Raw genomic sequence first — 115,433 nt, forward strand, 5'->3', positions numbered from 1 at the left:
GGATTATGGGCCCTCAAATGGGGTAGGAGAAGTACCCTCGGAGGGTCAATCAAATCCAGAAGAAGGTCCTCAAGTTCAAAGGCATGAGTTTTCAGCTACAAAAAGGGGTTATTAGTACCTAAGGGAGGCTTCTGAAGGGCAACAGATGGGAGCTATGCATGGTATTAGAGAAGGGATTATTGGCCCTCAAATGGGGTAGGAGAAGTACCCTCGGAGGGTCCATCAAATCCAGAAGATGGTCCTGAAGTTCAAAGTCATGGGTTTTCAGCTACAAAAAAGGGGTTACTAGTACCTAAGTGGGGCTTCTCAAGGGCAACCGAGGGGAGCTATGCATGGTATTAGAGAAGGGATTATGGGCACTCAAATGGGATAGAAGAAATACCCTTGGAGGGTCCATAAAATCCAGAAGAAAGTCCTGAAGTTGAAAGTCATGGGTTTTCAGCTACAAAAAAGGGGTTATTAGTACCTAAGGGGGGCTTCTCAAGGGCAATAGAGGGGAGCTATGCATGGTATTAGAGAAGGGATTATGGGCCCTCAAATGGGGTAGGAGAAGTACCCTTGGAGGGTCCATCAAATCCTAGAAGAAGTCGCCATAGAGGGGCCATCAACTGCCCAACATGGTCCCCAAGTTCACAGAAAAGGGTTTCCAGCTACCTAGGTGGGGTTACTAGTACCAAAAGAGGGTTTTCAAGGCCAATATAGGGGAGCTCTACATGGTTTTCAAGAAGGTGTTTTTGAAATCCCATTTCTCCACTCGACAAATTGTAAAATTAAAAGCCTAGCATTAACATATGTACATGAAACGAAATCGCATTTCTCCATTCCACAAATTAACGTCAAAAATTAAACCCTAGCATCAACAAATACCGTAGCATGCAACTCTATTTTACTCTGTAGGTGGATACGCATATATGAAATGAAATCCCATCTCTCCATTTCACAAATTAATGTACATAATAAAACCCTAGAATAAATAAACAGCAGAACGTTTCTCCATTTCACAAATTAATGTCAAACATAAAACCCTAGCAGCAATAAACAACATTTACAAGCATTTACAACTATTTTACTCTGTAGGAGGAAATGCAGTAACTGACATGTATATGAACTAAAAAAAATTAAAAACATATTGCATGATTCCCCCCCCCCCCCTTTTGCATCTCTCTCAACCTCATTTTCCTTTTAAAAAGTAAATAAAAATGAGATTGAATAAAGTAAGGGAAGAAAACGACGTACCAGGTAGGGTTTCCTTCAAATGCGAGGTTTGATACGTGCTTCCCCTTGGTCGAGATCGCCGGAGGAGAGGACGAAAAACAGATGGTCGAGATCGCCGACGAGAGGAGAGAAGAGGGAAGACAGAAAACTTAAAAGCTTTTTTTATTTCTCTACGTCATTTCACTCGGTTTCTGCCAGAGGGGCATTCTCGTCATCTGAAATTTGCAAAACCAAATTTTGACCCCCTTCGGTCATTTTCAACAAACACTTGACCCCTCTGATATTATGCCTTTTATTTGTCCCCCTTATGTCAAATTTTGACCCCGTTCGAAATTTTCAGAAGATGGTCCTTAAGATCAAAGTCATGGGTTTTCAGCTACAAAAATGGGGTTACTAGTACCTAAGGGGGGCTTCTCATGGGCAATATAGGGGACCTGTGCATGGGGTAGCAGAAGAATCCATGGAGGGTCCATCGAATTCAGAAGATGGTCCTCAAATTCAAACTCAGGGGTTTTCAACTACATAAATGGGGTTACTAATACCCAAGGGGGGCTTCTCATGGGTTTTCAGCTACCGAGGTGGGGTTACTAGTACCTAAAGAGGGTTTTGAAGGGCAATATAGGGGTTTTTTAAGAAGGTGTTTTTGAAATCCCATTTCTCCACTCCAGAAATTGAAAAAATAAAAGCCGAGCATAAACAAATAGCAGTCGAGCATTTGCATTTATTTTACTCTGTAGGTGGAAATGCGGTAAGTGATATGTACATGAAATGAAATCGCATTTCTCCATTCCACAAATTAACGTAAAAAAATAAAACCCTAGCATAAATCCAGAAGATGGTCCTTAAGATCAAAGTCATGGGTTTTCAGCTACAAAAATGGGGTTACTAGTACCTAAGGGGGGCTTCTCATGGGCAATATAGGGGACCTGTGCATGGGGTAGCAGAAGAATCCATGGAGGGTCCATCGAATCCAGAAGATGGTCCTCAAATTCAAACTCAGGGGTTTTCAGCTACATAAATGGGGTTACTAGTACCTAAGGGGGGCTTCTCATGGGTTTTCAGCTACCGAGGTTGGGTTATTAGTACCTAAAGACGGTTTTGAAGGGCAATATAGGGGTTTTTGAAGAAGATGTTTTTGAAATCCCATTTCTCCACTCCAGAAATTGAAAAAATAAAAGCCTAGCATAAACAAATAGCAGACGAGCATTTGCATTTATTTTACTCTGTAGGTGGAAATGCGGTAAGTGATATGTACATGAAATGAAATCGTATTTCTCCATTCTAGAAATTAACGTAAAAAAATAAAACCCTAGCATCAACAAATACCATTGCATGCAACTCTATTTTACTCTGTAGGTGGATACGCATATATGAAATGAAATCCCATCTCTCCATTTCACAAATTAATGTACAAAAGAAAACCCTAGAATAAAAAAACAGCAGAACGTTTCTCCATTTCACAAATTAAAACAGAAAACCCTAGCAACAACAAACAACATTTACAAGCATTTACAACTACTTTTACTCTGTAGGAGGAAATGCAGTAACTGACATCTATATGAACTCAAATGCCATAGAAAACGGTTGAAAAACGATTTCCCCCCCCCCCCTTTTGCATCTCTCTCAACCTGATTTTCCTTTTAAAATTTCAAAAAATAAGAGATTGAATAAAGGAAGGGAACGAAACGACGTACCAGGTAGGGTTTCCTTCAAATGCGATGTTTGATACGTGCTTCACCTTCGTCGAGATCGCCGGACAGATTGCCGGAGAGATTGCCGTAGAGATCGCCGGAGGAGAGGACGAAAAAAAAAAAACGCAGACGGGAGGAGAGAAGAGGGAAGAGAAACAGAGGGAAAAAAGTCAAAAACTGAAATGCTTTTTTATTTTTAAAAGTCATATCACCTGTTTCTGCCAGAGGGGCATTCTCGTCATTGAAAATTTTGAAAACCAAATTTCGACCCCCTTCTGTCATTTCCAGCATACACTTGACCCCTCTGATATTATTTCTTTTATTTGTCCCCCCTCTATCAAATTTTCTTTTCTTAAATTCTCAAATCTATGATCCATCACTTCACGTCACCATCCATTCACAAAGCTAGAGTGAGCTAAATATGGCCCAACCTTATGTAAACCAGAGGTCGTTTGTCCCAACTCCCAACCAATGGCTTAACAAACCCTAGGATTGACCCTTGGTTAAGCCAAGGTCCGTATAGAATATCGATCTGCAAGCACTTAAATACAGCCACTTGCAGCCACTACATCATCTGCACCTCATCCTTGACAAACGGCCTTTTTTTACCTTGATTTTTGACCTAGAAAGGGGGTTTGACCTGTATCTTTTATCCATGTCAAACTGACCTTTTTTTACTTTTCTCTCTCCGCACTTTACAGGCCACCATATAATTTCTCACAATAATAACTCTCAACTATAAATAGACCTCCTCCTCTCCCTCGATAAATTTCTTGGAAAATCCCTTAAAAATTGCTTAGGAAATTCATAATACTTCTTAAACTTGGCCGAACCACACAAAATTTTGGTGTTCATCTTGTGGCTTATGGTTACTTCTATTTTTCCATTCAATTTATGCACGATCTGATCGGATTTGCTGGCAGATTTTTCTAGAAAACATGTACTGTCATTCCAACTGAAATCATAGTTTTAAATTTTGGTTTCGGGGGTAGTTTCGATCCTCGCCAAAACCAAAATTTTGGCCGAAATTCGGTAGAAGCGCGTGAAAAGTAGTTTTTTTGGGCTGAAATTTTGGCCAAAATTAACGAAATTTTGATAATTTCAGCTGAAATTCTGTAAAGGAATAAAAAATTAATATTTTATCAAAAATTTCTGCTGAAATTCTATAAAGGAATAAAAAATTAATATTTTATAACAAATTTCGACCAAAATTAAAGTTCTATTCCGACTCTTTTTTTCTCTATACAAAAGTCTACCTCTCTATACAAAAGTCTACCTAATTTGCCTGACTAAAGTTAACTAATCAGTCATTTCTTCTGTTTCAAGAAGGCAAATAAAGAAACCTTTTCGCAATTTAGCATAATGGTATAGTTTTCCATAATAGTGCTAACATGCCCTATCGTGCATCATTCACATGGTTTTAAATTTCGATCGAAATCCAAAATTTCGGGTTTCGGTCATTTATTTTGGCCAAATTTTTGAAATTTCGTCTATCCCGAAATTTAAGAGATTTCAGCCAAAAATCTCGATTTTTGAAAAATATTTAGGGGTCGTTTGTATACCCGGATTTTTGAATCCTGGATTTCCACAAATTTGTAGTTGGGAGACAAGAGAAGAAAGAGAGCAGCCGTCGTTTTCTTATTTCTTGCCCTTATTTCCGACACCAAGAGAGCTGGCAATCGTCCCCTGTTTCAGGTTTTAGAAATCGCTGGATATGGGAGAAATTTCTAAAACCTGGTTATCTTACTTAAAATCCAAGAAACGCTGGCAGGACAGCATCCAGCAGCTACGGTTGCAACTCTGGTCGGGCGGGTCGGGTTTTCTAGAACCCTACCCTACCCGAGAAACTATCTCGGGTCGGGTCAGGTTTTTTTTGGGAAAACCCATGATTCCTAAACCCGGCCCTACCCAAGATAGTTTCCCGGGTTGGGTCGGGCCCGGTCGGGCTTTTCCATCACACCGAGGGAAAAACCAATAAAATATTTTCCGTCAAAAAATGAAATGCAAAACATTCATCATCCTAACCCTTCGATCTGTGGACGAACCATCAACTGAGGGGCTCTACCTTATACAAATTGAAACCACGAAAATGTCAGAAAGTTGTCGGGTGTATTTGTATTTTTCATTTCTTTTTTTATTTTTTGAATTGTAGAATGGTAGCCATTGTCTCTAACTCTCATATTATCTCTAGTTCTCTACTACGAGTAAGTAGTGCATTTTCCGGCCCACTAATGAAATTCATCTTAGTAGTTCATTAATGCTATAGCATCTCATTTCAAGTATAAACCACATTTGCAAACGTTAAATCTAATAAAGTATTACAAACTGTTTTCTTCTCTCGGTATCCTTCTTTTTCTTCTCTCCATTTATTATCCTCTCATCAGGCACTTTTACTACTTACATGTCGATGTACAAAAAGAGTTTCAAATATGGAGATGTTGCATTTTTCTTGGTAGATAAGCTGGGATTGAACATCCAACCTCCACATTGAAGAGCAAAACCTTGACCATAAAGGTTGTGGATGTAAACATATACATTGTAATGCAAACATGCAAGAATTTGTGCATATGATGTGGATGTAAACATACAGGTTGGGGATGTAAATATACAGGTTGTAACGTAAACACGAGTATTGTACCCAATTTTTTGGGATTTTCAAATATTTAAATAGTTTTTTGACAAAAATTATTTCTCTCGTGGTTTTTTTTTTTCAAAAAAATAATTATTTGAGTTTTACCTGCGGTCAGAACACCCGTAAAAGGGCATCCTTTGAATTGATATGGGCTCTTTTACCGGTGGTCCGATATACCCTTAATGTTTAAGGGTGTTTATGACTGCCGGAAAATGCAAAAATTCGACGAGTCTATCGGCTTTATTGTCGCGGTCGGGACACCCATTGTAGGATTATATACCCTTGTGGTCTGATATTTCCACCGGTAAAACCTATAGATGCCTCATTTAGAGGCGGTCCATAAACTGCCGGTAAAGACCCAAATTCTTGTAGTGTGGAGGAAGTACCAAGGTTTTAAATTTCGGCCGAAATTTCAGATTTCGGTGAGGTCAAAATTTCGGTGAAACTTTTGATAAAATATTATTGTTTTTGTTTCTTTACAGAATTTCAGCCAAAATTTTGGTAATTTCGGCCCAAATTTCAGTCCAAAAAACCAACATTTCGAACGCCTTTACCGAATTTCGGGATTTCGGCTAAAATTTTATTTTTGTTGAGGACCGAAATTACCCCCGAAACTGAAATTTAAAATCTTGATATTTACATCCACAACCTGTATGTTTACATCCACATCATATGCACAAATTCCTGTATGTTTGGTCAAATAGGATCATTTTCTTCTCGAGACCTTTTACTTTGTTTCATCATGTGAGTTAGGATTAATTCCTGTTTACCCAACTGTCTCAGGAACCCAGCTCACGTACCACTTTAACGGGCGAACAGGCCAACCCTCAAATCTATATGTAATCCACATATAATATGACTCCATGTAAGAAAATATTTGCCGAATTCCATTTTCCAGAGTTGCAACTATCCATTGCAAGCAATTCAGTTCCTTTTCTTTCATCTCTGGAGAAATACGATGGGGGGGGGGGGGGAGAGCTAATTCGAATCCATTGGGTAAAATAAGAACAGCCCCCACATTCAAAGACCCATTTTTACCATTGGCAAGAACTTGTTTCAGTTGCATATCATAAGGGATTCTAACAACTGCTTCAAATACAGTATAAGGAAGCACAGGAACTAATTGATGACAAGTCTGATCACCCAAATAATAAACCGCCCAACAATCCCTACTACACTTCTCATAAGGAGGCTCTCTTTGGATTATCCACCAACAGTCCCACTTTTCCCATGCCTATGCAAAGGGGAAGGACCAAGAGCCCAGATGGAAATGACCCCTCCTTTTTTCCAAATGTTTCCAAGAACAGCAGCAAAAGTAGAGGCTTGCACTCATACCTCTCTCAAGCATTATAGGGTGAAGGCGAGGCCAACACCAGGACTAGTTTTCACATCTATACCCCCGAGCTCCTTTTGAAAGCTCCACCTCCTAGTGTATTTGTGATTAGATAAAAAAACTCAACATCACCCAAATCAAATCGAGAAAAAACATCCAACTATAGATGCACCATCATTGGTATGATATAGCAGGGCTTACTTCCATGTAATCAAAACCCTTGACATCATGCAACAGAGCCTCCATATCTCTATCTTTTCTTCTTCTTATTTTCTGTTGTTAGACAAGTCTGATCATATTATTTCCATATTTTCTATGGCATGCTAAGACCTCCAAAAGTGAAGAAACATGACCCAAGACCGTCTAAATAATTGTATTTGTATTTGTATTTGTATTTGTATTTGTAATTGTACTTTCCTTATATATGTGTTGCCAAACACTTGAAAACAACTTGGCATGTAAGAACTGATATTTTAAACAAAATCATTGGAAAACAGGAAGGAGTGAATGTCCATACCCTATTGGTGTGAAGAACTCCCTCTTAACCATTAGCTTTTTAGTTAATTCGTAGTACATTGAGTTCAATTGATTTGCAGATGGAAACTTCTTTCTGTGCCTAACCTTCACCGGTATTCTCAACGCACAAAGGGGATTAAGAGGTATTCTGCATAGAATAGCTGCAAAAGAAAAGATGTCTCAAAAACCATAAGCACCCAATTTAAAACCAAAGATATCTGCATTTTTTTACAATCGAAGTGAGTTACATGCTTTAATGAAAATCTCATGAGGTAGTAACCACACATGGGAATAGTTGTTTTCTCTCTGTCTTTAAAAAAAATGGCAAATCCTTTCTAATTTCAAACAAGAAACTATATTCTTGTGTTGGATCTTATCACAGTGATGGAAACAGGGGTTTACTTGATTATGTTACAACCTGAGAAGTCACAGGAAGTTATGCCAACTTTCTGTTATCATGGAATCTTTGGCAAAGGTTTCATCAGTAAAAAAGCCTCATATGGGTGTCTTCCACCAGGTCACTGAATTACAAAGAGTTTCTTCACTTTGGCTATTATGTACAGAGTTTGCAATATTTGATACTTTTCTTCTTCTTTTTTTTGAATGGCCATATTTGATCCGTTTCTTTGGGACTAGTCTTCAAGTGATTTATGTATAAGGGTAGAGTCATGCTTTAAATTAGGCACAGCACCCATATCTGTTTCTGTATACCTTATGATGGGGCTGATGAGAAAGCATACTTGGAGTGTCAGGGGCTTCCAAATATAATTCCCCTTGTGCTCACCACATTTGGTTTGGAATCATTCAAAAAAAAAACACACACAGACACACATTTGGTTTGGATTTCTTTATCTTGAGCTTAATTTTGATTAGTTATCGAACATGTTTAAATCATTTTAAAGATAACCAGCCTACAACAAAGGTGATTGTGTACCTTAATTGGGATTTATAGTCCTATTTAGCATCAAAGCATAGCTTCAAGTGCTGGTATGTTTGTATGGACAAAGCATTGAATGATTTTGATTAGTTTCAGCGGCAACTTTGCATAGATGATTTTAAACTATTGAGAAAAACATTTATATATGTTCTACAGAAACAACTAAAATCTCCTATGTTTTTCGTCCAACTAAAACTTCAACTAGACGTTTTGATTCTTTCTTGAAATGGAATGCATTGGTAGTTCTAACATTTAAACCAAATGAACCCAAACCTAAGACATTAGTTTTGTGCAGTTTTGTCTTACAAATATAATGGGGGTAGATTTTCGTACCTTCCAAATAAACATATAAAAAGATGTTACAGATGCTTTCTTCTTCAAATCAAGAGATTGAGCACGGCGCCAAATAATGGAAGCAAGTGTGCCATGACCAAATACCTGAAACCAAGAAAATATTGCTAGCACTTGAGAAGGACATTACTTACATTGACAACACTCTTTTGTACTAGCATATCTACCATAGTTCACTCAAGCACTTGTAAAACAAATCCATATTTCTGTACAGCACAATAATTAAAATATGTTCTTCGTAGTAGAGATCTTGAAGAAATACATCACATACAGTGACAAGCTTGCTAGATAGGGATGATGAGAAAGCTCCAACCACCATGGCAGTTCCATATGCCATCAACAACAAATTAATGCATAGCCAAAATACCTGTTTCATTAAACACCAAAATCATGAAATAGTATGTCTAAAATACTTGTTGAGAAAAAAACAAAGGGGAGCAAGGAATTTCACTAACTCTTTCTTGGCCTAGGGAAACACTGAAGGACTGAATGCCAAAGTTTCTGTCCCCATCAACGTCGGGTATATCCTGCTAAGTGACACATAAATTAAAACAATCTACAGCAAAAGATTGAATTTTTGTCACTAATTGGATCATTATTGGGAGGATAATACAGGAATTCATGGCAAATATCAAATCCTAATCTGAGAAAAACATATCAAATAAAAAAATGAACTCGTAAAAAGGATGAAGTAGTAGTTCCAAACCAACCCTCATAAATACTATTAGGAATACTGCTCATAAATTCAATTAAAATCTCCTAAATTCAAAAATATAAATGACCATAAATCCAAATTCCATGGTAATCTGGAAGTGTGTTGATATGTAGATATTTGCAAGAGGTTCCAGAGCATTATTGTAGTCTTTTTGTAAAGAAAAGTATGGAGAATTATAGAGAATCTAGAAGTTTTTAAGATGCTCCTGGATCATTGGATGATTCCCAAGTTGCAAGGTCAAAACCTTGGGTGCTGGAGGAGGAAGCCTATAAGTAGGTTAGGCCTGCCCATTTGCTAATCACCTCTGGAACCTCTTAATCTGAGAAGTTCAAGTCTTGTAAAGCCTTCCATGGTGCAATACGAGTCTCTTTTTTGTTTTGTTCCAACTTGTGTGTGGTTTGTTTAAATGTCCTTGCCTTAGGTATAAGGCTAGGTGTTACGTGTCAAGTATGTAGGGATGAATAAACCGTTGGGTTAGGATAGCTTAGGATTCCTTTTTTAGTCCAATAGCTTGCAAATAAGTTAAATCTTATCCTTTCTTTTTTATTTGGCATTCAGTTTAGCTGCTTAGTAGTTTCGTTTTTTCCTATTGGATATTCCGTTAGCTTTTACCTATTTTTTGGGATTTAACCGTTGCAATCAAACTCTATTTAAAAGAGTCCAAGTAATGAATAAAAGGGCATCGATCAATTAGCCTCAACACTTGTGTTGTTATTGGAGGCTTGGGTTTCCTCGAACTAACCCTCTGTTCTTCTTAATTTTTTTTTTCTTCTATCTACTTTCACAATAGGGAAGGGTACAGTGGTATTAGAGCCTGGCAATGGACCAACGCGTGGAGCTGATTGAAAAGAAATTGGCATCACTCACAACTGGGCAGAACGAGATTATGAATCGCATGAATGAGTTGTTTAATCAACTCACCGTTTAATCAACTCACCACGCAGGTGGATAGCCTTGCCAATCATTCCATCAATCGTGAGGAGGCAGAAAACTCAACAACAGCACCAAGGGGCAACGGGGGGCGCAACGGCAGCAGTCTACATAACAACTCCTACGCGCCCAGCAAGGTGAGGCTGGACTTTCCTCGCTTTAATGGCAATGAAGACCCTACCAGTTGGTTATGCAGGGTTGAGCAATTTTTCAATTTATATGACACACCGGCGGCGGAACGTGTTGCTGTTGCGTCATTCCATCTTGAAGATGAGGCACAACTTTGGTGTCAGATTCTCAAGCAAGAGCCGGCGTTCATCACTTGGGATGATTTCAAAGAAGGTCTCCATGCACGATATGGTCTAAACCAGTTTCATGATTCCTTTGGAGAGCTAACCAAATTACAACAAACAGGATCTGTACGAGAATATCAGACCAAGTTTGAGAAATTGCTTGCACAGGTTGGGGCCTTGCCCCAAACCCGACAGGTCAGTTGCTTTACCAGTGGGTTAGCAGACTCCATTCGAGTTGATGTGCAGGCCAACCAACCCACTTCATTGTCTTCAGCCATTGGGTTGGCACGCTTGTATGAAGGACGCAACGATGCTCAACATAAGACAATGACTTTGACTCCTTCTAATCGTACATCTCCACCGCGCACTGCAACATCTACGACTTCCATAATGAAAAAAATGACCCCCGAGGAGGTTGAAGAAAGGAGAAGAGAAGGACTCTGTTTTAGATGCAATGAGAAGTATAGCCCGGGACATCGTTGTAAGAGGCTCTTTCTTCTTCGGGCTTGTCAAGAAGAAAGTGATGATGATGTTGAGATGGAGATCCAGAATGATGGTGCTTATGGGTAGTCTGTTTCATTGGCAAGGGCTTTCGCCAGTAGAGGGGATCGTGAAGGGATCGTGAATTTATTAGCCGGCAGTTCCTAAAATTTGCCCTTGAGGATAAGGGCTGTTTTTTAAGGGGAAGGGAGTTGTTACGTGTCAATTATGTAGGGATGAATAAACCATTGGCTTAGGATAGCTTAGTATTCTTTTTTGAGTCCAATAGCTTGCAAATAAGTAAAATATTATCCTTCCCTTTTTATTTGGTATTCAGTTTAGCTGCTTAGTAGTCTTGTTTTTTCCTATTGGATAGTCTGTTAGCTTTTACCTATTTTTTGGGATGTAACCGTTGCAATCAAACTCTATTTAAAAGAGTCCAAGTAATGAATAAAAGGGCATTGATCAATTATCCTCAACACTTGTGTTGTTATTGGAGGCTTGGGTTTCCTCGAACTAACCCTCCGTTCTTCTTAATTTATTTTTTCTTTTATCTACTTTCACAATAGGGAAGGGAACTGTACCACTAGGCCACTTCAGTCAGGCTAACTTGGAGTAACATCGGCGCTCCAATGAGTTCTGGACGAGTGCAACGCTAAGGATTAGTCGGCCCGTGACATTAAGTCAGTTTAGTATCAACATGATTTCACCAGTATAACCAATATTCTAGCCCATAAAATTTTCATCTCCCTAACTATAAATCTGCAAAGGAGCTAGGATAGTTGATTTAGTTCTGTGTATCTTATGGGCCTACTAGAATTGGATCAGCTACCATATGAAAATGCTATGTGGTGATCAGGTTATCAGATATGCATACATACTATACGTACAAATGTACGTAAATAGTTTGTGTGTGTGTGTGCCTGCCTGCCAATCAAAACCCATTTAAAAATTTATATGCACGATAGTGGTATCTAATAAGATTGTCCCTCTCACCTTGAATAATGCTATAACAACTGAGAAGAAGCACATGAAAGCTGTGGCAAATATCAATGATCTTGTAAAAACAGTTGGCCTCCCTAAAACGTATTTCTGTTAATTTATCAACAAAGATTATTTTCAGGAGAAAGTACAAGGAATGAGAACCATTAAAGTAACCATATAAGGATAGAATGAAAATTATTGACGGCTATGTGTATGTGTGTTCCCTTCTATACTGATGTTATCATAAGGACAGAGAATTGTAATACCTGCATGTGTATAAAAAAGGCAAACTGAACAACTACAGCTCTCACAGACAGGATGCACATTGCAGCAAGAAATGCATATTGTTTCCATCTAAGAAATGGAATCTGAACAATAAAAGAAATTGGAATCAAGAATTAATTTCACAGAAATTGTAGCAGTTGCTTAAGGAAAGAACAAGTACACTTTGAAACAAGAGAAATTATATGGTGCCCAAGCGGGCATGCCCGTGTAATATTTTTGCTGTCATCACATTCTTTTGTTGTTGTGGGCCACAACAATAGCAAGAGGTTGTGAATCGCTGGTATTGGTGGATGAATTCTTCTTGCTAGATGATGGAGACAAAGTCAAAGTAGGAGATGGAATTCACAGGAAAAGATGTGGGCCACAAAGCAAGGGAGTTTAGTACTCAAAAAATTTTCTTGTGGTTTACAACCTTATGGGCATGCCCTGGAGTAGGAAGGCACGTCTTGGATAAGTTCAACAAGGAGGGAAATTCAGAGAAATGTAAGGCAGTCAATAAGTCAAGTTTGGGCTGGCTGGACCCACGGGTAATTTTCTTCCCTCCTACGGATCTCGTATGAGTCAAGTTTGGGATGGACCCACGGGCTGGACCTCTGGATCCGTGTCTGGCCCAAATAGTACTGTTAGATCCTAACCAATTCAGACTCAGAGTGTCTATCAGATTGTCAATATCCAATAGATACTAAAACCAAGAATGGGTGTACCTATAAAAGGAGCTAAGCTTCAAATGTTCACAGATCAAAGTCAAGAAGGCTATGTTTCCAGTTATTTTTCTTTAAGTATGCCAGATTTTAGTTATTTTTTTAGATGTCAAGAAGGATATGTTTCTAAGTGTCCACAGATTAAGCTCATCACATTTGCTTGAGTGCAATTACATGACCAAAAATGGTAAAGGCTATCGTTTTATGATAAATTTCATACATCCTTTAGTAAATAAGCAATAAAACCTGATATTGAGATAATCTGTAGAGTTGTATCTAATTGATGCCAGATAAATAAGCAAATAAAAAAACAGGTATACAGAACTCACATCAACAGAGTATGCACTTCCTAGCAAAAAAGACGATAGAAGGGCACAAGATAGAGGCGGAGACTGAAACATCAAACCCATGGCGAAGCTCTGCAAAACAAATGGATCGGTATCGAAATCATAGCTTCCAATATTTTTTTCATACATTTAGTTATAACGTGATTCCTGGCTCATTGTGTTTTTCAAAAAATCAAATACCATGAAGGAAAAGGCAGCTACTATCAATACTCCAGTTCCTACAGAAAATTCACCCGAAGCAAGCGGAAGATCTGGCTTATTGACCTAAAACAAGAGAAAGCAATTGCTCACTTAAACATCAAAACACAATGCTGACCAAATACATCCTAAGGATATGGACCGACAATGTTCCATGCCATAAAAATTATAGCTTGTAAACCTTGTCAATTTCAATGTCAAAGAGCTGATTCACGCCGACAACATAAAAGTTCATGCATATTGATGGTAGCAATGCCTGCATTAGTAAAAAATAAAATTGAGATTTGACCTATAAAATCTAAGGGATTTGGGTGATTGAAAAACTGCACTTTTATCCTTCCTGCGGATTACCTTTAGTAGTCCAATGAGAAATGTTGGAGAAAGATCAGTCATTGTTTCCACAGGAAGAAGAGACACTGATATTATTCCTAAAACCTGTTAAGTCAAAAGAGAATTATGAACTTATTTTATTGGTATAAGACTCAGAAAGAGTAGGAAACATCTGTATAAAACATAAATGCAATGAACTTACCGTGCCTATTACTGTGTGAGGCCGAGAAAAACGATAGAAGGCATTGAACTGCTTTGAAACACTAGTGCAAAAGCTTTTTGAATGATCAACCTCAGGTTCTACATTCTCTAATGTGTCAGAAAAACAGTATTTCCTAATTAATCTATGCTGGCAAGCAGACCTTGCAATGCTCTCTGGATTATTGGCTAAAGCGAAGAATCTCCAAGAATGACATCTGACGGGCTGCCCAGTATTGCATTTGTTCAGAATATTATATATCTGATTCATTGGGGCTTGAAATGGCATAAAAAAGCCTACATGAATACAAGATTAAAACGATCATCAATGAATATGGCCTAAAGCCAGCAGAAAGTGATCCACCATGATTCTTTACCCACTATACTCAGCTAGAATGTTGAGATGATCCAGTCATGAAAAACTTTAACTGTCACAAAAAGAACAAAAACTAACTCCACCTAGAAGTCATAAATTTTGAATAAGGAGAGCACACAAATACAGACATGCATATACCAATTGTGGGTCATAATGGACTGACTTACTAGATGTTTTCTGTGTGTCTGCTTAAATTCCTGGGTTTCAGCTTACCATTGTTGTTAAAACCTCAAGTATCTAAAATGACTACTGTTTGGGATCTAGTTCTAATGGATTCACCTCGTCATTGCGATTTTTTATTTTTCAAATGGGCATTAAAGAAATGTCTTCATGGATTCATAGAGAAGAAGCATATGCCCCCACCTATGAACACTTCATCTGATTTTTAGTTGGCATGTAAACTGAACAAAGCACACAATAATAGTCATAAATTGCGGGTAAATCAGAGCATTGTTTGGTGGCAAAGGCCAGTAGGCGAAGGGTGAAACGCGACATGTGGCTTTGGTGGCAAAGGCCGGAGAAGAGGTGCTACACATTTTTTTTTTTGAAGAAAAAGAGGTGCTACACATTGAACATTGGTGGGGCCTGTAAGGGCAACCCTGGAGATGCTGGAGGTGGAGTAGTTCAAGATTCGAGTGGGAAAGTGGTCCAATCTAATAAAATTAAGTTTGAGATCTGCCCGGGCTGTTTTTCCAGGCTAAAAAACAGCATTGTTTCAAAATGTGGATGAAGGCCAAAACGGAGCCAAAGAAAATCCTCGTTGACTTGAGCGGCTCAACAGAGGAATCAGTTGACACGGTCATAACTTGGGAAAGGAGGTGGACTAGGAGAAGAACTCAGCCAAGGTAAAATGGAGTTGACATGGGTGAGTTGATGACATGTGAAAGTTTTGAAACTATGAATCACAGTGAAAAGAAATCACTTGTTATTGATAGTGCTCCTGTTCTACGGATTGAGAAGCTATTTTTTGTTGCTCAGTTTAGTTGTGATCATGGTTTGAAATTTCGGTCTCGGCATAAATTTCAGACCTAACTGAAACAGAAATTTCAGCCGAAATCCCGAAATTCCGGCCTTCTGAAATTACCAAAATTTCCTCTGAAATTAGAAATTTCCACAAATTTCGATCGAAATTTAGTACGTTCCGCCAATTTCGGTTTCGGAACATTTCAGTTTCGGTCTTGGCCAAAATCCGAAATTTCGGATTTCAGACAAAATTTAAAACCATGGTTGTGATCTTGGGGGGTTGTATAAGAAGGGATGGAAATGATTCCTCCAAGTAGAGAGGAAAATAATTGCCCTGCCTAGAAGACGTTTTAAATTTCGACCAAAATCCGAAATTATGGACCGAAATTTTGGACTTCAGTCAACACCGAAATCAAAATCACCAATACCAGAAATGGTATCGGATTTCGGGCGAAATTTCCTTGTTTAATATTTTGTCCGAAATTTTGAGAAATTCTGTGAAACTACCAGTTTACTCCAAAAGCTTGAGCTGTTGGAGAAGGCAGTATTTAATCTTGTATAATTTAACACTCCCCCTCAAGTGTGGCCCCTCTTTTTAGGGTTGGCCTACACGTGGCACATGTGGCCCCTCTTTTGGGTTTTGCCATTGCATGTGGATTTTGCTATCAAGGAGGTTTGAACCCAGGCATTTGCTTTGATACCATGTGAAACTACGAGTTACTCCAAAAGCTTCTTTTGGAGAAGTTGGTAAGTTAACATGGTATCAAAGCCAAAGGCCAAAGGTCTCGAGTTCAAACCTCCCTCATGTCAAAAAAAAAAAAGATCTACATGAAATGGTCGGCCCAAAGTGGGACCACATATGCCACGTGTTTACCAAGTGGGCCACGCGTGCGGGGGAGTGTTAAAGTATAAAAGAAAAATAATGCATTTCTCCAACAGCTTAAGGTTTTAGAGAAGTTGGTAAGTTAACATGGTATCAAAACCAAAGGTCTCGAGTTCAAACCTCCCTGGTCAGCCCAAAGTGGGACCACATGTGCCACGTGTTTGCCAAGTGGACCACATGTGCAGGAGAGTGTTACAGTATAAAAGATAAACAACGCCTTTCTCCAACAGCTTGAGCTTTTGGAGAAATTCGTAAGTTAACAAATTCAACCCAAAAATATCAAATTTTTTAACTATGTAGCATTTTTCGGAAATTTGGCTGATGTTTGGTATTAAATTTTAATGGTGTACCCCATTTCGGCAGAAATTTTGGTTTTGGGCAAGGGCCAAAACCGAAACTGAAATTTAAAACCATGCTCATGACACGGCAAATCTAGCTACAACACCTAAACCTTAATCATCAATAAAGGGATCGTAGCAAAAGAAAATCACAATATTTTTTTGGATGATCGAAACCATTCATCTGTTAGTCCCCGCTGCCTCACCCCTGCCGTAGATAGGACATGCCCTAAAAGTTGTCTCGATAGAATGGTCCTAACCCTTTCCATTTTATACCAGATATATATCGAAGGTCTTAATATAATCCTATGGGGAAGATTTTTGGGACACCGTAAGATAAATACTTTAACTCAATTAATATATACACACACGTACCACGTTCGTGATTCATTGCTGAGATTGGGATTATTTAGATCCTGATGGGATCTAGAAAATGGGCTGAACTAGTGGTAGGTCCCAGAAATCAACGGAGCAGATCACTAACACGTGATCCTAACCATCCGATTTCCACCAAGAATCTCTCCCTACCTCATGATAGTATCCACCTGATCTGTGAAAATTTTCATGACAAGAATACCGTTCCTCACAATGACAACGATCACTTCTTGTATGGAAAAACCCAAGAAAGTTCCCATTTCCCTTTTAAAAAACAAGAGAGAATGAAAAGGAGAATGGAAAAAAGTTCTCAACACCATATCTCACATACCTTTCCTCTGAGTGTATGTCATCCTGTTCTCCCTCACCCCATAACCTGTAAAAAATAAAAGAAAATTTCATAACAAGAACCACAACGTATGAAAAACAAGACAAAGGCAAAGAGAGCAAGAAAGAGAAATTGGATTAGGGAGATGCCTTTGAGTTTTTCAGATTGGTTTTTTAGATAAGAGAAATGCGGATGAGAAGGGTGGTGCACGGAAATCATGGTGTAAAGAGAAAGAGGAGAGAAAAAAAACACAATGGGTTTAAGAGCGGGAGAGAGGGGATTAAATACATTGCATGGATACTGAAGTGTCTTTTTTAACGCCATGAGCGTACTTTAGCACTAATCCTTCCTTTTCAAGAAGCATTGGTTTTAGATGGGCTTACCACGTGGCCCTGAGGTATAACATGCGCTACTTTTTCGGACAAATGGCATACTTTAATTGGAATGAGAGTAACGTGGGATTTCTTCTGTGCATGGGAAGCGTTATCAGCACAACCATAGTCTGATACTTGCACAAACCCATCTTGTCTCTTAGTAACGTGAAATGAAAAAAAGAGGTTATTCCATTTCCCAAAAAACCGCTCTTACGAGCTAATTAAAGAAGAAGAGACAGCTGGGTAATTGAAAATATCAAAGTATGGTTTTCATTTCTCCACCCGAAATGCTAAAAAGGATTCTAGGTTGGTCCAAAAAAAGATAGACCGTTGATTTTTGTAGTCTTTTTTATCGTATGCATGGGAACAAGACCCGACTCATGATTCTCTAAAAATAAGTGATCAATGCTCTTGATTTCACAAAAATAAGTCTTTTACCATTAATTGTAACTGTGACTTTTATCTGGTAAGCAAAGAGAAGATACTACAACTCTTGATTCCGTAAAATCCTCTTGAAATTAAGGAAATGGATTGAGGGAGGATATAAAATGGGAAAAGTTATCAGCACAACCATATTTTGATATTTGCACAAACCCACTTGTCTCTTTTTCTTTAATTGGCTCGTGAGAACTTTTTGGGAAATGTAATACTAAAAGACAAGATGGTTTGTGAAAATATCAAAATATGGTTGTGCTGATTATATTTCCCTGTAAAAGGCATGGAGAATAAAAAGGAAAAATATGATATCCATAGTTTAGGGTATTGCTAAGGAAACAGATTTTAGAAATTAGAGGGGGACCGGTCAAATCAATTATCGCCACGACATCTTAAGTGAGCATCGGTTTCTTCTGTTAAGGAAACGCGAATAAAATAGTAGTTTTTTTTTGGTACATTGTTGGTTGCTCCCAAGTCCCATCGGTCTTCTTCTCGTTTACCATATTAGTTTAGTTTATGGGCCCACATTGTTTGGATGACCAAAGCGTTCATTTGATGGGCCCTGACATAGATAGGGTGTGCCTAAAAAATCAGTTCCATCGGATCACCCTAACCCTTCAATCTGTGGACGAACCGTCAACTAGGGGTCTACCTTACACAAATTTAAACCCCAGCGGTCTACTTGTAATTTTTTAAACATTAGGGGTTAAGTTGAATGCGTCAGAAATCACAAGGGGGTCTAAGTGTATTTCTCCCTAAAAAGAAAGAGAAATGCTAACAAAAAACGACAGCACTCTTTTTTTATATAAAGTTGCCTAATTAATTAATGTAGGCTGTATTAAAATTCTCAAAAGTTATTAAAATTTGAAAGCTAATTCAATGTGTAGTGAAATTATGATCTTTTGGATTGCATGAATTTTTTGAAAAAAATTAAAAAGAAAAACCTTTCTAGAGTTTGTGCTTTACCAGTGTTTGATTACACATGAAATAAAAAAGTAACTCAAACCACTGCTGTTCAAGTTTCATTCAGAGGGACCTTCAAATCGTAAGGACATCCCACTAAATTAGCCACATGCCCACAACCACATTATTTCTATCTAAATTGGAAACAAAAAAAATTCCTGAGAAATAATTTTCCATAAAAGCGTTTTTCTTGCAATCCAAACAGGACTTTAATAATAAATCTTGTGCCCTGCATCGTATGTGTTGAGAAAATCCCGCCGGGCAATCTGATCCGATCTTGCACAAATTAAACGGAAAGATAAAATAAACAAACAAGGCACAAATGAACACCAAGATTTTACATGGTTCGGCAAAGCCTACTCCACGGGCGAGAAACACGATCTTCCACTATGAGAAAAACAATATACAAGGATTACAATGGATTAATCTCAAACCCACAAACCCGCAACCCTTTCCTTGCTTCTCAAATCGTACCAAAGAGAAAACCCAAGAGAAACCCAAGAGAATACCCCAAGAAGAAAACTCAAATAGAAAACCCTTTATTCTTCTTCTTCTCCCTTTGTCTCTCTCTCTTCACTTCTCTTTTTCTTTTTCTCTCTTTCTCTCTCTTGATTTTTCCACACTCTCCAAAGAAGAAAGCCACTTCCTCTTTTTAGTTGTTTCCAAGAAATCCAAATAAGAGGGTTTCTATCTTTGCCTCTTGCCTTCCCACCCAACCCACCTACGGTGGGGGGGTGGGGGGGAATAAGGTAACTTTCCAACAGTATACATTTGTGATTAGTACCATAACTACATACAAGATCCTGGTCCAAATGTCCAATGGCATGTGTCTGTGACATCTATAAGATCAATGCCAAAAAAATCAATGTTTTAGCTCCATTTGGTCAGCTCTTAAATACGCCTTATTTGATTAAGGTCTTCAGTTCATCCAACCATAGGCTGCAATTGGCCGAACCCATGGTTCCACCAATTCAATACATTTGATTATGTTCATATGGTAAGCTTATTCTTTGTTTACTTTTTTCTTTTTTTCCTTTTATTTTCATGTGTATGACAAAAAAATGCTTGGATTTAGACTAAGGAATAGTTAGGTATTCCATATTTTTAGCCTAGTTTTCTTCTTGTTAAGATATTTTTTTGTCATGGGTAGAATATTTGCATATATTTAGTATATCCAATAAATATATGGAAGTGATATATCCGCCCCTTTTTATCACCAGGAACACCCCTGTCAGTGTTTTTGGCAATCAGGGGCATTGAATTCTTCTGGCATAAGTACAACAGCCCCTCTTTAGTCATTGATACACTGACAGGGGGTGTTCCTGGTGATCAAAAGGGGCGGATATATCATTTCCCTAAATATATTATACAATATTTAGATTCTTTTAATTTAGGTTTTTTTGTATGATATTAAATATTTATAAAAATAAATTTATAATGTCTTTAATAATAAAATGGAAATTTATATAAGGTTTTTTAAATAACCATATTTCGTCTAGGACACCCATATTGGCTTATTATATTTATTGCAAGTATAACATGCTTATCACCCATATATGCATGAACATAATTTTTGGTCATTAATAAAGACCCATTACCAATTTCAAGTAGTTATGTATCTTAATAATATTTATTTATTTTGCATAATAGTTTTAGGGTTATGATATTTTCACTCCCCTGCATTACTTGCACGCCCAATTTTCACGTCAAATCAGGTTATAAAGGGAGCGTGCACGTAATGCAAGGGGATCGGAGTGAAAATATCATCTCCCTAGTTTTATCAGTTTTTTAGAGGAATGCTAGCATTCCTCCACTTGAAGAAGTGCAAATATCATCCCTTGCAATGTAGGTCCATGTGTGGGCAACCATGAAAAATTATTCAGTGGAATATTTGTGGATCCAACTGTGTGAGAAAATACCAATTTAAAATTTCTTTTTTGATTTCGTGGTTCAGGAACTTTTCATGCCCCCCTCACTCCCACCCTCTCAAGTCTCTCCGGCACCCCCCCCCCCCCCCGCCCGCCCAACTCCCACAACTGGCCCCACAAAGATACCATGGAATTTTTTTTCATGGAGACAAAACATGGCCCTAGAGAAATGATAAAACACAAGAATGCCCATGATGTGGCAAATAATGAAGCTTAGCTCAAGGATTTCAAAATGCGATGTAAAAATTGAGTTGAAGAGAGAGAAGGTATGCAACTGAATATAGACTCGTTTCCCTCCATTCAAACATATGAGAGAAGAAGATTTAGATGGGATGTTGATTTTCTTGATTTAGAAGAGCTTTGATGGATTTCCAAGTTGCGACCATGACAATGCCTTTCCATGTTCATGGTCTCTTTGAGAAATTACCTAGAAAAATTAGAAAGAAGATTGAGCCAGTTTCGCCATAGTCGCAACTTAGTGCATTGTCCCGAAATCAGCCTTTCACTTTCTTGTGAAGGGCTGAGATTAATCTCACAAAATCACATGTACTTTAATCTCAGCCGTTCAAAAAGAGGTGGAAGGCTGATTTCTGGACCATGCACTTCGTCGTGACAGAGATGAAACAATATTTATGGCCAAAATCTCTCTCTCTCTCTCTCTCTCTCTCTCTCTCTAGCTTCTTTAAAAACCCCTAAAAACATTGATTGTTTTACTTATGTCAACTAAAATAGAAAGATTTAATTTTGTTTCAGGTTGTACATTACCTCTTGAAGCTAGCTAGCAATTTTTGTCAGGTGTACGTTTGACAAGGACTGCGGCAGAAGATCTGCAACCAAAAGAATCAAGGCTTACTAAGGCTGAGCGAGCAGGTTTAAAAAAGGGTCTTAGAGTGTCTAGGGTTGGGCATATTAGATTGAATTGAGTTGAATTTGGTGAAACAATACCACACTGACTAAATACTTCAATAATATAAAGGGTGGCCCAGTGCATGAGGCTCCCGCCATTGTAGGGTCTGAGGAGGGCCAGATGTATGCCGTCTTACCCCTGTTTTGCAAAGAGGCCGTTTCTGTGACTCGAACCCGTGACCACCAGACCACGAAGGTCGCATTTTGTTGGTATGTTATTTTTCAGCCGTAGGGTCTCAAAATTATGGACTATCAATTAAAATAAGCTCCATCTGTGACAGATCACATTCGTAATTTGTGTCCCGCATGAGGTGCTCCAAAGACCTACCATAGGATCCAAACATTGTATACCCATACTTAATGTGGCGCCCCAAATTAATGAACTTTCGACTTAAATAGGCTCCAAATGTCACGGACAACATATACATTGTGTGTCCCATGTGAGGACCTCAAAAGACCTATTATGGGATTATGCATGGTACGTTCACCTCACACCTAATATGGAGCCCCAAACTAATAGACCCTCAATTAAAGTAGGCTCGACATGTGATTTACCACATACTTAATTTTGTTGTCACCAAGTAATATATGCTCATATGTTAAGCATGGTAAGTCAAGTTTGGTACATGATAAGCCATGTTTGTTAGCAGGGCAAATCAGATTTGATCTCATAGTACTTCAATCTTAATTACAAGGCAAGTCATATTTGTTCTCGGATAAGTAATGTTTGGTCTCAGAGTAAGCTAGTGATGTGTAGTCGCATGGTAAATGCAGTACTTTAATCACATGATTAGTCATATTTGTTCTTAGGGCGGGTCCTGTTTCGCATGCTCTCTATTAAATCCGACGAAGTGAGAGTAAGCAAGTTCATTACCCTATCCTCTTCTTCTCTCGAAGAGTTCATTAATTAAATCCAATTAATATAACATAAACGTCTTTTGGCAAGATTTCCAGCAGCCACGAGTGCCTCTCATGGACCTATGCACCAAGTGATGTCTAAATATGTCAGGGTACAACTTTGTAAAAAAAAAAAATTAATTTCTTAGTGTATGTTTTTTGTGATGTAAAAATAATATGATTTTCACGTTTTGATGAAGCTATTGTACTAAGATTATGGTTGCAATTCTATATATAAGGTCTTAGTTAGGGACCTTTTAGATATCTTATACGTTGTAACGATATCTTATAGGTTTGAAAATCCATGGCTCGTGACTCAGTCCAGCTCGCTCTGTTCCAAAAAACAATAGCCAAAGTGAGCTAACCTTAAAATCTAGGTTTGAAATTTGAACGGAGCCAAGAGTCAACCTGTCCTCAGTTTTCTAGAATGAGAAATGATAGCTGGAATCCATTGCTTTGATAATGACACTCCTAACCATATTAAACACTTTTCGGCTTTTGGTAGCTTTTTGAAAAATTTGTCAATTGATGATACAGTACAAATTGGTATACAGACCATCTTTAGTGCCCAACTGTGAAGGGAAGATACACATAGATCACTTTCATGCTCCTATGATACATTTACATCGAAGAAGAATCTGGGAAACTTGTGACAGAAGATACATATACATCACTTTCATGCTATTATATTAATAACAAGGCCTCATCTCTTTAGAATTCAATTCTATCTCTCTCTCACCAGTCACCACATCCCATGGAGTGCGGATCTCTGATTTAATTTTCATCACATATGTGGGGCCAGACCAGCTGGACACGCAAGATCCTTTTTAGAAAAGCTTTTAATGGCGTGTTTGGTACACCTAAGTGGGGTTGTGCTTATAACACGGTTGGTTGAGGCTTTGTATCTCAACCTTTATCACATAGGTTCTATCCCAGGTTAACTAAAGAAAATAAAGAAAGAAAAAAACAACCTACAATAGATGGAACTCTTCACTTTATTAATGATTCATTTTCGTACTAGCTATTGGTGGCACTTGTTAATTTAAACAACCTACAATACCCAATTAAAAAGAAGTGAATAGAAAAGAGAGAAGAGACATACAGGTTTGGCTGTATGGCACTAGTGACGCATTGTCGCGAGGAGCAATTGGAGCGCTTAAGTTTTATAGATTCCATCTAAGCTGCTAATCAAGATCGGTATGATTCAGAGAGGAAGCAATCCAGACAGTAGGATCACACTCAAATATTCCAACGGCTAGTGCTCGATCGGGTGCATTACAAATCCTGTGGATTGGTTGGTGTCCGATCGGGTGCGATCTAGAACGTCGGATGGTGATTAGTCATGTCCCAACGGTCCGGTATGATCAGAGCTGTAGATTGGCGATTGGATGTGATCTAACGGTTACGGAGAGGACGTAGGTTTTACACAATCCAATAGTCACTCCAGGACGGGTCCCAGCCGTTGAATCACGATCTAACATGATCTAACAGTGAAATAAGAAGCTCATTGTGATAAGGTGCCGTGAAAGGGTGCTTTTCAAATAGAAAAGTCACCAAATCGTCTATGTAGACCATAAAGTTGTCATTTCATGAGAAATACGAAAATTGCAAACTGTTGATTAAATCTAATAGAATCCAAAGCTTCCCCCCTCTCTCTAAGCCATCTATACCGTTCATTTTTTCTCATCTTATATGGCTATTGTTATTCTTTAGAAGAAGAAATCAGATTTCTCAGACTCACAAAATCCAAAGGCGTTTCGGTTTGTTTCTGCTTGTGTTAAGCATAAACAAAAATCAATAAGCCTTGCCTAATGGGCTTCATTCTATGGCGAACTGGCGGATCTCCATTGCATATCAATCAGCTGGTGGAGAAGGATATCATCTTAAGGAAAGTGACTCTGTAACACTCCTTGAAGCGTCATTTTGCACTACATTTCCACCAAGATTCATCCCCAACCCATTTTCTCCAACAAATACAGCTACTATATGTAAAACGAGAATTTATATTGTGGAAGGCCATGCATGTGCACCATAAAAATACAATGGGGCTCACATTGCTTCGGTGATCTAATTCATTTGTTAGCCCGGCCTGAACAATATGGGCTGGGCCCATTCTTCTTTTGGGCTGCAACTGCAGGCAGCCCGACCACCATATGAATTCTCTTATAAAAGATGGCAAAAGAGGTGCATAGCATATATGAGATTTTATATGCTATATGGGCGTGAAGTCTAGTATTTTTCAAGTACAGTGAACCCACAAATCGTTCATTTGTTGGGCCGCAATGTAAATAGGTTGTCCCCGAAAACTCATTTCCATAGGTTAATCATAGACCTTCGATTTGGAGAGAGACTGCACAAGTGCAGATTATAGAACATCTCTATAAATGCATGTAGGTAAGAAAGAGTAGGAAAAGTGCATAAAAAGCAAGAGGAATTGATATTCGTTGTTTTAGTAAAGGCACTCCACTCTTTACTTTGCACTTCTCTAATTAGATTTTAAGATAAAATGCACTAAAAGCCAATTATAAAGGGTTAATAGAGCTCGGAGTGGCATTATCAAAACAAGGGACTGTGGATATCATTTCCATAAGAAAAAACTGTGAAGATTAGTGGGTTTATTTGATTGCCTTTGTTTTTTTAATAGGATGGTAGTTGTGGGAGTGACCTAAAACATCGTTTTCAGATTGCTGAGAAGGGGCGGGATGAAGGGCATGTCTCGGACCGGGTCTCCACGCAAGAAGGCTAGCCCAGAGGGGACATCGATCATCACCCACGTTACATTGTTCTATCTCCCACGCGCTTACTGGGCCCCATCTTTAACCTCACCCTTTGACAAAAATTTTCCACTTTCTTTTCTAATCTTAGCTGTAAACCAGAAGGTAAAGATACATAAATGTGAGAGGTTTCTACATAAAACAAGGACGTTACAAATCAAAGTAATGACGTCTCCATCCATTGTCTTCTCGGAGCGCGAATGCGTAGTGATTGACGGTTAGATTTGGAAGTTTGTTGAGAGAGAGAAGTAGAAAGGTAATTCAATGTGGTGCACCCATAAAGGTATGGGCCCTACCTGTCACGATTGATCCTAACCGTCCACTTGATAGGGTTTTCTTTGGATCTCCTGTAGCCCAAAAATTGTCCAAATCATGCTTTCGAACATCTAGTAACTCGTGTTATTTTGTCAGTGAACATTGACAATGGACAAAAATTGTATACACGCCAAGGTGCAGAGCAAGGCCTCTCAAATGTACAAGGCCTTCATTAGAGCATACGGTTTGGTGGGTGCCACATGGATTTGTTGTCACATTAATTTACAGTAAGGTCGTGCCCTAGTGAAGCATTCCTTCCTCTGTCTAGAAAAGAGAAAAAAAGAAGGAAAGAATGAGCACATGCACCTCTTCTCATTGACTCCTTACCTAGAGTTAACAAATAAAGGTTGTGGGCGTTGTGATGGTATTACGCGTTTTTTTCTCTTATGTCATCTTCATTTAAATTTCGAATCTAATTTTCTACTTTCATACATACCTCAAGGCAGATGAGATCACACAACAGATTTAGATGGGCGTTGAGTTTGGGAACATGCATGGAGTCTTCACATTATCTATATGGGCTTTCCTGATGGTAGAAAAAGCGGGGGACCCAGCTGTGTCGAGTTGGGAACTGACATGGTACGAGGGTGGGCCCCCCCTTTGTTAGGCCAATGGGTGTCCGACAAACTGAGTAAATTTTGTTAGTCTCGCAGGGGTAACGGCTAGAAAATAGTAGGCAGATAAGTTCGTAGTCCGTGTGGGGTTGGGAAATGAAGGGAGATGCAATGAATGTTTGGGAAATTGAGGTCAAAGTTGGGGAAGGAGGAGGGGGGCAGAAATGGGGGTGTTTTAGTAGTGTTTTGAAGTTGTAGTCACGTGGATGAGCAGTGTGGAAGGGCTATAGCTTCCAAAACATGGCCCTGATTTTTGTCTTCTCCCTATATGACTTGTACTAAGCTCTCCTCTATTTAGAGCCCATGACGTGACCTCCCACGGACTGCACCAAAAAGTATAATAAATACAAAACCAATGCATCCCTAACCAAAATCACCAGCTTTGGATTCTAATTTTCATTAACAATAACAGGTGCTTAAATAAGCACTTACAGTTGCAGTCTTGCAGATCAAACAAGCAAAGAGATAAAGATAAGATTTGATATGATTAGGACGACATCATCCTAATCCAATCAAGCTGCCTAATCTAACAACGCAACTACCTAATCTACGATCATGCAATCCTATAATTTCTGCTACCCTTTAATTTCCAAATGTAATCTTGCCCGCCCCCTTGGATTTTGCCGAAATGTTCGCCTCTCTTTAATCTCCAGATGAAATCTTGCCCGCCACCCCTAGGATCTTGCGGAAAAGTCTGTCCATCTTTAATATCCAAACGAAATCCTGTTTTGGAAATGATTTCCTTTCAAGTTTATCCTTCCTAAGATATCTCTCCTAATCTCTCATTTTCTTAGAAAATTAATTAAGTATTTAAGGGATTTCACCTTGTTTCCAAAAACAGCTATTTTTGTGGCATTTTTAAAGCATTTAAGATCTTCATCTCTACGGTTCATTCTAAATTTCAACACCTAATATGTCTAGGCCTCTAGGGTCCAAAAGCAAGATACATTTGTAGTAGGAAGGAAGGGGAGACAAATATTTAAAGGGAGAAAAATAAGTGTATAACTGTGTCCATTTTTTTCTAGTGTGTGGAATGGAGTCCATTATTTTTTCAAAAAGTAAGTTGGGCCCACTTCATAGGATGATCCAAACCATTCATTTGTTGGGCCACAACCTCATAGGATCATCTCCATAGGATGACCCTAACCCTCTGATTTGTAGAGGGACTGCATATTATGGACAATTTTATAAATCCGAGGGTTAGGATCCTGATTTACAGGGTACAACCTATTTACATTGTGGCCAAATCCAACAGATAAATAGTTTGAATCATCTTATGAAGTGGGCCCACTGTACTTTTTGAAAAATACTGGACTTTAACCTCAAACACCGTATAAGATCTCCCCCTGTTCTAACCATGAATTCTATTTCCATATTCCAATTTTATTTTATTTTCTTATAAAAAATGTCATAAAATTGAAGCCCCAGTTGATTATTACAGTACACAAATTAACAAGAGAAAAATGAGAGTGTTTTCATCACTAAATGGGGTAGAGAAATAAATGAGAATGAATTTTTTTTTAAATTAAAAGCATTTTATTTGAAATTTATGTCAACCTTTCATTTTTTATTTTTTTTACTTTATATTAATTTAGTATTTGTCATAAAACCACCATCCTCTACCCCCCCCCCCCCCCCCCCCCCCCTAGAGCCAGTTCCTAGCTCCGTCCCTGGCCGTGTGTGTGCTTGAAGTCCATTGTTCTTTTCAAAAATTACAGTGGGGCCACTGGATTGAATGATTCAAACCGATCAAATGTTTGGGCACAACGTAAACAAGCTGTACCTAGGATGATCCTAACCCTCCGATGTACAGCTTATTCACGTTGTGGCCCAACAAATGAACGGTTTGCGAGCGTAGCACTAGATTTTGCGAGCATAGCAAATAAACTCTCTCTCTCTCTCTCTCTCTCTACAAAGCGCTTATAGCCGATTACTTACATTTACTGCATTTACCGTGACTCTCTGTCTCCCTCACCTAATGATTAATCTAAGATGGGGACCACTATGTAGAAAGTTCAGATTAACAATTTGGATTCTTCACATGTATTGTGGCATGTACATTGATCATTCATCGTTTGTGTGGGTGTGTAGAACTGAGGCAAAAATGAGCTTCACCATATTATGGTGCACTTCCAATGTATTCGACATGTGAATGTATCTTGTCATTGATCTGGACGCTCCATCTAGTGGGCAAATAAGGCCAATAAGAGCATCCTAATTTTGTTATTGGTGGCCCGCAAATGAATATTAAGGTGCAACTTAGGATGCAGGGTTCAGTTTTTTGTGGATTATCGATGGGCCACAAGGTTAACCACCATATCCTATGATCAATATGATTTTTGCACAGTGACTCACCCACAAAGAAGCCCATTGGATGAACAGTAGAGATCAAGGATATCAAAAAAACTAATAATGGTGATGAAGATAAATAATCTAACCACATAAAACCCTTGTTCTATTATCAAAATGGTCGAAATACTCAATATTTTAATTTTTGTACGAAACCTTATTTTTCATAAACTCCAAAATGGATCTTCGTTTCCAATGATAGTACTTCAGATCTTCAATTGAGTAAAGCCCATAGGCAAATTTCTTAAAAACCCAACTTCAAGTTAGAACGTCCCATCTTATATCATTAAATGCTTTTCCCACTATCGACTAAAAAAAAGGCCAAGTGATATATCCGCCCCTTTTGATTACTTGGGACATCCGGCAGCAGTGTATGTGGCAATCAGCCCTATTAAATCCTTCTGATACGAAGTACATCAGCCCCTCTACAGTCGTTGTCATTGATACACTACTGCTGGATTTCCCAAGTAATCAAAAGGGGCAGATTTATCACTTCCCTTTTTTGGGAAGTGATGCTCAAATCCAATTTACTGCCCAAGGTAAAAGAGAGTTGATTCTAGCAAGTCAATGATTGGTGCGGTCAAAACTTTCATTAACATTAGTAGGATCAAAGGAGATTTGATCGACCAAGTGAGGCAAAACTCAGATTGGGACCAAAACTCAGCCAAGGTAAAAATGATCGACTTACCCCAATGCAAAGTTTCCAACGAGTGCTTTTAATAATTAGAGGTGCAACTTGGGCCGGGTTCAACCTGATTTCAGCACGGTCTGGGTTCGCATTTCCTCAGGTTCGGTTGGGTTAGGGTTAGGAAAAGCCAACCCGATTTAATTTTGGGTTGGGTTAGGGTTGAAGCCTTGTGCAACCCGACCCAATCCGAATCCAACCCATCCACCTAATTTTATCCTGATTTTATCACGATTGCAAAATCTTAGGGTTATGTTTATTTTTCCATTTTTGCCTAGGACCAACCCAAACCCAATTTGTTCAACCCGACCTGATTTGGAAAACTGAGTGGGGTTCGGATTGAGAGATTTAAAGGGGGAAGGGTTATGATTGACCCGAGGCTGAGGCTGGGTTGAGGTTTTGAGTCCTTTAGTTGGGCTAGTGTTGGCCTCAACCCGACCCAACCCAGCCCGCTTTGCACTCCTAGAAACCAGGCTGGATTTTACAAGGTACCGTGTGGTCATTTGTAAGGAAAGGAGGAAAAAAAGAGAGAAAATAAATGATGACTAAAACTTTTGTGGGTCCCAAGCACAAATTGGGTGCCAGAAGGCAAAAAGGAAACAACTGGACCCAAGGAAGAAACATGCTACAAAAGCCCACCCAACTCACACACTTGTACCCTCTTTCTCACCACACCCATTCAAACCATTTCTTTCTCCATTTCTTCCCCCATTAGTGTTGAAAACCTCATTAGCATGGCAAGGCCACAACAGAGATACCGAGGCGTTCGACAGAGGCATTGGGGCTCATGGGTTTCTGAAATCCGCCACCCTTTATTGTAAGTCTCACCCCAATTCGTACCTTTAACCCACAATTCAGTTCCAAAAAGCTTCATTAAGTCAAGTTGAACAAGCATGATTAGCCACAATTCAGTTGTTCTCTAAGTGCTGTTTTGAAGTTCTTTTATAATGTGGTATGCGAACCAGATTAGTCTCAATGTGTTAATACACCCCTCGCCATGTTTTCAATTCCCAATAAGGGGTCATAAATAATTGAAGGATTTTTTTAACTAATGTTTCCAAGAACATTTAAACGCTACTTAGAAAAACCCATAATTGGTAAAAGTGTAACTATAGCTTTGTTTTTGCTGCCAAAAGTTAGAGGAATTTATGCTTTTGATGTACTGGTCTTTCAGGAAAACAAGGATCTGGTTAGGTACGTTCGAGACGGCCGAGGATGCTGCAGGAGCCTACGACGAAGCAGCGAGATTGATGTGCGGGCCACGGGCTAGAACTAATTTCCCTTACAATCCCAATGCATCATTTTCCTCTTCTTCCAAGTTCTTATCAGCAACTTTGAGGGCAAAATTACATCGATGCCACTTGGCTTCTCTCCAAGTAAGCCAACCCATAATTAAAGACCAACCCAAGAGGGCCGGCGATCGGAATTCCTCGAAATCTGAAATTCCGGTGGCAATTGCGCCGGAGACTAATTTGGTCGTGAAAGTTGAGGTGGAGAACAACCACCAGCAATTCAATTCACTTGAGGACGACCACATACAACAGATGATTGAGGAACTGCTTGATTCTGGTTCAGTGGAGCTTTTGCCACCTACTCTGTAGAAGTTAAGACTCACATGCTAATGTAACTCATTTTTTTTTCCAACTGCCCCATTTTATGTTTTAGGCTTTTAGATCTCTAGATCATGTCTAGGTGCATGTTTTTCCTATGAGACCCTTCATAGCATGTTATATGTACAGTGAGAGATGCATTATGTATTATCTGGGCTTTTTAGTGACATATATTGTCAGAATTCAGAAAATATAATCTTGGCATTTTAGTAGTAGAAAAGTTGAAAAACAGGAAACCCAGTTGAAAGGTTGTGAATTTGGGATCAAAATGGTGAAAAAGTAGTAGAAAGGTTGAGAATTTGGGATCAAAATGGTTAAAAAAAGTAGGGAATTTGGAAGGTTCAATTCCCATTTGCTTTTGAATGACTCTTTTGGGGTTTCGACGGCATAGGGAGTTAAGTGTTTGTTTTGGTGCAGGGGGGTTGAGAATATGCTTTGGTGGATGGGATGGGATGGGAATGAAATGACAAGGGATATGTTTTAATGATTTTTCAAGGGCGAATGGATGGTAATTTTTTTTTCCCATGATTGGGGTTGTTTGGAGGGCATGTGACTTCACATGTCTTACAATGTCAGCAGTCTTTGGCAGATTTGAAAGGGATGGTGATTATTAATATGAACTTACAACTCTTACCCCTCTTCCCTTCTCACATTCTCATTTCCTCATCTGCTTTTTAACTGGAACTTCCCTACTTTTCCTCCATGTTTGGCGCTTTGACTCTTCAAAAGCGCTTTTAGGACCCACCAACTGACTTTGTGCAACCCCCCCCCCCTCTCTCATGGGGTTTTAGAGTATAATCGATCACTAAATTCGTCACACCCACATGACCTACCTAATTAATTGCAGAAAATAAACCAAACCAGCCAACCAACCATAGGTTCTTTATTTAGATTTTGAAAATGAAATTGTTTGGCTACTTAATGTGGTGGACTTTTGAGGCCTCCGTATCCACATCCGATCGCGGTGATAGCTTTAAAAGACCAAGGATTCTCATTCAGCTACTCAAAGTCATATGATTAAATGGTTAGGATCATCTATTATATTCAGGCCATAAAATGAACGATCTGGATCTACCACGCTAAAGTCACTCGGTGGTAGCTTTATCCTGGATAAGCTGTTCCTATGCATCCGCATCGATCGCAGTGATAGCTTTATCCTGGATAAGCTGTACCTATGCATCCACATTGGTGTTCCTCCTATGGGACTACACGATGGCCCATGCATGTAGCGTCCCACTTCCTCTTCGCGTTCACTGTACAAGGAGAACACTCTTCTATTTTCTAATGTGGGGCTAAACTTTTAAAAGGTAAGATATAAAAGCTCATTATTTGAAACTAGATGGCAAAACCATGAATAAATAGAACTTTTAAAATTGATTTTTTAAAATAATATTTTATATTAAAGTACTAACATATCAATCTTGTATGTGCCCATGATAATCAAATCTTATCAGTGGCGGAGCTAGGATTTATACATAAGTGGGGTAGGTTATACATAATGCTGGGCCCAATTGAATTGGGCCTATTAAGGAGTTTGGCCCAACTCAACAGGGGCAGCTGCCCCCTTATGTTACATGTAGCTCCGGCCCTGACTCTGATCAAAACCAACATCCATGTGATTGATGGCTCAAAGAAGAAACTTCTTTTGGGACTATTCGGTGATCCCCTGCTAATAGCTGGCAGTGTTGGACTCCTCAGAGGGATAACTATCCATAAGTAAGCTATCCCCATGTCGAACAACCCCAAAATGGGCGGGTGGCTAGAAGTCTAGAACATGTAATCTTGGAATCAAGTTGATCATCAGATTATAATTTCCTTCTGTATGTTGATAGTATTTATATTAAACATTAAAAATACCCTTTTTATAGTGTCTACTAGACGTCACATTATCTTACATATTCCATATTGGCCATATACGGTGGAGAAAAGCAAGTTATTAATGCTTCCTCAAGAAAAAAGTATATTTGAGGAAGGTGGGTATAAGTTTGGAACATGCAAAAATTAAGTGTAATCTTAAGTGTAATTGTCACAAATTTCCATGATAAAAAACCCATGATTGTACTGCTGGTGTGTTTGACTACCCGAGGTGTGTAGTGCGTTCAATGTAGTGCGTGTAATATGTGTGATGTGCCCGGGCATGCAAATGAGTAGAGTGAATTTCCGAAATTCAATTCAAGGGGTAATCGATTCTGTCCCCTGGGATTGGATTTCAGGCGAAACATCACTTCTTCATTCGGCTCTTAATGCCTATAAAACAACGGACTTGTCAAAACAACACTGCCAAAACGTCGATGCACACAGAATGAAAATGACTTGGTGGAAATCGACATATATTCAGTTAAATTCTTAACAGAAGAACACAGACAAGCGCCTGTGTGATGGATATAGAACTGAAATTAAAGAGAAGTGCTCACGAGATGTGATGAATCCATTCCTCAATACTTCAATTCTTGGAGTAAACTACACCTAAGGAAAAGTAAAGTACAGTATAAAGATAATCGTAAAGATAAATTATGACATGTTGGCATATTTTGAATTGGTTCTTAGACTTCTTCCTCGGACGCAATCATCTCCTTCTATTGTAACTGTCTACAGCTCCTGATCTTTGAGAGGAAAACTACTATAACTGTCAACTTCCATTTTGAATTTCACGTGACCGATCTTAAATTCAAAAATGGGTGTAAACAAGAAGTCTTCCAAATGAAGACTGTGAAACAAGAATGAAAAATGACAGTACTCTTGTGCTAATACTATGTCACATCCTTCAAATACATGTTGACGTGGAATGTATATGTGGTTTTATGGATCCACACATTCTATAATTGAGAATGCAAACGGGCAGTCGACAACTACATTTTCTAGGGCCCTGTCTGTTTTGGATTTTGAAAACCGATTGTGAGTCCAAAACTGATTCTTGGACTCAAATTTATGCCCTTTTCATTTAAGATTATGACAACTGATGTGAGTCCAAAACCTATTATTGGACTCAAAATTAAACATAATTTTGAGTCCATGTTTAATTTTGAGTCCAATAATAGGTTTTGCTCACAATCGGTTGTCATAATCATAAACTAGTTATTTTGGATTTTGAGAATCAATTGTGAATCCAAGACTGATTATTGGCCTACCGCAAAAATTGGTCTCAGCACATGCTCAATCTGTTTTCGACTTACATTTTTTCTTCAAATAAACCTGATTTTTTTTGTTGCTGCTGAAATTTGTACTGGATCTCAGAAAGTGGCCTGTACTGAGCCGACTCCCGGAAAGATGGCATGCAACCTGCAACCACAAAAGAGCATTGAAAAGAAGACTACTTTCGGATGCCTAAATCAGATACGGTAATAGTACAAGCTGAGCTCTCTGAGGGCTCAGCAATATGAATGTAAGATGTTAGATGAGAGGTGCATATCTCGAAGTTTGGTCCCCTTTTATATATTGGAATCCTCTTCCATTTAGGAATCTTGCCTTTCTGGGCTCTTTTTTTATTAGGCTGATTTTCCAAAATAACGTTTTCAGGGTATATCCTGCTGAGGTGGCTATGGTTTTCTAGGGTTTTTGGAAGCACAACGAAATTATCCTTTTACCCATGTAGCCTTTACATCTCTGCGTGCCATGTATCAGCTCCTCACTGGGTGGGAAGTTTTACCCCAACAATTTTCATTCCACTTAGGCTCTGTTTCTTTCGACGTAAAAATGGACATTAAATTTGTTTTATGAATGGGATTTGCTAGGCAATTTCATAGAATGCCATTTCGTGCCCGGCTTTTGCATGCGAGAACAGCCATCTCAGATGACTTAAAAGAATAAGACAAAATCTAGCTCTTGATGATACAAATAATAAAAAGATAATGTATCTAATGTTAAACAATTTTATTTTACTTTTTCTGATTGGTGTTAGTGTCTGTAATTGGGTGACTTGTCACTTGCATATACAATCCGGCCGTTCATCATTTAGTGAGCGCATCATCGATGAGCCATAACCTGAAGTTTACACAAAATTGGTAGCCCTAACCATCCGTCCATCCGATCAATGGTCCGCATTTAACGAATTGAAGTCCTCTTTTATCCTTTTTTTTATATATATAAATTGCAACCCTAGGAAGACACATTTTTCATCAAGGTCCTGATCAAGAGCTGGGGTAAACTGATTAAGGTGGGACCAACGAGAGTCAATTAATCCAGTGGTTGCGCACCAAATGAATCGATCCAATCATCTCATGTGTCAGTTTCTCCATGTTCATTTGTTTTTACATTTTTACATATAGGCTCTGTTTGGGTTCCAGGAATTTTATGAAAATGTTTGGAAAGGAAAATTAATTTTTAAAGTCCCTACCTTTTTTACGCACTGAAAAGATAACCTGAACTAATCCTATTCAATTTTTACTCAATCTCTACTCAGGGTAACCTTCAAATTATGATATTATATATCTAAATTAACCAAGATCGTATCATTTCCCTCTAAATTGTGGGAAGAAAGAAAATTTCCGTCCCAACGGGGCCACAGGACTACTTAATGATTTGTTCCCAATCGCTCTTTTTCCTTCTGGAATGGAAAGAAGATCCCAGTGAAGAAATCCAGAGTGTAAAATACCTCACGATTTATGAAAAGAAAAGGGAGCTGATAATCTCACTCTCTTGTATCGATCTTATCACCCTTTTTATGTTTGGCAATTTTCATTCTCTATTAATAGTTTGTTGGGAACTGTAACAGCCAAATGAGGGAGGTTTAATATAAAGACAGGGGTGCTATTATCAGAAGAAGGGGAACAGATTTCAGTTTCAAGTTTAATATGAACTGTAAGCAGTGTGTTATTTTGTGTTTCTTGACATTTTCTTTCCCTTTTGGCTTTTTTACTCATCAGGAGATATTTATGTTTTGGTAATTCACTTTAATCCCTTTTCTAGTTTCCTTTTTACCTGCATTATTTACTTTCTTTTGAACCTCTTATCAATCTCTCTTCATGATTAGCACCCACTTGGAAATTGATTTTGTCTCCCACAATCATCCCATACTACATAAATAGGATCTTTAATTATTTCAAAAGGTTGTCAGAGGTTTCATGAGTTTATGCATGATGAGCTGTTTGAATTTGTTGACTAAAGGACTTAAATTACATGTTCAGCTAATTATTTGGTAGATTGTAATGATAGCTGGAGATAGGGGTGCAACTTGGGTTGGGCTCAACCCAAACTCGACGGGTTCAGCCCGATTTTGGCTAGGGTTGGGTTGGGTTAGGGTCGGGAAAAGCCAACCCAATTTAATTTTGGGTTGGGTTAGGGTTCAGGCCTTGGCAACCTGACTGAACCCGACCTCCATCTTTTAATTTTATCTTGATTTTCTTTGGGTTATGCTTTTTTCTTATATTTTTCTGTTTGGCCCTAGGTGAACCCGAACCCAACGCAACTCAACCTGACCTGATTTTGGGTTAGATGGGTTGGGTTACCTAGCTGGAGATCTAACCTGAACAGTTTTAGACGTGGGTACCACCAGTCTGCCAGTGCTTGAAACCAACATAAACTAGGATGTTGGCTCCACATCAACCAGCACACAGTAGCTAGGTTCACCTACACTGTGGATTTGTAGCAATTATGAATTACCCATAAGAATGATTAGGAATAATCATTCATTGCAAGCAACCTCACCGTCTAGGGGTGTGGGTCCCACGCTTGAGCATCTGTCAAAATAATGTGGTGCAACTATCATTTTGCAAAAGACAAACTATTTTACTTTGTACATTAATTTGCAAGAGAATTGATCCTAAGATTAAAAAAATCGATGGCCGTCACATACGAAAATTTGTTTTAGTGATAATAGCTTCTATTGGGAGATTTTGTGTTCAGTAGGAACATTTAAAAGTTCATTCTTTCGGACAATCTATCAGCTTCCTTTAAGTGGGCTATATTCTTCTGTTACTTAACGCCAAGATCAAAGTAACCATGGCTCCCAAATGTCCTTGGAGAGGTGTTTAGAGAGAGGGGGAGGAAGATAATAGATTTATGGAAGATATCGCAAGGTGAGCTCGTCTTAAATACCTTTCTACTAATAAAGTAATAGGATTTTACTAAACTTGAATGCTTACCCTAGCCATAATCAGGAAAGGATATCTCAAGGTGAGTTCCATATCTCTAAATAGTTCTGATTACATTGATCCTTATTACTAACTCGAGTTGTGACCTTCTTATTGGTGGCAGTGATGGGACCCATCTCAGTACGTGGTCTTTATCAGTTTCAGACTGGACCCTACTTTGAAGCAAGTGCGGCACCACCGTTTTTCCTATTATAGGTCCTCTGATCAGAGGGTGTATTTGAAAGGGAAGTGTCATCTCAGAAACAATGAACAAAAACTAAAAACAAAGCACAAAGTCAGGAAGTAAAATCTTCCTTAAAAAGCAGTCAAAACCAATTATATCACAACGAATCTCTTTGTATAAATGGTGAGTACAATCATGCCTTCGACGATAAGTCCAAAATTTTATCTCCACGCGGTTTGCTTTGTACCTGTACGTGTCATTTCGTTTTAGGTATGGGCCCTTCCTCTTGTGAAGAATCCTTGCTCTGACGTGAAAGCTTTGCAGCCTAGCCTCCCTACCCAAAAAAAACAAAAACAAAGAGAGAAAAAAGCCAACCTAACTTTTCAACATTTTATTGGTATGCTTATAGGCTCTGTTCACTTGCCTTCTTTAGAAAGGAAAGAAGAAGACAGTAAGCCAGATTTTTCTGTGATTAGACATGATTTGACATTTTCCGCTGTTCACTTTCCTAAGAAAACCACTCTGCCTGCATACTTTCTTTTCCTTTCTCAGCCAAGTGAACAAAGGAATTTTCTCACAAAAGGAATTTTCTCACAGATTCTTTTCCTTTCTTTTCCAGTTTTCCACGTCAGATTCTTTTCCTTTCCTTTCTTTTCCTGCAGCTAGAAAACAAGTGAACAGAGCCATAAGCTATGATAGTAATTAAGGGCCAGCTGTCTTATGGAAAATACTAGTGACAAATTGTGAGACAGGATATCTATTTTCTCCATCAGTCACATCCCTTCACATGTTATGCATACATGTTAGAAAAAATGCACTCCCATGTGCACTTCAGCAGCCAGAGCTCTCTGTCTCTCTCTCAAATTTTGTCATTGCAGTCTTCAAAATTTTAAGAGGCAAAGGCACTTTCAAGCTTAAATGTGTAAAGAGTAGTACTGCCCTCTGAATAGGAAGTTCCATATACAAGGAGTGCATGGGTGTCAATGGGACAACCAAAGTACCCCAAGGGACCATGATCCAAGGCTAAAATTACTGTATTATTTCACAAATATTGAGACAGACTGACCATCATATCGGCGGACCCCACACGCAGATAAGAGTGACATTGGACGACCAAGAGTAGTACAAGTAGTGCATGGGTGTCAATGCAGCAAATTCCCAAGCTTTATCATCTCCAATACTTTTCAAAAAGTACGATCCATATACGTTGTGGCCCAACATATGAACGGTTTGGATCATCTTATGACCATACATATTGATAGATTTTGGGCTTGTAAAATCTCACAGTGCTTGGTCTTTTTTCGTTGGGTACAATCACAGCAAATAAATTGAATCTCATCATACCTCTAAGTTAAGCGTGCTTGGGCGAGCATCGGTAACGTCTTTAAAATACTAACACAAATACACAGAATCTCTTTAGAATTGAAGTTGGAAATTAGGCCTATTTCATTTTGGATTTTGAGAATTGATTTTGATTATTTGACTGAAAATTAAACACAATTTTGAGTCTAATAATTAATTTTGAGCCCAGAATGTAAACGAGCAGAGCTTGTGCTTGAATGAGTAGTAGTAGTAGAAAGATGGGTAACCTCTTAGCATAATTTTTCATTCTTCATTAACCAAAAAGGAAGGTTTTTATCCAAGCCATTGATTATTTGGAAGCCTCGATCTTGCAGATCTCTCCATTCAGCATATGAGATCTTCTCTCACTGCGTAAGCCCTTCTCAGCCATCAATCGACTGCCACATGCAGCTGCTTCATTAGTTTAAATTTAGACGGACATTATCTTAATAGAAGGTCCTTCTTAATAAAAATTGAATAGGTGGGTTCGGATACAACGTACAGTACTTTTTGTAAAATACTGTACAGTATTCTTTGAAAAATACTGTACAGTACGGGCTTACACCATATAAAATCTCCACTTTCCTCTTACACAAAGAGGATAGGGTCTTTGTTAGTGGAGAAAAGTACGGAATGTGGACTGATGTTTGAGGAAATTATGATTACGTGCACGTTTTAAAACAAAAACGAAACACGGGCTAATCTTCTAAATCGAGTGGTCAAAATACCCTGATACCCTTCTGACATCAACAGAGTCCTCCTTTTTCGTTACTGCCTATTAAATTGGTAAGCTTCACGAGGATTCTTTTAGTTCGTTTGAATGGGTATTTGAATCGAAAGAACCTTGGGTTCGTTTCTATCTTGGCCATCGGAAATAACTAGAGACGGATGGATGCTTGAAACGTGTTGGAAAATTTAAACTTTTTGGAACGCTAATGTTATTGAATACTTTAGTGAGCAGCGTCATCTTTTCTCACTCCTCTTTTGTCTTAGAACGGTAACGTTATTGAATACGTCTCTTTTGGCTTAGAATCTTTTTCCTTCTCTTTTGGTCCTTATTATTTACGCCGGCTTTCCCCATTATTTAACGCTGGCTTACCCATTAATTACCCCAGTGTACCCATTATTTCCTCCGGTGTACACCCTATCTCCGCTGGTGTACCCCATTATTTACTCCGGCGTTCCCATTATTTCTCTTTTAGCTTAAAATTCTTTCCCTTCTCTTTTAGTCTTCATTATTTACACCCCATTATTTCTCTTTTGGCTTTGAATCTTTTTCCTTCTCTATTGGTCATCATTATTTATGCCAACTTACCCATTATTTACTTTTCCGCCGTCGTACCCATTTATTTCCGTCGGCGTACCCCATTATTTCTCTTTTTGGCTTAGAATCTTTTTCCTTATCTTTTGATCCTCATTATTTACGCCGGCTTACCCCATTATTTACGCTTTTCAGCCGGCGTACCCATTTATTTCCGCCGGCGTACACCCTATTTCTCTTTTGGCTTAGAATCTTTTCCCTTCTCTTTTGGTCATCATTATTTATACAGTTTAACCCCATTATTTACGCTTTCTACCGGCGTACCCATTATTTCCACTGGCGTACACCATATTTCTCTTTTGGCTTAGAATCTTTTCTCTTCTCTTTTAGTCCTAATTATTTACGTCGGCTTACCCCATTGTTTACGCTTTCCGCCCGTGTACTATTTTATTTACGCCGGCGTACCCATGAATTCTGCCGGCGTACACCCTATTTTCGCTTACACCCTATTTCCGCCGGCGTACCCCTTTATTTCTGTCGGCGTACTCATTATTTCAGTTGGTGTACCCATGAATTATGGTTGCGTACACCCTATTTTCATTGGCGTACCCCTCAATATTCTGGCGGAGTACTCCTGAATCTGACGGCGTTCTCAGCCAAAAGAGACGTGAGAAATAATAAAATAGTTGTTCTAAACCAAAAGAGGCGTATTCAATAACGTTACTGTTATAAGCTAAAAGAGAAGTGAAGACCAAAAGATGAGTGAAAAGATAGAAACGAACCCAAAGCCAAAAGATACGTATTCAATAACGTTACCGTTTTAAGGCAAAAGAGAAGTGAGAAAAGATTATGATTGACTTTGGGTTGTCAGCGTTCCAAAAAGTTTTTCAACATGTGTCAAGCATTCATCCATCTCTAGTTATTTCCGACGGGCAAGATAGAAACGAACCCAAGGTTCTTTTGGTTCAAATACGCATTCAAACGAACTAAAAGAAGCCTCATGAAGCACGCAAATTTAATAGACAGTAATGAAAAAGGATGACTCTGTCCATGTTAGAAGGGTATGGTCTTTTGAACACCTGATTTTGACGATTAGCCTGCGTTTTGTTCTTGTTTTAAAATGGTGCGCACAATCCGTAATTCCTCTAAACATCAGCCCTCATTCCGTAATTTTCTCTTGCTAGTGGCCTGTTTACGCTTCCAGCAAGTAACGTGTTTGTTGTTGGGACTCTCTCTCTCTCTCTCTCTGGGTTTTATTTTAGAAGAGAGGAGAAGAGAAGAAAAACATCAGCCCTTTTGATTTCGTAGTAGAGAGACTTTTGGTCTAGGGTTTATTCTTTTCTAATTTCCTCCTCGAATACATCAAAGATGCGTCGATCATCCACAAAAAAACCCGCCCCAGCAAACCCAACTGGGTCCGTTAATACTCCGGCCGTTGATCTCTTTCGCTCTGGTAATTGATCGTTCCTTATTTCCCTTCTTTTCTTTTCTTTTGGTATTCGGATTCGATTTTTTTGTAATTGGATATGTTATGTGTTTTGTTTATGTGATTTTTCTCGATCTTGAAGGGATGTGAAGTTATTGGAGTTTTCTATGGAAATTGTTTGTAGGGTAGTAATCTGATGATTCAAATCGTCTTGCGTTTACATGCATGTACTGATTTTCGTTTTTTTGAGTTGGGTTGAGGTGAATCCTAGGGTTGCAACTCGGGTCGGGTTAAATTATCTCGGTTAGGGTCGAATCTTTATGGGAAAACCCAAGATTCATAAACCCGAGGGTCGACTCTTTATGGGAAAACCCAAGAGTCTTTGGGGTTTCCCATAAAGAGTTGACCCTACCCGAGATAGGTTATCAGGGTCTGGTTTTTAATGTTTAGCTTACTATAGGGATTCATTTTAAAGATTATTGTAGAAAACAACACATTTTCACACTAAAAATCTCTAAATTTAAGTTGGGAAGTAAATTTAAGAAGGAAATTATTTTTTCACATCACAAACACGATCACATCATTGAAAACAATTATATCAATATACTTGAAAATAATTTGGCATGTTTTGGATATCATAGCACACCTATAAGAGTCGGGTTGGGTTTTGGGTTTTCTTTTTCTTTTTAAACCCGGTTTGAAACCCGTCCCAACCCAAGACCCATGATTTCTAAACCCCACCCACTTTATTTTCGGGTTGGTAGATGCGGGTTGGGTTTTGAATCCTGCCCATTTGTTATTTTAGGCTACAAAGAAAGAAATAAGGGCCCGTTTGGATACCTCATGTATTGTATTTGGATTTGGAATTGAGTTTTGAATACAAAATGAATAGATCCGGCTGCTCATGTTGGGGGAGAGAGAGAGGGAAGGGGGCACTTCCTAGTGGAGGGGAGAGGTTGAGGAGCAAAGAGGGTGAAGGAAACTGCCAGATCTGTGGATTTCCAATTTCTTATTTGCACAGCATATTTGGAAATCCGATTTTTTTCATTGTCAGCTGCTGAATTGAAAATCAAAGAATTCGATCCTGATCCAAATTACAATGCAAAAAGGGCTGCAAATGTGAGAAATCCAAATCGAAATCTTCTCTGCATCGAAACGGGCCCTAAAGGAAAATATAAGGAGGGTCATTTAAACAAATCCACTTTTCTTGACTTCTTGGTAGAGGAAAACGAATCCCTTGTGGCTGGATTGAATTCCTATTCTATGTGAACTCCAACATTCTAGTGAAAACCAAAGGCATTATGAACATCGAGAAGATTCAGCTGTGATGGCTGGTCGGCAAGCATTTCAAGAACGCAATTATAGCTATCAAAACCCATCGAAGAAGAAAATTATTATGAGTTGGCGTAAGCAATGTTTCCTTGGCTCAATGAAACCAGTGCTGTATGCATGGACCTGTATTTAATGCATAAATTTCATGCGTAGATGACATCCCTATCTCATACATGGGTAACATATGGAGTATATCTCAAAGCATCTCGTTATTGACCAGCTTCATTCGTGAACTCATTCATAAAAATTACAGCTCTGGCCGCATTCCTTACACCATCACTTATGGATTATCTTATACTTATTGACTATTTTATTCATCTACATTTACTAGAGTTCTTCCTTTTTCATAGTCGGTTCTTGTCTCAAATTTAGAGCTATTTGATGTAAAGGGAGACGCTTGAGTAGTCTCAAGCTATTGTCCTTCCTCTATATGTTGTTCAAGATTATTAATTGTGTGTCCTTCATTCATTTATTGCAACAAAACTTTTAGTAATGTAATGAAATATATTTTGTGGCCTTCAAGACACTGTAATGAAGATGTAGAGTTCTGTAATTTGGGCAGGTATAGGGATTTTCTTTTAGCTAACTGTTTTGCTCTTGCCATTACTTAGTGCTGGCTGAAAAGTTAAAGTGCACGGGAAACGAAGTAGTGTTTAAAAAATTCGTGATTACATTAGCGTTGATTTGTGTAACAATGGAAATCCTTGGAAGCTATTATTGGGAGATTTTCTTTCAGGAAGATAGCTTGATTTCCCCTTGCTTTATGGTTTCTAATTTAATCAATGTTTCAAGTAACAATGCAGCTAAGTGAGCTAACTAAAGACCTATCATCTTGGGCCTCTCTTTATGTTGAAGGGGACGTGCTTAATGGGATAAAATGATTGTGCAATCAATGGTGAAAACATAGTGTCTCCACCGCAAGTTCATATTGATTCTTGATTGCATTCTTTTCTTTTAGGCAAGCCACAAAAACCAAGGTTTTAAATCTCGGTTTTGGTTTTTGTTTCGTCCGGCATGGAAATGGAAATGTTTCACTTTTAGCTGAAAATTTCAGTATAAATCTTATACAATTACGAAAACTTATGGAGACATGCAAATGATGGGCACTTAAGATGAAATTTTAGCAAAAACTAAAATAAGCACAAATACATACTAAAAAATCACCACATAAGCAATAAACTACCCATAATGGTTCAACAGCTTCAAAAACCTAGTGACATGGTCTGATATGTCAATGTGTCACTTTTCATATGTAATTCATATAAACATCTATGAGTAATACATTCGCCACATTTCAAATGCAATTCATATAAATATAATTATGTAACACATTCTGATATAGTATACCATTAATACACTTACGGTTTTGGGTTTGCTATACTTTTTGGTTTGGGTATGTGTTTCTGTGGGGATGGAATTAGAAACATTTCGGTCGTTTCGTGTTTGTTTCAGTGAAATATTAAAACTATGGCATAAACTATATTCAATTTGAAGTTCATGTGACAACCCAAGCACTCCGTCTGAAAATGGATGTCACTTATATTTATTTTTGCATTTCCTTTTTTGCTCTTAGGGACTTTGATTAAGCCCCAAAAGAAAATTTCTGCTTCCCCACAACCCCCACATCCTCTTGATGTGTGTTCCATTAGTATCCCTGTCCAACTGGTGTTGAGGGAATTTTAGGGATGCCAATGGCACAATCTCGATGTCATTTAGAGGCCTAATTAGCCATGTGAATTCTAATGATGCAACTATCTGGGCTCTGCATACGGTCATTGCTATCATTTTTAGGGAGTTGAATGGATGTTTGATTCTGTAGGGAGACTCATCCAACATCATCTCATGGGCTAAGAGGGTTAGTATGGGGACCTTGAGGCTGGAGAAATTCATTGATGAAGTCCTTAAAGGGTATAGGAACTCAGACTCCTCTATTCATTTCATTTCCTAGAAGTTCCAAAGAATTGGGGGATTGGTGGCCTAGATCTTGTGTCTGTTTTTTTTTTTGTCTTGTTTTAAAGCTTTTCCTAGTAATCTTTTCTAAAGGTCACAACTATCAGACAAAAAAAACAACAATCACCAATATATCATAGTTATTTATGTAGACATGTGTATTCCATCTCAAGAGATCTGTTTCAAACATTTGCTGCATGATGCATGGGTTTAATTACTTCCATAATTTCTTCAAACAAATTTTTTAATCTAATGATCTTCAAATTAATGTTTGGCCAATAAGATTTGTCCTAGATATACTTTGAAGCAAAAGTCAGTTTATTTTATGAGTTACTACAAGCAGCAATTGTGACTTTCTATTTGAATGTCTTATAAAATGGGTGTCCTTCGTTAGTGCGTCTACGAGTTCATCTAATCTTTTTTTATTCCCTTTGAGGGTAAACTGTTGTAACATGTGGTTACATTAACTCATTGCTTGTAATTATTTCTCTTCATCTTGTTCAGCCTCAAGTAAAGCTATTATCAAGGAATTAGAACGGATTGATCACCTTTTTAATTTTTATGTGGAGAAATCTTCCGGCACGATTGAGTAAGTGAATGAATCCCAGTCATATATATGGTCTTCACCGTGCCATTTAGATCTGCTTTATTAAATATGGAAAGCTTGGTGTAACTCTGAGAATTTTTTTTATATTGCAACTATTGTTCATGTCATGGTCTCTTACACCTGTTTTGAATTCACATTCGAAAACATGAAATTTAGGCTCATGTGACAGTTCAAGGCCTTGAAAGAATCACTAACAAAATATCGCATTTAGAAGCTCTTTTTATTCCACAATTTAGACAGAAAAGGAATTTTAATGAGTCTCATTTATGATGAGCCATCACTGGGAGGATGATTTTCATGTATATGGGATTGTAGTCTTATGTTTGGTTTGATTGATACCCATCATCTTGAATTCCACATTGGGTTTTATATTAGTTTGTGCATAATAGACTTCTGCAAAAGGGAATGTGTTAGAACTTAGATTCTATTTGGAACCACGAACAACTTTCAAAAAAAAAAAAACTTTTGCAATCATGTCCTATCTCATTTCCTATTCCAGACTCTCTACACGAATATGTGCTTGAATCATATTGTTTATCACCATTTTAATGTCTAACTTCTATTCCCACATCTTATGATGCTGTAGACTGTGATGATAGATGATGCAGGATTTATTAGCACAGAAGTTCCTCTCAGCTGGGAAAACTAGTTCTACAATTTTCCTATCTTGTTAGTTATGCATGCAAATCTAGTGACAACCTAAATTTTGGAAATACCAATGACACCATAGAACTTATTCCCAAAACTGACTATAGTTTCATTTCAAATTTGAGATTCCATGGTATGTTAGTTTTCCTTATGCCATACTTTTTGAGCGTGTATCGCCTAGTTGACCTTAGATGGGTGAGAATTACAGAATACTACATGATGTGTCTGTGTTTGTTCGGTGGGTGTGTGGGGTTAGTGTTGTGATATGAACCTTAGTCTTTTAGTAGAAATCTCCATCGAGAAGAGTATGAATGTCATCTCTCCTTCTCAGGTCTCTAGAAAGTGTTCAGTTATCCTCTTTTGAAACCGACTAGTGATCATCGGATCTGGCACCGGATCCTTAGGGTCATTCTCATTAGAACTTTTTACTGTGCCGATGGTTATGGAGGAATTGTGATTTCCTCTTCCCTTCTTATTTGATGATTCGTTAGGGATGTGACTCCCATAGGTTAGCTCAATAACCGGGGTTTGTGGAGGTTTTTGGTTGGATGGCGACAATAGCTTAGCTCAATATGTGTGAAATGGTAACGAAAAAGAGTTTCAACTTGAAAGCATGTTTTTTCTCTGTAAATAGGAGTCCATGGACCACCTATTTATTCCTCTCAAAGTAGTATATGGGATTTGGTTTGTGATTCTATCATGTTTTGGTCTAAAGTGGGTACTAAAAGGTCATTTGATGATAAAGGATATTGCTTTTGGACCTTTGCTACTATTCCAATATGTGGTCTTTTGGTATATATGGGTGATAGAAATAAGAGAATTTTTCATGACCATAGAAAACCAATTGGGGGACCAATATGGGTTATGGGCATAAAAAAACTGACGTATGGATGGGTAAGTATGAGAAAGGAATTTCAAGGTTAGCAGATGAGATGTTATTCTGAATTGGAGCATGGTGCCGACAAGTTGTTTGCCACTAGGTTGGATGGAGCCAGGATGTACTCCACCTCCCAATATATTAAATTAAATTTTGATGTAACTTCACATGGAAAGCTGAGTCCAGCCAGTGTTGGAGATTATAGAAGTTTTCTCTGGACCTATTGTTACTGCAGACTCAAATGAAGTGGTCGTGGAGCAATTCTAACCAGTTTACACATCTTGTGGGTGGAAGAAGATTTGAAGAATGCGATAGCCTGGGTCAAGAGATCGTCCGCAGGCTGGTGGAGGTTGACAAACTTTATCATAGAAGTGCTTGATCTTAATTGGGAAGGCTCTTTGACTTTCAAACACTTTCCAAGTAGTTAATGAAGTAGCAAACAATTCAGAAAGAGCAGTGGATAGGAGTGGTCTTGTAATAGGAGATGTAGACACCAATACAGATAAGGAATGGGTTTATTGTATTTTTTTGTTTGCTTGGGACTGCTTGTCCAGTTCCTATGATGTTCTCCCAGTGCAAGGAGATTTGAAGAATGTAATAGATCGGGTCAAGAGATTATCTCTAGTCTGGTGGAGGTTGGCAAACTTTATCACGGAAGTGCTTGGTCTTAATAGAGAAGGCTCTTCGACTTTCAAACACTTTCCAAGTAGTGAATGAAATAGCCAACAATTCTGCTAGAGCCGTGGATTGGAGTGTTCTTGTAATAGGATATATATTTTTGAATGGTTTCAATTTCATTCATAGAGAAGAGGGTAGGCCGAGATGGTCAACCCAAGAGTACATATAGAAGCCACACGGAAAACAAAGAGAGACAATAGAAACAAGAAACATAGATCACGGCGGAAGGAAATCAAACATGAGCTCCTGCTTCCCACACCATCCCTAGCAAGTTTATCTGCCACACTGTTAGCATATCTTCTTGTATGTTTAAATATGATTGCCGAACCTTCCACCCGGTCTTGAATCTCGTCAAAGAACTGGGTGAACCTCCAAGGTGGGACAATCGATCCTTTAACCCACCGAATAACATTCAAGGAGTCACCCTCCACAATAATCTTATCCATACTTTCTTTATCCAAACACTTTATCCCCTTGTGAACGGCTCTAACCTTTGACTCACTAGCATCTTTAATCCCTAGCGGACCAGAAAAAGCCCAAATAACATCACCACTTGAATCTCTTAGGACCGCTCCTATACCAACTGGGCCGGGGTTACCCATACTAGAGCCATCAAAGTTTAGTTTGAGGAGCCCATTCACTGGAGCCTCCCATTCGTGAGCAATACTTGGGTACCTCTCCACACTGAAGCACACCTCCTTCCAATGCTCCCATATGTCAAAGGTCGAGACAAACCGAAATGAAGGGAGAGTTCTTACCCACACTATTGTCAATGCAATCGCTTTGATAAATAAGAAATGAGGAGTCTTTGCAGCACCATCGAACATTCAAGTATTTCTTTCTTTCCAAATAACCCATAGAGTTGGTAGGAAGTAATTATCAATGTTGCCAAAGCGAGAATCGAAAGCGGGAATCAAAAGTGGGAATCGAAGGCCCCCGGAATGGTCGGAAGCAGGAAGCGGGAATCGTGAAGTCGCCGGAGAGTCGCCGGGAATCGTTGGGAAGTTAGGAATCACTAAGGAACCTCCAGGGAATTGCCGGAAAATCGCGTTTCACATAACATTAAACTGCGGTTCTCAAAACTGGGAATCACGTTTCCAGGGAATCATAAACCGCGATTCCCAGAGGTGAGAATTGGGTTTCCGGCGAATCCGAAACGGATTCCCAGTTTTTGGGTATTTAAGAAGAATCCTGTTTCGGATTCGAGAATCGGGGAATCGCGGTTCCCCACTCCCAGGGAAGAATCCCGCTTCCTTGGTAATTATTCCAAAGAACTCTTCCTTTTTTTCTTCCAAGGGACCATCGCCCAACTTTCCAGAAGATCTGAAATCTTGGATGGAAAAACCAAAGACATTCCAAACCTGGATAAAATATTGCTCCATACCTCCCTGGCAACCTTGTAATAGGAGATATAGACACTAGTACAAACACTAATACATATAAGGGAGTGGTTTATGGTATTTCTTTGTTGGCTTGGGACTGCTCGTCCCCTATGATGTTCTCCTATCTTTTTTTCAAGCTTTGGTCTTGTAAATCTTTTCTATTGTTGCTCAAAAGAAAGAAATATTCCATAACATGTGAAGATTCAATAATTACTGCAATTGCAAAATGGCTCATCCAATGGGTTTTAAGTTGTGCAGAAGAAAGAAGGCAACTCTTTGGTTCATTAAGAAGATAACTCGTAGTCAGTATCATGAAGGGGTTGGATATTTACTAATATCTCAACAAGTTGGCCAAGTTTTGGCAATTATATAGGGAAATTGATGGACCTGCTTTTTCAGTGCCACGAGCATGTTGGGCTTGAATGGTACATTTGTATCTTTGATGCGCGAGAAATGAGGCCTAAAGGGCTGATCCCCTTCTTGTTCAGAAAAGGGGCCCCAAGAAAATGAGATATTAGGCCCATCATTTTGGCAAGTAGTGTTTACAAGATCATGCTGAAGTATTTGCTCAATGGCTTCGTGAAGCGAAGAATGAATTAATTTCTATCCTTCGTATGGCATTGATGGTGTACGGATGTCTAGATTTTAGGCTCCACGATGGGGTCTGATAATAGTTTAAGGCAGACGTGGACGAAGCGCATGACTAATCTGTGGTGTATGAATGCCTAGGTTTTAGGCTTGAGGATGGAGTCAATGGTTTTTAGCTAGGCATAAAGAAAGTGTATGACCATGTTGATTGGAACTCCTCAGGTTGCACTCTTAAAGAGATGATGTTTTTTTTATGAAGATGGGTGACCCCTTGCATTTCCATTGTGAGTTTCTTTTAGTTGGTGAATGGTTTTCCAAAAAGCTTTTTGGGAGTTCTAGGGCTTTTTTTTAAGGTGGAAGGACTATTTATCCCCTTTTCTATTCTACACCATTGTTTCATTGGTGTAACTAGACTTATTAAGCAGTCACTATGGGATTGGTTGAAAGTCTTCAATATGGGTGATGAGGGCCATATTTACCATCTCCTATTTATTGATTGTACTTGGCTATTTCATGATGCATCTCTCCCTAGGGCTCTGAACCTGGGGTTCATCCTTTGCTAACTAACTCAGGGTAGAGTTATATTTGCTGGTAAGGGTAGAAAATTTTTCTAGTTAAGCTAGTGGAAGTTTGGGCTGTAAGAATGGACTGGTCCCACGAATTAGATTGCTATTGCTGTGAAATCCAATTCCTCTTAATTGCATGGATGAAAAGCCCTGTACCAAAAATTATGAAGGTGAGAGGCAACACCTTTGCAAATTATAAAGATGAGAAAACCCCCATGAATTATGAGAAATCTAATCCACATTAATTTTGTAGACAAAATAATGGAAAATATTGGGGACTGGAGATTGCACTTCTCATGCTCAAAGGTATAACTCAATCAAGGTAAGAGGAAAGATTTCTCTGGATGCTTAGACAAATGGGTTTTATGGTACTAACTTTGAGTATTGTCAACTCGGTACTTTGGAATTGTAGCAACCTTGGAAATGGGATCACATCTCGAACAGTATGACTTCAATCAACAAATCATCCTCCCAACAAGCTTCATGATTGTGGTAGATCAAAGAGTGAATCAAGGTAAAGAAAGAGGACTCAATCGATCTTTGAAGAGGTTGACCAAGAGACTCACATGGAGTGCTTCAAATTAACCTTCAAAAAGGTTGGCTAAACGAATGGAGTGAACAAAAGAAAGAACGCCCACAATCCCGGGGCAGACCTGAAAATTTTATTAATACTTAAAAGAGCGATACACTAGTTTTGAGAAACCCATCTAGATGGGACTCAAAACTAATCTAAAACAGTTCTACACTAGAGAAAAATCGAAATATGATTAAGGAAAAACTATCGTCCTCAGATTGGGTAAGGCCAGTCTATCACATTTGCTCACTGACGGAGCCAGGAATTTGCTCCATGGCGTGCAAAGAATAGTTGATATATAATAATGAGAACTGCTAGAAAAATAGACAGGATCCTCTGCTGTGACTCGTGTGCAAGAATACCAGAAAAAGAGCTCGAATCCCCACCTCATTTTCACTTTTGTTTTTATTTTCAGTACGGAGTTCCGTTTTGGAAGTGTTTTCCGATAGTAAGTAATAATTTATTTATTTTTTTGAATGGTATAGGATTCATTAAATAAAAGGGGAACACTCGAAAAGGGTGAAGCCAACACATAGCAGAATAAAGAATGTACAAAAAGCTACAAGGGACAAGAGAAGCTAAAAGAACATCTCATGGTGGCAAATGGTAAAAAAGAGCTAACCCTTCCTTGGACACCCCTCCCGTGCCAATCTATCAGCCGCTCCATTTGCCGATCTTCTGACATGATTCAACAAGAGGTCTGCTTCCTCCACCAAAATCTCGGATCTCATCGAACTAATGGGAAACTCTCCATGGAATGTCATGGGATCCCCTGAGTCATTTTATGACATTGAGGGAATCCCCTCTAATAATTAGGTGGCTCATTTGGGACCATTAAGTGAAAACCCTGAAGCAAAGCTCTAACTTCCGCCTCACTTGAGTCCGTGATACCGATAGGGCCGGAGAAGGCCCATGGAGTGTTCCCATGATGGTTTTTCAGCACACCTCCCACTCCAGCTGGTCCTGGATTCCCAAAGCTAGATCCATCAAAGTTGAACTTAAAGAATCCAGGAGGTGGGGGTTCCCAATCTTGGATAATAAGGTTGGTTCTTTCCAAGCTCATGCAAATCTCCCGTCACCTAAACCACAAGTCATGGGCTGAAACAAATTTGAATAGGAGAGATCTAGCTCAAGAAATGGTAAGGCTATTACTTTGCTGAATAGGAATTAGGGCGTCCTAGTTCCTCCATCAAAGACTCTAGCATTCCTTTCTTTCCAAAGAACCCATAAGGATGCTAGGAGAACCATTCTCCATAGGATTTTTCCCTTCTTCTCCCATAGAACCAGCGACCATTCGGTTAGGAGATCAATGAGACTTGAAGTAAAAAAATATATTTTAAAGTAAAAAAAAAATCTCATTCTTTATAGCAATTCTCAACATTTATATTGGCTATTGCTAGCTTTTTGGAAAAGGAAATGATATTTTCCACCCCTTTATCAGTATTTCCATTCCCCTTTTGTCTTTTCCGAAACTAACTTCATCGAGGGTGGGTGGAAATATCATTTTCCTTTGGAAAAGTATGTCCTTTACAGCTAATGAGAGAAAATAGACAAGTCGGTTAGGAGGCAAATTTGTATGCCAACTACAGGAACTCATTCCCAAAACCCATATCAGATATTAATTTTCCTCAATGGCCTACATCAATTAGATTGCACAACTGCAAATTTGCTACCTTGTTTTATATCATTCAGGCACTCATCCCCGAAATGCCCCCATCCATTGAAAATGCAATCCCTCAAAAACAATCCAAAAAACTAGAAAACCCAGAAAACGATTCTCAAACTCATAATAAGCTTTATTTGTATGCTCATATTACACTCACAACTTGGATCCTTTTCATTAGATTCTTCTAAAAATCACTCATCACATTAGAGCCTTATCGAGGCCATATGTGATTATTCAAGTTACTTTCCCTTAGAGCCTTATCGATCAACTTGGATCCTTTTCATTATTGCTTCTAATAGATGTGTCAGTGTTAGGGATTCTTTTTATACACAGGACCGTAAGGTGTTATGGAAAGTGTTGTTACATAGACGCTTCTTTGATAGAGAGATTAATATGGTTGTTGACTTGTTGCCTTTATGTCTAAGCTTGACTGGGTCTTCATAAGAAGTGGAGAGGGCACAAAGGGCACAAGGTTTTGGATATGGTCTTCTGATGGGATCTTTTATCATCTCAGTCATTGGGCTTTGCCCCCCTTTGTTCTGATAAATCGTTGCCACTCAAAAAAAATAAAAAAATTAATTCATCATGGATCAAAATGCAAATATGATCAAGATACCCTTTTTCTTGATGCAAAATCTTATTAATAGAGATAACATCAATTCATTGGAAAATGGAAATTTATAAAGTATGACTCTATAACAAGTTAACAACTACTGTTTGTTATATCACCCCAAAAAATGTGAGCCCACATGAGTTTTTCACGCTCGAGCTCAGATAAGCTTATCTGAGCTTGAGCTGAAAAACAGTGTGGGCCCACATTTTTGGGGTGATCCAAAGCATTCATTTGGAAGGCCCTTACATAGATAGGGTTCCACAAAAATCAGGTGGTTAGGATCATCCTAACCCTTACATTTGTGGAGGGAAAAAGGGCAGATTTGTGGAGAAACAGTATCTGTCCATTTTCCCTCCACTTTTGGATGGGTTAGGATGATCCTAAGGACCTGATTTTTTGTACACACCCTATCCATGTAAGGGCCTTTCAAATGAATGCTTTGGATCACCCCAAAAATGTGGGCCCTCACCGTTTTGAGACAAACTCACTCTGTTTTACATTTTCCGATTGGCTGCTGAGAGATTTTTGAGAAATGTAGTAGGGATTTGTGGTTTCACTCTCGGTCTCCTTAGCAGCACTCTAAGTTAATAAATAAATAATGTTTCCACAATTTTGAGATCTTTTTGAAACATCAAACACTATTTTTTGTAGGAAAATGTTATCAACACTACTGTATTTTGATGAGGGCACTCCTCACTTTATTAAAAGTACGGTATGGACCGCACCATAGGATGATCCAAACTGTCCATTAGATGGGCCACAGCCTAAATAGGCTGTCCCCAAAAAATCATTGCCATAGGTTGATCCTAACCCTCCGATCTGAATGTTAGAGGGTTGATCCTAACCCTCTATAGATCGGAGGGTTAGGATCAACCTATCGAAATGATTTTTGGGGCACAACCTATTTAGGTTGTGGCCCATCTAATGGACAGTTTGGATCATCCTATGGTGCGGTCCATACCGTAATTTTAATAAAGTGAGGAGTGCCCTCATCAAAATAGTGAAAATACAGTAGTGCTGATAACATTTCCCTATATATAGCCTTTTTGGTGCCGACCCAACTAGCTTGGGACAAAGGCTTAGTTGAGAGTAGAATAATAGCCTTTTCGGTTTTACAATATTTGTGTAATATTGTCTAGGGGACTGATTACACTACCATATTTTGGTAACGACACTGCTCACTTTGTTTTATACTTTAAATTAGCTTTTCTCGGCTAATACATTACTGAAAATAATATGAACATCCAATCAGCAAAATAATATGACGGTTACAATACTCAAAATAATATGGACATCCAATCAGCAAAATAATATGACAGCTGTTACAATACTCAAAATAATATGAACATCCAATCAGAAAATTGTAGAACAATGTGAGCAGTGTCATTATCAAAATATGGTAGTGTGATCAGTCCCTTGCATACACACTAACTTTTTTTCCCAGATTGTAATTCCCTAAAAGCTCTTAGCAGCCAATCAGAGAATGTAAAACCAAGCGATTTCGTCCCATTATCAACATATGGTCGCACGGTTATGAGTACACACACATAATATTGTATAGGGGACTGATATTCTCACTACCATATTTTGATAATGGCAATGCTCACTTTGTTTTACACTTTTCTGATTGGATATTCATATTATTTTGAGTATTGTGAAAAGCTAATTTAAAGTGTAGATCAAATTGAGCAGTGCCATTATCAAAATATTTTAGCATGATCAGTCCTCTGCATACGCACACGCATACAGCCATACAACAACAACATTTTTTTCCCAGGTTTTTTTTTCACATTTTCGTACATTTTCTTTCACCTGTTTCTAAACTCCCAATCTGAACCTTGGTAACTATGGTGCACAATGTAATTCTAATGCAGATAAACTTATTGCCTGAGACATTTCTCATCGAGAATTTGTGCTTTTTAAAAGAATTCAGAACTTCTATTTTCTTAAGATGTTTTGGGTTTATTCTTTTGTAATCTCATAAACTCTTCTTGTTAGAGATTTACAATGCACTCCCTTATTTGCAAGTTTCTTCAAAGCAAATTTAAAGTGTAAACCAAAGTGAGTAGTGCCATTTTCAAAATATTGTAGTGTGATCAGTCCCCTGCATACACATGCGCTCGCGCATACACACAAGAACTTTTTTCTCAGGTTTTTTCCTACATTTTCAAACATTTGCTTCACCAATTCCCAATCTGAACCTTGGTAACTATGGTGTACGCGCGCATACACACAAGAACTTTTTTCCCAGGTTTTTTTCTACATTTTCAAACATTTGCTTCACCAATTCCCAATCTGAACCTTGGTAACTATGGTGTACAATGTAATTCTAATGTAGATGAACTTATTTCCTAAGAAATTTCTCAACATTTTTTTCCATTTTAAAATAATTCAGAACTTTTTTGTTAAGATGTTTTGAATTTATTCTTGTGGAAGGTAAATTGTAATTTCATAAACTTTTCCCTTGTTATTGTTTAGCTTATTTTCTTCAACACTTAAATTGTTTTTACAGAATATTTCATAATGATTACAAATGAAGAACCGTCTTTTTCCGTCCTGTTTTAATGAATTTCAGACATCCTTTTCCTTTCTTTGAACAGCCCAGAAGGAATCGAGTCACTTTGCTCTGATTTGGAAGTGGATCACACTGACGTCAGGATACTTATGCTTGCCTGGTATTATTATTATAGACATGCCATTTAGTCGGTATCTGCATGTGTCATTGGATTTGTTTCGCAAGCCTGACTTCTCTTTAATCCGTGCTATTAAAATTGATAAACTATTTATGTTGTCAGGAAAATGAAAGCTGAAAAGCAGGGATATTTTACCTTGGTATGTAATTGTTTTAGATAAATTAATCTGAATTAAAGAATTCTCTTATTTCTTGTAGATATAGATGGTTGTTATTCATTGTTGTGTAACCTATAGTTCTCATCTGTTAAATACTCGCCTGGAAAAATTAAATCTGTGAGGCCTTTTTGGATTGCAGGAATTTTTCTGAAAAGTTAGGAAATGAAAATATTTTCAAAAATTTCCTACTGCCTTTAGACACCCCCCCCCCCCCCCCCCAAAAAAAAAAAAAAAAAAAAACTTGAAGTAACACTATTCAATTTTTACTTAGAAGGACCTTCAATTTACCTCAAAATTAACCACAACTGTATCATTTCCCTAAATATTGTGGAAAGAATTCCCAAGAAAATTTTCTGTCAGAAATGTTTGTCTTGCTATCTAAACAGGGCCTAAATTCATGATTTTTTTGTCGTTGTTTCTCCCCAACATTTCACCCTGTTAACAACAGGACGAGTGGCGAAGAGGCCTGAAAGCACTACGAGCTGACACTATCCCCAAATTAAAGAAGGCACTCCCAGAACTGGAGAAAGAGGTACAAACTGAATGCACTGGAGCTGAAATTTGCTCAGTGTTGCCAGTCTATTATTCCATATCCAAGCACACTTTATTCTTATTGGAAATCTATTTTCAAGAATGCTTTTTGGTAAATATGAGTTGGTCTGTGCTTAAATTGGTTCTCTCTGTTGGCAAAATTAGAGTTTATATGCTGATATCTTGTTGAATTTTTTAAAAGGTCAGGAGGCCAAATAATTTCTTGGATTTCTATTCATTCGCATTTTGTTACTGCCTAACAGGTACATTTCTTTTCAGGTAGTCTGTTATCCTTAGAGGATGGGTTACTTTTGTTCTATGCACAGCTTGTGAAAATTTTTGTTTTTTTTTGTTTTCACAGAGGAGAAGCAAAAGAGTATAGACATTGATAGCATCTGTGAATTGCTGGATCTTGTTTTAGGGTTCCAGTACCGTCCCCAGGTTGATTCATTTATCGAGTATCTAAAGGTAAACTAATTGGCAGTTTTAGGGTGTATCTTTTGTGAGACTGTAGTCATGTTTTAAGAAATAGTTCCGAATCTTTACCGGTTGAAAAACATTTATTCCTGCATCTTCCTGTATGCACATCTTATGGAAGGGTGTGTGAATTATCGTAAAATTCCATTTTTACGCAAAATTTCATATTTGAATGTCTCTACATGGACATTTTGCAGTATCAGAATGACTACAAGGTAATGAATATGGACCAGTGGATGGCCTTTCATCGATTTTGCAGTGAGGTATGACTGAACTCTGATGATACCATTTTCATTGCTGTTTTCTGAATGATTTTTCGTTTTCTTCCAACATCATATAAATTGGTTATATTCTCCTGTCTTTTTGTGTAATCTGAACTGCTCTTTTAACTTGTACTGTACAGATAAATTTCCCAGAACTAGACAACTATGATCCAAACCTTGCTTGGCCCTTGATTTTGGACAACTATTTTGAATGGATGCAAGCAAAGCAAAGATAGGTTCAACATTTTTTCAAGATCTTGTATTTTCGCTTGAAACTAAAATGCTCATTAAAGAAGGTACTTGGATCATTTTTTCTTTGTCTTCCTTCTGTCACACTTGAAAACATCTTAGGAAAGAGTGGCACTGAATTTTTTCATCCTATTTTGATTTTTATCCAGGACCCTACCAAATATCTTCATGCAGGAGCACTTGTTGGAGCCTCTAGTGCAGAATTTGTATTTTTTGTGGTCTGTGAAGGTGCTTGAAGGGAGGATATTGAATTATTTTTGCCGTATTCTTGCTGCTTTGTTGGTATTATGTTAGTCTTCCTTGGATGAGCAAATCAAGCAAAATTGATTGGTTACAGAATTTGGAAAACAAAAATGCAATACTTTAAATCTAAGTTATGACTAACTTTTGCAGGCACCTTGCCAATTTGATATATGCATTTTCTTTGCACCCTTGACCCACTTCCAATCATGGCTTGCATTTCTTCTCTTCCATATACTTGCAAGTTAAGGACCTCTTTGGATTTGGCCAAAGATGATTTGCGTTGGATGTATAATCTTTTATACAAAATAATGGTGAAATCAAGCAAGCACATGGATTGAGAACACGAGATTTATAAGGGCAAAGGTGATGGGTCACTAATTTGCTATGGTAAGCACATGGATTACGATCCATCCCAACTGTAACTGGGCCTCGTGGAGATATTTTGGGACATAGGGTATGAAATGATGGGACCCACCTATTTGTCATCACTAGCCCAGCTATTTGCCTCTTGTATCGGATGCTCCTGGCCCCTCTATCAAGGGTGATGGAAAACCCGTCTCTTAAATTGATTGATTATGTAAGATCACACCCCCTCAACTTCAGTTTTGGCCCCAAAAAAATTATGGACTCAAAAAGAAAAGAATGGTGACAGAATGAACAACAAAGATAGAGAGGCAAAATTAAAGTGGAGAGAGCAACAACCAAGCAATCTTTGCAGTTGTTTGATTATATCTCTCAACTTTTAGTTTAGAGGAAAGAGCTGAGGAATCATAGGAAATGCATTAAAGAAATACTCTCAATGCCTCTACTTCTTTAGAATAATCTCAACCCTAATTCATACATAGAAAAGGAACTACTTTTGATGTGGATTTGCGAACTGCCATTTTTTTTTTTTTTTTTAACTTTAAGGTTTCACATCATTAACCACTGCTTGTTTGGGCTTGATTTCACATCACGGATAATAAATTACGGCCTTATATGGCTTGGATGTAATCCAATGAGGCATGCCTAGGGGGGTCCAATTTTTCATATATTCGGGTGGTGTCCATGACCCAAAATCTGCATTTGCCAGACAATCCTAAGTCCTAACCATTTCATCAATGTACCATTTATTTATTATTAATTTATTTGACCCTCTTTTTTGACTCTTGAATGACCACTTACAATCCAAAATGAGCCTGCTAAATGGATGGTCTAGATCGATCAAAGCTGGGCCCGCCACTGCGAGATTGAACTAGAGAGAACCTTGGAGCAGATTTCTCAAAAGTGACTCAAAGGAACAAAGCGAACCCTCTATTTAGGGTATGTGGCCCTTGTAAATCATTGAACAAATATGTATATGGAAGAATTAATGAATTGAAGGAACTTTGATGGAAGGACTAAAGAGACAATGAGGTGGCATTGAATTAAAGGATGCTGGCTTAGATTAAAAAATGGGGATGGAGATGTGGTGGAGAAAGAGAATAAAGATTGAAGAAGATGTGGTTGGGAAGGAGGGAATCCAATGCACATGGGAGGGTGGTGGGAACTTTGTTTGATGTGGTTTGTCACTATTGAAGAGAGACAAACAGAGCTAAGGAAGCTTTAGGTACTAAAGAGATGCATGTGTAAGAAAAATAATAGGTTTTCAATTTTAGGGACAGTTTATCTTGTCTGTGCCAAATCGAAGATCATAGTTCTTAGCTGATTCTTTTCCATTAAAAAAATCAGTCATTGATGTTGTAGGCCTCGAGTACATGAGATCTCTATTGGTCATAGGGCTGTGTGCTTTGAACGGTCTTATTATAGGACAAAAATGAACGGTCCCGATCACCGTGCCCATGTGACATGTGGACAACAGGCCCATGAGAAGAATGAGAAGGATACTCGATCGGGCGAAGGACAGTAGTGATGGGGTCCAAACTCTGCAACCAATCGGCTGTTGACACGTGGCCCTTACAGGGACCACTACAAAGCCAACACCTGTCCCTGCTAGGTATGACGCCTGGACCAATCGGGGACTTCCACCTGCCCCTCCTAGGTATGAAACCTGGTCCATACAGGGGCTACCACCTGTCCTGAACAGGTGGCTCAGGATCACTTGTAAGCCAGCTCGGCGAAAAGGGCACTTTTGTAATATGAATACAAATTCAATTTTGTCCAACTGTCTGTACGGCTGCCTTGTTTTTTGTTCTTATGACTTCTGTGCTGTTTCCTTGTCTTTCGGCAGAGCCGGAGTGGTTGTCCGGATGTCATTGGCCGAACTGGTCTGTAAGCCAATTAGGAGGAGCCGGAGTGAACCACTCCTGCCCTCTAAGTCTGCAAACACTTAGAGTCTTTGAGGTGGTTTTCCACTAGGGCGGGTCCATGGTTGGAACTCTGACATTGCTCTGCACTCCTGCTCATACTGACTTGAGTGTCGAAGCGCCCGTCCGGAGCACCACTCCGGGTTGGTCTTCTGACCCTTTGTATCTTTGTCTGTGCCCTTGTGCAGCACAGGACTCCATTGGCCCTTCAGTTGTGGCTTGCCAGATCAGCCCTTCCGGCCCTACCATAACCTGTTACCAATTTTAGACCTAACAAGTAGCATCCCTCTCTCTTGTAGGATATTGTAAGTTAAAGGACTCTAAATTATTCATGAAAATATAGTTGAATTATTTATGAGGATGGCAATGAATGTGATATTTCACCCAACAAAAAATAGAATATATGACAATTTGCAATATACATTTATATATCCAGACTTGACAGACAAACATGCTATCAATTTCTAAGATTTGTTCTTCAATAGGTGTAACCAAAAAATTGATTAGAAATGTAAATAAATGTAGAATAATTATTAGAAAAACATCGCTATATTTTCATTTTCTCATAAATGGGGCAGGCATCATACCAATCCGAAGAATGAATTTGATTAGTCGTGCACCGTAAGATCAACATAGCGGATCATCATAAATTGTCACAGCTATGGTGGGGCCGGCCATATTACCAAAAAATAAATAAGAGAGTTGGAAATGCTAGAAAAAGGCTATGGATATATTATCTTTCACACATATATATATGAGAAAACGGTTCCTACACATATGTGTAGAGAGTTCTCTACACACTAGCTTAAAATACAGTGGGGGCCCACATTGTTTGGGTGATCCAAGCCATCCATTTTAAAGGCCCTCACATAGATAGGGTGTCTACAAAAAATCAGATCCATAGGATCATCCCAACCCTACGATTTGTGGAGGTAAAATGGATGTCTTTAAACCTTTACAAATTAGTCCATTTTTTGCCTCCACAGTTCGAATGGTTAGGATGATCCTATGGATCTGATTTTTATGGACACCCTATCTATGTGAGGGCCTTAAAAATGAATAGTTTGGATCACCCAAATAATGTGGCCCCCACTGTATTTTAAGCTAGTGTGTAGATAACTTATCTACACATATGTGTAGGAACCGTTTTCTATATATATATATATATATATATATATATATATATATATATATATGTGAGCAAAGGTTTTCTGAGGTATCGCTCACCATGAGCAGCCCTCTATAAAACACCACATGCATGTTGTTTGACTCATCCTACCCATTCATTCTATAGGACCTCACATAGATAGGGTGTCCCTAAGAAACCACCTCCATCCCATAATCCTAACCATTCGATTTATAGGAGTTTAATTTGCAGCCATCCATTTGAAAACCTCCATTAATCATAACCATAACCATAACCCATAACCATAACCCTAATCCTACCTATAACCTACATAACCAATGGGTTGGATGACTCAACAAACTATTGGAAATGGGATATCTAGAGGGTTGCTCACAGTGAGCGATACCTCAGAAACCTGTTTCCCTATATATATATATATATATATATATATATATATATATATATGAGAAAACGGTTCCTACACATATGTGTAGATAAGTTAAGCCATATATATAACAAAAAAATTGAAATAAATGAAGGGTTCACACCTTTTTCCACACAAACTTCTATTGCAAGGTTTTCCAAAGAACGTGAAGTATAAGCCAAGATTATGTTTGTAATGAAACTATAATATCATTAAAAAGAACATACTTTTCAAGCTTCTAATCATAGCGTAAACCGTGTATATAACATAAGCCACATTCAATGAAGGCTAATATTTTATTTTCGTTCTTCGTTTCACAAGAAATCCATTATGTGCACAGTGTACGTGTCTAACAAGGCGTGTACACGCAAGGTGATATTTTGCCGCCATTTGTAATGCAGTTTAATTAAATAAAAAGTTACTAACATAAGTTAATTGGATCATCATGTATAGCAAAATGGTTCGATGATCCAACCCGTCCTCGTGGCCCCCACAATTGATTTGAAATGCTCCAAATTTGTAGAAATCGAACAATCTTGACCGTTTGATCGGTGGCTTGCTTTATTCGGGCTAAGGTTTTGTTAATCAAATGGTTAGGATTGCATGATCGGTTGACTTTAATCTAGAGTGTGGTGGTTTGGCTGTGGTGCGGGTCAGCTGTCCTTTTCACTAGGAATTCAATCAAATTTACTTAAATACCCATGCAACGTAAAATCTTTATTTTAGATTTTATGAAGAGGCAAATGGTAGTTTGGGGTATTGGTTTTATGAGAAATTCACGGATGACCAGCACGTGATTGCACACTTGTACGAAATCTGAACCGTTCATCTGGTGGCCTCATTTCTTAATGCCGTACGCAAAATGTCAGTCATCTAAAATTGAATGATAAAAAATAGAGAGAAGATATGGCCCTTATTCTTTATATTTTGGGAAGCACTACTGTATTTTGAAGAGGGCACTCTCACTTTATTAAAAGTAAGGTATGGCCCGCACCGTAGGATGATCCAAACCGTCCATTAGATGGGCCACAGCCTAAATAGGTTGTGCCCCAAAAAATCGTTTCCATAGGTTTATCAACCCTCTGATCAACCTATGGAAACGATTTTTTGGGGCACAACCTATTTAGGCCGTGGCCCATCTAATGGACGGTTTGGATCATCCTATGGTGCGGGCCATACAGTACTTTTAATAAAGTGAGGAGTGCCCTAATCAAAATACAGTAGTGCTGATAACATTTCCCTATATTTTTTTGGCTATGGTCCATCTAAGTTGGGCACACCAAATGAACAATGTTGATTGCATACATGTTTTCCATGCGTAAATGGTCGATAGAAAGTTCACGTATGGATGGAGCAGATTAGAGAAGCCACCTATAGCGTACATCGAATGTACAACAATCACAACCGTTTGATCAAATGGTCATGGTTCCCACCACGTGCTTGTAGTATGAAGCTCCATACTTCCCTTATAGGCGTTGGGCCCCACCAATTTCCATAGACAAAATGCTAGGTGTATGGATAGATGTTAGAAACAAGTAGGCAGGAAGTACCGTCTGGATAGATACATGTGTGTGCAATCAAGACCGTTGATTTTGTAAAACATCAGACAGAGTACTTCAAAAAAACTCACACAGTTTTGGCAGCACACAGTTTTTTAGTGACCCAAAACCCAACACAGCAAACAGTCCACATGGTGACCCAAAAGTCCAAGCAATGCCCAAACCGAATCCAATGCGTTCTCTAATTTTTAATTTACGTAAATAATGAACTAATAGAGGGGTATTTTAGTCATTAACTGTCTGACAAATTTCTCGGAAAAGGACAAGAAAAAAAAAAAAGGAATAGATTCCCGTTTCAGAAAAAATACCCGCTGAATAGAACATGTAACCTACACTTTCTCCAACAAACTAACTGCTCTCGAAGTCACAAATCTGGCATGGTACGACTACGGACCACGATTTGTTTGAATTGAATTCTAATCGGAGTGTTGTGGGCCCACTAAAGACGGGGTCCGTAGATAAGAATAACGGTGAGGACTTAGGATAATGGGTTTGACTAATGACTCCCTCTTTAAAAAAAAATAAAAAAATTAATGATCTAGTGGGAATGCCCCACCCGAATTACGGCATAAGAAATATTTACAGCCGTTCGATCGTAGATGTATATATGTGTCACAGTGTGACGGTTGGATCTCTGTCGAGAAGAGCGCCCCCACCGACTTGGGCAGTTGTCTTCATTATTGACCATTGGATCAGGTGCCGAAGGTTGTGAAGTCACTGATTATTTTAGACTGAAAAATGATATTTCCAACCTCCCATCTTCCTATAGAAGTTAGGAAGCTTATTTCGTTGTCTCGCACCCCTAGGTATTCTCTAGCTCACCAATCGATCCACTACAAAAACAAGACTTCCTGTACCTAGGAGTTTGAAAAACACAAAACATGTAAAATTTTGGGAAAATAGCAATTCTCTTTTGATTAGAAATTTTATGGTTATAGGTACTCCAAGATTGGTCAAAATACATAGAACTCCTTGTGTATCATTAAGTGACTATAGTATAGATACCCCTAATGTATCAACTAAAATACCCACAGGCCCTCCTAATGTTGACAATTCTTCAAAAATTCTAGGGATATGGTTTTCATTTTACTAAAAGATAATGTGCTTGCATCCAAAAAATAATAAATCTTTAAAAAGAAGTGATTACAAGGAGAGTTGTGAGGAACAACCCTAGCTACTTACATCAGTTAAGTGTAATTCTATGAGCCCTGCATATTGTGCAAAGTTTATATAATAATTATCTTTCAATGAGAAAATACTCTTACTCTTGTGATTAAATATACCTTATTTTTGAAACATATGGCAACACTACAATGACTACTAGGGATAATTGTAAAACAAGTGTGTCTCCAAATCATTTTCCTTTTTGATTCTTGCTCTTACCTTATAATCGCAAATGAAGCTATCTTTGTCAATTTGCTCTTCCATGAAATCACCGGACAACTACACGTTTTCTTTGATTTTTCACCTCTTGTCCCTCTCTTTGTTTTCAAATTTCTCATGTCTACACCATGTTTCACAAGTCTCACCACCAACTCTCCTTTTATAGACAATAGAAAGCAACTTGTCCCAAGACATATTCCAACCCTACCAACTTCTAAGTAGCTACGTGAAATTCAAACCGAACATCCAACCAAACACAACGGGTCTGATAGTGCATTCGATCATCCTAACTAAAACATTTAGAGGACATGCTTTTGATGGGGTAAAACCGTTCTGAAGAGGGGGTTTGACGAGGGAGGTCAAGAGCAAAGACTCGAGACTTCCTAACGTGTTTTAAACGGAGAAAAATAGTTACTCATCTTTTTATTTTTTATTTTGAATGTCTTTCCTTCATTGCCTTTCTTTCTTGTTTGACGTGTAATGCTAGGGAAACCGAGAGTAGGGACCCAACAAATGGGTTCTCGCCACAATATCACAAGTGACGTGTGCCAACCAACGAAAGCAGGCTTTTATCTTTTTTCTGTACACATGTCACATTATCATTGCAGGTCCCTTGATCGGTTGTACTCTCGGTCTCCGTATCATTTTCCTTCTTCTGTTTATGATCTCTTATTAATTTGAGCGATAGCTTTTGTCATTTGTCGCAAGTGCCAACGGTCTTTATTTAGAGGCAAAAATCCATAAAATCCCCTCGTCTACTGATAATTGCACATACTCAGTTTGTCTCTTCTTTTTAATAGGCTTTGGAGAACTTTTTTGGGAACTGTTGTAACCTTTGACAGCTGTTTAAATAATAGATGTGCCCTTTTCTTCCCCGGGCCACCCCTTGTAGTGTAATTAAACAATGTAGTCATAAATACACTAGATGGGTGGGTCGGGAAAGAAAAAGGGGGGTAGAGATATATCACTTCCCTAATAAAAAGATAAGATGAGTTAGTTCAATTATCAAAAGATGTCAAAGCCAATATCAGTAGCCATCTCCTTCTATGATCTATAGATCGCCCACCATATCAACCGTCTATATATATATATATGTATTAAGAAACGGGGAATTGTTAAATTCGCACCCTCTGTAGGCTAAGTCGCACCCCTCTTTGTGCGTTCATATAAAGCAAATTGCAAGTTTTGTTCAACAACAGCCGTGGGACCACCATTAATGACTCCAACTAATTGACAATCACAATCCTCCAATCAACCAACATTTTCCTACCGAATATAATCTGGTGATACTTCCCCTTTAACCCGTCTAATTGTAGGCCCCACCGCAACAGCTAACATCATTTTTTAAACTACAGCCGATCCACAAAATAAACGAACTAGATCGTTAACCACCAGTGGCCCCCACTTCATGACCAAACCAAAGAAGTCAATTTTCAACAAACATACGAGATTCTAAAAAGGCAGGAGGGTATTTAAGTAAATAAAAAAATAAGTCATAAAAAATTACACATGACACGAGCTATAGCTTAGCTGTATTCCTCTCAATTAAAAAGAAAGAAACCCCTCTACCTCTCTTTAAAAACCTCTCATATCTTCCTCCCAAAAACCAAACCCAAACCCAAAAATCAGAGAAGAAAATGTCAGATTCTTTGCAATTTTGTTTCAGAGGCAGTAACTCCGATCATCCTCAACCTTCCTCCTCAATGAACTCAAATCTCACCACCTCTCTCTACAATACACCTCTGGGTATAGTTGCACTAACCTGGTCTCGAAACATTATAGGAAATTCCCTTCATATCCAATTCCACTTTGATGAGTCCATTCCCTCATTCCACCTTCATCTAAAGCCATGGCTTTTCTGGAAAAAACAAGGTTCCAAGCTCTTACAAAGCAAAGACACTCAAAAGACAATCGAATTGTACTGGGATCTCACACGTGCCAAATTCCTCTCCTCCCCAGAACCCAATTCCGGGTTCTATGTTGCCCTATTAGTCGCCGGAGAAATGACCCTGCTCGTCGGAGATTCACCTGAAATTGCTTACGCTAAAACAAAAGCTAAGCCTTGTAAAAACCCAGTTCTTGTTTTGAGGAGAGAACATGTTTTTGTTAACAAGTGTTACACGACTAAGGCTAGATTTGGAGGAGAGATTCATGATATCTCGATTGATTGCCGGAGCTCGGTCGGAGAAGAGCCAAAGCTCTCTTTTATTATCGATAAGAGGAGGGTTTTGCAGGTGAAGAGATTGAGGTGGAAGTTTAGAGGGAATGAGAAGATTGAGATTGAGGGAGTTCCTGTTCAGGTGTCATGGGATGTTTATAATTGGTTATTTGATGATGCTGTTGATGGGCATGCGGTTTTTATGTTTAGATTTGATAAGAAGGGTTTTGAAGATTATAAAGATGAGGATTTTCAACATAAGGGTTTGGTTTTGTGGCAACCTTGTGGGGTTGGTTTGAAGGGTTTTGAAATGAAAAAGATGAAGAAGAGTTTGTTAAAGACTAGTTCTTCCTCGTCTTCGTCTTCAGCTTCGTCTAGTTGTAGCTCTTCGGTTATGGAGTGGGCGAGTTCGGAAGAGAACGAGTTGCATAACTCAGCTGGGTTTTCTCTACTTGTTTATGCTTGGAAGAAATAGATACATTTTTTTTGGGTTTTTTTTTTTAAAATTCTGACTTATTTATTGATGAATATAGCCTAATAATGAAAGATCTAATAGAAAGGAGACATTTCTTCATGTTGTGATTATGTGGTCTTGTCGTGGTTATAGACTCATAGGCCTTAGTTTCTGTAACATTTCTTAGTCTTCTTTTTTCTCTGTCTTTGTTTCTTCAACATTGAATTAATGGAATTGATGATTTTGGTTTCTGGGTTCTTCGAATAATTATAATTTTAAGATTCATGTGATCCAAAACCTGAAAATAGCTGTCAATTGGCGTCCTGAGGGTTACATGTGAGGGGTCTTGCTGGACGTATGTCGGCTATGTTTTTTAAAATCAGATAGAGTCTGACCGTATGTCTATATCACGTTAAGAGTGGGGCGCATTATCCTGCAGTGGGGCGAAAAAATCATCTTTTTTATCTTCATCTTTTAACATTTGAATGAGTAGTAGACTAGTAGTTGTTGCCTTGTTGGTTTCGGCTGGTGAGGAGGAGATGCATGTGAGGTGGGGCTCGCGCTGTCTTTTCTGGACTCTTTTGTGTAGACGTTTCTTTATTAGTTTTTCTGACGTTTCGTTTTTCAGTTGTTTAATTTATAGCTCCGGATATTCCTTTCTACCAAGTTTTGGTAATAAGACGAACCCCCGTTGTCTTTTACTATTTAACCAACTGTGAAGGACAATTATAATTCCAAAATACTATCAGTACGTAGCTGATTAAAAAAGGAAAGATAAGATAAGCTGAGTTCGTCCCATTATCAAAACATGGTCCTGCCAATATCACTAGCTTTACCTTTTTATTTTTTTTTCAGGAAATGATATATTACTATATTAGTTCCCTTTTCTTCCTCGGCCCACGCACCCACTTGTAAGTGTAAAAAGAGTGGTAAAAAATTACACTAGAGGGGGTTAGGCCGGAGAAGAAAAGGGGCCGAATATATCACTCCCTTTTTTTATATATTTTTGGACGCAGAAAGGAATCCAAAGTGATTAGTTGCAGTTGCAGAGAAGGCACGTTTGTGGGGTTTGACCACGGCCTTCCAGCAGCTATTGATTCTCGTGACTCGTGAGGGCGCAACTATTTAGAGGGAAATGACTTTTCATCCCCGGGCCACCCCTTGTAGGCTTGTGGTTGTCATTTGTCAATATGGATTGAAATTTCGGTTTCGGCATAAATTTGGGACCTGGCCAAAACCGAAATTTCAGCTAAAATCCTGAAATTCGGCCGAAATTCAGCAAGGAGGTACGAAATTTCATTTTTAGGGACCGAAATTTTGGCTAATTTCGGGTGAAATTTGGTACAGGAATAAAAAATTAATATTTTTTCCAAAATTTCAGAATTTCCAAAATTTCGACTTAAATTTTGTACGTTTCGGAAATTTCGGATTTCGGTCATTTCGGTGTCGGTGTTGGCTGTCATAATTCATAAATACTTGATACGGGGCTGGTCCATGGAAGAAAAGGAGGCAGCTTCATCACTTCCCTGGCCTCGGATCCCATCTTAACATCTCTTAAATGACTAAACTTTCCACAACATAGACGGAAATGCTCAGTAGAACGCGATCTCATTATAATATAATGCGGTGCCCCCATTTGGCTTCCTTTGGATCTTGTATAGCCCAAAAATTAAGTTAATATTCTAACACCCCATAATGTGTATTACTTGTTGAGACAGTTCACATTCAACAACAAAAAATACACATTATTTGATGTTAGGACTGTATGATTGGTCTGATGTTGACAGAGATTGGAAGCAAGGTCTCTCAAGCGAACGGCTCAGATCAATCATAGGTAAGGCCTACTATGTCATAGTGGGTCCGCTACATTGTATCCTTACGTACCCACACATTAATGTGGCTCGTAGCACAAGAGCAAGAGGCTAGACCCCAATTCACAACACTAGTAAGTGTAAGATTAGGGAGTCTTTGGTCATTAAAGCGTTTATTAGTTGCTAGTTTAAATGGAGAAAAGGTCTGAGGGTGTTGCAAGCGATTTTTCCTAGTCATTTACCTTTCAAAGTCAGCTAAAAGAACGGTTGGAAAGTTTTTTGGGACAAAAGCATGGAACCGAGTCAAAAAAGGAAAGCTCTACGGTGGTAAGAGTCTTTGTATAAAGACATGAGAAGCTGCTACTCTACTCTGGGTCTTTTACCTTAGTACGAGACTTTGAATGGAGACTAGTAAGAATGCGTTCGAATCTCTCTCTTTGTAGGTTTCCAGGAAGTGGGTTCGCGGTTGCTAGCCTCCCATCTATGACCTTGGTAATTTGTAAAGAAAGGGGTGTATCAATCAAATAAGAGGTGTTAATATCTGTGTCATACAGATATGAGCTTTTTTCTTGACACAAATGCGTTTCCAAGAAAGGACGCGCATTTCAGTCATCCATTAGCACCCTCCTATTGAAGCAAAACTATTAGAGAATATCAAATCCACTAAGATCTGACCATTGGATTGGGTGTGTGGTAGATTAGGTAATTTGGATAGATTAGCAACTAAGAAATAGTTAGTGAGGAATGATAGATGCAAGGGCCTTCTTTATGCAAGGCTAAAGAAGGGCCCTTCTCCGGAATGATAGATGGAAGGGCCCTCTTTATGCAAGGGGTAATTAAAGAAAGGACCCTTGAATAGATCCACGTTGTTAAGTGCAATGGAATTCATTGTCTCAACCGACTTTAAAAATGATGTGAATATATTAAGGGCCCATTCCCCGTCCCGCCGGAAGGAAACTTCCCCATCCCCGCTTTGAGGATGGCGGGGAATCCCCATCCTCGTCCCCGTCCCCGTCGCGCACAAAAAGTCCTCACCACAAAAAAGCTTTTTAACGCCCATAAAAAAGAAAAAGACAAGCCGTGTTTGTGCACTTATCAAAATATGGTAGTACCAATATCACTAGCCTAAAAGATATATTTATCGTTAATAAAAAATACTAAAACATTACTAAAATAAGAGGATATTTATAATGGCTTGCATATTAAAATGGGGCGGGGCGAGTCCATGCCCACTCCGTCCCGTCCTCGCCCTAGCCCCAAGTCGAGGAATCCCCACCCCGTGCGGGGCGGATCCCTGTTTTCACGAGTGAAATTGCCAGCCCTAGAAAAAATGCATACAAAAACAAAAGGATTATTCTGTGAATTTATTTTTTAGAAATGATATATGCAGTACCTTCTTTTTTCAGTAATGGCACTCTTCAAAAGGGGAACCGCAGATCAAAGGCTTAGGATCATAGGAGAGTCTTCTTATTAGGGCGATGGCCTATCAACGATTTTTTATTTTTATTTTTCAAATGGGGAGATTTCAATAAAAATAGCAGCCACGGAGAAGGTGGTCATGGCAGCAAGAAAGAACAAGATAAAGATAGAGTCAAATACAAGGCTTTTCAAGGGGGAAGGATATCAAATATTTCTAGCGATCCTCTAGCCACTCCTTCACAGGCAAGGCGATCTGCCTCTCCATTTGCAGACCTCCTAACGTGATTAAATCAAACCAAGTGGCCCTCTCTATTCGGTCCATAATCTCATCGATGAGCTCTTAAAATCTCCACGGGTGGGGAGATCGCCCTCCACTATGAGATTGTCCATCTTTCTAGCTGACATCATCTTGATTCCTTGGTGAATTGTTCTCACTTCCGCTTTATTGGAGTCATTGAAGCCAATCGGACCTAAGATGGCACACTTAGTAATATTGTTCTTGTCTCTTAAAACACATCCATGCCCAAGGGTTCTAGATTCCCTAAACGTGAGCTATCAAAATTTAACTTCAATCCTTGATATTGCATATCTCCTTCCAACACCTTACATATGAGGCTGAATACAATACAAAAGCAATGAGAGCTTTAGCCCAAGAAATGACTAAAGAGATGATCCTAGAGAAGGAGGATGAGGCACTTTTAACTGCATTCCAAATCACCCAAATGGTGGCCATAAAGGACAAATTCCTGGTTTTACCCTTGAAAGGCCAAGGAGCAGAAGACCAACAGAAGAGGAGATCTGAAATGTGAGTTCGAAACACCCAGGAAATTCCAAGTAAGCAACAATGAGCAAGTGACATCGTCAAATGTGTTCTATGGGGGGAACCCGGCTTTGAAATGCCAAACAACCGAAAGCATGAACTCTAGGGGGTGCTGGAATGCTCCATACCATGAAAAGCAGAGAGGGGAAGAAGGGGCCAGCTGGTAATAAAATGATTTGACCATCAATGATGTGACCATAAAATTGAATGGTTTAGATAATCATAGAGAAAATAATCACTGTATGGCATGGACCCATTGGCACTTGGACATGGTGCTACAAATACCACTCTAGACATTTGATGAAGCAAAATGAGAAAGACATACTTTTATTAAGGTGTAGGTAAGTAGTTGTTTTTACACTAATTGAGAATGAAATCTTTTTTTGGCATCATACCTAGCTCCACATGGTCCCCCCGCCCCACTTCTCAAATCTTTGGCCTTTATTTATACCTCATAACAACTTCACGAAAGCAATATTTTTCACATGAACCATGTTCACGCATGGTTACTGCTATTTTTGACCACTTTAAACTTTTCAATTGAGCTTACATTTTTTAAGACTTAAATAGATCAAACAGTCTGTGTTTTACCATCCAGCACAATGTACCTCAGAGTGTATCTTTGACTTTCTTAGTGGGCTATACTCGTGGGCTTTGAAACGGGCTTGTGAGCGGACATTTTCCACAGTAAATGTGAGATAAAATAGGCCCACTTATGAAATGGAGGGCTATGAAAAGTGTGAGCCCAATAGTCCTATTTTGACTTGAGAAAGAAGAAAAACGAACCACCAAGTTTTCACCGGATCTTCCAGCGGTCTATGCAAAAAACCAGGCGGTTCCTTCAGTTTTGAGAAAATTATACGGGGCAACGATAAATTCACACCCCCTGTAGGATAATTCGCACCCCTTTAAAGGAGTGTATGTGGCAGACTTTAACACTTTTTAATGTCAATTCACAATAAAGGGGTACAAAATTATCCCACAGGGGGTGCGAATTTATCATGCCCAATTATACGATCATGGTCAAATAAGAGGTAAAAAAGTGGAAGGCTCCTATCAAACCTAGTCGGACTGACCGGTTTAGTTCGGGTTTTAAAACATTGGACAGCTGTCTCATGGGTGAGCCCATGGTTCATATTTTATTTTTTTGTAAACTAACACAGCAAATGATTCCAACTGTTTGGAGGCCAGAAACTAAAAGGGTTAAATGGGTTCCTTGGGCACCTGGGCAACTTACAAATGCCCAATTCATAGTTGCACAATTCATAGAGGAGATAAATGTGCACTGATATCTGTTGGAGTTCCACGCAAAAGTAAATAGTCCCACATCGGTAAAGTGATGGGGATGGGGATGGGTTATAAGGGAATGGGCATCCTCCCTCTGATAGCTAGCTTTTAGGGGCGAGTTCTACCCAGTGAGAATCCCTATAATATCCACACAACCATATTTTGATAATGACACTACTCAATTTGTTTTACACATTTCTGATTGGATGTTATTTGCATCTTGAGTACTGTAACAGCCGCCAAAATCTAACCGAAAAATTATAAAACAAAGTAAGATCACTGTCAAAATAGGGTAGGGCAGAGTTCTTAAACTTTTCAAAAAAAATAAAATAAATCAACTTATCCTTAGGACACCACACCGATTCATTAGGGCATTCTTGGCAACCAATGGATTTAAAAAAAAATGAATATTAGCTTATTAAGGCCGTGTTTTTATATATTTATTGCAGGTATCTTGATCCATTTGGAGCCTCATCCTTATGAGGTTTGGTTTTTTATGGGGCTTCCCATCTAGCATGGCCGATCTCCTTGATTGTTGGTCATGGGCTCTCTGGAAAAGAAAAGGGAAAATTTTGTGGAATAGTCTCTTAGCAACTATTTGGGTGATTTGGAAGGAAAGGAACGAAAGGATCTTTCGCAACTCCATACGGGCCCGCCGTTTGTATACACTAGGATTATTTTGCTTAAGTCACTTCTTTGTTTTAGGTTCATTTCTAGTTCTGATTTATGGGGCATTTGATGAGAAGTTTGCTCAAGTGAGGAGCTACCTAAGGGATCCTCCTTGCCCTAGGTGGTCTCTCCCTAATCCAAGTATGTTTAAATTGAATTTCGATGGCTCGAGTCCTGGCAACCTGGGTCCCTGCTCGTGTTGGAGGGCTTCTCAGGGATGATAGGGGGTCTGAAAAGCTGGCTTTCTTTGGTGTGATAGGGAGACGCCGGATAGCCAACTCCAATGAAGAAGAGCTTATGGCAGTCCTTCAAGGTAGTAGACTAGTGTATGAGAGCACCCTGTTAGCTTTGGTGGTGGAGGGGGGGTTCCCTTAATGTGATTGGGTGGTTGAATAGTAGTCACCCCCATCCTTGGAGGTTAGCGGACTTATGGATGAGATTCAGGATCGCATGAGGATTACCCCATATCATTTTGTCATGTTAAAAGGGAGGATGTGAGACAGATAATCTTGCCCGTAAGTGGTTGATGCGCCTAGCTTGGAGGTTTTAGATTTCCTTCCCCCTTAAGCAAGGGCGGCATTATTATTCATCTTTTCCTGTGACTGTTGTAGTGACCATCTTGGTCGTGGTTGTATCTTTTTCCATTTCTTAATAAATTATTTTTACATTTCAAAAAAAAGCCATGTTAGGTACCAATGAAAATTTTTCCATGGAATATTAGTTAATCGAGTGAGAAGTGGATGAAAAATATGACATGAAAATCCTGGTTGCCAAACATGACCAGGGTTGAGAGAGTTGGAGATGATGCGAAGTGGCCAAATGATAAGAAGAAGAAAACCATTTTCCTATTTTTCTGACACTTCTCTCCCTTTCCTCACTCGTGCCTCTTCATTTATTTCCCTCTCTCACCCTCGTTGTCCCTCACCCACCACTTGATGAGATAGAAGTAAACCTTTCTTTTGGAGGTAGGTAAGCTGGGATCGAACCTTGGTGAGATAAAAGTAAACCCTTCTTTTGGGAGTAGGTAAGCTTGGATCGAACATCCGACCTCCAAGTTGACGAACAAAGCCTTAAGCATTGAGGAGAATAACTAGGGTGCGTCATTATATTGGGAAGAGAGAGAGTTATTTCCTAGAAAATTAAACTAAAATTCCTTATTTTTGAAAGAATTTGATTTAAAAGTTAGAGCATTGCTAGGAAAACAGGAATCCACTATGAGGAAAGAAACGGGCATCAATTACTGGGCCATGTCCACTAAAAGGCAAATGGAGGGAGTTCAAATCCCCCATGAAAGCAATAAATACACATTAAAAAGGGTAATTCAACAGTCATTTCAGTCCAGTTTTTATTCTCCAGACGGAATACCATTTTCAAAGTCTTATCCTACAAGTTATAAGTAGGAGATAAGGAATCAACGTCAGCAGACAATTAATTATTACAAGAAAGACATCCAAGGGAGTCAATGGGAATCTATTGCTATTTTGGCAATAAAACGTTGAATGGCATGCCAAATCCAAGACAAATTCCGACAAATGCCGAGATCTTGTGCGACTAAACACTGAAGGCTAGGATCATCCTATGAAAATGATTTTACTTCGTGGGCCAACAAATGAATGGTTTAGATCATTCTATGAAGTAGTCCATGTGCTACTTTTTAAAAAATATTGAACTATCGAGCTTTTATATTGTGGAGGGCCGTGCAAGCACGTGCAGCCAAAAATTGTGGGTGACGGGGGGGCGGGGGGGGGGGGGGCTCATTTTTCATGGATAGGGGGGTGTCGAGAAAATCTTCACCATATATAGGATGATCCATTTTAAACCTCCAAAGATCAGAGGGTGAGGATCATCCCATGGAGAAGATTTTCTGGGCACACCCTACCTATGTCAGGGCCCAACAAATGAATGGTTTGGATCATCCAAAATAATGTGGGCCCCACTGTATTTTTGGGCTGCACGTCCATGCACAGCGTTGCACCGTCTGTTGGTAATAGATATTTCCACCGTTCTATTCTTGGAAATGACTCTACTTTCAGGAAAGGACAAATAAAGTAGGTAGGAATATTGCTTTTTTAGGAAAGGAGAAACAAGATGGGTGAAAATGATAAAAAAAAAAGGGGGTAAAATTATCCATCCATATGTCCTCTCGATACTTTTTTTTCATTTTATTGATGGGTCCTCTCTATACTTACCATGCACTATAGAAATTATAAAGCGAAGAATCTACAGATAAATACAAAAATTCATATTTGCACGAGAAGTCCCTCCTTTTTTAGCAACTTATTAAAAATCAATAGATTTTTCTCCCTCATCAACAGCTTTTGTCTTCATTCATGAGGTGGTGTGTGGTCTTTCATGTAGACCAGCTGCAAAATGCCTTTTGCGATGGACGCTAGCAATTCCCTTCTCACAAAAAATTTCAGTCCTCGCCTTACTAGACACGTGTAAATTTATTTAAAATCACATGGGCCACGAGAATCCGAAGCTTCCCTATGCCACTAGATGCCTTACTACAGTGGTGAAAGAATGTCGTCCCCAATTTCAATTGGAATTCTGCCACAGCGGCCCAATTTTCAGCAGATTTTGTCTTTATTCATGATGTGGATGCTCTCACAGGCAACAGCCCATCCTTGAGAAGGGGGACCCACAACTAATTACCGTCGTTTGAGCATGCCGATTTAATCCAGGTCACATCCTGAAAAAAAACTGGGACCTACTTTCTATCATCTATCAATGATGATAGATTCAATGTGGATGAGATTTGTACGGTGGCAGTGAGCCCATGAGTCCATTATTTTTTTTTTGAAAAGTACAGTGGGACCCACTTCAAGGATTATCCAAACCGTTCATCTGTAGGGCCACAACTTAAACAGGCAGTCCCCTGTAGATCATCTCCGTAGGACTATCCTAACAATCCGATCTATAGGTGTTTCTATAATGGGTAGTCCCGGGACAAATCATCTATTTCCATAGGATGATCGTAACCCTTCGCATCATGTAAACTCGCGGAATCGAATAATCTGGTGCACCCCTCTTGGCCGTTTCTTTAAAAATGAAAGGACACGATGGTCGAAAGTAGAGCACCAAGACACGCCTACTCTGCTTTTTCCTATTTTTTCTACTCACACCGAAAGCAAGTGGAAACAAAAAGAAGAAACACTCGTCATTTTCATCTTTAATCGTCTTCACTGAAGTTGGAAAAAAAAAAAGCTTCCACGGAAAAAAATTTACAGAAATCACTGCTCGCCACAACATTTTCAATCTCAGGAGTTAGCATTAGGAAAAAGAAGCAGTAAATAAAGAAAGAACATCTGTATTTTTCTTTTCTTCTATACTTAGAAACCCTAATTTCTCTAAAGCTTCAATGAAGAGGAAGCAAGGAGAAGAGTAGGTGAAGGAGAACGTCTTCGTTTGCTTCTAACAGTAGATGAAGATTCAGAAGTAGATGAAGCAAACCTACTTGAATTACTCCTCAGCATCTTTTTTTCTCCTTCGATAACCCTATCTTCAGATCTATGTCTCACAGCAGCCACATGAAGACCGATCGGAAGAACGCAATTACAGATCAAACCTTCAAACCAAAAATAAATAAAACACATAACATTAAAACACAAAAAAATGGAGAGATTCGAAGGGAAAAAGGAATCGGTGGAAAATTAGGGTTCTAGTTACCGATTTTGGCCATGCGATTCACCCAACGAGGGATTGTTTTTCCGGTAAGACGAATACAGGCATCGTTGCAGAAATGATTGCAGTTCTTTGTGATGAGGTGGTATGTGTTTCCTGTGTATTCTTCAGCAAGCTTTTCCATGAAGGATCGGACCTCTTTAGGTCCCAGATCTGTTCTTCCGATCAGAATCGATTTTCGAAACGTAAATCCAGGGCATTGCTTTGGCTCTCCTTCGAAAATCCCCGTTGTTGGCATCTCGTGCGCTCCAAAAGCGTATTCCACTCCATGAACTGAAAAAAAAAAAAAAAAAAAAAAAAAAAAATCATAACTAAGTTATCAGATCTGACTCGTAACTGCATAGAATGGCCAAAGAGGAAGGCAAAAAAAAAAAAACACAGAATTAGATCAATCCATATGAGCTTTTCTGATATTTCCGATGCAAATCAGGAGTTACAGATCTGGATGGAAAATGAACAGATCAACATCAAAAGATCGATGAAATCAGAAAAATATGATTAGCGGTGTCTTATTTTCTTCTTCGATTGGCAAAATTCAAAAAAAGAGGACAATGAGAAAGCATTTTTGCAGAGAAAGAATGAAATTAGTGACGGAAATCTCACCTTGTACACCGGAATGGTAGATCCCGAGGCCGAGCCAGTAAGCGTAGCCGTTGATAGGCGTTAGATCGTACACGTTGAGATACACAGGAACGGATCCAGTTTTTCTCTTGGTGGAAAAACCTTTCATAAACATTTTCAGAGTTAGGAAGAAAAGAAATCTTCCAGAGGAGGGCGATTTCCAAGAGAAATCATGAAGAGAGGGGGAAAGTGTTGGAAAAGGAAAGGAAAGGGGTTTTCGGGGGGGAAAAAAGGGGGGGTAGGGATTTTCCCCGTGTCTAAACTTTGTGAGCGCTTCTTTTGTCTCTCTCGAAAACTTTTCTTAGGTTATTCCACCGGAGTCCAAAGCGCCGCCCTGAAATCCCTTCCCATTCTTCCAATATATATTGAATGGATACGAGGGATTTCCAATTTGGTACAATAATAATAGCCACGGATTTGGTCCAAATTTCGAAAATATTCTTATCTTTCACTTCCTATTATCTTGTTTTTTGTTTGAATTTTGAAAATGTTCTTTATGTTTTTGGAGAATCAGCTGTTAATAATAAAATATTTAAATTACAATGGAAAATGCTACAAAGAATGTCACTATTGGGCCCCACTTCTGCCTTGTTTCCCTTGATTAGACCTGGCAAGAAGTGACTCGACCCGCAGGTCCACCCGGCCCTCCCGTATTTTTCAGGGTCTGGGTCACACATTCATGACCCGTTTGAAAACGACCCGCGGGTCCACCCGGCCCGTGAAAACTGGGCCGGTCCGAGTGGACCCGCGGGTGCCCGTAGAGAAATAAAACAAGGTTTTGGGCTTTTTCCCGTAATTGTCATGTTTTCTTGCATTTTCTTTGTAGTTTTTTCCGTAGTTGTCATATAAAGGTAGGGGTGCAACTTGGGCCGGGTTAGGTCGGGTTGAAGTCAACCCGACCGAATCCGATTTCCATCCCGGCTGGGTTCAACCCAACCCAACCCGATTTGCAATTTCCTCAACCCAACCCAACCCGATTTCCAATTCGGGTTGGGTCGGGTTAGGTCGATTTGATATGATACCAACAGTTGACCACCTCAACTCAAGCCGAGTTGTTTTGGATTTTGAGAACCAATAATGAGTCACCAATAATCAGTTTTTGACTCACAATCGGTTCTCAAAATCCAAAACAACCAGGGACTAACAATTGACAAAGAGAAATGTTATCCGCACTACTATATTTTGATGATCACACTCCTGACTTTGTTAAAGTACGGTATGGCTCGCACCATAGGATTATCCAAACCGTCCATTGTGGAATGTGTAGACTATTTCAATTTTAAAAAAGAAAAACACATACAGATATGAAAGAATACAGTAATACTAACATAAACTAGGATCATATGTATATGTTGGAATTAACATCACTACTAAAGGGGAATTTGAAATTTCCAATTCAGGTTGGGTCGGGTCTGGTCGCCCGACACCCCAACCCGATTTCCAATTCGGGTTGATTTTTTCCAACCCGATTTCCAATTCGGGTTGATTTTTTCCAACCCGATTTGCGAAAAGCTTAATCCGACCCAACCCAAATTCGAGTTGAACCCTACCCGAGTTGCACCCCTATATAAAGGTACATTCTTTCGGTACTTTTTTCGTAATTTTTCTCCAAAACTTAAGACTTACTGTATGATTATTATTCACCATGATTATTATTATGCTAGCCACCTTTGTAGAAGTGGTACTTCGGTGCAGTATTTGCCACGTCAAGAATAAGACAAATATCTTAAAAAGTCATATAAATTAATTACTAACATTAAAGGATGGGCGAGAAGTAGCATTTGGCGGAGGTGGCTAGCAAATACCTATAAAAACAACAAAAATCTTAAAAAACAGAAAAAAAAATGGGTGACTCGCGGGTGCACCCGCCCCGTACGGGTTGGGTCCGGGTCAACCATTTGTGACCCATAAATTTCCGGGTTATTTTTTACCCGACCCGTTTGACCCGGAGTCGTACGGGTCAGGTGAAACTCGGTCGGCCCACCTGTTTGCCAGGTCTACCCTTGATCCAATGACAACCATAAGCCCGGCCAAATGTTGTTAATGACGCCTTTGATCTAATTTTATGTGGGAGAATATTTAGTGGTCACATCAGCTTTTTCTTGCTGACATCAGCAAAATCTTGTCTTGAAAATGGTGGTTTCTCTTTCTCTCTCTACGCTCTCTCTCTCCACTCATCATAATATCTTTCTCTAATTAATGCTTGTCCTCTCTTTTGTCTCCTACCTTTACCCACATAAATCCCAGGAAAAGAAAAAAACCCTGCAACCAAACAGAGCATTAAATGGGATTAAGATCATGTGGGTCGCCTCACGATGCTCTACAAGATGAATAGTCTTGATTTCACATTCACACCCTCTCATCTCACAGGATTGAAGCTCTGAATCTCGGAAATATTTATTTGGTAGCTATTTTTCTCCAAAAAAATAAATAAATTAGTAGCCATTTTTTAAATAAAATTATTATGGTACATATTCCCAAGGTTTGGATTGCGGAATGTTGGAAAAAATTTGAAACGGTTATGGACATGTTTGGAAAAAAATCTAAGAAAAACGCATTTGCTTTCTATTTATGCATGAGATAAGACTCAACATACGCATGGAATCATGGTTAAATGCGTGTATTTGCTTAGATTAGGATGTAAGTTTAATATATTTTTCAATAATTTTAAAATTTTCGTAAGACCTATAAATATGGGGAATGGTAAACTGAATGGCGACCTTGCAAAAACCAGATAGAAGGGCGCCACCATTGGACAATCTCATCAAAGGGCATTTATAAAGGCACATAAAAGTACGTCATTAATGGAATAATAAATGCACTTTTTAAAGATGATCCTATGGGGCGGGGTGCCTTTGTATCTGTGTTTTTTGCAAGGGCGCCCTTCAGTCTATCATTCCTCTATAAATATTTATGCAAAATGAATAGATTATTCTTCAGTAACATTTATTTGAAAAATTGGAGTTTAATTGAAAAATCGAGATATTTTTAAGAATTATAAAATCATTAATTGTAACTATGTTACGCCATTCAAGATACAAGGTATGGTCAGCTATTGAATGGTCAGAGGTGACGCCTACCCACCCAAAATTGGCACTCATGCATGTAACTGAACTGACCCTTCGTTGGACCTTTCTTCGTTGCCTCGTTGGTTAGCTGCGGATACACTAATTTGGACAGGTGGGCCATGGCCCAAAAAATGCACTATGCAAACAATCCTAACCGTCCAATTAGTGACGTGTGTAGATATGCAACAATCTACATTCAAAACACTAACATGCTGGGATGATTAACAGATGATTTTTCCAGGCTATAAGCCATTCGTGGTGGGACCCATACAGTTTTAAAATGCAAGCTTGTATCAACCTTAATGCGTATGCGTTGGTATGTAACTATGAATTAGGCAGTATTTATTCTTAAGTCAAATTTTTAAGTGAAAAAAATTCTATATGAACCTCGTGTTTGTAGGTGTTCGAATCTTCTATTTCTACTATTAATTTTAGGGATTTGCTACGGACCACCCTAGAAAGGCATTTTGCGGCTGGCCGTTGCATGAGAGACCAGTCAGGCTCACTTTTCAGCAGATTTTGTCTTATTCATTTAATTCATCTGAGATGGCTGCTCTCTCATGTAAACGGCCATCTGCGATGCTCCCTAGCAAATCCCTTATTTTTAAGTGAAAAAAATAAAATTAGAGGAATGACCAAATCGCTGGTCATTTTCACTAATGTCATTATTTTCAAAACACAGTTCCGTTTTGCATGTGTTTTCCATATATAATACTCTATATATACAAAGAAACTAGGATTCTTGATGGCTGTAAAATAATGGGCCCCACCCGTCCACTTATGAGTGTAAATTTGTGGCCCCCGACATATGCATGGGTTTGGGTAGAGGTGGTAAGCCTTACATAGAAAAAATGAAGTGTAAAATTGTGAGGATTTATCTATCAAAAATAAGGGGTAAAATGGTGGGCTTCACCCATGCTATGCCAGGTGTAAAATATTAGGCCTCACTTTATCAAAACATGTGTCGTAAAAGAATGAGCCCACCCATACTCTGCATGAGGTGTAAAAAAGATTCGTCATAGAAAAAATTTCAGTAAAAATTTTGTATGAAAAGGTTTTTCAATAAAAACTTTGCATGGAACGAAAACGAATGACAACGGAAAAAAACACATGATATATTATAGATACATGCACTGAGTAATGTTTTTACCCATGTAAAAAATCCTACGACAGTCAGTTTCACACTCACTCTCTCTCTCCATATTAGATTCCAGGACCATATTTTCAAGACAGTTGCCTTCCCGGTGGAGACATGACCTTTGCTTCTTTTCCATCAAATTCCTCATTGTGAAGGGTAGAAATAAAAAAAGGAAAAGAAAAGGAAAACCCAAAAATTAAACAAGTCATCATTTAATCAAACAAGGTTGTACACCCACCATCACAAATCATGATGATGTTCACCAACATTTCAATGGATGCCCAATAAATATTTTTTTAGCACACTCATACAGAACATAATACCTAGCGTAAAACATTGATTAAATAAAGGGCAGTGATAAATCGACTCCCCAAATGGATAAATCGACTCCCCATGTGTCTATCTCTCTCCTCTTTCTCTCTCTAACCTAGAGGAGAGAGAAAGACACATGAGGAGTCGATTTATCAATTTGGGGAGTCGATTTATCACTCCCCTTAAATAAATTCATTATACATGTTTCGATGGGAAAAATATCTTATAGAAAAAATCTATTTATTTGCTATATAATATTTTGTGCGTATAAGAAAAAAAAATGAGAATGAGTGAAAAATACTTTATTGTTCTTCCAATTTAAGTTTACTTTATTAGGGGAATCATGACAATATTCACCCATATCTTGGAACAAATACAAGCAAAAATGACTTGTTGACTTTAAACACAAGTCTGTCTTTCTTAGGTCACAATATCATTCTTCTTTAATCCTAATCAGATGATCCTAATTTTGTGATTAAGAACTAGAAAACAGATAATGGAAAAAAAAATACATAAAATTTTGAGAGGAATGATAGATACAAGGGAGCCCTTGCATAAAGAGCTGCAAAAGGGCTCGTGATTGGATCCATGTCATCAAATGCAAATGATTTTTCTTTTTCAACCAATTTTAAAATGTATCTGAAAATGACGTGGATCCGATGAATAGCCCTTCTGCTGCTCTTTATGCAAGGGCTCCCTCGTATCTATCATTGCTCAAATTTTGATTAACTAGAAAATGGATAATGAAAAAAGTATACATAGAATCTGGATTCAACTGCCAAATCATTGGATGATTATTGGTTTAGAATCATCAGATGGAATTGCTTTGTGGGCTGTTAGGCCCGAAATCGGTTAACAGATATGACAGTGACGTAAGAGCCGGACTGGAGGGCCCGAGGTGCTGAAGTGAAGGAAATAGAGTCTGGATGAACTGTGTTCTGCACAGAAGCAAACGAAGTCAGAATGACCGACCCGGAGTGTACTCCGGATAGGCCCTTCGACACCCAAGTCAGTATGAGCCGGAGTGAAGAGGGAGTTTTCAGAGTGGTGGGTGAGAATTCAATACCCTGATTTATGAGCTTTGGAAGCCTTTTTATAGGGAAAATTTGGGGTAGGTGGGGAGTTAATGCCCCAAGGCAGGTGTCGACCAGCTATAGGTTCAGGCTCACCTACTTCGTGGTAATTACCAAACTACCCCTGCTGACGCGGGTTCTGCAGTGGGCCCTCCTCTAGCCACGTGTTGGCAGCTGACAGGTTGGTGCGCTTTTACACCCCATCATGGGCCTTTAGCAATATCGGCCCCACTATGTGCTTAGTTCAAATAAATCAAGATGGGAGTTGAAAATGTAGAGTGTCCATCGTCATCAGTCAGGCCTATTTGGATTGCAGGAAAAATAACTAGTGAAATTTTTTTCTTATGAAAATATTTCATTTTGACAATTTCTAGAGAAGTCTTGATCGAATCAGACTCCCAGCTTGCTGTCAAGGTTATTAATGGGGAATTCCCCCCCTCCATGGACCAAGGCTGCCACTCTAGCTCAAATCAATTCTTTGCTATCCAGGTTCCCTGATTGGCGAATCTCGCATGTGTGGCGCGAGGCAAATCAGGCGGCTGATCTTCTTTCGAAACATGACAATCCTTTGAAAGGAGTTGAACTGCATCCCTCCCATATTCCCCCTGCACTTGTATCTATTATATCTGATGACTGTAATTCTCTATTCCTCTAATATATTCTGGTCGGGGTCCTGCCAGCCTAACCCCAGCTTGCCGATTAAAAATAAAATAAAATATCTTGAGAATCCCAGAAACACTTTTCTGCTGTTTGTACGTAGCTTAGAAGGGGGAAAAATTCTGGAAAAATACTTTTCTACTATTTGGTTTACAAAACCTAGCTAGAAAGGGAAAACAAATCCTCTGGAAATTTTGTTGGCAGTTGGAAACTCCATCTGGGAATATAGATTGAAGTCCCAATGGCCCATAAAACTATAAAAGCCCACATGGAAGGCCGAATGGCCAGTGCAGTTAGATGGGCCCTCATAGGAGGCCCAATGGTTAATAAGGCTAGTGGGACCTACATGTGAGGCCCAGAATATACATATAACCTACATAAACAAATCAAGCCAGATAGTCACATAACTTTAAAAAAAAATTCAATCAATTGAATCTCAAGACAATGCTTTTGAGCTCTCAGGGATGGCCATTTGAGTGATACGTACAGATCCATTGGAATGAAGAGAAGCTTCTATAATTACAAATTCACAGGCTCACAGCATAATTGGATTAAGATACATATATTGGTAATTTATATAGGCTACTGATATTGGAACTGCCAAGTCTAATTAATTGCAAAAACTCTGCTTGCCTTTTCTTCTTTAATTGGCTTCTTAGAGCTTTTTGGGAACTGTAATAAGCATTGAAAGCTGTTTAAATAATAAAGGACAAGATGAGTTAGTGCAATTATAAAAAATGGGAGTACCAACATCAGTATCCCTCATATATCATTGAAGAGTAAGTACACATTCTCAATAAACTGAGCATCTCAAGCAGAAACGACCTGTGATGAACAAATCCTTCCAAGCCCAATTCTTGACATGATGAATGTAATTCAAAATACAAACAAGCCCAATTCTTGACATGATGAATTTAATTCAAAATACAAATAAGCCCAATTCTCGACATGATGAATCTAATTCAAAACACAAATGTCCACCCTTACCAATTTCCAGGCTGTGACGCAGTGTGCACAGGACCCATGTACATATTCATCGCGGATTGCTAATCCCTGACTACTAGGGATTCCAAGTTCATGTTCCCAAGTTGCAGAGAAGTAGAGAACTATCTGAATTGAGGCAATCTTTCTTGATTCTCCCTGCTTTAAAGCCTTGCCTCCTGATGGGGTATGAAAAACAGCAGCCAGTTAGCTGTCGACACGTGGCCCCGAGATGGCCCACCACTGGCCCAACTGTTGCACAAGGGCAATCTGGTAATTTCCTGAAGAGTAGGTAAATATAAACCTATAACAGGTCGACACCTGTCCTGGGGTAAGTAATCCAACCACCCTAGGATCCCCTCTATAAAAGGCCTTCCAGGGCTCAGAATCGAGGGTAATAATAACTTTTCACCCACCACTCTTAAAACTCGCTCTGCACTCCTGCTCATACTGACTTGAGTGTCGAAGGGCCTGTCCGGAGTACGACTTCGGGTTGGTCTTCTGACCTCGTTTGCTCTTTGCGCATGACTCAGCTCCTCAGCTCCTTCACTTCTGTTCCTCAAGATTCAACTCATACACTTCGGCTCTTCGGGTCCTCCAGCTCGGTTCTTACGTCACTGCCGTATCTGTTACCGATTTTAGGCCTAACACCTCCCATTTTGACATAAGGAACCATCGACAACATTAATGTCCATGCTCCAAACATAGCCATTTAAAATCATGATCGAACAATAGCTAGAAGCGTAAAAAGGAAATTCATAGAAACATGTCCAAACACCATCCCATATAAGCAAAATCATGTCCACGTATATTTATATGTCCAAAGCAAAATAAGTATATAATAATATGTCCACTATATCAAGGTTAATAGGGGCATAAGAATGACATCCATTTGTTATAGAAAATCATAGCTATTTTTTTCAATCCACTCTTATGTTCTAGGTTTAGGGTCCTTATTTTCCTTTTCCTTTCTCTCTTCTCGAGTTTCTTCATCTCTTTCCATGTCTTAGGCTCTGTTCACTTGTTTTCTTGGGAAAGGAAAGGAAAGGAAAGGAAAGGAATCTGACCTGGTAAAATGAAAAGGAAAGGAAAAGAAACTGTAATTTTCCCATACTTTCTCGCTGTTCACTTGCCCAGAAGGGAGGGAAAATATGCAGGGAGGTTATTTTCTCGCTGTTCACTTGCCCAGAAAGCAAGGGAAAATATGCAGAAACCCATTTCCATCCAAGCTTACCTCTGTTTTTTGGAAAAAAAGACATTTGGTGGAGCGTAGCTCCCAAGTACAAGTGTTTATCTTGTTAAGCAATTTCATAGAAATTGAATTGGATGAGGCTTAGATGAGCATGAATACTTCCCGATATTCTAAATTTTTTGAAGGGGACATGCCTTACTGCATCTATTCCTGTAAGTTCCAGATCTTCCCATCATATTCTAAAAGAACATTTAGCATGGTCGATAGGATATCGGCTAATATTAGAATAGTGATAATTTTCAAAAAAAGATTCTCAACATTAGAGCAATACACTTATTTGAGCAGCTATTCACACCCATGGAAAATGGAGATGAAGATGTTTTTTCACACTAAGAATTATAACTTAAAACAAATAACAATAGGAAATCCAATACAGAGCTTTGACATTGTGTTGTTCAACTGAATACCAAATTAAGACCACATACATTTAAAAGAAAAAGAATAGAAAGAAAGGAGACAGAGACCCAAATGTGCTTGGAGTAACTCAGAGGAAGATCGTCGCTTCTCGACTTGAGCTGTATAATGTTTACCCCATCTTTTCCAACATTACTTTCCATGAAGTGCATTTGGGTCTGAATAATTCTAAACTTATTGGGACAGAAACATTCTGAGCTAGATACAAATTCTGCATAAAAGAAACCCATAACTTGCTTGAAGTATCCTAGCTATAATCCTAGAGATTACCCCAATAAAATACGTACTTAGGCTTATTTCATCAAATGTGCATCAGTTCTGCAAAGACTGGCATAGCACTAGCGGGCAAACCCAGTAGTACATTTATGCTTTTCCTCTCTTTTCCATGAGATAGAAACAAAATCACTTCTTTCTCATGTAGAGCTACTGGACCTGAATGAAGAGGCTCACCCCATCCAAAATCAGTGTTATGAAAAGATAGCCTTGACCAGGTAGTAATTAGAAGAGTTGCAGTGAGAGAAGGCCTAACTCTAGTTACTTCGAAATAGTCAATGGCAGATCTCATGGAACTGTTTGTAACGATTGAAACTGCCTTCTTGACCAGCCCAACTGTAAAAGACAAGGGCTTCTCCAATATCTCACCTGCAGTACACAGAGAATTTATTAACACACTTGAACCTAGTCACCTAAATTAAAACATAACATTAGAAATTTATCAAAGTACTTCAAAAAGTCTTGTTATCAAAGATGAGCACTATCCAAAACAGAATTGGGCTCTATCAAAACTTACTTGGAAATAGTAAATTAAATCTACACAATCAAAGCTTCAATAAAAATGATCACCACTGCCACCACCACAACATAAAGTTAAAAAACCTATGTGTTTCCAACCAATTCCAGTTTAGAAAAACTGATTGTTTGGTTTCCTTCAAATCACCCAAAAAATATGACCGAAACCTCCAATACCCACAACAAAATTTGGACAGTGCCACAACAAATTCTTTATTTGGGCTTCAGAGAATTACTCAACTGCTTTCTCTAATAACCCATGAAAGGGGAACTGAACCAAACCCTCAAAACCCACTTATTAAGCCTCAACACCTCTGTTTAGCACAAAAAATATGTAGCACAACAACTGATTTTTCTGAGTTTTCAAAGAAATGGTCAGAGCCAATACCCCAGATCACATTCTATAGAATTAAGCATTCACCAATGCAAGAAGTTCTGCAGACCCAAGAGATTTTTTCTCGGTTTGAGAAAAAAAGATGCTGTTTTTTTTTGTTTTGGGTTTTGTTCAAGAAAGCAACATGGCAAGCATATTATGATTATGAATCTGCCAAAGCAAGAAAGCAACATGGCACAAACATCCACCCACAACCACCAATACATCCATACCCAAAACATCCATACACCAACAACCACCGACAGAATTATATAGTATTGCCATTGCAAACAGAAATCCCCCAAAATCAGCCATAAAAACCATTGCAAAAAAAGAAAAAAAAATCTGTATGAAGCCATTGCAGACAGAAAAATAGCATAAAAATGAAGAGAAAAGGGAAGAAAGGGGATCTGAACCCTAATACCCAAATAAAAGCTAACAAATGAAAGCTTTTAGACAATCCATTGCAAACAAAATGCCCCCAAAATCAGCCATAACAACCAAATCCGAACCCTAAAACCCAAATACACTAACAACCACCAACACATGCATCGAATGAGGGAGGAGATATCTGAACCCTACCAACATTTTACCACGAAAAAATAAGAAAAAATCTCGAATAAAATGACAAACCGAGAGGGAATGGCGAGTTTGGGCAAAAAAAAATAGCAAATGAGAGTCAGGAAGAAGAGCACTAACCTTTGTAGTGTTCGCCGGAGAGCTCGCCGGAGAAGATGATGTTGCCGGCGGGTTCGTCGAGGGTTTCATCGAATAAGGGTTTCGAGAGGAGAGAGACACAGCGATGAGAAAAAAGAAGATTCTCCCGTGCGCGATTGTCTTGGATTTTCCCACTGTTTTTGCAAGATTTCACGAGAAAGGGAAATCGTGATTTAGAGGGAAAATCCATTTTCCACATCATTTTCTTACTTTTCCACGTGGGTATTTCGATTTTCACGGGAAATGCAACGAACGGCGGAAAGTAAGAATCGTGAGAAAATTTTGGGTACTTTCCTTTCCTCTCATTTCTCGAGAAGGCAAGTGAACAGAGCCTTAGAGAGTAGCTTCAATTTGGTCAGTTTCTCTCTCTCTCGCTCTCTCTCATTTCTATTTCAATTTGCAGGGTTCTCTTAAGAACTGTTGTAGCATTTTACTTTTCTATGATTTTATCCAATCACTGCCACATCTCTTGTCTTTTGGTTCTTCAATCGATGTTATGATGTTAGGGTTTGATTCATAGCAGGGGTTCTTATTGTCTTTATTATCTATTCTTCTCCCCATATGAATTTGATGGGTATTCAATTCTATTGATTTGAACCCAGAAATGACCAGCATTGTCTTTTATGCAAAGGGGCGCTGTTGGCTGTTGATTAGACATGGAGGATTTGGGTGTAGTCTTGTAGGATATATCCTGCAGTGAAGGTATTCGTTATCTTTTATGAATATGCATTGTTGGTTCTGTTCTTGTTCATACAAGAATCTGAAATTTGTAATGTGGCGCTGATTATCTTGTTTTATTCCTTCCTTTTTGGAGAAATATAAAATTACGGGTACTCTGTGCAAATTAATTTGTATGGTGATGGCCAACCATGAGTATCTGGCACATTGCCACTTCAATTTTATTCAGGTGTGGAAGTCTTTTGCACCGCCTATGATTCAAATTTGGCTAGAAAATAAGGGTGAGTTCTACCCGGGTAACAACATATAATCTACATACAAAAGCCTTTTATTGCAGGGACTAGTTTGCCCATATGGCTTAAGTTATCCTTTACTGCTTCCTATATTTCGTGTCGTGATTCTTATTTGATCATCATTGGCAGCTGATCATCAATAACACAACACATAATCTACATACACAAGCCTTTTATTGCATGGATTATTTGGCCCATATGGCTTAAGTTATCCTTTAGTGCTTCCTATATTTTTTATTATCATGGTTCTTATTTGTTCATCAGCGGCAGCCAATCATGTTTATTTGTTCAACATTGGCAGCTGATCATCAACTGTCAATGTTGTTTAATATGATTCTTACGTTAGATCTTTTAATTGGCCTACAGTTTTCTGTTATTTGCTCCCATTCTTATTTGCTACTCTGTAGTCATAGAAGACCCCCAGATTATTATGCTTGTGTATATTTTACTTCCACAATATTAGTTCACAGTCTGTCAGGGAAGGATAATCTTTATTGGTCCAAGACATAAATATCTGGTGGATTTCCTTAAAAAAATTTCAAATGTCTTAAGGTCATGTTGAGTCTTTGATCCCCAACACTACCAGCATGAGTCCATGTAGTTGAGATTTTAAAGTGCCTTCAGAGGGGGGCCTTATCTTTTAAGCATGAAACTAAATTTAACTTGTTTCTTTTGTGGTTGTCTATTACATCACCATCTACGTCCATAGTTTTAAATTTTGGCCGAAATCCGAAACCAAAACCGAACGTACTTTGAATTGGAAAAGTACGGGATTTCGCCGAAATTTCAACATAATTTCACTCAAATTCACTGAAATTTTGGTATTTTCACTGAAATTTAATTTTTCAGCTTATTTGCAAAAATTTCCACCAAAATTTTATACATTTCGGTGGAAATTTTAACAAAATCTGAAAATTTTATCAAGATTTTACATGATTTCATCCAAAATTTTCACCGAAACCGTCACTGAAACCGATATTTAAATCCTTGTCTACATCAGCAGATACTTCTGGACAAGGTGAGATACATACTATGTCACAAATATCTTTGATATTTTCAAAATATAGCAATTTTATTGCGACATTTTGATAAAACGACAAAATCATGAAATAATCCCGTGAATTTTAAAAAATATATAGTGATATTTCATTTACAACAATTACATTGCGATAATATCATGATCTTTTTATGGTATTTTTACAATATTTTTTATTTTTGTGAATTTATATATTTTAAACTAGTGGGGCAAACCGTGCGATGCACGGTTAGAAGTAAGAGATGGTGGAGCAATGCTAAGAGTTATACATGTGAGTAGGGTGATGCAAGATAAAGTTACAGTTCTATGAAAGAAGAAGAAGAAGAAGAAGAAGAAGAAGAAGAAGAAGACGAGGAGGAGGAGGAGGAGGAGGAACAATGAAGAAAGAGTGAGCTAATTCGAGAAAACTCGGGCTCCAACGTTTTGCTTGACAATAGCCATAAGAATAAGAAAAGGAAAATAAAGAATCACAGGGCAATATGGAAAATAGTTTAATAAGGAAAGAATCGTAACAATAAGTCAGAAAATAAAGAAGAAGAAGAAGAAAATAATAGGAGGAAGATGAAGAAACAGTGAGTTAATTCGAGGAAACTCAGCCTCCAACGTGCAAGAGCACTAAATGTAATTATTGCTTGACAATAGCCATACGCCGTGATGTTATGTTATAGAAATCAGGGGAGTAAAATAGGAAATGAAACTTAGCATAATAAGAAGAGGAAAAACAGGCTTGTACCAACTGTAATTGGAATCCGTAATTTCTCAGAAAATATGTTATGATTAGGCAATTTAGGGAAAAGAAAACTGCTAAAAGTATTTCTGAAATATTGAAGGATAGCAAGAAGAATCACAACCAATATGACATACATATAATCAAGTATAGTACAAGTTTGGAAAAGGATAGCCATTAATAGCATTGTATAGTGTTGCTGCAAAATGCTGTCGTTGATTTTCCCAATAGAAGAAACACAACCAATATGAAATTGAATTTCCCAATAGAAAGTTTTACAGGTAACTAAATACAAAGAATTAACCGGTTGCTAAGTACAAAATACTTACCGGTAAAAACTCAATCAAGTTCCTAGTTTTCTCCACTTTCACATCGTATGGTTAAAGAAAAATAATTAACAATAGAAATAAAGTAACTAAAAGAATTAACAATAGAAATGGAGGAAGTGATAATGAATATGAAAATAGCATTACTGAGAGTGACATCGTGCCAGATGATTTAAGTGATTTAGAGCTGTTGAACTTTTAGAGCATCATGCGACGGCCCGATTGCTTTTGGACTGGACCCATGCCAAATCGGAGATTTATGGATGAAAGACCTAGGCCCATCAAAACTCTTTGGTTGTACCCCACTTTTGTTCCAGTTAACAATCCCTTAAAAGAATAAACAATTAAACAGGGAAGAAAATAAAAAATTCAACATGAATGAAAGAAGAGAGAAAAAATCCAGAACCCCTTATTTGGAGGGAGTGACGGTGGGAAGAGTAGAGAATGATAGGGTGTGAGGATGTTTTCAATGTGGTGGTTCATTAGAAAGGATTGCAACGGTCCAGCCTTGTTAGAATACCTGGCTTTCACCCAGTCTTTTGTAAAAAAATCATATGGGCTCTTCATCCTTCCTCTCTTCCGTAAGACGACGGTGTAGCCATGTTCCCCCCCCCCCCCCACCCACCCACACACACACATCATCTGCCAATAGAATGTGAGACAACCATGTATTTGGAGAGGACTATTGAGAGGATAGATATTATTAGTCAAAGAGAATGTTGTGGGGAAAGGAATTTGTTGCTGATTTTAAGGGATTTACGGGCAATCGAATAGGAAGGGTTGCGGAATTTAAGAGATTAAAGGATATTAGGAGATTGCTTTAGAATAAATTGGAAGGGGAAAGGGTTGCAACGTTTGTGGAAGATTAAAGGGGATGCCTGACGTTTGGGGAAGAATTCGACGTTTGGGAAGCTTAAAAGGGCGCGCTGACATGTAGGATTACATTCCAACATGGCTGAATGGGGGACTGCCCACATCAGCGGTGAACAGTAAACCCCCATTCCTCTTTATATCACAAGATAATTTTATTTTTATCATTTTTTTTCAGATATAAATCCGAAAATTAAAACAAATTTAATATATCCCCAGTTTTTCCCTTGTCGAGAAATTCCCGAGAACATTATCTGTGACATTTGGTTACATATACTCTAATAAAATGTTTATGCATTTTAAACGTTAGAACTAATCTTGCTTTCCTACATTGGTGCTTTTGATTAATGTTTTCTTCTAAAGCAATAATGAAGAATGAGTAGCTTATGGCACTCAAAGTGGAGTTCCTAGAACTCCGCTTGGGTAAAATGCCTTGACTATAGCTTGGGTAAAATGCCTTCCTTCCTTTTGTTTCGTTTCTTCATATGCTCTTTGGGAGGGGTGGAAGGAAGTTTGTCTTAGTGTTGAAAGGCGGGAGATCATTGTTCAAGAATGGCATCCCCCATCGTTGGGAATGCTAAAATTAAACTTCGATGGCTCAGGTTTGGGTAATCCAGGTCCAACGGGTATAGGGGGAGTCCTTATAGATTCTAGAGAAGGGGTTGTGTGGGCATTTTCAGGGTCTGTTGGGACAGCGGATGCAAGCGAAGCCGAAGTACAAGTTGTTCATTAGAGGATAAAAAGTTTGGCGAAGGAGGATCTGAATAGGGTATTGGTTGAGGGCGACTCTCTAAATACCATAAGGTGGTTAAGATGCTCTTGTCCCGCGGTGAAAATTTGCTCATTTTTTTGACGAGATCAGGGACATAATTGGAGATTTCATTGATGATTTTCTCCCATGTTAGAGGATTTGTGAATAGTGTGCCGATCCGGCTAGGGATGGAGTCGTCAAGAAGATCTGGGAATTTGATTTTTTGCCTCCATGATGGCTTTCCTTCTTTTTATGTTCTGTCCTACTGTGTATATTCTTGTTTGCTTTTATCTTTGGGGCTGACTTTCTTGGTCATCTCCTTTTAATGAAATTCGTTACCATTAAAAAAATGGCACTCAAAGCGAAGTATTACTAAATTTAGTGGATGTAGCATTTTGACCATTTTTTTTAATGGTAATGGAAGAAATATCATTAAAAGAAAGGGTCGAGATGGTCGAATTCATCAAAAAAGAAGGAAATACAAAAAGATGAACTGGAATACAAGAATAAAATGTAGAGAAAGGCTCAAATACCATAATAGATCAAGGGGGTAAGAAATCAAACTACCCAAGGGTCTCCATGTGCACCCCTTCCCTAGCAAGCCTATCCGCCACTCCATTTGCCGATCTCCTTAGGTGATGAAATGAAATGGATGAATTACCGACAATGTCCTTGATTTCCTCAAAAAACTCTGCGAATCTCCAAGGGAAAATGTGGAGTCCGCTCAACCAACGAATAACATTAAGGGAGTCCCTTTCAATCATCACTTAATCCAGGTTCACCCCCTGTAGAAACTTGATTCCTTGGTGGACTGCACGCACGTCCACTTCATTTGAATTTGCCACCCCGATTGGGCCTGCAAAAGCCCACTTGATTCCTTGGTGGACTGCACGCACGTCCACTTCATTTGAATTTGCCACCCCGATTGGGCCTGCAAAAGCCCACTTCACATCGCCCCCTTCATCTCCAAGAATTCCCGCAATACTTGTCGGGCCTGGATTACTGAGGCCGGATCCATCAAAATTAAGATTTAGGAATCATTCAGGTGGAAGCTCCCAATCCTGCACTACCAAAGCTTTTATCTCTGAACTTTCACACACCTCCCTCCAACCATGCCACAAGTCAAGTCAAGCATTTTGACCATTGTTACCAGAAATTTCCTAGTTGGCCGGGAAGCTCGCTTCCTTAGTAGCTTGTTTTATAAAATAAATTCTTTTCACTTCCCAAATTTATGGAGTAACCACCTAGGCTTGTTGCTCAGGGAGTCTTTTAAGGTGTGTAGATTGCAAAATTCATTCTATGGTTTGTGACAAGCTCCATGTGCTTGGTTGAAATTCAACAAAGCAATAACTGCATACGATTTGAAAGGAATTAGACAGATCATTGAATTTTTTGCAGAAGTATGGGATTGTTGTGTTAGTGGTCTATGTTGATGACATTGTTTTGACAGGAGATGATTTTGTAGGCATTTCGCAGATGGTCTGTCGCATGTTAGAGCAGCCACCTCGTAAATGAAGACAAAGTATGCTGAAAAGTGAGCCTGTGTGGCTGCTCTGACATGAGCAGACCATATGTGAAATTGCAATGGACGCTAGCAAATCCCGTAAATTATGACCATCTTAGTTTTTACTATCATACTAATTTTTTTGGACAAATGCACTAGTTAAGAATTGAAGTTTGAAGGTCAAGTCAACTTATTAATCTGTCTCAGAGAAAATGTCTTTGGCTTAAGTACAGGGGCGATGCCACATGAGAGGAAAGGGGGGCAATTGCCCCCCTTAATTTTTTGGAAAAAAAAATATATACCTTCATGTTTTAATATTTTTTTATCTTTACCCCTTTTTTTTTTAAATATGCCCTCCTTTCCAATTATCCCTAAGATAGAAAATAAGTTTAAAATTTTAATTTTACCATTTTTATCTCCCTTTTTTTGCAAAATTTACTATAATTTTTGCCCCCTTGTGCAAAATTTCTGGCATCGCCCCTGCTTAAGTAGACCTGATTACTTGGAACAGAGCTACTTTCCACGCCAATGGAGATTAATAGTAAGCTGCATGTAGGACAATCATTTGTAAATCATGCTAGATATTGAAGACTGATTGGTAAGCTAATCTATTTGACTCTCATGACCAAATATTTCTTTTATTGTGAGTGCAGTTAGTCAATTTATGCACTCTCGTCTAGAGCCACACTGGAATGCAGTTGACATCTTGAGATATATAAAGGGAAGTCTGGTTAAAGGAGTTATATGCATATCTAATGGGTGTATGGAAGTAAAAAATTACATAGATCTAAATTGGGATGTTTACCTTTAGATAGGAGGTGTGTTGTAAGGTTAAGAAACTTCATGTGAGATCACGATCAAGTATTGAAGTAGAGTATAGAGTTACAATGCACAGTACATTTGTGTTGGTTTTGGTCGTGAATCTTCTTAGAAGAATTGAGATTCAACTATTAAAATTGCATTGAGGCTGTATTTTGATAACAAGGCAGCTACCTATATTTTGGATAACAAAACATTTCATGGGAGGGCTACATGCATTGTGATTGTCTGCAATTTTGTTCTTGATAGGTTTATAAAAAAGGAAGTGTCTACACCCTTTGTTCAGTCACAGTATTGTCTGCTCATTTTAATGTGGGTTACGTGTCAGCCCTGGAACCCCTCATCACATCCAAATTGTCTGTTTTTTAAACCATCTGTATTTATTTACACTTCATCTTAATGGAACGAGATAAGCTTCCATTGAATTTCTGTTCTCCTGTCATTCACATGGATAAGGTGAGATAGGATATCCATAATAGTGATGGTACCCAGATGGACCCCGACCCTAGTGAAATGACAAAATCGGAAGTCTCACTATAGGCTAGGCTAGGAGCCATCGATTAGCTCTGCGCACCCCGGCTGAGATCCTAAAGGTTTATGGACGCACCATTCCCACCCACCCACACATCATCATCATTATCACCACCACCACCATCATCAAATTAAAGTTCGACGGTTCTAGTTTCAGCAACCCAGGCCTGGCTGGCATTGGAGGCCTTCTCAGAGACGAATTCAGTGTTAGCAAATGTGTTTTCCTTGGCCCTATTGGTTGCAAGGATTCTAATACAGGACGCTGGACTCCTTGCTAAAGGGGAGGATAATGTTAATATGTTATTGTGGAAGGAGATTCTCTTAACATAATTAGATGGTTAGACGAGAGGCACCCATACGCTTGCTGATTCTCAAAGATGATTGATGAGATATTAGATATTGTGGAGGGCCACCAGGTTAGGTTCCATCATACTCGATGGCCGGCTAATGCAGAGGCGGACAGACTAGATCAGGCTGGAGTCGATCGCCCTTCACTAGAGATAGTCGACTATTTACCTCCTTGATTTTGATTGTTCATCTTTGTTCCCTCGACCTCCTTGGTCGTATCTTCTATTATTATCTCTAATAAAATAGCATCATTTAAAAAATATATATATGGAAAGTTTTGGAATGCTCATGTTTTTGCGCGGAAAGATAGAGAAGTTTTGCTCCTTATCTCTTCAAATTAACCATGGTATTGTGGATCTGTATATCATTTTACTTTTTCTAAAAGCAAACCGCCCTACGATCTTTGCTTCTGAAATTCTGCTAACAATTTGAGATTCAGAAGGAACATCTGTCCTTAATTATTGCATGGCAATGTTACATGGATTTTTATGAGTGGCTGAAGTGCCCGTGTCGGACACATGTAAGATTTCAATACTCCAGGATTTTTATGAGCGGCTGAAGTACCTGCGTCCGACACATGTCGGATTTCAATACTCCAAAATTCGTTGCCCCTTTTGTCTATTTTATTTCTCTAAACACTACTACCACAATTACCTTACAGTATGTTTTGAGTTTTATCCATCCTAATAGTAAGTCTTTTACATGGAAATAAAATATTATATTTATTTTTTCGACCTATTAAAAATTTCTATATATTAGTTGAATAACCATATTATATGTAAAAAAATTAAAATTTGAGAATTGATTAAAAATTTTTGACGAATCCACAAATCTGCCTTTCTAAGGTTTTCCGAATTTGATACTTGATTCCCATGTCAGATTCCACACACGTACCAGTACTGGTGCAACATAGGTGGTGGGGTTACAAATTAAAGTTTTAGGAAAGATCTCTTCTTTCCTCCTATAATCCCGTGTTATGGATAAGAGATCAATACATTTTTTGAAGGTTTGTGGAATCTCTTTTGGTCATCATAAAGTAATGCAAGTCATTCTTCCAGGGATCAAGGAATGTTTTGTTGTACTCCATGAAAGATTTTAAAAGCCAAGTTGCCTTCATCTGCCACCATTTAGTTCATAAACAAAATCCAATGGTGCATACACTTCAAAACAAGCATACATATGTACACACAGAAATGGTGTTCATATCTGTGATGAAACATTTCTTGCATAGGTTGCATTGTGAGCATTCTGGAAGGCCTCAGAGATGCGAAAGAAGTATCATATCTTTTCCTCAAATCTGCATCATTAAAAAAACTCTATGGAGCTCTCCACTGTTAGAGAGAAGGTGAGAAGGCAGGATTACCCTTCCATCTCTCTCCTCGCGGGATCAGCCCTTAGAACTCTGTGACTCTTTGCTGAAGCACAATGATGCTGGCTTGACTGAAGCTGAATCCGAAATTGAATTCGAAGACTTACAAAGTCTGTGGAAGTGCAATTCTCCTCTAAAGGTACTGATCATTTTCTTGGTTAAATGTGCATTATTTGGTGGGCTTCTGCCTACAAATTTTCTGCGATTTTCTTTTCGTGAAAGAACCAAAGGGAATAAATGAATCTTTAATTATGCATATCTAAGGTATTACTAAATCATGATTGATGAAAAAATTCATTAAATTTTTGGTTCTTTGTGCACCTCAATCTTGCAAGTGAGATCCCGCCACTTGGGTTGAATCTGATAACCAAGTCTTTGTTAATCTCATTAAAAGAAATAATAAGCATCCATGGTCTATCTATTATTTTTTCGAAGATATGTTCTCTCATTTCTACTATGAACTGCTTCATATCTTACAAGTATAGAGAAGGTAATTGTGCTGCAGATCTGTTGGCTAATCATGTTTATTCTACTAGACTTCATGAAACTTTTTGGAACTGGTTGGATCTCCCAAGAGAGATGAGGGGGCTGTTAGATGTGATCAGCTCGATATTCCTAATGTTCGAGTTATAGAAGTATTTTATATTGTGGTGTGGTTCTTTAGCATTTTGTATTGTTTTTAGAGGCAAGGTGACACGTCCTCCTCTTTACTTCTTTATTTATATCGATAAAATTTCAGGTGCCGCCCCGGGTTCATCCGTGAATTCCAGGTTTTTAAAAAAGGTCTATCGATAAAATTTCCATGCTATTACTTTTCATTTTTTTCTTTTGGAGATGATTTGGCCATTGTGAGCACATGGTGGGATATCCGCCAAAAGAAGATTAATGTGTACAATACTTGTATTTTTCCTTTTTCCATATTACCCTGATTCCCCATTTCTTATTCCCAATCTCATAAATTACTTTGGCTGATTGTTGATCTGCGGGGCGCCGCAACCGCCTGTTCTATATGACCACTGAGGAAATTCAGTAGGCACGGCTGATGAAAAAGATGAAGAATCCAAGCTTGGAAACAGGAGCACATGGTGGTCTGTAAAAGGTATAGAGCACCCACCTGTTCCCCTTTGTCTTTGTGTGGGTCTGCATTTTCAATCAATTATATGTAATGCTACTTTATCTTTGCTTCAAAGGAGTATGAAATTTGAGTAATGTCTACATCAACAAGTCTTCCAGAAATTATTTTTGGGTTCAATCACTAAGAACCTGTTTGTTTAATTTTGAGTTATCTAAAACGAATGGGACCTGAAGATTATGACGACCAATTGTAAGTGCCAAACCTATTATTGGACTCAAAATTAAATTTAAATTTGAGTTCAATAATCGGTTTAGCACTCACAATCAGTTGTCAAAATCTGAAACGAATAGGGCCTAACTTTTCTGGCCTGTTTGTGTAATAACAACAGTTGCAGAGATCTCTTACTGAGGTACCAAAGGAGCTCATTGGATTCTCTAAACAGTAACACAATAGAAGGGTCCACATAATAACATGGAAAATCATGTGACATGTGAGAACTGCGTGTCTCCATCGAAGTCGAGTCAGTGTCTTGTGTTGGTATGGTGTGACATGATCCCTATGTTTGCTCTCGCATGCCGTTGTTTGTCCAAACCACCAATAATGAAAAAGATCATGAGCTTGCTGATGTTGAGTGTCATTGTAATGGCTCGGTCCACCATTACACACTATTGTGACTTTCTGTAAACTTTTTTTTAACCCGCAAATGTGCACTAAGGCACCAGGAAATTTTATTAAAACTTAAGAGAGTGATACACTGGTCTTGAGAATTACCCTGGTCTTGAGAAACCAAACTAAACAAAAAAACTGAAATCTGATTAAGGAAAAATTACCGTCCTCTGATTGGATAAGGTCAGTCTATCATAGTGTATCTTATCTGAGAAGATCCCTTCATTGGAATGTTTTTGCTTTTAACTATTGATCAAAGAGACGAATTTGATCATCATATTATGTCTACCAGAAATCCCTCTTCATTTTCCTTTCAACACTTTGATCAGAGATGAGTTTAAGATTGCCATTCTTTCATATGATTGATAAAAAGAAAAATTGCCAACCGGAGACACCAAAATACCAGAATTGCCAATGGGGGCCACTCTTTTGAAAAATTATAAAGGGGGTCGAAAATGGAATTTGTGGGAAAACCTGATTAAAATGCCCCTAGGGGTTATCAAGTCTAAAAAGGGGTTTTCAAGTACGTAAACATGGATTATCAAGGTCATAGAGACTTGATAACCCCTTGTGAGACTCCATAACCCTGTGGAAAACTTGATATCCTTGGGCGAGATTTGAGGTTAGAGTTGTTAAATCTTGTTTAGACCTGATAATCAGTTGATAACCCCTTTTCAGACTTGATAACCCCCAGAGGCATTTTGGTCAGGTTTTCCTGCAAATTCCGTTTTTGACGCCTTTATAATTTTTCAAAAGAGTGTTCCCCATCGGCAATTCTCATATTTTGGTGACCCCCACTGGCAATTTTTCCTTGATAAAATAAGAATTCCAGAGATAAAATCTTTCTGATTGCATTGCCAATGCCCATCTTAATTGTATTTCAGAATGAGCTTCCCGAATAATCCAAGGTGGGTCCTACAAAGTAGAGTGACCAGATGGAAATCAGATATACATTGTTCAATAAATGGGCTTGTGTAGGATCATATGCAGTTAAGCATGTGGAGGTGGGCCCCATGAAAATGTGTAAAAAAATCACGGTCCCCAGATTTGAAACTGTTCGACTGCGGCCTGTCTATCGACCAACGGTTAGGATTGTCTAATCCTTGTACTCTTCTGGCCTCTGCCCTCTATTGTGGAGCCCCAACTCGACATAATCTTTCATAGCTTTCATTTCAATATTGGGCCCATGAGAAAGCGACAATCTATGGATTATTATTAAAATACACATGGAAGCTACTCACATGTACCTCCCTGCAACATACAAAATCATCAAAGATGCGGTAACTAAATCCTCAACTAGATCCCGGGGCCCACACAACACTTTCTTTGCCGTTCTAAAATAATATTATATTATATAGTATTAGATTTCCACCATTTTTGTTTGTCTTTTTCGAAAAAACCAAGTCCTTCCTACTAAAAGACATGAAGGGATAAAATGCTGAAAAGACAAATAAAAAGAGGTGGAAATACTGAAAAAGAGGCGGGGTTGAAAATATCATTTCCCTCATATAGAGTTATGCTAAACTGAAGGGCACTCTTGCAAAAACCCCGCTATAATACGAGGGCACCCCATTGAATCCACGTAACCCAATTGCATTTATAACGGCATTGAAAAATACAAAATTAAAAGAATGATAAGTGCAGTTCAATGACATGGATCCAATGGGGTACTCTTGGGGCTGTGTTTTCACAAGGACGCCCTTTAGTTTAGCATTGTTGTTGAGTGACACAAGCTGACCGAACTAGTTTGGGACAAAGGCTTAGTTGAGTTGAGTAGAGATATATATATACATAGACACACATTTATTTTTAGCGGGTAAACAATGGTTTGGTGGAACCCTAATAGTAACCCTAGAAAACAAAACACCAACAAAATTTGAAAACAGAGGATTCCATTTTTGGCACTCCCCTCATATTTAATGAGTATCCCTGAATTTAATAGACAAAATCATAGCTAAAAACTGCAGCGGAAAAATTGCCATAGACCTGCCTTTCAAATTTAATGTCATACCTCTGATGGAGGCATTTGTGTATTACATTGAGATTTGATGCCATCTTTGGAGGGATAACGCACTAACTCTAGATGGCAGCCATTAATCTCCTTAAAATCGAAATAAGAGATCTCAAATCTTGTAAAATAAATACTAGCATGCCATTCCCTTATACTTATGTGAAAGCTTTTTTGGGGAAATATAATAATACCCTTCAAGGCATAATTGGAAAAGGGAAATGATATCAGCACGATCATGTTTTGATATTTTCACTAACCCGTCTTGTCTTTAAATACAGTATTTAAAGAGCTGTCAAAAGGTTATTACATTTCTAAAAAAAGCTCTCACCAGCCAATTAAAGAAGAAAAAAGACAGCTGCGTTTGTGCAAATATCAAAATATGGTTGTGCTGATAACATTTCCCTTAGAAAAATGTATTACAAAGAATTACTGCCATTATCAGTACAGACGAGGTGCCTTTATCATTCCCTTTTTCCTATTGTTATTTTGTGAAAAAGGGGAAATACTAGAAACAGTCAAACAACCCCCTGTCTGCCTTTGGATACTTGGGGACAAAACATCACTAGTAAAGCTTTAAGAAAAGACTCCCATGTTGGCTCTACATTTAGGGAAACTTCCATGGTTGTAGAGATGCTCTGTGATGTTTTTAAGTCCATGATTCACTATATTTATATACAGAAAATATAGAGAAGAAAAACAACCAATTCATCAGAGACAAAACACCTCAAATAAGAAAGAAGCAAGCTCTATTTGGATAAAGCCAGTGTCAATAACAAAACAAAAGTCCTATCATCTGTGTACAGTATTCTTACCAAGAATGGGAGACCAAGATAAAAGGAGGAAGAGAATAAGAAAATAAAAAGTGAAAACAAAAAACTAGGATAATCAATTAACTTAGAGCTTGAGAGACAAATCAATTTTTTGCAACTCATCTGTATGATCTTTCAAACGACTACCACCCCACCAATACCCACCAACAGTCTCATCAGAAGCCACACCGGAAGAACCCATTGTAGGAATGCTACTACCGCCATCGAACCTAGCAGCAACACCACGTGCCGGTAACGCCGACCCTCTACTGCCGGTAGTCCCCACATGATAATCCTCCATACCCAATCGACCAATCGCGGGTTGTTGGTCTATAGGTGGTCGTGACCACCCATTAAGGCCATAAGGAAATCCAGAAGCTGAAAAATATGGCTTATGCATCATAGAGTGCACTTGAATTCCAAGTGATCTATTGGAAGACCCATGAAGAGGTAAAGAAGCCAAGTTAGAAAAATGATAAGGATGGTGGTGACCAAAAGCTTGAGGACCCTCCCTTGGGCCTCTTTTAGCAAGAGTACGCTCACGTTTGTGCGCGTTCTGATGGCCTCCTAGTGCCTGTGAACTGTAGAATTTCCTCTGGCAATAGTTGCAAGAGAAAACTCTACGTTGTTCCTCTTCCTTTGGTGCCCGGATTTCAGGCGGTAGCTGAGAGGAACCCACGTTCAAACAATCGATTAAATTGAGTTCGAGCATCGACCCGCGATCAGAATCATTGTTAGAAAGGCTCAGATCTAATAAAAGATCATGTTCCACTTGATGATTTTGATGATGTTCTCCTTCTTGCTTCTTCTCTTCTACAGTATCTTGGCATAAAGGTTCAGTTAATGAGATGCTTGAAGTCTCAGAGAGACATGGCTCCATGGTGAGAGATTCCATTAGGAGAAGAGAAGGGTGTGAGGGGTTTGGTTCTCTTTGGGCTTTGGATGGTTGATTTTGAAAGAAAAGGGAGAGATATATTTATTGATAACAGAATAAATGCTATGTCCTAAGTAAGGGATGTCTCTTTTTACGGTTACAAAAGCTTATAATAGTAAACTCAAAGGAGACTTAAAGAGGACAAGAAAGGGAACGAGTGTACATGGAAAACTTACAGGCGTCTCTTAACTTTTCCTTGCTTTTTTTTGGCTCTCTCTCTTTTCTGACTCCTTGAATGGAAGGGAACTCCTGAGAAACACAGATCTCTCACAATATCTAATACTATTATTGTTAGTATTGGTAAATATTATAAGATATGGGCAAAGTCACCTGCCTACTAACAATTTACTATTTTCGCTTCCACATCTCACAAAAATATCATTATCTTCTGTCTTTCCACTTTAGTCTCCGAAATTTCATGCCTTCGGATCTCACCAAATATGGAGCTTTTGTTTTCCATAATTTCCTTCAACTAAAGCTGGAAATGTTAGGTAGGATTCCATATTAGGACACAAATCTTCTCTAAGAATCCTCGTTGGGATGTTTAGGGTTGCTTTTCCTTTTTTTTCCTCTTGACCCTCATGGGCCCCCACCATACACATGGCACCTGCCCATGGTGACTTGGGAGAGCCGTAGATCTACTGGGCCACCACCGAATACACGATCATTAGCCATCTGATCACGTTAACAATTAACATGGCAAAAACCCTTTTAAATTGACTAGTTATGATCATGGAATTGAGGCCATTTAGGGTGTGTTCGGCAATTCTTCATATTCTTACCCTATGGGAAGAAACGGATTAATGAGAATCTTTAGAAACGACTCGGGGTCGCTCCGAAAACTTTTATTTTGACCAAAGTTTGTGACAATGATCAATAGCATTGTCATTGTGTATTGTAATGAAGTGCCTTTACCACTCAATGATCTTCAATTAATTTTTTTACAACAATCAAAATACCGCAATCATGCATGACATTATTGATGTTGTTATAATCCATCAAGCCACAGGTTGCACACGAGTGTTTTATGTGGTTCAGTAAAATTGCCTACATCCATCGGAGCGATCGCGATCTTCTACTATGAAATAATATACGAAGATTATAACATGATTAAACCCAATCCCAAATCCAAATCCTCTCGTTCTCTCAACCCAAAGATCGCACATGGTTTTTTCTCACGGCCCTACAAATAGCTCCATCTCGCGTGGGAAACTATTTTCTTTCCAAGGTGTTGCAATCCAAAAATTGGTAGAAGATTTTGAGGATGCATATTACGGAAAGTTTCGCAAGGGGTGGAAAGTTTCCTATGCAATAGCTGCAACTTTGGGTTTTTTGGCTAGTTTAAAACCACGGCAACGTCCTAAAGATAGTAGTATAGGGAAAATTGGAAATCTAAACATCAAGGCTATGGGAAATTTGGAAACTTAAAAGATACGGGAAACACCGTTTCCAGTATGAAGATTCTTATTATAAAAGATTTATGTGAAAATTGAGTTTGGCAGTGGTGATCGATGCAATCCAAAAATTGGTAGAAGATTTTGAGGATGCATATTACAGAAAGTTTTAAATTGCGGCAACTTCCTAAAGAGAGCAGTATGGGAAAATTGGAAATCTGAAACATCAAGGCTATAGGAAATTTGGAAACTTAAAAGATAAGGGAAATACGGTTTCCACATGTTTTTATTTTGTTTCCTAGTATTTTATCTTTATCTTTAGATAGATATAGTAGTAAGAGATTTTAGAAACTCTCTTAGGAACTTTACTTTTGTTAGGAGTTAAAGTAGGTGTCTTTCTATATGTTAGTGGATTAGTTTTAGAATGCTGCCAGTATGAAAATTCTTATTATAAAAGATGTATGGGATGATTGAGTTTGGTAGTGGTGAAAATAACAATTGCATCCTTTGTTTACTTGTTCTCTGCGTTCTTGCATCATTGTTGTTTGGCTGCGCCACCAGGTCTCTCACATACCTACCTTATATAATTTAAGTCATCAAATCTAAGTGTCTGATCCACCCTAGTCCAACTAAGGTACAAGAGACATATCCAACCGTTTTTTTCAAAAACATATGATGAAGAACCCCACTTGCGTAAAGATTCTAACTTGTATGGAAAACATGACACTGATCAGAACAATTCCCACCTTAACTTGTTTCTGAGCCACCCTGAAGATTTTTAGGTGGTGCCTCCACTGATTTGTCGTGCTACAAATATTCATCGGCCTTCTACAAACTAGCTACACACACCATCGAATCCGAACAACACAACCAATGCACATGTAAAGCTTGCTCTAAGTCGACCCGCCTAATTAACTTTGGATGGGAACTTTAACATGTGCTCTCTACCAGTAGAAATTGTCACCTTCTCAACATATTGGCATTATCTGCAGTTTGAAAACTCATATTTGACAAACTATTAAAGAAACCCTTACAATTGTCACTTCTCAACATATTGTCATTAATTCTCCATGGAACTATCCAAATATTCTCTTATAGCAACACGAACATAGCACCTTGAATCTAGAATCCATTTATCTTAAGAAGTGATTTTATCTATAGACCACAAGTGAACTATCCAAATATTCACTCGTTCCTGCTATCCCCATATTTCCAACGCTATTATCTAATTTGTTAGCTTTACTTCGAACAATTCTGCTTGGTGTGAGCTATATATCTTTTTAATAATTGCATTGAAAACCCCTTTTTACTGACTCTAGATCTCGGCCTTTAATTTTTTTAATCTTTTGTCAGATATCCTTTGTTTTTTATTTTTACCTCAACCAATTAATACATGCTCTTGATCATATTCTTGATTATGCCTCCTCCTAATCTCATTTAAAAATAATGTTGTCGTGACTTCTAACTTCACTATATCCATTCTTAGCAGTAGAATAGCTACCAGATTATCATATGAATCAGGAAGTAAAAAGGAATAAGGTCTTGTCTTCTACCTCCATCTTTTCAACAATCTTGTAGAGCTTATCCACAAGCTCATTGAAAAGTGTCAAGCATTTTAGAAGCTTTTCGCCTTCATGGTCCATCCCATAAAATTGTCACTTTAAATACAATATTGTGTTGGTCAAACTTTTTGACATGCAAAGCTTTCACAATTTCTCTTAGTTTTGACACTGATTCTTCTTCCATAATTTTTAACAAAATACTATCCACAAGGTACAATCGAATAGTGATGATAGCCTTGGATTCAATCTCTTCTCTTTGGGCATTCATCATCTTCTTTGTTTTTTCATCCTTTCCCCTAAATGCCTTAGCAAGGCTCGGTTGAACTAGGATGTCCTTCTCACTCCTTCACTATCAGGTCAACCATGGATCACTCTACGCAAATGTAAATATCTCAATTTTGACTCTAGTTGTTCAAATTTTCTGCTCATCTAATTAGACTATCACTTAGCAGATTGATCATGGCACAGTCGATCGAACTCTATTCATCCAATTGAATTATCAATCATCTAATCAATATTGTGCTAATCGGCAAAACAGAAAAAATCGATTTTAGAAAACCGAGCAGATTTCGCTCATTCTCTTCCAATCGATCCAAATTCGGCTTGTGTAGACTGTAGAGCTCCACTACAGTACAAATGTAACACCAAAATTAAAAGGCTTTTATATATATATATATATATATATATATATATATCAAAACACACAAGTGACTTGGTGTTCTTTCCCCTTTTCCCTTAGAATCTCTACACTTCTTCTCCCTTGAAGCTTACCCTTGAATCTTTAAGCTTGCCCACGAAGCTTCTCTTTAAGCTTGCAATCTCTACACAAATCACTTCATACCTTCAGACCCAAGACACTCCTAAAATAGGCAAAAACATTAAACTCCTTGTTGTAGTCCATGTGTCCTTTAGGTATCCTAAACATAGGAAATCCCCATTGACTCTTTGATAATCTAGCCTAAACATTAAGAACTCTACAAAACATACAATGACTTACAATTTGCACACATCATAACGACTACAAAATATTCCACAAAACCGTAAGCATTGATTTTGATTTACAATTTCCACCATCTGAAACAAAGAGAGAAGTGAAGTAGAAACAGTCCCCTTTTCTTATTTTACGTTCTTATTTTTTTAATAGCTCGTATGTTCTTGTTGTTAGGAAACTTTTCTCTTTCTCTTCTCTCTTCTAATTTATTATAATTTAGGTTATCAAACCCAAGTCTTACGAAACTCTCCTCTTTCTCTTCTCTCTAATATTTTATTACAATTTCTGTTATCAAACCTCTCTCTCTCTCTCTCTCTAAACTAAACTAAGGATAAGATAGACAAATCCAGGCCAAACCCTTCTTACTTCGTCTCTTAATCAAACAAGCAAATAGAAGAAGAAACTCCTGGAGTCCCACTTGCTTGAGAAACAAGAACACTAGTCCCAACAATTGACATGTTAGCTAAAGCCCTTTCAATTCTTACAGGGCTACAAGTCCACAGGTGAAAACGATGGAGCCCTTGTAAAAAACACAAGTTGGGGGTCCATCATTTTCACCACCTAGCATATTCTGCCTTTGATATATACATGTGTACACATGCATATACGTTATACGTATATGTACAATTGTACACAGACACTAGTGGAAGAGAACCAATAAGGAAGTTCCACATGCCAGCATGGGATGTAATTTGTCGTTAAGTGCCAAAAACAACATATGGCCGACAAGTAGGTGGGGAAGCTGTCGTGGAAGATATCCCCTATCTCCCCTTGCTCCTCCCCTAGTGCTCTCTCACACACTCACACACACTCTCTCTCTCTCTCTCTCTCTCTCTCTCTCTCTCTCTCTATATATATATATATATATATATATATATATATATATATATATATATATAAAGCTTAATGAATTATTACCAAATGGTCACATCATCCAAAGTAAGCCATTGATAATAAGTACTTCACTTTAATTATTACCCCAAACAAACATCCACTCAACACACAAAAATAATGTTAGTTGCTTATTTTTTTCACCCTTTTTGGCTTACATTTGTCATGTCCCCACTTCAAATTTCCTTCTGTCTATCCCAAGTTGATTCATATCCATGGGGTGGATTTTTTCATCGTACCCTCATAGGATTTCAATCTCTCTACCTAGATTTCCTTTCTATCAACCATATTGAAAAATCCCAAACAAGGGTCAAAACGTTCCTATCATCCCCACAGTCTATGAACCAGTTTAAAAGCAAGAAAGCCCAACATAGTCCCCACTAAAGTCTCTTTCAGAACTATGGATCTTCAAGTCTTAAAGGAACATCCTTATCTGTACCTAAAAAATAAAGCAAATACAATACAAACAGGGTGGGAGCTAGAGAAGTGATTATCTCTGAAACCCTCCGCCAATCTGCGGTCTACACGTGTACCGAATAAGCTTGAAGAAATGAGGCAAACAAAGTTCCATTAAAATGAAAGACGTTTGTTTGTCATTTATTTGGGAAAGTACTGTGTAAGATGCACTTGGTCGCTTTTGGGATGAAGTTTCCTTTGTCTTTTAATGGTTCATAGTTTATCTGTTGAAAGCTGCTTTTAAGCTTTATTATAGTTTTTCTCAAAGGTGCTAAATAGACTTGGATTAGGATAGAAACAAAGCAATTGCAGTGATCTAAATGACCCATGCCTGTGCTCTAATTGGTTTTAAGTTGTTATCATTATCTTATTGGTAGTTTTCTTTATTCCATCTCCAAGGCACTTGCTTCATTTTCTAACTTGCTAGCACAAGATTGAAGGCTACTTTTCAACTTTGTTTAGGCATAGACTCTACCCTTCATCATTCTTGAAATCTTAAGCTGAGTAGTTTGGGCACTTCAGCTCTCATTTAGATCATGTGCTTAACTAACCAACCAAACTAATTTCCTGCCGCCGCAAGCATGGTAGCTCCGTTACTTTCGAAAGTAAAATGGGCGTAAAACAAAATTTATGTTTATTTTTTCACTTTAAAATGGGCATATTTTATGCACATTTTTCCACTTTAAAATGGGCGTATTTTATGCTCATTTTTCCATAGGGGTGCAACTTGGGTCGGGTTCAACCCGATTTTGGCTTGGCTTGGGTTGGCATTTTCTCAGGTTGGGTTGGGTTAGGTTAGGGTTGGGAAAAGCCAACCCGATTTAAATTCGGGTTGGGTTAGGGTTGGGGCCTTGCCAACCCAACCTGAGCCCGACCTCTGTCTTCTAATTTTATTATGATTTTATTAGGATTATGTTTTTCTTTCTTGTATTTTTCTGTTTGGCCGTAGATGAACCCGATCCCAACTTGACTCAACCCAAACCCAACCCGACCCGATTTGGAGGCGGGTTGGGTTATGGTTGACCATCCTCAACCTGAGGCTTGGGTTGGGTCGGGCTACGGTTGAGGTAATGCTATGTCGGGTTAAGGTTGGACCCAACCTGACCTGAGTTGCACCCCTATTTTTCCACTTTAAAATGGGTGTAAAATTTTGTTCTTATGTTGAAAGTAACATGGCCTAAAGCAAGAGCAGAAGTAAATTGGAAATAAAGGGTGCAGGCACATGCATGCCGTCCGTCAAACGCGGCGCATAATCATGAACCTAATTGGTTAGTTAGCCAAGTCCATCCTAGATTAGGAACTACTTCTGTTCTGACTTTTAACCTAGTAGATGAGTTGATAGAAAAATTAAGAAAAAAAAGAAGAAGTAAAGGTGCAAGGTTATCACATCATACTGGAGAGGTAAGTGTGTGAAAATGACATGGGGTAGCTCCACTTTAACAGCCATCACTTGTCCTACTGCTAGACTTCTCACATTGAAAGCAAACAGAGGAGAGGGGAATACATTAGACTTTGGAAAGAGACCGATAGGTGGTTCAAATAGTAACACAGAGAAAGCCATGATGTCAATGATAGCACTTGGGGAATAAAATTACAGGGCTTGCTTTAATGCTATATTCTCTTTATAGAGAAGCTGGTTTTTGAACCTCCCATTTCATATGCTGGATAAGGCAATTTTTGAAAAGCCATGGGTTTCCATAGCAACAAAATACTGTAAAATTGCAGATTCTTCCAGCTCGTGAATTCACTCTGTTGCTTTTCGATGTAAAAATGGCCATAAAACAAATTTTACGCCCATTTAAGTGCAAAATTGGGTTCCAGTTTTGTGTAGAAAGAAACGGATCCCAAGTGAAAATCTAAAACAATAAAGAATGACATCTGTTACTTGCAAGAGCTTGAAACAGAGGCAGGTACCTGATCACTATGGCTAATTGGTATAAGAATGATGAGGAATACAATATGGGCATTGACTTCATTGATAATTTCAAGAGAGCAATCAAAAGATTTATACTGAATCAGGTGCCTGTGATGTGCAAATTACAAATACACAAAAATCTCTTGCCTACACGAAGAGAGAGCACTGCCAAAATATTGATGGACGAGAATGTAATGAACAAATGTTTAAGGTAATTACACCCTCAGAATTAAAAATAATAGCTACAGTTATGTTGGAATATACAAATTTGGACAAGCAAAAGAAACGCCCCTGTCAGGGTCAGGTATTGATGACACTGATTTCAAAACTTCATTGACAAAGAGTAACTGAGAAACAACAGCCTATGTACTCACAATTTTTTCTTTTTTTTGAATGGTATGTACTTACAAATTACAAAGAAGAATTATACAAAGGTTTCATCTAAACCATAATTTACTTGGTCAACCAGTAAATCAGAGTTAGAAACGTGCACACAGATGCAACATGCGAAAGGATGATGGTGTCCGTAGACTTTCTCGTATTGATTCCTGATAAAATATGATTAACCTGTCAAATTACATCAAAAGTATTTAATTCTTGGTATGGCAGGCACACATATCCAGCATTTGAATTACTATCAATGCAGGGAACTAGTTTTCATACTGAAGGGAGTCAGCTGCTAACATTGCTTAGCTTTGAACCAATGCCACTGGAGGTTGAACGTTGAAGAACAAGATATCCTAATGTAGTTTGCGCTTGGGAGATCACTGTATCAATCTGCAGCATTGCAAATGTTTTTTTTTTTTAAATGGTGCATTGCAAATGTTATTTGAAAGAAATCCCTACAAGGAGTTTAATATGGGGCATAGTTCTTCAAGAAAGCCCAGAATGAAACTTGTCTGGGATCTATTTTTATCTTACACAGATTCTAGTAGACAAGAGACCATCAATCAATCTATGAAACTATAATCAACATTGTCCAATATATACATAGGGCATCAACAAAATGATTTTGGAAAAAAATAATGGGCTGTGAAAAAGGGACTTCATGGAGGAAGCTTAGCAAACGAGGGTTGAAAATACGAAGCCAATAAATGTACTCCTGTTGACAAAATGAAGAATAATCAGTGAATTCATCTTTGTGCATAAAAAAACAAAATACATTGGCAAATGATCTTAAGAATGTAGGAAATGTTGGAACCATAGTTGCCGTTGGGAAACAAATCCGGGAATCGAAACGTGAAACAGAAGCAGGAAATGAGAAGGAAAAAAATAGAGGGGAAACGAGAAACGAAGAAGTGATAGAAAATCGTACTAGAAACGCATTGAGAAACGTCATATAAACGCATTAGAAACTTTTTGAAAACAATAGAGAAACATCAAGAGGAACACATAAGAAACACAAGAAAACTACAAAAAAAATAAAACACATAGAAAACATGAAATATGTGTGTTTTTAGATTTGGAAGCTGTTAATTTCAAATTTCTATGAGATTTTACACATAAATAGATGCATTTATAATTTTTATTTAGATCAGAGGCAAACAGAAATAATTTATGTATGTGTTTATATATTTTATTTTTTGGCATAATTATTTCTATTATAATTACAATATATATTATTGGTCACCTTTTTACTATGTATTCCCTACTATTTTTAGTGTGATTTCTACAGAACATTTTTCCGGATATTTCAGGCACATTTTACGTATGTTTTATACGCGTTTCTCACGTGTTTCACATAAGTTTCCCATGTGTTTCCCATGCGTTTTGGACATGTTTCCCCAATTCTGTTTTCATATTTCGGAAACATTTCCAGAACGTGTTTCGAACCAGCCCAAGGTGTTTCCTGCAACTATGATTGGAACAATCCTCATCCCAATTAACCAAAGAAGATAATATAAGTAAATGCAACACTAGTGATGCCATTGCAATACGAAGAATAATGCATATATATGTGGAAGCAAACACCCTCGGTTAAAGCACAGCAACTTATTATGACAATGGAAAATGCGGAAGGGCGCATACAAGACTCAAAATGCAACTTTCAACACCAACACTATTGGATCCCAGTATGTACTATTGTTAATTAAGGAAGAGGCATAAACAACATAAGTTCTGGTGCAGGGGATTTTTCAGCTTTCATCTAAATGAAACAAATTTTGAGAAAGACAGCTAATTTTATGCATTGGGAATGCCCAAAGTGTGTGCTATCAAAGCCCTGAAACAATTGTCATGTCAATTAAACTTAGCTAAAATTATTACAACCCTAAGTCAACACCTTTAAGCACAAAGGCTGAATGATGACATGAAGATTCACATAAAACTAAAAGCGAACTTTTAATGCTCGCTTCTCCAGTCTAGAGTTTAACTACAATAAATTCGTTCCTAAGCCCCAATTCACATGCCATGTTTCAACAATATTCATGAATATAGCATCGAATCTAAACCATCCAAATTCCCAATATAGATTATACGAATGAGGGAAGTAGCATATGTTCTCCAATACCTGCCCTGTACTTCTGCTAGGAGCTGGTTCTTCTTTAAGGAGAGCATGTCCTTCAAAACAACCACCGTTTTCTAGATCTACTCTTCTCCAATCAAACTCCCTAAAATCTTCAAGCAGTGATGCATGCTATTGCTTATCTCTACGGCTAGACCGGAGCCGATAAAACTCACTGCAGTTCAATCATGTCAAACACTAGGTTAGCCTTTGACAGTCACAGATAACATATTTTGGGAGCACTCATGGCACATAGGAAATTAAATTTTAACAGTTCATCCAGTGGTTGAAAGTACAATATTACCTGATTATGATCTTGTAAAATCTCTTGATGCCAAGTCAAAGTATGAGAAATTTTTTTCTAAGCCTCCAGATGATACCTAAGCTTGCATCTGTGAAATTGCTTGTTGAAGTTGTTTCAGTAGACATTAAAAAAAATGTTTAACCAGTCGATCTATGCCAGATTCAAGTTCATTCTCTGAACCATCAACCTTTGTAGAGTAACCAATCTATGAATTCATTTGCTCATCCAATTGTGCTTCAAGATTCCTTGCCTGCATATGAAAATAAGGATTTTTGTTTTTAACCAGATAGAAGATGATCAACAAAGAAAAAGAAAAACTATCGACACACTAATCAAGATATTCCTCAATTTTCATTGATGGCCTACACCAAGGTCAGCTAAGTAAACAGGACAGTCGTGATGGTAAATTTCACGGTGTTAGTAATTATCACCTAAACTGTGTTTCCTGCTACTTGAATTTGCAAATGATGTGCATATTCTTTCTATTTCCCGTCACCAATCAACAAGTGGGGGTCATCCCTACAGAGTGACCATGGTAACTTCTCTTTCCACTTTTATAGGATCTTTGCTATTGGGAGCAAACTCAAGAAGTAAAACCAAAGAGGTGCACAGATTTCTTTAGGGGAAAATGGAATTGCTAAAACAAGAATTACTCAATCTATACACATTAAAATTAAAAACAAAAGCTTGCATCTTAATGTTTTAGCATATGAGTGCTTGTAAGGCATAAACCTTAATTGCCTCAGTGTTTGAGACCTATGCCCACGCACCTGTAGCACACTCCAAAAGGGGTTGACGACACCTTTTCTCAATCTATACACGTTTTACCACAAGGTTAATGTTTGTACTTTTATTTCATGACACTGATTGCTACCGATATTGAGTTGGATCCTTTTTCCAGGACAGAATGCACTTGAAATCAAGATGTCATTGTGTATACCAAGTCAAACATACGATGTGAAAACATTTGGTTAGGAGGGAATTCAGCTTCTAGACTTGGATTTGAAGAGTATAAGTTGTTACTATTGCAGGAGAGTCCGATTTCTATTCTCCGGGACTTTTAGTCATGTGCTTCAAACAATCTTCCAGTCATTCTCCTAGAGAACTACTGTCGCCATCTATAAAGAGTTACTCGCGAGGTATATTTTTAGTAGCTATATATGTGTGTGTATTTTTAAAGATTGTAAAGACCACCAACAAATTCTTAGCGATATGATAGTTTGGGATAGTTGCCTGCTCATTTAGCAGATGACCTTTTAGTCGTTTCCTGAAAGTGGCCTTCAAATCATTCTCTCACTTAATGGGGCATGGTATTTGTCTGGCATTCCTCACAACCCATATTTTGCACCTGCTTTTCTTGTGTTGCATAACTACATGTAAATTGATTAATGAGACCACATGGAGAAAGAAAAATTATTTTATCTTTTTTTTTGAAGGGTAGATAAATTGTATTACTGAAAGGGGAAAGCGACTGAGCTGGTCAATATAAGGATTATTTTATCTAGGCAGTGCTTCTTTTGTAACATCCATGGAAATAATACAATGCTTTGAAAAAGCTTCCATATTTATCTGAAAATTGAGACTATTTAACAATTATCATGATATAACACCAACTCAACTCAACTAAGCCTTTGTCCCAAACTAGTTGGGGTCGGCAATTATCATGATATACCATTTCAAAAGAATAATCATGAATATATTTGAGCGCGCGCGCGTGTGTGTGTGTGTGAGTGAGAGAGAGAGAGAGAGAGAGAGAGAGAGAGAGAGAGAGAGAGAGAGAGAGAGAGAGAGAGAGAGAGAGAGAGAGAGAGAGAGAGACTGATATCCACAACAAATGGTTAAAAAATGTAAAAGAAGGTGATTAATCCCATTATCAAAACATGGTCATGGGACAAAGGATTGTCATAAAAGCAGAAATGGCTTCCACAGATATGATAAATTAACTGTTATAACATGACATTGTAAATCATGTGTCCCATAAAATTAGGACAGTATCTCACACCAATAATATTCAGGATTATTCTCTGCTCTTTAAAGAAATTATTAGGAAAAAAAAGGAACAGTTTTAATCACATAATGTTAGCACAAATAAGGCAATTATGCATATCCTCTTCATCTATTCTTCTAAACATGAACTCTTTCCAAAACAAATACATTATTGTTGGAATGGTACTAACTGAAATAGTGACTGTTCTCCCTCAATGTATCCTGTGTGTCTACATGAACCTTATTAGTATAGGATGGCCTCTTCAATCCCATTCCATTACCTATGAATTTTCCTATTGTTCAGACACTAACAGATATTAATGCATCTAGGAAACTGACTGAAACGCCCTTGCTGGGTTGCAAACAGCATGTGACGCACGTGATGTGACATTATGACTGCTTCACATGAAGGTTGCAAGCAATGGGGGTACCTCGTTAGAGTCAGAAACTCTATCCCAATCCTGTGTTTCTAATAGCCCCAATGCGTTGTAACACGACTCTTACCACCCCTGCCTCGTTAGAGTCAGAAATGCCAATGGGACCCGAAAAACCCACGACTTCGAACCTCTTTCATCATTTATATCAAA

General features: G+C 38.4%; 6 protein-coding genes and 1 long non-coding RNA gene across 12 annotated transcripts; 3 read left to right on the forward strand and 4 right to left on the reverse strand.

The window, feature by feature from the left end:
• Positions 1-7,242: 7,242 nt before the first annotated feature.
• Positions 7,243-17,724, reverse strand: LOC143879506 (putative homogentisate phytyltransferase 1, chloroplastic). Its single transcript, XM_077381931.1, has 13 exons — positions 17,549-17,724; positions 17,403-17,447; positions 14,141-14,433; positions 13,960-14,043; positions 13,790-13,864; positions 13,591-13,674; positions 13,393-13,482; positions 12,344-12,445; positions 12,090-12,185; positions 9,131-9,202; positions 8,947-9,042; positions 8,658-8,762; positions 7,243-7,548 (listed from the first exon to the last, which is right to left on the reverse strand). The coding sequence occupies exons 1-13, from the start codon at positions 17,721-17,723 to the stop codon at positions 7,507-7,509; spliced, it is 1,359 nt and encodes a 452-aa protein (XP_077238046.1). The 5' UTR covers position 17,724; the 3' UTR covers positions 7,243-7,506.
• A 12,588-nt stretch (positions 17,725-30,312) lies between these two features.
• Positions 30,313-31,489, forward strand: LOC143878301 (ethylene-responsive transcription factor ERF003-like). Its single transcript, XM_077380606.1, has 2 exons — positions 30,313-30,456; positions 30,814-31,489. The coding sequence occupies exons 1-2, from the start codon at positions 30,374-30,376 to the stop codon at positions 31,238-31,240; spliced, it is 510 nt and encodes a 169-aa protein (XP_077236721.1). The 5' UTR covers positions 30,313-30,373; the 3' UTR covers positions 31,241-31,489.
• Positions 31,490-41,309: 9,820 nt separating this feature from the next.
• Positions 41,310-57,776, forward strand: LOC143879508 (defective in cullin neddylation protein (DUF298)). 2 transcript variants are annotated; one of them, XM_077381935.1, is made up of 10 exons: positions 41,310-41,556; positions 45,316-45,400; positions 55,611-55,685; positions 55,806-55,842; positions 56,309-56,392; positions 56,594-56,654; positions 56,753-56,859; positions 57,066-57,131; positions 57,272-57,367; positions 57,530-57,776. In XM_077381935.1, exons 1-9 carry the CDS (start codon positions 41,472-41,474, stop codon positions 57,365-57,367), a joined length of 696 nt encoding a protein of 231 aa, XP_077238050.1. In that variant the 5' UTR covers positions 41,310-41,471; the 3' UTR covers positions 57,530-57,776. The 2 variants fall into 2 exon arrangements, 1 of the variants encoding a protein (XP_077238050.1); XR_013251303.1 differs by having other exon boundaries at positions 41,311-41,556; positions 57,272-57,427.
• An 8,168-nt stretch (positions 57,777-65,944) lies between these two features.
• LOC143879509 (uncharacterized) lies at positions 65,945-67,263 on the forward strand. Its single transcript, XM_077381936.1, has one exon. It carries the CDS (start codon positions 66,038-66,040, stop codon positions 67,031-67,033), a length of 996 nt encoding a protein of 331 aa, XP_077238051.1. The 5' UTR covers positions 65,945-66,037; the 3' UTR covers positions 67,034-67,263.
• An 8,890-nt stretch (positions 67,264-76,153) lies between these two features.
• Positions 76,154-77,702, reverse strand: LOC143879510 (deSI-like protein At4g17486). The gene is made up of 3 exons (XM_077381937.1): positions 77,306-77,702; positions 76,688-76,975; positions 76,154-76,586 (listed from the first exon to the last, which is right to left on the reverse strand). The coding sequence occupies exons 1-3, from the start codon at positions 77,436-77,438 to the stop codon at positions 76,369-76,371; spliced, it is 639 nt and encodes a 212-aa protein (XP_077238052.1). The 5' UTR covers positions 77,439-77,702; the 3' UTR covers positions 76,154-76,368.
• Positions 77,703-101,830: 24,128 nt separating this feature from the next.
• Positions 101,831-103,305, reverse strand: LOC143878302 (zinc finger protein 1-like). Its single transcript, XM_077380607.1, has one exon. It carries the CDS (start codon positions 102,803-102,805, stop codon positions 101,996-101,998), a length of 810 nt encoding a protein of 269 aa, XP_077236722.1. The 5' UTR covers positions 102,806-103,305; the 3' UTR covers positions 101,831-101,995.
• A 6,959-nt stretch (positions 103,306-110,264) lies between these two features.
• LOC143878303 (uncharacterized) lies at positions 110,265-113,699 on the reverse strand. Of its 5 annotated transcripts, none has more exons than XR_013250926.1 (4): positions 113,292-113,578; positions 112,861-113,110; positions 112,563-112,731; positions 110,265-111,155 (listed from the first exon to the last, which is right to left on the reverse strand). It is a non-coding gene; the product is annotated as an uncharacterized LOC143878303 (long non-coding RNA). The 5 variants fall into 5 exon arrangements; XR_013250925.1 differs by having other exon boundaries at positions 110,265-110,620; positions 110,738-112,731; XR_013250923.1 differs by having other exon boundaries at positions 110,265-110,620; positions 110,717-112,731.
• Positions 113,700-115,433: the final 1,734 nt, after the last annotated feature.

The sequence above is a fragment of the Tasmannia lanceolata genome, unplaced genomic scaffold, assembly GCF_043159265.1.
Source record: "Tasmannia lanceolata isolate RefF3 unplaced genomic scaffold, GAP_Taslan_0.1 ptg000006l, whole genome shotgun sequence".
Taxonomy (NCBI): domain Eukaryota; kingdom Viridiplantae; phylum Streptophyta; class Magnoliopsida; order Canellales; family Winteraceae; genus Tasmannia; species Tasmannia lanceolata.

Excerpts from the sequence above, each read along its gene's own strand:
- LOC143879508 (XM_077381935.1), top strand. The coding sequence starts at position 41,472 with ATGCGTCGATCATCCACAAAAAAACCCGCCCCAGCAAACCCAACTGGG. Across the intron at positions 56,860-57,065 it reads CATTTATCGAGTATCTAAAG|TATCAGAATGACTACAAGGT; the intron begins GTAAACTAATTG and ends GACATTTTGCAG. Across the intron at positions 57,132-57,271 it reads TTCATCGATTTTGCAGTGAG|ATAAATTTCCCAGAACTAGA; the intron begins GTATGACTGAAC and ends TGTACTGTACAG.
- LOC143878302 (XM_077380607.1), bottom strand. The coding sequence starts at position 102,805 with ATGGAATCTCTCACCATGGAGCCATGTCTCTCTGAGACTTCAAGCATC.
- LOC143879506 (XM_077381931.1), bottom strand. The coding sequence starts at position 17,723 with ATGGCGTTAAAAAAGACACTTCAGTATCCATGCAATGTATTTAATCCC. Across the intron at positions 14,434-17,402 it reads GACATACACTCAGAGGAAAG|GCTTTTTTATGCCATTTCAA; the intron begins GTATGTGAGATA and ends GTATTCATGTAG. Across the intron at positions 8,763-8,946 it reads TATCTAGCAAGCTTGTCACT|GTATTTGGTCATGGCACACT; the intron begins GTATGTGATGTA and ends TCTTGGTTTCAG.
- LOC143878301 (XM_077380606.1), top strand. The coding sequence starts at position 30,374 with ATGGCAAGGCCACAACAGAGATACCGAGGCGTTCGACAGAGGCATTGG. Across the intron at positions 30,457-30,813 it reads GAAATCCGCCACCCTTTATT|GAAAACAAGGATCTGGTTAG; the intron begins GTAAGTCTCACC and ends CTGGTCTTTCAG.
- LOC143879509 (XM_077381936.1), top strand. The coding sequence starts at position 66,038 with ATGTCAGATTCTTTGCAATTTTGTTTCAGAGGCAGTAACTCCGATCAT.
- LOC143879510 (XM_077381937.1), bottom strand. The coding sequence starts at position 77,438 with ATGTTTATGAAAGGTTTTTCCACCAAGAGAAAAACTGGATCCGTTCCT. Across the intron at positions 76,976-77,305 it reads CTACCATTCCGGTGTACAAG|TTCATGGAGTGGAATACGCT; the intron begins GTGAGATTTCCG and ends TTTTTTTTTCAG. Across the intron at positions 76,587-76,687 it reads GAATCGCATGGCCAAAATCG|GTTTGATCTGTAATTGCGTT; the intron begins GTAACTAGAACC and ends TTTGGTTTGAAG.